Source organism: Neomonachus schauinslandi, chromosome 16 (genome assembly GCF_002201575.2).
Source record: "Neomonachus schauinslandi chromosome 16, ASM220157v2, whole genome shotgun sequence".
Lineage (NCBI taxonomy): Eukaryota > Metazoa > Chordata > Mammalia > Carnivora > Phocidae > Neomonachus > Neomonachus schauinslandi.
The window spans coordinates 57748677-57872189 of NC_058418.1; the positions used below are offsets into that span (position 1 = coordinate 57748677).

The 123513-nt window shown below is 51.4% G+C and overlaps 1 protein-coding gene across 8 annotated transcripts; it reads left to right on the forward strand.

The window, feature by feature from the left end:
• Positions 1 to 26545: 26545 nt before the first annotated feature.
• On the forward strand, positions 26546 to 110333 carry LOC123326875 (BTG3 associated nuclear protein). Of its 8 annotated transcripts, none has more exons than XM_044922029.1 (12): positions 26546 to 26633; positions 32672 to 32763; positions 33836 to 34035; positions 50976 to 51092; positions 52735 to 52910; positions 66151 to 66390; positions 74469 to 74636; positions 78991 to 79121; positions 80671 to 80733; positions 82347 to 82385; positions 106052 to 106195; positions 110130 to 110333. In XM_044922029.1, the coding sequence occupies exons 1-12, from the start codon at positions 26546 to 26548 to the stop codon at positions 110199 to 110201; spliced, it is 1530 nt and encodes a 509-aa protein (XP_044777964.1). In that variant the 3' UTR covers positions 110202 to 110333. The 8 variants fall into 8 exon arrangements, with proteins under 8 accessions (XP_044777964.1, XP_044777965.1, XP_044777966.1 ...); XM_044922030.1 differs by having other exon boundaries at positions 78991 to 79120; positions 80661 to 80733; positions 110130 to 110215; XM_044922031.1 differs by having other exon boundaries at positions 26546 to 26615; positions 110130 to 110215.
• Positions 110334 to 123513: the final 13180 nt, after the last annotated feature.

Below are 123513 nucleotides of genomic sequence, written 5' to 3' on the forward strand. Positions count from 1 at the left end.
CGCGGCTGCGCGCGGTGGCGGGCCGCCCCTGTCACTTGTCGGGAACACGGGGAGGCGACACTGCGAGCAAGGCCCGCGCCGGGGGTCGCTGTCAGGCAGACCTCCGCTCCGGCGTGTGCCCTGGGGCACCTGCAGGCAAGAGTGCACTCCCCGACTTGGCCGAGGGCTCGCGGAGGAAAGGAGGGGGTCGGTGCGGTCTTAGGGAGAGTCCCGGGCCGCGAGGGAGGAGTTCGCGGTCTTGTCCCCCACCTCTTTGGTTCAGGCCTTTTTAAGTGCGGCCTCAGGGTTTTGCTTTGAGCACCCCCTCGGCCCCCCCAGGTGGATGCCCATTTCACCTCCACCGTGTGAGCACCCTGGAGATTCTGCCTTAATGGAGGCGGAGTGTTCCCTGAAGACCTGAATGCTCCCTGAAAAGCTGCTCCCACGTGTGGGCTTCCAAGGATCGAGACTGCGCCTGGCCTGTCCGGGCATGGCCCAGCTTAGGGTCTGTTCAAGTGGAACAGCTAATTGCTCTCCCTTTGGACTTAGCTGTTCTGCCCCCGAGCGCACCCCAAGGCCTGGTGGCGTTGGTAAAACTAGCACCAAGGGAAGGCGTTGATGGGAGGAGCCTGTCCTTTCTAAGGGTACACTTGGAGCTGAAGTTGGGGAGACAGAAAAATAACTTGGGGGTGGTCGAGTGGTCCTCCGTAAGTGAGGGAAACAGGCAGTCAGGAAGTAGGTGGTCCGACCCTTCAACGTTAAGCTTTTAGGGCCACCCTGGCCACAAATATCTAGGGGTAGAAAAACACCAAAGTAGCCCACAAGATTAGTTTTCTATGTTCGGCTTCATTTTCCCTTTGTTTTGCAGTTAAAGAATATGTGCTTATGATGTTGGGTTCTGTCAACATCAGTTGGCTTTAATTTTTAAAAATGGCTGCCATTTATGGGTCATGTGCTGTGGCTGGGACTGCTAATCATTTCCAGTGTTTCTCATCACAGGGACCCAGTGAGGTGGAGACGGTCACATTTTATAGATGAGTTGACTGATACCCACAGAGGTTGAGAGGCTTGCCCAAGACACACTGAGCCAAGGGTTTGAACCCAATCTGTCTGAGGTCCGTGTTCTAAAAAAAAGCTCATATAGCTAATATTTTAATCAAAGTAATCTGCACCGTAAAGCATCCGTGAAAAACTTAGGTTGAGGAGCAGCACTCCCCTGTCTTACTCCTCAAAGACTTACATCTTTTTGTTGTTCGCTCAGGGAGGTCTCCATAGCCCTGAAGAGTAAGGTCATATTTTATTAGTTTTACACATTGTTGACTTTGTTATTATAGGATGATTTAATTCTTTGTATCATATCCCACTTTTTCTATCTCCTTATTTCATTATGTTCAGTTAATTCAAATTGTTTAAGACTGAGCAAGTATTGTTTGCTTCATGACTAATACTTTTTTTTCTCTTCTGCAGCTTTTTGTTTTTTTCTGTTGTTTGTATTGGCCTGTCTTTTTCTTTGCATTTTCTGTTCCCATTGACTCTTTACATTGTTTTAAATTCTCAAGGATAATGTCAGATCTCTCTAACTTCCCCTCTTCTCCCTAGTCCTCTTTTTTCTAATCTGGATTGATTACTCCTTAGGCCAGTACAAGTATTCTTATATTTTCCTTTTCTATACATCCAAGTTTGTTCAGGATTCCATATTTTAATCTTGGCTTTCTTCTTCATTTCAGTTTCATTTCTGCCAAGTAGTCTTACTCCTTTTGGGTAACTCTTTAGGATCCTCTTGGATGTTAAGACATTTTCATTTTCAAAGTGCCCTAGGATGTGGAGTCCCACTGCAGATGCTCTGTGCTTCTGGGGGCTTGCCCTGAAGCTCTGGGAAATTCTCTTGTATCAGTTGAGAATTTCTTCTGCATTTATTCTTTCTGTTATTTTGATGATGGACATCTTGGATTGACCCACTGAATCTCGTCTTTATCCTCTTCCTCTGTCACTTTATTCTCATTTTTGGGAGAGGGCTTCAATTTCTCTCCCAGTCTGGTTTTAAATTTTTTATTTCCACAATTGAAAATTATCAAGAGCTTATTCTGTTTTTGTTTTCCATGGTAGCTACTTGTATTATGAATGTATTAGTTTCTTGATTTTGAGGATACCAATAAGGATTTTTTCAATTCTTTTCTTCCTTGAATTCTTACTTCCTCTAGTGTCATTGTTGTCATCATCTTTTTAAAAATATTGGCGTCATACTTCATATGGTAAATACTCCTTAAATATTGGTAATTATTGTTTAAGGCAAGAGGAAATGGGCAGAGAGCGCTGAGTCTGTGGGGCTGGTTTTGAAAACGTGTGGGTCTCCCCTCAAGTGATTGGAAACTTGTTACTGTGTGAGACTTCGAGTGCCAGATTGCAGAGAATTTTCCTCTGGGTCTTAACAGCTTAAGAAAGACTCCTTTGATTTGGGGCTAGTCTACTTGGTCTAGGGAGGGTTCTTGTATAGCTTTTCTGTGCAGGGATCCAACTTCTGTGAGCAGGCACAGCCCATGCTCTGCTGAGTGTCCTGGCCTGCCACAGGCTTAGAGCCCTCCTTTGGCTGTACCCACTCCTGTGTGCTCCACGTTGTGGTTTCCTTTACCCTCATTAGATCCTTTGAGTCTCCCAGAAGTTTGCAAAGTATCTGGCCTGTGTCTTTCTTGTGGGTTTATTATATGCAATTAAAAATTATCTTAATGGGATGAACAGAGATCACCTTTGTGGCCAGTTACTCACTGTGAGCAGGAATTCCAGAGCCCTTTCTTGTCATTCTGGTTCTTGTCATTCTGCTCTCCTGCTGCCCTGTGGCCTTGGTAATGAATGGCTTCCGTTGGTGGAATGGGTGGCCTGATCATTGTCCCGTGGCCATCTCTGCGTTGCAGTGTGGGCGGATGTTATCTGTTCCTGCTGGAGGTTCTGGTTCCGCAGCCTTGGAGGAGTGCCAAGCTCAGCTGGAGAAGGCCAACCATAGACAAATGTAGCAAAGGTTGTGATTTCAGACTCTTAAGGTCGCCTTGTCAACACCAGCTTCTCACACCATGTCATTATACTAGGTAGCACTTCGTGTGCCAGATTTAAGGATTGCCTCTAGTTAAGCAGTGATAACTGTACTTAAAGTGTAGTCCTGATGCATTTGAAAGTTGTGCACAGTGAAATATGTCAGCTGCATCTGTCAGGGCCTAGCAGGGCCCACATGAAGCGGTTCATGGGCCAGTGACCTCACCATCACTTGGTGTTTGAGAGGAAGGCAAACTCTCAGCTCCCCACCAGACCTGTGGAAGCAGAATCTGCAGCTTTGTAAACTTTTCATTTTGAAGTAATTTTAGGTTTACAGAAAAATTGCAGAAATAGTTCAACTTCCCTGTTTCTGTCACCCACTTCCGGTAGTGCTGACTTCTTACATAACCAGATATCCTTATAAAAATCAGAAAATTAACATCGGCACAGTACTACTAACTAAACTACAGACCTAAGTGAATTTCATAAGTTTTCCATTAATACCCTTTTTCTGTTTCAGGATTTAATCCAGGATCTCACTCTGCATTTAGTTGTCATGTCTCCTGAAGTCTCCTCCAATCTGTGATATTTACATAGCCCCAAAGTATCTCTCCCAAGATATTTATAAAGTACAAAGGGAAAAAATGGTAACTTCACAGTGGAAAAACGTGACACATACCACCTTAACATTACCAGTAATAACACATATGATAATCACGTACCCCAGTGTGGTACACTGAGACAGAAATGCATACCCATGGTCCAGTCATGAGAAAACCCAAATTGAGGATCATTCGCCAAAATCTTAACTGGTGCTCCTCAAAAGTATCCAGGTCTTGAAAGAGAAAGACTCAGAATTTGCATTTAAAAACATTGCCAAGTTTGGTGTATGCACTTTGACGCTGAAGAAATACTTCCTGTGCTAGATGGTCGCCAAGGAAATACGATAAAGAACCACAGTCTTGTTTTGTGGATTGGCAAATGGGTACTTCAGGCACAGGTTCTGGGTGAGCTTGTGGTAATGGTGTAGCTTAATAGCCATCATCTCTCCTTAATGATCTTCGTCCACCCTGTATAAGTTCTGACAACTTTAGCTGTACAAGTAAATACATTACATGACCCACAAGATTAACTTGAAAATGTGCATGTAACTTTACCAGGTCAGCTATTTAAATCTGGGAAAAAGAAACGTTTTTCTCATTTTGAAGAAGCTCTTGGAGGAAAATACATGTTAAGGTTTTCAATGAGAATGTCTCAGATAAAAGCTTTAAAAAGTCCTCTGTATAACAGGTAAATAAATATCGTTATTGTGTTCTCTGACTTCATGGATATGATGGTCATAAAAACAAAATCACATAATGGACTGTTCATTGGAAGTACTCTGAACCATTCCGAAGTGTTCACTTTTCTGGGTTGTGAGGAGGAGTTTTAGGGAATTTGAGAGCAAGTATTGAGTGGGATCACATAATAGCAGTTTGCTTTTAAAAAGCTACACTTGTTTTCTTGTCGGGGCCCAGTACCTAGAGCTCATTTTGCTCATCACCGAGAATTAGAATCAGCAGTGACCCCTGCTTTCACTTTTGTCTTGTGTAGGCTGTGAAACCAGTTAAAAATTAGAGCTTTAGCTAATATCTCATGCTATCTTTGCCTTGCCTTTTGGCTCTGTTCATTATCCAGGACTGTCCCCCCCCCCCCCCCCCCCCCCCCCCCCCCCGGAAGTTCTTGACTCCTTACCCCCAGGGCAGCTGTGAGGTGTGGCATCCTCATAGTGCACCAAAGTACCTCTCTTTAAGAGGAAGCGGAGCTTGGGATCAGCCCCTGGAGCTTCCCGATGCTTGAAACATGTGGATGTTCTTGATTTAAAATGTTACGGGAACATTAACTTTTTAAGCCACAAACCGATAGTATGCCCCAAATATTGTGGTATCACATGAAATTGATTCCTATTTTGAATTAATTTTCTGCACCTTTTATTTCTACCCACGGTCAAGAACTGTCCGATTTGATTAAATGTTTTGAAGCATCTACCTCCCTGGTGGGATGGACAGTGAGATTCACTTTATGACTGTAAGGAGCATTACCGTTGGAGGGGGGAGAGGTGGTGGTGGTGAATAGTGAATACCCCGTGAGGTCAGATTGATTACGGTGTAGAAGAGATGGAAGAATAATATCCAACAGAAAGGGCCAGAGAAGGCAGAGATGAGAACATGTTTTAATTCAGTCGCTGACAAAGTAGGTAGGTGGAGTGGATGTACATGTGGAAATTGACTAGATGACTTTGTATTAGCATTTAAAAGAGTTGAGCACCCCTAGAGCCCTGAAAGTGAAGGTGGGTTGGACGGAAGGCCCCAGTAGGGATGGAGGCCTGGCCACGCGGGTGGGAATGCTGTCCAGGAAGCGGGACTGCGTTGAGCCAATCAGGCTGGGGCCTCAGCACCTGTGGGCAGAACCCTGTACTGACAAACTGTTTAGTAATAAAGATTTATATTCTGTGCTGCAAAAAATGCTGCTTGTGGTCTGTAGTGATTTTTCTTTTTTTCACAAGGTAGAAATCATGAAATAACTTGAATTAAAGCTGAACCTTTCTGAACTGGATCGGGGCTTGAATGAAACTAGCAGTGAAAACTTGGTATGTGTACTGCCGGCACTCCCTTGCTGAGGTCCGCTGTGTGTCCCTGGGTGTGGCCAGAGCCCCAGGCGTCTTAGCCTCACAGAGCAGGGACAGACAGACTCAGGCTGCGGTTCCTGCTGTCGCCGTGGTGCAGCCCTGTGATGCCGTCGGCAGGTAGATGGCTGGGATGCACCTGTCTGCCGCCACACCATCCTGTGAACTCGTCGGCAGGAGGTGGGGACTCGCCTCAGAAGCAATGTGCCGCATTAGGCTGCCTTGTATTCCAGAGGCTTCCCCGAAGACGCCATGCAATTCACTCCCCACATGTTTTTAGACTGAATTGGTCAAAGAAGGCTGTGTGTCCTGTTTACCAGCTAAAAGTTGCTGCAGCTGTTTGCAGGGGCTTGGCCTTCTGGTTTTATAATTAAACATGTTATGGATTTTTAAGATTGGTGACATTCAACTAATTCTCACATTTTTTGCAAAGTGAGGGTCTAATATGTTATTTTAGATTTGTGTAATTCAAACTGATGTGTAAAATGCAATCATGCTATGTTAGGGAGGAGAAAGGAAACGGAAGGGGCAACCCGTGTAAGATGATAGCAAGTACTACAGCTTGGGGTTCCCTTCAAGTACGGCTGCTAATAAAAAGTGCCCTTAGACTTGCTTCTTGAGTTCTCCTGGGGATCGTTCAAGAACTCCGTAAGCGTGCTTTTACCTCAGTGGGATTTCTGTGGATCCGCTGTAATACGAATCAGAAGTCCTCCATCCCGTTAATGAGAGGTGGGGCAAGAAGAGCCAGCGGAGACCCGGAGGCAGTTGAACCATCCCGTGACAGTGCAGGCACATCTTTCAGGACCTCCAGATGAGTCTTCCACAGTAACGGGTCTGAGTTTCTTGAACCCTCAGCCTCGAGGCAGTTTCAAGATCTAAAGATGCCACAAATGTCACTAAACACTTGGGAGCTCTAGGGCAGACGTCAATAAGCCTTATCTGTAAAGGGCCAGATAAGGGACTCTCTTTGGCTTTGGGGTCTCTTGTCTGCCCTTGGAGGGTGGAAGCCAGAATGGGTGTAGCTGTTTTCCAGGAAAATTTATCTACAAAAGTCAGCAGGATTTGGCCCCTCGGCTATCGTTTGTGAAGCCGCAAGCTCTAGACTATAAATACTAATGAAAGTTGGAGAAATGAAGCAGTGTTGTGGGTTCAGGAGCAGTGAGATGGTAGGAATAGTTGAGCTGGTGCCAAGGGCTGCTCAGAGTGCTGTCCTCACTTTACAGATGGTGCTGCCGTTCACGGGCACCATCACGCTCTTAACCGCACACTTGGGAGACTCTGGGACCATCCGGAAGAAGTCCACTGAGCCATCTCATTCATCTGCTGAAGGCACAGAGAGTGGGGGGCAGAAACTTTGAGTCCATTTTAGGGAAATCTCCTTGGAAAGGAAGGGTCAGTGGCAGCCTTTCAGAAATAGAACTAGTGATGACAAAGTCCCCTTCAAATGAGAATGCTTCCATCCATCCTCACCGCATTGCTGTGGAGAAAAAGCCTCAACATCTCTTCGTAGGAATTGGGTGTTTTCAGGCTTCGAATTTGCAGGAATGGTACAAAGAATTGTGACAGACTTCTAGATTCTCACATGTTCCTGTTTTATACTTGATTTATTTCCTCTCTTCTCTACAACTCTGTTTATGTGTGTGTGTGTGTGTGTGTGTGTGTGTGTGTTTTTCCTGAACAGTGTAAGATATGATGTTCCTTTACTTTTAAATCCGTAAGTGGCTGTTTCCTATAAACAGGGATATTCTTTTATATATTACAACATAATTACTAAATTAGAAACTTATCATTGATACAGCTCTATTATCTCGGCCACAGATCTAACTCGGATTTTACTGATTATCCCAATGATGTCCTTTATAGTAAAAGAAAAAGGCACTCTTACACACTTTGATGAATCTGTTTTTCCCCCAAAATATTTGCCCTGGCCCATATAATCAGAAGTTAGGGCCACACTCCTTACAAATTACACGTTTAGTAAAATCAAATGTGTGAATTTATTGTTGAGAAAAATCACTGAATAACCATTTCCTTCTGCCCTTCTGATTAGAGAGGAATGGGAAGACTGTCAGTAAAGAGGCCGAATGCTAGCTCTTTTAAAGTCTACTCCCATCATTAGTTGCAAGTGTGAATGCAGTGTGATTAGAACGTGCTAGAATTGTGGGTCAGAAATGAATATGACCTTACATAGTGTCATTGGCTAGATTTTTTTTTTAAAAAGGTTAAATTTACTAAGGTTGCCCTCAAGTATACATAATCCTGTTGGGCTAGGTAAGAGTTATTTTCCAAGGGTACCTAATCAGGTAGGTACTACAAGCTCATATGGTGCTGTTTTTTGTTTCTGTTTTTTGTTATGTTTGTTTTTTAATCAGAGTCTAAATATTTTGGGTTTCTGAATTGAAAATTGTTGCCCTTGAGTCAGGTTGTTATTGGGCTAAGGTGAAAACGTCTCTGAGAGGCAGATAAATTATGTCATGTGTGTTTTGTTTTGTTTTGTTTTTAGATTTTATTTATTTGAGGGAGAGCGAGAGAGTGAGAGCAAGAGCAGGGAAAGGGGCAGAGGGAGAGGGGGAGGGAGAAGCAGACTCCCCACTGAGCAGGGACCCTGACGTGGGGCTCCATCCCAGGACACCGAGATTATGACCTGAGCTGAAGGCAGACCCTTAACTGACTGAGCCACCCAGGTGTCCCTATGTCCTGTGTCTTTAATCAAAGTAAATTTTTTTGGTGTAGCAAATAGATTTTCTTAAAATTTAAGAGTAAGTTTCATTTGGAAATTATCTTAGCTCCTAGCCAACAGTTCCTGGCCCCTACTTTGCTGTCCCTGTCTGAATGTGGGCCTGGAGTTCTCTTGTACTTGGCCCACGTGTTTGTTTCCCCCACTTCAGTATGGGTTAGAGTTCTGTGTTCCAGGTAGCAGATCTTCAGACGTTTCTGTGTCCAGGTGGAGTTGTCTTCTCCGAAGAGGCATTTCAGCCCTGTCGCTAATAGGATTGTCTTACATTGTGTGGCCTGGTTTGGGGCGGGGTGGGGGGGGGGGGGGGGGTGTTGGGGTCTGAGACCCAGACCACCTTGTTCTGGCTGTTTGGCTCAGGGCAGACTCTTCAGTGTCTCCTCCAGGGGAAGGGCAGCCCCAGCCCCACATGCCCGGGTTGTGTGGGGGCAGATGGGAGCATTCGGGAAGCCTGCAGCTCAGCATTCACCAGGCTTCCGTCCTTCGTGCCCTTTGCAGCCTGGACTCCCAAGTCCCCATCCCGTTTCACACAGGCTTCCTGGTGTTCTTGAGCATAAGAGGAAGGCATACTAGTTTGATTAAGACGTTTGATGACTAATGTGGCTTTAAAAAAATTAAAATGTAGAGACATGCTTTACATGGACATTTTGATTGCATGGACTTTCTTTCAGTCTTAGACCCTTAATTTTGGGGTTCCACATGCAGTTTCTTCTTTGTATTGTTTTCCATGACTTAGTATTCACTACACATCAAGAACTATGACCTTGAGTAAGACAGTGCCAAGATGCTGTATCTGGTATCAAGACCATAAACTTAGATCCCCTGGCCCCCACGATGATAGGGGCATGGGGTGTGTCTGCCCACTACCGAGCCCGTGTGAGGGCTGTGCACAGTCAGCCAGTGTCCCTGACATCACCTTCGTAAGTCTTCTTAGACTTTGTTTTCTGTTCTAGATCGTATTAATTAGTGCTCTTTGGTTGTCAGCCCTGCCTCTGAGGGGTTGCACTTGCTTGACATATTGTGTGTATCAGCAACCTCTAGAATTGTCCCTGCATCTGCCACCTGTCATTGTTACTTATTTTAATGACTGCTCAAGTTGGGAGTTAATCTTCTTTTGTTTTTTTGTTGCCTGTTTAGGATCACAAATTCCCTTAACATTTTGGCACATGCTAGTTGTTTTGTTTGGCTTCTGTGAAATTGCGAGGTGGAAAAAGGAGATGAGGTCACTGTAGTGTCCTTATCCTTGGACTGATGACCACCCTCCTCAGGCTTTGCAGTACGTGGCATTAAGCAGGAGAAGCAGATTTCAGTTTCTGGAGGGAGGTAAAAAAGATCGAAGGATGCGCAGGCGCAGAAACCAGCGAGGAAGAGCGAGAACATGTAGGCTCAGTTAGCAGGACACAGAGGGGTTGCCGTGGAGCATGCTCTGCTTCCTGCCCATCCTACCCCCATGTCTTCAGGGCACTCTGGTCTCATTTCCCTTAGTTTCGAAACATTCACGATGCATGTTTCATAGAAGGGGAGTGTTTAGGGCCTGTCTGTAAAGTGGGGCACAGAGGATCCCAGTCCATGGCTGTGAAGGTTGAATGACGTAATGCCTGATACAGTGCTTAGGGGTCAACACATGGCAGCTCCTGTAATTACTGTTATCAGCATCACTTCCAGCTCCTGGATCTTCTTAGGCTTGGCAAGCTCATATGGTGCTGATTTAAGTGATAGAAATTTGTATGTAGCCAGAATTTTGTTTGTGGTAAACTTACATCCCAGAATCTTGGAATTTTAGAACTGGCCAGGAACTTAGAGATGTTTTAAATTCGTAAACTAATAAGAAAAAGCTTGGCCATACTTGTAAAGTACATATTTATTTTAAGTGCAAGACCCCATGATGACCTTTGTGTTTCCGCTATGAGGAGTTGGCCGGTATGCAGACCACTGCCCCAGCGGCCGTCGCTGATGGGCGTTAGGTTTCAGACACCCTCTGTTCTCTCCAGGGAAGTGACTTCCCTCACACGGTATATTGTAAATTGTGATAGATGCTGTTACTACACAGTGCTGTTACTTGTGTGGTATTTGTTATTCAACGATACTTCACTGAGAATTTTAAATTCTTTTAGATGGTTTTAAACAGTTTGCAGTAGTGAATATGAATTCTTATCATCTTAGGGCCAATATATCTTTTTTTCTTTCAGATTTTTTTACTTATTTGAGACAGTGAGAGAGCAAGAGAGAGAGAGAGAGCAGGGGCAGGGGGAGGGGCAGAGGGAGAAGCCAACCCCTTGCTGAGAAGGGAGCCCGATGCGGGGCTTGATCCCAGGACCCTGAGATCATGACCTGAGCTGAAGGCAGACGCTTAACCAACTAAGCCACCCAGGTGCCCCAGGGCCAATATTTCTTATATGAACATATGTCAGTGGGGAAAGTGTTTAATTTTGTCTCTAATTCAGTCTCGCAAAAGGAGCTATACCTGGGTTTAGGTATATGATCATCAAAATCAATAAAATGTCTCTTCAAAACATAGCTTTCTTCTCTAGAGGTGCAAAAATTGGCCCATGCCATCTCATGCATTTCCACACCTCTGAATGTTTTCCATCTTAACTGAAAAAACAGAGGTACAAGGACATCGAGGTGTAGGGGAGAGGATGACTTTCCACTACAGTCTCCAAGTATTGAATTTTTTTTTTTTTAATGAGATGATTAAAACCAAGATTTCTACTGTCCTGTAGCTGAAGGATTGAAAGAGCTGTCAGGCTGAAGACTTGAGGCCTGAGTTTCAGGATTATCTGTGTTTACAGGAATATTTGAACTACAGGGTCATTCCTTTACTCAACTAGTATTTGTGGATGGCTCCCATGTGCCCAGCGTGATACTTGGCTGCAGTGGTCACCCAAGGCATACCGCAGTGGTTTTTACATTAAAGGGACACCTTCACCTACTGGATGAGCACTTATAGCCCCAGAGCAGTCCTAGACAGCATGCAAACAGCTGGGCGTGGCCGCATTCCAATAAAACTTTATTCGTAGAACTCTGTTTCATACAGTTTCATGTCACAAAATAGTATTCTTTTGATTTGGTTCATGGGCTGTACAAAAGCAGGTGGAGGGCTGCATTTGGCTTAGAATGCATTTGTTGGGTGGATGAATAAAAGGGAGTCATACAGAGGCAGACAGGGCAGAGCCAGATTGGGGAAGGTTTGAAACCTGGATGGAGGAGTTTAGGCATGATACTGTCTGCAGAGCAGGGCCATGGAATTTGCTCAAGCTGGGCTCTGAGAGGGAGAGCCTTCTTTGGAAGAATGTTAACTCTGGAACTTATCTACAGGGTGGATGAGAGTGGATTGGCTTCCCACCTCAGCCGTGTGTGGCTTTGGGAGGGACCAAGGGGACCCTCATCCTGCCAGATCAGTGGACTCAAGTTCAGAGTGTGTCACGGAGAGATGGTGCTGCACATCAGAGGGGCTGGAGGTGGGGACTCAGTGAGAGACCAGTTCAGGGATGAGGAGGCACCCAGCAGACCAGGTGCAGTGGGAGAGAGGAGGAGGAGGAGGAAGGAAGTCAGGTCAGAATCAGCAAGCATGAAGAAGCCCTAGGGTCTGGTGATGGTTGGATACTTAAGGGTAACAGAGCAAGGGAGTTCAAAAAAGTCTGCAGGTTCTTTGTGGGAGAGGTTGGGAGATTGGTGGTATCTCCTTGAGCAGCTTTCTTGGGGGAAGGTTAGTGCCGTCGTGGGAAGAGTGGGAGTGGATTTTATTGTCAAAGGCCATGGCATGTTTGAAATACGGGCTGAGAGGGCAAGGTGGGAGATGGAGATTTGGGAGGGATGGGGATTACTCCCCATCATTGACTTGTGAGCCTGCTGGCCACCCTGGGAGCCCATGCCTTCCTTCCTTCCATCCAGCATCCCAGGTGCTGTTTCCTGGGAGCTGAGAAGGGGCCTCACTAGCGCCCTGCAGCGTGTGGGTCCCTTGGAACCAGATGGGTGAATGTGGTCTGCAGGGGAAGCCTGGGGGTGGGGGGAGCTTTCGCAGAAGGGCAGAGGTACTGGGGGAGGGAGGGAGACATGGAAGGGGTGGTGCCCCAAGGCAGTCAGTAATTGATACAGGGCTCTTGTCTGCTCCCTTGGAGAAAAGCTCCAGTCTGACAGTGAGTTTGGAAACCTTATTGTTTGTTTGGGGTTCAGAGGGAGAGGGAAGACAGGTTGTTTGTGGATGGGCTTGGGTGAGAGTTCCAGAACATGCTTTAGCAGTGTGGCACAGGAGGAATGTGATGGTAGCTGGGGGGCAGTGTAGTGGGTTGGAGGGTTTTATTATTTTTGTTTTTCTAAACATTTCCGTCGTTTAAGGCCTTTTATCAGATATGTTGCAGAGTAGATGCGTTGTTCTTGCGTACCTGCACGGTTTCCCCCACTGTCTGCAGCACACGCCAGCATGATGTGGGGCAGTGGCCGCCGACAGGGAGCGCTCCAGCCACCGCTTGGCCCCTCAGCACGAGCAGGTTCTATGGGGCCCGTGGTTCTGTGCCACCTACCCTACCTTTAATCTAGAGAAAAGTTGCTGGAAGAGAGCAGGGAGTTCACAGGTGTGTGTCCTCCATCTAGATTCACAAAGGGCTAGTATTTTGGGGTGTTGCTTCATCTGTGTGTACAGGCATACCTAGGAGACACTGTGGGTTTGGTTCCAGACCTCTGCAACAAAGTGAGTATTGCAAGAAAGCGAGGCATACGAGCCTTATGGTTTCCCAGTGCATATAAATGTTTATACTATATTGTAGTTGATTAAGTGTGCAATAGCATTATGTCTAAAAAACAATGCACATACCTTATTTAAAAAATATTTCATTGCTATAAAATGCTAATCATCATCTGTGCTTTTAGTGAATTATAATCACTGATCACAGATCAGCACAAGTAATAATGAAAAAGTTTGAAATATTGCGAGAATTACACATTTTGGTAAGTTTTGGTAACGTGTACTTTTTTTTTCCTGCTTTTGAAAGTTGCAGAGATCAATGTATTTCACCGCTAAATGCTTGAGTACTCATGTCCCCAGAGCAAGAACATTCTTTCACATAACCATACCTAAAAAAAGAATAATAATTCAGTGTCACTGAAGATACTCTCCATATTTAAATGTCCCCCGAAATTCGTTTATGGCTAATGATCCCACCTCCCCGCCCCCTCCGCCCGCCAAGACCTCACGGCATCGGGCAGGTCTCCTTAGGCTTGCTTCATTGGGAGCAGACCTCTGCTCGTTTTATGCTGTGGCTTTTCAAGCGTCCTGACCGGTAGACCTGCACCTCTGACACCCTTGTTCCTGCCCCTGTCCCCAGCCGACTCCCCCAGATCTCCATCCCGGCCGGGGTCGCTTCCTCAGTCAGTGTTCCCCTAGCTAGGCCTGTTCTGAGCTCTGGCTAAGCCGTAGATCCAGGTGGATCCCAGTCGTCACTTGTACTCACTGTGTAAGTGTCTTAAGGGCAGAAGGAAGGTAGTGTCTGTTGAGCAAAGTGCCCAGTGGTTATTTTTGAAGAATGTGTGAATGAATGTAAGAAGATCACTTAATATTGGGTGAAAGAGTTCACAGAGACTGATTACAATTGCTCCTGTAACTGAGAAAGAAGGCGGAGGTATTCCGGTCTGCGGTCAGGTGCGCATCATCGTACCCCGCATCTTTGGCTGAGGGAGTAGCACATGTTGTCAGAGTAAGTACTTAACAGTGTGAACAGTTTGTGGTTCACAAGAGAGAAGTAGAATATGGGTGCTGTAATAGTAAACAGGCTTCTGTAGTGTATTTACATTTATCTTTGGCAGTTGGTAAATCAAGTAAAAGTTTCTTGTAATTGCATTTATGGCTTGTATTTTATAGCAGAAGTTATCTGACATTCACTCTGCTCATACAGGGTTCTTAGGCTTTCTTTCTGGAGATGTAATACCTGAAAGCAGCAGTTGTCAGAGTGGGGTCAGAGGAACCCCATGGGTGCCCTTGAGAACTTGCCAGGGGGCCTGTGAGGGCAAGCAGTTTTCCTGATGATCTTAAGAGGTCACTTGCCTTTTTTGTGTGTTGGCACTTGCACTGATGGTGTGGGGTTGATGTGGAAAAGCTGCCGCTGCCCAGGTACAGCTGAGGCCAAGGCCCTAGGCTGCAGGTGGGTCCTTATATTCTTCACTGCTGTGCAATTAAAAAAAGGCTATTTTCACCTAAGAATGTCCCTGATGAAGCGGTGAAAATTAATTGCATTAAGTCTCAATCCCCAAGTACACCTCTCTTTAATACTCAGTGTGACAAACAGGATGTTTGTGGAAAGCACTCGTGCTGCATTTCAGAGTTGGGGAGTTGCCTCGAGGACAAGCCCTTCTGCACTTAAGTTGCTCCCTGAGCTAGCCATGTTTTTTTCAGGAACCAACACGAGAGAATAATCGACAAACGATGATATTTCTTACTAAATGAACAAAGTTAGCCTGTCACTTCAAGGAAAGCAACCAGCACTATTGGCGGTGATCAAATTTGGGCTTTCAAGTGAAATTGGAATTTCAGAAAGTGTGTCTCTGCCGTTGAGACCCTGACAGCTTCTCGATACTTAAAGATGTTTCTGATATCAGTGTTAATAGTAATGAATGTAGTGCTATTGATAATACATAATAAACTATGTTTGGAAAACCCGCATAACTCAGTGAACCAGTATTTTCCAAATGATCCATGCATGATGTTACAAAGTTGCACTTTGGGAGAAGATCCATTGAAAGTGCAAGACAGACCAATGGATTTTAAAGTAATAAAGTAAAAAGTTCACTGATAAGGTTTCAGATTCCACATTGCAACAAGACTCTAGGGAAAAATAAGACACCTATTGAGTTTTGGTATTGTATTAACAAAGAACACCCACAGTTATCTGAAAAGGCTGGTAAAGTATCTTCCCAGTCGCACTTCTGTGTGAGGTTGGGTTTTCTTCGTATGTGTCAACCAACAAGTTCCTAGTGCAAGACTGAAAGCTGACGCAGATCTGGAAGTCCAGCTATTTTCCATTAAGTCTGACATTAAAGAGATTTGTGAAAGTGCCGAACTGTGTCCCTCTTCTTGCTAAGATTTTGCTGCTGTTGTTGTTTTGGAAACTGAAGTTATTTTTCATAAAAAATGTTCTGTAATGTTGATTTTTATAATTTTGTTGATTTCTATAATTTTTAAATGAATAAAGAGCTATTCAAACATTTTCTGTTCTGGTTTCAAATCTGGTAACTACTGATAGATACGCCCGTACAAGCATGAGCTCTTTGGGGGCCTCGCTAACTTTAAGGTGGTAAAGGGGCTGCTGAGCCCGGTACGTGTGTGAACTAGGGCAGTGGGTGCTGTGGGACCAGCTTAAATCCAGACACTTCTCTTTCCTGCGTCGTGTTTGGTATTTGAGGAGGTGTGTAGTTTTTGGAAAAGATGAGTAAAAGTGGCAAATTTACATATTAACCATAATGGGAGGGACCTGCTCTCTGAAGCTCGTTGGGCCTTCTTTTTCTAATCTTAAATGTAAGCTCATTTAGGGGGGCTGTCTTAACCAAGGAACGGTGTGGCTGGGTTTTCCTAGGAAGAACTGGAAACCATGGGGAGAAGGATTTCCTGCTTCCCAATTTCCTGGCCCCTGACCAGACATTTATGGTCATATGTTCCCTTTTCTCCTCAGGTTGTCCTTTTTATAACCCCCCTCCCACCCTACACTGATTTTGGAGAAAAAAATAAGCAAGCTCAGTCTTTTTCACATACCTTCGTTTAATGAATATTGATTTCTTTGCTTACTGCATACTGGCTTTTAATTATGTCATTACTACACTTATATCCAAAAGAATTTGCCTAAATGGAATGATCTTTAGTTTCTTGGAGGTTTCCTGCACGTTCCAAGCATCGGTCCCGGGTAGTGGCACCCTGAGGCTCTCTTGGACTCGTGCAGGGGCGCTCCTGACCCTCAGGGCCGTACCTTCAGTTTGCGTCTTCGTCACGTGTAATGCGAAGTCAGACTAGTGCTAGACTTCAAGGCCCTTCCCAGGTAGGGGCATGCCTGGTTTGTCCCCGTGACAGTCTCTTTAGCTGGCTACTCTCTTGTCTATCTGATGGCTGGTAAATAACTGTAGTAGCGTGGAGTCAGGTCACCGTCCTAGGAGGTGATGCGGAAATAACCTCGTCCAAGTCAGATTCGACGTCAAGGCTTTGTTCAAGGGTTAATATAAGAAACGGGCTCTACCAAGAATTTCTGCCGTAAAAAAACTGATGGGAAAGAAAGTCCTGTACGTGTGACATCTCTAATGAGACAAACCATGTGATGTTGTTCTTGCAGCGACAGAAGATCCCAGTGTCAACACAGGGAGGCTTTGTTTGGTTATTTTTTCTTGCTGCCTTTTTCATCAGGAGAGCTGATAGTCCATAGCATTTCATTTTTTAGCCTTTACTGCTAAAGCAAAGTCACATGCTCAGTTACAGTAGCTTTTCTTTTATTCCTGTTTTAATGGCCGTGTGGTTTTATTTTATGGGTATCCAAAACATTTAAAAGTTAGCAAAATTAAAAATAAATTGGCAGTTGCGTATTTCAGCTGATGCCCAGCTGCTGACAGCTGATGAGCGGCTTGTTATATTTTCATCATTAACAACCGAATGTGTCATTCACGTGAAGTTCGCTGTCATAAACTAAACAGACTCGTGACTTATAGTCCAGTCCTTACTGAAATCAAAACATAGACGCAGTACTTTCAAGACTTTTCTGCATGGTTCTTAAGTAGGAATGTTGACCGTCCTAGATCTGCATTGGTGTGTAAGCCCACAGTGGGTTCTCCCACTAGACTTACCACGCATGTGCTCCTTGTGTCCCAGCGTGTGCCAGGCCCGGTGCTGGGCAGGGAGCAACGTGATGGAAATTCCTGCCCGAGTGGAGCTTGTCTTCCAGTAGGGGAGACAGGTGCTAAACGAAATGAGAAGTTAGGGTATGCAGTGAGGGAGGCTGTCAGTACTTTGTGATAAAGCAGGAGAGGGGAGCAGGGAGGCAGGTGGGTGCTGCTGGTGGGTTTTGAGTGGGTGTGATTCAGTGTCTCTGGGATGATGGTGGGTGCTGGAGTGCCAGGGCTCTGAGCTGAACATGTGCCTGCCGAGTGGGAGGCCACCTTGGACGGGTCCAGCAAGGAGCAGCGGGGAGAGCCTGAGGGGCACGGGAGGGTGCCGGCTGGTATGCAGCTGGCTTCCCAGTGCCAGGAAGCATATGAGTTAGCAAGAAGCCTTTGGTGGGCTCTGAACAGATGAGGGACACAGTCTGACGTGTGTTTTCACGTGATCCAAGTGGCTTTTTAACTAGGTATTGGGAATAATTACGGGGCAAAGACGGAGCAGGGAGACCATGTGGAGGCTAGCGCCCAAATCCAGATGTGAGAAGATGAGGCCAGAGTGTGGGAAGTGAGAGATTGGCCCACAGATTGGGTGTAAGAGGAACAAGAACCAGGGACTGAAGGTTTTGACATGGAAAGTCTGGGGGGAGCAGGGTGGTGGTGGGGTGGGTAGCGAGTGCGGTTTAGGCAGGATGAGATCGAGACTAGGCACTCAAGGAGAGTGTCCAGGAGGCTGTTTGCTGCATGGGTCTGGAGTTCACGTGAGAGGTCTGAGTTCAAGGGTGAGGCTGTGTCATCAGCACATAGATGGTATTGGCAGTTCGACTGAGAAGAGGTCCTGCACCGAGCCCGGGCATTCCGCCAAGTCAGGGAGATGATGAGGACTCCCATAGAGGGAAGGGAAGGCAAGAGAGGCAGGTGGAAGAGGTGGGAGTGAGTCTGTGCCGGTGAGCACGGGACCCCCCTGGGTGGTCTCATGGGTGGAAGAGCGTCTGATCGGGCTAGGTTCTAGAGGGAATGGAGGCAGCAAGTCTGGGCAGCTCAGTGGAGATGGAGGGCAGCTGGGAAATAGCGTGACTTCTGTTGGGAATGACCCAGGCCTGGTGTTGAGGGGATGGCATGCGTGTGGGTGGGAGTGAGCCCAGGGGCAGCGCCCGAAGCAGCCACAGGGGGAAGGTGAGTTCCTGGGAAGCACTGGTGGGGGGCCGGAGAGAGTGAGATGGCCAGCTGAGCCTAGAGGGGAGGGGCTGGGATGTGGACGGGGGAGGAGAAAGGGTGGGTCCAGGGGAATGGCGGAGCATCCAGGGGTACAGTGGGTCCAGGGGAATGGCGCTTCCCGAGCAGGGCAGTGTGGATTTGCGCACAGGCAGGCTGAGGCGGGTTGAAGGCAGGGCTAAGACGGTTGCCTGGTATTTGTCGGGATTTGATGTGGTTGGCCTTGCCTAGATACTTACTGGTTTTAGAGAAACAGTTTCACAGTGATGATAATATGTGCTTACAGAAAACTCAACACTCGGGAGGGATAAAGGATGAAAGTTGTCTGTGTTGTCTGTATTCTCCCTCCCTCCTGGGTACCAGGAAGTTCACCTGGATCACTCCAGACCCTCTTGTGTGTGTTTACACACGCACATGGACATGTGACTGCACATACGTGCCATTATTAGAAAACAGGATTGGGATCATACACATACTATTCTACAATTTTCCTTTTATGTTCCTTTCTGTTAGTATTCCAGAGATCTTTCCATCTTGGTTCACATCATTAAACCTGCCTCATTCACGTTAATGAGTGTAGCGTATCACAGTGTGGTGTGCCGTCATTTATCGACCATCCCCCTAAGATCAAGCACTTCGGTTGTTGATGTTGGTTGGTGGGTTTTGGTTTTCCTGTGCGCCGGGGAAGATGCTCTCTTCACAGGCGTGCTACGGTCCAACTAGTTGTTGCTGTCAGAGACATTATTGAACATTAATCCCAGCCCAGCTGCTTTATTATATTAAGACTGGATTATTGGGCGCCTGGGTGGCTCAGTTGGTTAGGCGACTGCCTTCGGCTCGGGTCATGATCCTGGAGTCCCGGGATCGAGTCCCGCATCGGGCTCCCTGCTCGGCGGGGAGTCTCCTTCTCCCTCTGACCCTCCTCCCTCTCATGCTGTCTCTTATCTCATTCTCTCTCTCAAATAAGCAAATAAATTTTTTAAAAATCTTAAAAAAAAAAGACTGGATTATTGCCAGGACTTCTGAGAAATGGTAAATTTAATTTGCCAAAATGGCAACCACATGTACCACTCTGCTCCAGTTTTCTTGGGCTTGTTGCCCTGGTTTTTTCTATTCAAACCTTCACTGTTAGCAGAATTTTAAATGACTCTATCCTGGCAACAGAACCATCTTGAGTAAACAACTTGGATAGCGTGTGGTGTCCTCATTTGGAAGAGCTCAGGATTGAGGATTTTATGGTGAGCTTGGAGTATTTTCTTAAGCCGCTCGCAGAACTTTGAGAGACCAGGAAAAAGCTTGAACTGGGCGTTTGAAAACTTTCCATTAGCCCTTGATGAGACACAGCTCTTTAGCCTGGAACTTGTGGACCTGGGGCCATCATGAATGGGCGTCAGGGCGCCACACTTGGGTTAAGCCTGGCAGCATGTGGCAGGTTCCAGAATATGCTGTTGTAGTGCAGGTGGTTTGCTATTTTCCCTTCTGGTAAGGGAAGTCTGAGGCTGGTAGTCCAGGGACATGTGGGAGCTTGTTCTCTGCTCTTCTGATTCTTTCTGTCCCATCCTCATCCCTGGAGTCCGGCAGCCGGAGGGCAAGTAGGAGGGCCGTGGCCACATGTCAGCTGCCATGCACCACGGCAGCACTTACACCCCATCGGCGAGAACTGGTCCCTTGGACAGCATGCTGCAGGAACGGCTGCGGGGGGCAGTCGGCCTGGGGGCTGTGTGTCCCTGTAAAGTGGGGCTCTTACACTAAGCGTCAGGAGAACAGCTACTGAGGTAGGCGGCCATTGTTGGTGTCTATGAGGCTCTGAAACTTGGTGGAATTTTGTCTCTCTGTGCTTTTTTCCTGGAAAAGGGTTCATAGGTTTTTTTTGTTTTTAGATTTTGAAAGCAGTCTGTGATCCGAAAACGTTTTAAATCCACCAATTCAAAGGTTGGTTGGGTGGTGGTACCTCCCTGAGGTCTACCACCTTCACTAAGCAGTTCACCGTATCCTTCAATAATCTTCGCTGGGGTTCTTAATTTGGGCAAAAGAAGACCGAGTTGATGGCATGAGTAGCTGATCTTCAGATAATCTGTGCTTAGAGGTCATCTTCAGAGGACACAGAGGTAGCACGACACGTTTCCTCAGACCTGACAGGCCCCCGTGCATCTGCCCGAGTCGCTCTGCCTGCTGGATCTCCGAGCAGCTACTGCGGTTGCCCCCCAGGGATGAGCACCAGCGTTTGGAGAACGCTACTCAGTGATTGAGGCTGGAATGGAGAAGTTCCCTGGCAGTTTATGCCTATATGTTTAGGTGACCAATTTTTTTTCTTCTTTTTTTTAAGTAGGCTTCATACCCAGCACGGAGCCCCATGCGGGACTTGAACTCACGACCCTGAGATCAAGACCTGAGCTGAAATCAAGAGTTGGACGCTTGGGGCGCCTGGGTGGCTCAGTTGGTTAAGCGACTGCCTTCGGCTCAGGTCATGATCCTGGAGTCCTGGGATCGAGTCCCGCATCGGGCTCCCTGCTCGGCGGGGAGTCTGCTTCTCCCGCTGACCCTCCCCCCTCTCATGCTCTCTATATCTCATTCTCTCTCAAATAAATGAATAAAATCTTTAAAAAAAAAAAAAAAAAGAGTTGGACGCTTAACTGACTGAGCCACCCTGGTGCCCCTAGTTGACCATTTTTTAAAAATGCTTTTTATTTCTGAAAAGGTGATAAAGGCACAGGATAAAAATGCAAATATTATAAAAGGGTAAACGGAAAAATAATTTCCTTTCCTTCTTATGTCCCAGGAATAATCTATGCATATTTAGCATATTCCTTAAAAACAAAAAAACATGCTATACATTTTCTGCCCCATTTATATTCATATAATTCTGCATCTTGGGAGCTGTTTCTTAGAGAGATCCGCCTCATTCTTTCACATGGCGGTTTGGTGTGTCCCATTTTGTGGCTGTGAGTGTCCGGTAGAAACTCCCTGTTGATGTACATGTCGGTCGCATCCGTTCTTTTGCTTCCAGAGCAACACCTTAGTAGTTTTGTTTTTTGGGGGCTTGTAGATCTTTGCACATCTATGTGAATCTGGGTGCCGGGCAGATTCCCAGAGGGTGTGCGCAGGGTCAGGGCTGTGGCCAGCAGCGTTCTGATCGCTCTCGCCTACTGCTCTCAAAGGAGTCATACTGGTCTCTGCTCCCACCAGACACCCCAGAGAGCCCGCTACAGACGCTTCCAGCACTCAGAGTGACTAATTGCTGCCAGTCTCATGGGTGCAAGATGGTGTCTCATTTTAAATTTCCAGTTTAAAAATTACACGAAGGGTTAAATTCTTCTCATGTTTAAAAGCCTTGTGACTTCTTTTTTCTGTGAATTCACCCTCATTTTGTATGCTCATTTTTTATCAGGTTTATTGATCTTACGTCTATCGCTGTGAAAGAAGGAAATTAGCTCTCTGGTGTATGTAGCAAATACTGTTTTCAAGTTTGAGTTTTGCCTTTAAAAATCCTTATTAAATATACTGCAAATTTACAAAATTGTAGTTCTGTCCACTTTGTTGTTCTCCCCTTTAATTTATAAGGACCCTCTTCGTCCTCCCCAGAGTTGCATCTGCATTCTGCTTTGCTGCGTGCGTTTCTGTGGCACTCTGCGGCGTGTTCCCTGACATCTCTGTGTCCTGGGCGTTGGTAGCAGTAGAATTCTAGAGATAGCTTTGTGTGTTTGGCACTGTTTGGTGGCAGCAAGCCTACCTCCTGGGTGGTGGTGTGATCCTCATTAAACAAGGGGAATCAAAGGGCGCCTGGGTGGCTCAGTCGTTGGGCGTCTGCCTTCGGCTCAGGTCATGATCCCAGGGTCCTGGGATCGAGTTCACATCAGGCTCCCTGCTTGGCGGGGAGCCCGCCTCTCCCTCTCCCGCTCCCCCTGCTTGTGTTCCCTCTCTCGCTGTGTCTCTCTCTGTCAAATAAATAAGTAAAATCTTAAAAACAAAAACAAGGAGAATCGTGTTTGGTTTCTTTGTGATGTTCGTAGCTCAAGCACTACATTCTTAATTCATCAGGATTGCAAAGTCATTCCTTCATTTCTTTGAGGTAGTACTTCAATCCAGAGATACTTCTTATCATGGGACTGTTTTTTCGGTGGTACATTTTATGTAGAAGGGCAGGATAAGTGTTCGAGTCTTTCTTTTTATTACCATTTTTTAAAAATTAAAGACTTAGTGCCTCCAAAGGTGACCTTTTTTGTTGTTGGTATCACGATGTCTTGAACTTAAAAATATTTTAAGTCCATTGACGTAGTTATCCTTGTTGATGGTCAGTTTTTTTCTGTCTTTGGCCAGGAGGAGCTTCTTCCTGTTGGCCGTGAGTCCATTAGATTCAACCCTGATGTCTGTCACAGTTTCCTTCCCTCTGGAATGGCAAGCTGCTCTCGGATCCTTCTGCATACTCCTTGTCTCAGTTCTGGAGGCGGCCGTGTCTCCGGGAAGCCCTGGTTTCTTTTGGTGGAAAGTGTTATTTCAGCATCACAGTGTGGGCTCTAGGGATGCACGTCGCTACTGGATTGACCACTGTTTCTTCGCCTTTCTGGTGGAGAGAAAGTGTGTATACAGACACACGGCACACTCGAGTTCACCCTTGCAACCCCATCCACAGCCCGGGTGTTTCTCTGACCTCGGGGTCCTCTTGTCCTGGTTTTCAAGGACACGAATGATAGAATGGGAATATCCTGGAAGTCCTCATCGACACACAGAACATTCTCAGAAAGGAATTCCAAGCTACCAGTCAACCTGATCACAGACGATTGTTGGCATTTGTTTTGTATACATTCTTCCAATTTTTCTCCCCATTTTAAGGTAAATTCTGTGTCTATCAAAGAACGTATAGCCACTGTGTGCGGTTCTTTTCCTTTATATTCTTCACTTAGTTCTGCTTGTAAATCTAGAATGCTCACCATTAGCCAGTTCTTACGTTGTCTCTTCAAGTGATTTTAGTTTTCTAAAGTTTGTTTTCTAGCAGTTTTTTCAGGAAGGGCTTATGGGAGTATTCTCCTGTGTACTAGATGTTGATAAATGTTGGCTGCCTTTACACTTGAAAGTCATTTTGTCTGGATATAAAATTCTTGGCTCACGTTTCTTTGAGTGTCTTAGATATGTTAATCTGTTTGTTTCTGTTGTAGTTTGATAATCTATTTCTTCCCCATTTTAAGTCACCTGGTCTTTTTGCCTGGATGTGTAAAGGAATTTCTCTTCTTTCTTTCAATAGTAATTTTATTAGAATGTGTCTTGGGATTAGGTGTCCGTTTTCCGCCCCCCTCTCTAGGTTTGTGGTGTGGTGTCTTTTTCGTAAGTAGTTTCAGACTTTCTCCCTTCCGGAGAGTTGTCTTGGCTCACACTTCTGGGCGCTCCATTTCCTCGGGCTTTGCCGTGGTTTTCCTCTTCGGAGCCTCCCTCTCCACGTCCGCGGGGCCGCCTCTGCCCATCTGTGCTCCTGTTTCTTGAACTCTTTTCCTTCATCTCTTTCTCATTCTTATAATTTTCCTCCTTTTCTCATTTCGTTTCTTAGGTGCAGTTTCCCGTGTTTCCTGCTTCTGGGCTCCTAATTTCGTTCATCTCTGATCTCTCCTGAGTTCCGTCACTGCACGCCTGCACTTCGTGATGCTGGCTTAGGGTTCCCCCTAAACTGCGTCCTTCGTGGACCTCAGGGTAGGGTTTTCATCTCCTTTAAGGGCATGTCTTCAAGCACACTGTCATGGTCTGTGGTGGCATTATTTTCCTCCTTATTCTCTTTTAAAATATATTATCTTTGCACAAGATTGGACTTCAGTATTTTCTCTTGTTCACTTTCATGTGGAATTAATTTTCCTGAATATTTAGAAGGGAGGCATGATTTAGAATAGTTTTTTCTAATTTCAGTATTCTAGGGCTCTATATTTTATTGATTTTAGAAAGTTTTAAAAGATGCAGCAGTTTATTTTCTGAGCTCTCCTGGCTCTGTTTTTCTCCCCCACTTTTTTTTTTTAAAGTACGCTGTGTGCCCCATGTGGGGCTTGAACTCACAACTCTGAGATCAAGAGTCTCATGTTCTGCCAACTGAGCCAGCCAGGCGCCCCTTTGTGTCCCACCTTTTAATCAGACTTTCATTTTCCTCTGTCTCTATCTTCCTGTCCTATAAATTGGGTATTGTATTCCCAGTCATTTCTTTTTAGTGTATTTGGCCTAGAAGGGAGCTTTGGATAGTTAGCTCTGAGAGTTCCTGGGGCCCGGACTGTTCTAGGTCTTCTGGACGCGCCTGCAAGCCCATCTCAGTTCTCTGCCATTGGACGGTGCTCGGTCCTGGTTGCAGCGCTGCTTCTCTCTGCTTCCTGCTTCGGACCTGCTTCCACCATGGTGACCTTGTCGCTGTCGGAGCTTTATCCCCACGTGCTGGTATTTTGGGGCTCATCAGGAACACCTCATCACTCAGTCTTGTTACAGACGTTGGCTTGGATGTTGGTCGTGCTATCCTAGCTGGTCACGTGTTTTTATGGGGAGATAGGCAGAGATCAAAAACCTTTGTCATCTCCATCTTTCCCCAGTGGGACTCCTGGTGGGTTCCGTCGTGGTGCCTGCGAGGCCTCCTCCCCGCCCACAGCGTGTCATCAGTCTCCCCTTTGTTAGGGACAGTTGTGCTTGGGCACCTCATTCGGTGTCGTGTCAGGTGTGTCAACGGGGAGTAAAAATGCCTTTGCGATCTTATATTTGATCATGCATTTGTGTAAAAATGTTACCCATACTCTCTGAAGGAAGATTTAAGACGGGAGCTTGGTTCCTCCTTTTACAAATTTGTCTCTAAGAAGTTCTGTAGAATTTAAATCTGGATGAAAGAGAAGAGGAACCACGTTATTTATAGGCTAGAAGGACATGTGTGCCATCTGCACATTTAACCTTATGCCTATTGGAACTTACTCATTAAAAGGAGATGTCATTAGACCCCTAGTTGAAACCAGTTGATCTGACAATTTTGATTGGACTCCTCCTGCCACACGGGAGCGGTGACTCGGGACTGTGAGACTTTCTGGTGACAGGAAGCGTACCAGAGACTTGAGGGCTTGCTTCCTGCCCTCAAAGAGCAGGTAGTCTAGTTGGGGGAAGAGCAAGAAATAATTTATTTTAAAAACATTTATTTGCAACTAACTACAACAGAAAAGTGTGATATGTTAAAACATGGTGGGTGGTGGCACTGATTCCAGAGTTCTCCAGGACATCCCATTTTTAAGTAGTATGGTTTGATCCGATGTTGCCGGACCGTACCTGGCATCACATAACCTCATTTTTGTTTTGGACGAGGAGGTCCTTCTTGGCCTAATCAAAGTGTTTTAGGAGCAAGAAGAAAGGAACTGACTGTTCCAGAGATGGTTGTTGGCTCAGGGATGACAACTCAAACCCCTGCCCCAGAGGGCACATGGGGGACAGGACAGCGCTCCTGGGGCCATGGTAGTGGGGTGGTGCTGTGGTTTGGATCTGCTCTGGAAGCCAGAGGACAGCAAAACAGAGGCGCTTAGCAGGCGGGCGGTTTGTGTGGCAGAAAGGGAATGTGGAAACAGGCTCAGGGCGGAAGGGCCCATTCAGGGAAAATCCAGGAGGTGGGGCAGAATTATCTCCAATAATTCTCCAGGGTGTGGTGCGTTTAGCAGGAGGGCAGCATAGTTCCGCGTGGGGTGTGGGGGGAGGGGAGGTAGGGGACCGCTGAGACTCCTGGTTTGGGGACGGCACGGGCAGGCCATCATAGGCCATCATGACTTTGGAGGTGGACCGAGGAAGCGGGAGGCTGTCAGGTAGGGGCTGGTCTGCTGGTTAAGGACGGAGGCCATGAGCGGTGTTTGTGAACTGCTTCTCACTTCTCAGAGAACACTACCATTCGGTGGTCTGAAGCGAGGAGAACCCTACGTTAAACATTGCACAGCTGCTGCCGTGCTCTGGGACACACGCGGTTAGTAGTGAGCCTCATGTCACAGGTCACGATTGTGATCTCCTTGTCCCTATCTGTCTCGGTTTTGTAGGTGGCAGAAACCCAGTCCTGCGTGAGTTTGGCTCCTGCCCACTCCCCGGCCACTCTCCTCTCCCTCTGGATGATGTCAGAACAGGACCTGGCGGATGTGGTGCAGATTGCCGTGGAAGACCTGAGTCCTGGTCACCCAGGTATGGCGCTGTGGGACAGTACGTGGATTCTTAGTCTCTCTTCTTCAGAAATCCTGAAGCACTTGCAGAAATTCTCTTTCCTTTAAAAAGTAAAGCGAGAGAAAAGGTGATGTGTGTGCTAATTGTGGAGAGTGGAAACCTTAGCCCTGCATCCGTCCATCCCAAGGGCAGCCACCCGGCACCCACAGCCTCTGCTCTCCCCTTTCTCCCCAACCCGCAGCGGTCCTGTGACACGTGGGGTTCCACCACTTTGCTCCCCACAACCTCCTCTTTTCAAAGTTCATTACTGCAGTTGCTTGCTTTGTTGGTGTGTACCAGTCTGCCTCGGGTACCCTGACTCAGTGGACCTCTTCCCTATAGATGGCATTTACTTTGTGTGGCTTTCCTTTTATGTACACCCTGCAGTAAAGAGCCTTGCTTGGATCTCTTGGCAAATATTTCTGTAGGGTAAGTTCCCAGAAGTAGAATTGCTGTGTACGTTCAAAATTTTGATAAGACACTGGCAGATTTCCCAGAAATGTTTATGAAGTTATTTTTTCATTGACCGCGAGAACTTTTTTTTCTGTACTCTTGTTAAGGTGGGTAATTTTTCTTAGTGATGCTAAAAGCACGTATCTACTCTGAAACTTTATTTGTTTTGAGACGATTCTTTATAAAAGTAACCCTAAGTTTTAGGAATTTCATTTATGAAAAAGCTTTGTTTACACATTTATTTTAGAAGATTTTTTCATAAATTTCTTTTCCTTTCTTTTTTTGTCTTTTGATTTCATAATTTATTTTAATAGTAAAATACCTAATATTAAACTGTCCGCAGTTTTCTAAAATCAAATATATATTTTTTTAATTTTATTATGTTATGTTAGTCACCATACAATACATCATTGGTTTTTGATGGTGGTGATCACGATCCATTGTTTTCATATAACACCCAGTGCTCCATGCAGTACGTGCCCTCCTTAATACCCCTCACCGGGCTAACCAATCCCCCTTCCCCCCTCCCCTCTAAAACCCTGTTTGTTTCTCAGGTCCATTGTCTCTCATGGTTCGTCTCTCCCTCCAATTTCCCCCTGCCCCTTCATTTTTCCCTTCCTTCTCCTAGTGTCCTCCATGCTATTCCTTATGTTCCACAAATAAGTGAAACCATATGATAATTGACTTTCTCTGCTTGGCTTATTTCACTTAGCATAATCTCCTCCAGTCCCATCCATGTTGATGTAAAAGTTGGGTATTCATCTTTTCTGATGGCTGAGTAATATTCCATTGTATATATGGACCACATCTTCTTTATCCATTCATCTGTTGAAGGGCATCTCGGCTCTTTCCACAGTTTGGCTATTGCAGACATTGCTGCTATGAACATTGGGGTGCATATGGCCCTTCTTTTTACTACATCCGTGTCTTTGGGGTAAATACCCAGGAGTGCAATTGCTGGGTCATAGGGTAGCTCTATTTTTAACTTTTTGAGGACCCTCCACACTGTTCTCCAAAGTGGCTGTACCAACTTGCATTCCCACCAACAGGTAAGAGGGTTCCCCTTTCTCCACAACCTCTCCAGCATTTGTTGTTTCTTTCCCTGTCCATTTTTGCCATTCTAGCTGGTGTAAGGTGGTATCTCAGTGTGGTTTTGATTTGGATTTCCCTGATGGCTAATGATGAGGAACATTTTTTCATGTGTCTGTTAGCCATTTGTATGTCTTCCTCAGAGAAGTGTCTTTTCATATCTTCTGCCCACTTTTTGATGTGATTATTTGTTTTTTGGGTGTTGAGTTTGAGAAGTTCTTTATAGATCTTGGATACCAGCCCTTTATCTGTAGTGTCATTTGCAAATATCTTCTCCCATTCTGTGGGTTGCCTCTTTGTTTTGTTGACTGTTTCCTTTGCTGTGCAGGAGCTTTTTATCTCGATGAAGTCCCAAAAGTTCATTTTTGCTTTTGTTTCACTAGCCTTTGGAGATGTATCTTGAAAGAAGTTGCTGTGGCCGATGTCAAAGAGGTTACTGCCTATGTTCTCCTCTAGGATTTTGATGGATTCCTGTCTCACATCGACAAGGTCTTTCATCCACTTTGAGTTTATCTTTGTGAATGGTGTTAGAGAATCATCGAGTTTCATTCTTCTGCATGTGGCTGTCCAATTTTCCCAGCACCGTTTATTGAAGAGACTGTCTTTTTTCCGTTGCATGTTTTTTCTTGCTTTGTCAAAGATTATTTGACCATAGAGTTGAGGGTCCATATCTGGGTTCTCTATTCTTTTTTAAAGTTTGAAGTGAGAACTGCACACGACAAAATCACTGAGTGTTTTAGTTGCCTGGTTATTATTTTTGGGATAGTAGAATTGAAATGCTGACTTTTTTTTTCCCCTACAGAAAAGAGAATTTTCAGAAATCTCATAAGAAGGTACAATGATGTCTATCTTTTATGATCTGATATGTTAATTGAAAAAACTTCATTTAGAACTTAGTTATGGTCTAGAAGGGAGAGCAGTGTAAATGATTTTAGAATTAAATGACCAGTCACAAAGAAATGGAGGCACTCTTTTCGGGATGCTGTGCTTTTTCTCTTATTTTGCCTCTAATTTGTTTATAAGAACCACCGTCACCTATTGGCTGGTGAGATCAAGAGCCTGTCAAGTCACTGAGCAAAGTTAGGACATGTGAATGCAGCTGTGTGACCACAGTCTTCTCTGTGAAAGCTGGCCAGTTTGTTTAGAGTGAGAACTTGCAGCCTTGGCCTCATCAGCACCACACCTTAGATGCCACTGAGCTAAAAAAAAAAAAAAAACAAAAACAGAAACACTATCACTGTCCATTAAATTTTTAAAAATAGCTTCATATTTTGGTAGGTGAGTGACCATTTAGAAAATACACTGCGATGTTATAAAAGAAAAATGTTCCAGTTACATAAATTTTAAACCTTTTTAGAACAATTAAAGTTCTGGATAGTTTACTTCCCAAATAAATTGTTTCTCTTTAGATTATAGTTCAAAGAAGGCTTAGAGAAGTCGTTTCTAACCTTGGTTTTGTCCAGTCTCCCTTCCTGAAATAACCGGGAACTATAGTTTGTGCAGCGCTCTCTGAGGCCTTCGTAGACAGCTTCTGATCTCTGGTCCAGAAGGACCCGCACACACCCAGCACATCCCATGGTGCACACACGTGTGTGTCTCCAGAGCGGGCCTGAGATTGAGATGATTTTTCCTTCATCTCTAGGATACGGACTTTGTAAAATTTAGAAGTAGTTAACCAAGTGGAAGAAATGAAAATGTCCCATGGTCCTAGCAGGAGAACTGCTTATTGGCGTGGGCATCCTTCTACTTTTTTCTGACGTTTAGGTCTCTCTGCATCTGCACATCCTCCCCATATGGCTGTACTCACTTAAGCCATCTGGCATGGACATAGAGGCAGCCTTCATCAGGCCTGGCCTTCCAGTTGATGGTCATGGCTTTAACATGAACATTGAGTTCTTTTATCTAATTCTAAGATTAACATGTGCAAAATTATACAAAGCAATGCAGGCAACTTGTGCAAATGTAGCAAAGGACAGCTGCCTGGCCCAGAGCCACTCGTTGCTGGAGCGCTGGTGGGTTCACCTCTGTCGTCGGCCGTGGGCGCACCTCCTTCTATGTGGCTGCTTTGCTGCCCTTTGCTTAAAGCCTGGAGGTAGTTCTCGCTGCCGCAGGGCGTCTTCTCCCAGTTACAGGAATGAGCTCTGTGGCCCTGGACAAGTCACTTAACCTCACTGGACTTGCTTCCTATGCAGCAAATGAAAAGGATTAGAGTAATGATTGCCAGGCTCTCTGTCTCGTGGTCCTGGTACAATTCACCAGTTTCTAGTAGGAGTAAATAGACTAAGGTTTTGAGAACCTGTGTTTTGCTAATCACAAACACTTTTAGGCACGGATTTTTCCTTTTTTTACTTAATTAAGTGAGAATTCATTCCCACACATTTCTGTGGAGGTGGTTGAGGCAATCCTGCTGCACAGGATCTACAGGGCACGATGCGAAGCCCTTTGGTAAGCAGGATGCTTCTTGTACTGTTGGCCCTTGGCTGGTTTCTGCAAGGTACAGCTTTGGGTAATTTACGTCTAGGAAATCAGTTTACAGCTCTTGCCTAGGACCCACGAAAGGTTTGTGTTTGAGCCATAGGACTATTTATCATTACATTTTGGTTTCTTGATGAATCATCTGGTATGTCCAGGCTTAAAGGCATTGACAACTTAAAAAATCGAGATGTGATTTGGAACCTCAGTCTATACTCCTTGTCGAAGTGGCTTGCTTTGCTGGAGGTGGGGGCAGGCACCTAGCTTCCCCCCAACCCTCCCTTAGCAGATGAGGAATCACAGGCCAGCAGGCTGTGCTTTGTCCACACGTGTGGACAGCTTTGTGTGGAAGGGGCAGGGGAGGTCTCTGCTCTGCATGGGCACTGTGCCCCAGCTGTCCTCCAGCCCCAAGCGTTCACACTTGGTATCACGTGTGAGCTGGTTTGAGTTCCAGCTCTGCGTGGGACTGCAGGGAAGGCGGCTCGGCTTCGCTGAGTGGAGGTGGTTGGGCGGTGGGCGGTTCTGGGAGGGTTGGGGAGAGGATCGGGGACGTGGTCAGACAACGCTGTCTGAACAAGGCAGACAAGGAGGCCTGTCACAGTGAGTCTGTCCTGCCTGACCGGAGAGTGGGGTGCACCTGAAAGGTGGACAGATGAAATAGATGATACAGATGCGCACTCACGTCTGTTCTCACCGGGGCTGTGGCAGGCGTGCTTCTGTGCGCACACACACCACTGTACGGTTTGTGTTCTATGTGTACACCCGTGTGTTCTCACATCCTAGCACTCCTTCTGTGGAACAGATTCCCAGACGGCTTCACATTAGAAAGTAAGGTGAAGCCACGGAGCAGGAGGGCATCTCTGTGTTACGCCCGCGTCCACATGTGGCCGTGCAGGAAGGAGGAGGAGAACTACACTGGGCAGGGAATGCTGGTGACTCCGGGCACGGAGAGGACGAGGGAACATCCTGCAGTGAAATGGAAGGGTCTTCATGGTATGACGTGAAGACAAATGCTGAATCTGAAACTCTGTACCGTTGCAAGTTTGTAGATGTTTTGAGGTTGACTAGGCCTGGGGCCAAGGCTCAGGGATGGAGAGAAGTGTGGCTCAGGATTGTGATTGTGGATGGTTCTGGTGTTTGTTTCTCTCTCTCTTTTTTTTTAAAAGATTTTATTTATTTATTTGAGAGAGCGAGAATGAGAGAGAGTACATGAGAGGGGGGAGGGTCAGAGGGAGAAGCAGACTCCCCGCCGAGCAGGGAGCCCGATGCGGGACTCGATCCCGGGACTCCAGGATCATGACCTGAGCCGAAGGCAGTCGCTTAACCGACTGAGCCACCCAGGCGCCCCTGAAAATGTTCTTTTTTTAAAAAAAAAAAAGATTTTATTTATTTATTTGAGAGAGAGAGAGAACGAGAGACAGAGAGCATGAGAGGGAGGAGGGTCAGAGGGAGAAGCAGACTCCCTGCCGAGCAGGGAGCCCGATGCGGGACTCGATCCCGGGACTCCAGGATCATGACCTGAGCCAAAGGCAGTCGCTCAACCAACTGAGCCATCCAGGCGCCCAGTGTTTGTTTCTCTTTAGTGCTGTGTTTGTAGTGCACTTGGGATGGAGGGAAGGGGGGGCGCTGCCTGTGGGGTGGAGCCGCTGGCCCCCTGCAGCGGTGCTGGGCGGCATGCACTGGGCAGCTGCTGTGTGCAGAAGCACTGTGGGCAGGGAGGCCCTCCATGTGCCCGTGTCCCGTCTGTGCGTAGGAAGGCGGCTTATGTACACAGGGCTTTGATTTCCAAATGAGGTAGCCAACCGACAGGCCTTTAACTTGCAGGGAAGTCCTTACTGGTCTTGGATTTTGTGAAGCTGGAAGTCAGGTGGGGGAGCTGCACCGAGCCCTCGGGGCGCGGCGTGTGGCTCCGGTGTGCGGGGTCTTGGGTTTGCGAGAGCTACGACAGACGGACGCTGTTCGTGCGGAGGCTGGGCGGCAGCGGCCACTGCGCTTACGCCCGCTGTGTCTGCGTCGGTTTGCAGTCGTGCTGGAGAACCATGTGGTGGCGGACGACGACGAGCCGGCCCTGAAGCGCCAGCGCCTGGAGATCAACTGCCAGGACCCCTCCATCAAGGTGAGCGCCTCCCTGCGCCTCCTGCCGTTCCTGCTGGGGCTGCCCACATCCCTGCACCGTCCCCGGGGCCCCACGGAGGGGATCCCCTGCCCGGGAGGGGCTCCCCACGCAGCCTTGCTCGCTGCTCCCTGCGGCTGGATCTCCGCGGTGACCCAGGGCGCATGGCCTCTGCGGGCCCGCTGCGTGTGCGTGGACCCGGGAGCCCAGAGCCGGTCCCTCGCGCGCTGCCTTCCAGTCCGGCCCTCGAGGAGGAGGTGGAGGCGGCCATCCCTGCGCCTGCAGCTGCGTGGTGAGGAGTCTTGTCGGGGCGGGGCGGCGGTGATCACCGTGTGGCTGCCCCACGCAGTGGGCCCGCCGTTAGACAAGCCCGTCAGTTCTTGAGAAGCTCAGTGGGCTACACGTGCACCGCGCAGCCGCGCTCCCTGTGCCCTGGTCCCTGCGCCCTGTGCCCGCTCTGCCCCACCCCCCAACTCGCGGGCGGGAGAGGAGAGGACAGGCAAATTCCCCATTGCTAAACATTGCCCGGGCTGCGGCCCGGCTGTGGGAACCAGTGCGGGTGCTCATGGGCGCAGGTGCGGGTGTGCTGCGGTGGCTCGGGCCCCAGGGGATGGTTGCGGGAAGCACGGGGCGCTCCTGGCCCAGGCTGGGCTCGTTGCAGGGGAGGGCGGCGGGTGCTGGAGACCGGAGCCCGCACTGTCGCAGCCGGAGGCGCCCTGCTGGCCACTGGGTGGCAGGCTTGCCGTGCACAAGCCCTTGGCTGTGCGTCCCCGGTGTGCCGCCTCCCCGGCTGGCTGGACTGGCCTGCTAGTGTGTGTGCCAGACCGGTGCCCAGAGCAGCACCCTGCACACTGCTGCAGTGTTTTCTGCTACGGACCGGGCTCACACGCGGGGACAGCGGGCTGCAGTCTGGTCTCCGCACGTGCTTCCAGCAGAAACAAAGGAGCCCAGGTGCAGGGACTGTTCTGTTGGGAGTAGACACAGTTGGAATTAGGGAATCCTGAGCAGGGTCCTTGCGGCTGTCCCCTGCAGTCACGGCAACCCTTCTGAGCTGTTTTCTTTTTTCCACTTGCAGTCATTCCTGTACTCCATTAACCAGACAATCTGCTTACGGTTGGATAGCATTGAAGCCAAGCTGCAGGCCCTGGAGGCTACTTGCAAATCGTTAGAAGAAAAACTGGACCTGGTCACCAACAAGCAGCACAGCCCCATCCAAGTCCCCATGGTGGCGGGCTCCCCTCTTGGCGCAACCCAGACGTGCAACAAAGTGCGATGGTAAGAACCCAGTGGAGGGTGGGCCGCCTGCGCCCCAGGCTCCTGGCCTGGCTGCTCGAGTCGCCTTGCACACAGCTCGGTGGCTCTGGTTTAGTTAGCCGCAGGCCTCACGCGTGACGACGCCCAGCCCAAGCGCCTGGAAGTCATCCCCACGGTTTCTGTCGGACAGAAGCCACACTGACACATCTTCTCTCTGGAACAGAGCCGTCAGGTCTTCGAAGATGTGCCTTTCTTTCCTTTTTCTCGGTTCTGTCTGGCCTGTGTGCACACATAGGTAGGGTTTCTCCATTTTACTTGAGTGTCCCAGATTTTCCCTTCATATCAGTAGTTTTTATTGTGTCTTTTTTTTTTTAATATTTAGAGTCTAATGTTAGTGATGTGTGTGGTAGTTCATGTACTGTTTGAGTTGAAACTTGATAAAGGATTTACTTAGATGGGACAGGTGTGTCACAGTGTTTGGCCTGTTCATGTGTGTTCGTCCTCGGTGCCCTGTGAGATGCTGGAGCTCCTGAGATGAGCTAAAGCTCAGGCTCGGGGCACCCGTGTCCATCAGTCTTGCCATCTTTATCTTTTCCCACAGCTGGCTCCAAAGACATCCAGTCTGTGGTGGTGGCGGGATTTGTCTTCGTAGTTGATGAGAGCATGGAGCATGTTTGCTGGGGGCCTTGCTGCCAGTGTCTGCTGGGCTCTGCCCTGTCCATGTGCCCGGAGACAGGAGCACGGGACGGCTTGGTGGACTTGCCAGGGAGTGTGGGATTGCAGAGGGGCTCCTGGTGTGCTTTGGGGGTGCTTCCCTTTGAAGATGGCCCCTGTCCTGGTTTGTGTGGGATGCTGTGGATGACCCCTGCTGTGTGGGTGCGATTAATAGAGCCCCCAGTGACTGAGTCCACAGTGTGCCCATGTGTTCGGCATGCTGTGTGGCCTCACACCTGACTTCTGTCCCTGAGTGGGGGGGGGGGGTAGTCCGTGGTGTTGCTCTGAGACAGGCCTCTGGCCCGTGTTTGTATGTGTCCTGATAGATCCAGCCTGTCTTTTCCCCAGCAGACCGTGGCTGAGCATGCGCCCTGCAGGCAGGGACACTCACCCCATCAGAACCAGCGCCTTTGGTTCAGAATCCTTTTTCTGTGATGCCTACTTACCCTATAATGTAACATTGAGAAAATACAGTTTATCTTGGAAAAATGAGTATAATGTTAGTTGTGATGTGAGGAGAAATAAAAGGGTAGAAGGTATAATAAATGACGTGTGGTTGGGCTTGTAAGTGGTTGGGTGAAATACACAAGGAGGCAATGAGCAGGCCAGATGCCCAAACCTCGTCCGTCGAGTCCTGGTGACCGGGAGCGCTGTGCGCTAGTCCATGCACACTGGGAACTCAGATGCCAGTCGTCATGGAATCTGACCAAGTGATGAGCAATTCTTGGTGTAGTTTCAAGCAAAAAGCAAAATGTAATTTTTTCTAGACTTGAACAGTAGTTGAATTCCTGGGAGATTTGTTAGAGTAAAACCACCCAAAAATATTTCGTGTATAAACGTAGAGCAGAGTAAGATTTTAGGCTCAGAAAGTTGTTAGAATCACGTTTTTCCTCATACGAGCGAGTGCCTGGGACATTTGAAGTTTGCGCAGCAAGACTTTTTGTTAGATGAGACCATCTCGGGAACTGAAGATGTCTTCGTCTTCTTGGCCCTACGCACTAAATCTCAGTGGTGTCTCGTGAGTATGATGACTCAGTGTACCCCACTGGATTTCAGAGCCCCCCCTGCCCACCGCCACCCCCCAGAGTCTCCACTGGGAACTGCTGCTCTGAGGAGTAAGAAGAGAAAGAAGGACATGCTGCTTCCAGCTCATAAGCCAGAAGCTGGCTTGTGCGGAGGATGGTCCTCATTTTGTCACTTTCTTACCTGTGTTTGGAAGAGCTGACCTTTGTGAGTCGGGGGAGTATCCATTCGGATCCTACCGTTGATTCGGATCCTACGGTCCCGGTGGGGTCAGCGATAAGTTGGAGGTCTGAAGAGTGCACCTTGTGAGCAGCTTGTTTTGGGATTCCTCCTGTGTCCAGAGCAGGGCGTATTCTTGGGAGCACGGGCCTCTGCATGGCACAGACTGCCATGGTCTGAAGCCGCGGGCTGACCTGGGCCAGGTCACATAGGTGTATTAACTGTCCTCATCTCGAAAACCAGGACAAGATGAAGGTGACCTAGGCCTGCCTTAGGGCTCCGTTGGCATCTCCCAAAGTTTTAACAATGGGGGGGGGGGGGGGGGGGGGGGTGGCTCTGCTTCTTCTGGACTTGTGCCCCCAGACCGGTGTGCCATGTTCCTCCGGGTTTTGGGTTGTCTGATGATGGAGGTGCTTCAGCATTTTTGGGGTTGCAGGCCTAGTGGGGAGACCCCATCAGCACTTCCCTGGGCAGAAATCCTACCATGCTCCCTGCTGCCAGCTATGATTTAGACCTGCTATGGTTTCCTCCATGTGTATTAACAAGTGGTAGAGTGAAAAGAAAGTTTTCTGATATTGACTCAGGTGTATAACCTAGTCCATCCAAATTGGCTAGGTTTTCTGGCTTTAAAGAATTGTACTGGTGATGTAAAAGGAAACCATTACAGAATGCATTTACTGCATCTCGGCACAAGGTTTGTTAATATTGTTAATAAAACCATTACGTACGGAAACCGACGAAAGGGTAATAAAAGGGACGGTCCTTTCTCTATTCTCTCCTAGGCATGGTTTTAAATAGTATGTATACAAATGATTTTTTCTTTTTAAAGATTTTATTTATTTATCAGAGACAGAGACAGAGCACAACAGGGGAAGAGGCAGAGGGAGAGGGAGAGGGAGAAGCAGGTTCCCTGCTGAGCGGGGAGCCTGACGTGGGACTCGATCCCAGGACCCTGGGAACATGACCTGAGCCGAAGACAGACGCTTAACCAACTGAGCCACCCAGGGGCTCCTATACAATGATTTTTAAAGAAATAAGACAACAGTTGAAAACCACTAACACGAAATTCTCAGGAGAAGTAAAAGATAGGAATTTAATCCCAGTATATCAGTGAAAAAAATGTATGGTTTAATTAGAAAGTTACTAATTTGTAAACACATAAGTAATTGAAAATTTTATGTATGTAGTGTGGGCAGTGAGTGGAACATAGAAAAGGGAAAGTCTCCAAAACAAATTAAAAATTGGTTCACATTCTGAGTAACAAAGTACTTTTACCAATTATTTATTTTGGGCCTCAGGTATTTAAGATAAAAGTTAGAAGTATATAAGTTCTGGATTATTTTACATGCAAACCATACGGTTTTGAGAAGAACTTAAGATTCCTTAGGCCCATTTGCATTTGTTGTGGATGATTTTGTGGGGAGGTCTGAGTGTAACTGGGCCAGACAGACGGAGGCACCGTAAAGGTCTTTTCGGTTAACGAGGATTCTGGGTGGTGAGTGAGAAACCATCCCCTCAAACCACTCGCCCTTGCATTTGGAGAGGCTGCCTGTGGCCCAGAGCCAGCCCTGAACCCGCAGAGCAGAGCTCAGTCCCTCTGTGCTCTGAGATTTCACTCACCTGTTGGTTATTTCTAATAACAGCTAGCCCAGATTAGCCCACGCTCTTAGCTCTGACAGTTCTTTACTCGTTCTCTGTACTCCCCGGAGTGTGGAAGGCAGCAGAAGGCTGCCAACCTCAGCTGGCATTTAGCACCCAGATTTTTCAGATTCTATACCTGAATGAGATTTTCTAAATAAATTCAAGAAAAAGCAGTGGAGAAAGAAAATCTTTACCTGTGATGCTAACGCCTAATCATTGTGATAAAAATGTTTGCGAGGGTCTTTGGAGGGGTTTCATACCATGATGGTGTTCTCCTTGGGGAAAAGGAAAACAGACTGGAATTGCTGCAGGTAGGTGATTCTCTTCCTTGAAAGTGCACTGTAAATTTGGATTTTGCTTAATTGTGATTCTGGGTGTAGCAACTTAGGCTTTACCTCTGAAGCTGCTTTCCCGCGGGTGGTGGAAGTGGCAGGTGGCTGGAGCCCCCCGTGATGAGCCGAGGCAGTCCCTGTACCGTAGGCTCGTCCTCCCAGGGGCCTCTGTTGGGTAACTCGGACGGGAGGGATCAGGTGTACGGACAGGGACACTTACATAGGTCAGCGTAGAAATTCCTCTTCGGCACTTCTTTGAAGCTAGACACAGAGCTCTTTGAAGAGGGCCCAGTGAGCAGGACACCGCTGAGCACGGCGCTGCCCTCATGGATGGCCGCTGGAAGGCTGGACTGCGCCCGAGCAGAGCAGTGCCCAGATCAGGGGACAGAGGACCTGCTTGTGCGGCGGGGTCTTTTATTTATTTATTTTTTAACATTTTATTTATTAGAGAGAGACAGAGAGAGAGAGAGAGAGAGAGATGGAGAGCACAGAGGGAGAAGCAGACTCCTCACCGAGCAAGGAGCCCAATTCAGGACTCGGTCCTAGGATCCCAAGATCATGACCTGAGCTGAAGGCAGACGCTTAAGCAACTGAGCCACCCAGGCGCCCTGTGCGGTGGGGTCTTATAGGGCCGGACTCCTAGGTGAGTCAGAGAGCAACTCAGACCCGGGTGTTCCGTGTTTGTTTTTATTAACAGGATGTACTAATTAAAAAAATGCTTGTGTTTCTTACTTTTAAAAGCAATATGTTTTTATTTTTTTATGCACAAATGGTTTATTTTTATTGAGGTATAATTGCCCTACAACAGATTTTTATTTTTTTATTATTTATTTATTTATTTATTTATTTATTAGAGAGTGAGCGAGAGAGAAACAGCATGAGAGAGGAGAGGGTCAGAGGGAGAAGCAGGCTCCCCGCTGAGCCGGGAGCCCGACATGGGACTCGATCCCAGGACCCTGGGATCATGACCTGATCTGAAGGCAGTCGCTTAACCAACTGAGCCACCCAGGTGCCCAACAGATTTTTATTTTTAAAAGCTTAAAAGTTTTTTTGGTTTTTTTTTAGAGTTTTAGTGTGTTTCTACGATTTTAAAACAATTGTGGTAAATCAGTGGCGTCTTTATAATACTCAGACATAAAAAAGTGATTTCTTTTCAAAATCATCTTTTCCTTCAGAGAGCTGTCATACAAGACATACAGAGGAGGAAAATTGTTTTAGTTTCCCGTAAGCTGATTATTTACCCGCAGAGAGCTGACATATTTGATCAACAAATTACTTAAATTCCCTCTACTACGGTTGCAGAGTCTTTGTTTTGTTTCCCACAGGGCCTTTTGTTTTAAAGCTTGATGGATATTTGTGGAAAGGCTGTTCTTTGAGCCCTGTGGCTTCTGGATAGAGAGAGGACCCCTTCTGAGCATCTCTCTTTGCAGCCTTGGAGCGCTCGCTAGTGTTGGTGGTGGACGCCGGTCAGTGTTCAGAGCCGCTCACTCGGGGCCACTGACCTTTTCAGTCAGGAGTGTAGCATTTTGGAGGCTTTGGAATGTGACAAACTCCAGAGAGGGCTGTTTGAATCATGAAGAAATGGTTTGGTCTCAGCCATGACAGACTCATGTACAGATTTTGAGTTTTTGATGTTTCCACTGACTTTTGTAGACGTAGGATTTCTCTTCGTGCCTGATCTACACTACCTTGCCCAGCTGCCCACTTTTAGTGACCTAATCATGATACCCTGTACATGGCTGAATACTAGCCAAGGAAAACCTGTAGCTTATGCACCTACGATTTGGGGAATCATGAACATAATCTGATGACTCAGATATAATCTGATAACCAAAGCAGATAATAAACGTGTAGCCAGATGTTTGCAAAGATCATGCCCATTCTTATAATCTGGAGTACTTCTCTAGCGTTGGAGTAACTCTGGTAACTCATTGGTTGGGATCTGTGGATCCATTTGGACAGAGTTACCATCTTAACACCATGGAGTCTTCTCCCTTACGCAGGTTTTTAATTTCTAGTTTTCAGTGTGTAGCTCTTTCTCCTATTTTGTTAAATTTTTCTCTAAGTATGCCGTATTTTTAGATGCTATTATTAATGGTATTGTGTTTTAAATTCTAATTTCCATTTGTTCACTGATAGTGTGTAGACATAGAGTAGGTTTTTGTTTACTGACCTTTATCCTGCATCATTTCTAAATTCACTTGTTTTAGTAGCTTTTGTGCAGAGTTTAAAAGAAAGTGAAGTGTATGTAGTCATATATATATATATATATTTTTTTTACATAAAGAGCGTTTTATTTCTCATCAAATTTCTCTGCCATTTCTTACTTTGCCTTGGTGGCTAGGCTCTCCCATTTTAGGGTGACTTTTTGTATTTTTACCTTATTTCTGATCTCTGAGTGAAAGCATCCAGTCTTTCACCATTAAGTGTGGTGTTAGCTCTAAATCTTTTGCTCTTTATTGGGTTGAAGAAATCCTATTCCTGATTTCATGGGATTTTTAAATTATGAGCGGGCATTGAATTTTTATGTGCTCTTTATGTATCTCCTATCATGTGGTTTTTCTTGATTGTGTTGTTACAGTGAGTTACGCTGCATTTCTTTCATAATAAGCCTAATGATCATAGTGTTACTACCCTTTTTACGTATTTTTGGATTGATTTGCTAATATGTGGTTAAGGGTTTTTGCATCTCTCTTCATAGGGGATGTTAGTTTGTTGTTTTCTTTCTTGAACTGTCTTCGTTGCCATCAGTGGTGGGAGGGGCAGAGGGAGAGGGAAAGAGAGAGAATCCCAAGCAGGCTCACGCCCAGTGAGGAGCCCGACAAGGGGCTCGATCTCATGACCCTGAGATCACGACTTGAGCCAAAACCAAGAGTCAGACGCTCAGCCGGCTGAACCACCTGGGCTGGGCGCTCCTGAAAATGTTTCTATAGGATTAGTTTCATTTTTTCCCCTAAATATTTGATCTGATTTGCCAGTGGATTATGAATTCAATTTCTTTAATAAACGTGGAACTTCTTGAGTCAGTGTTAATTTGTATTCTTGAGGGATTTTTTTTTTTTTCCTTCTAAATTCTGGAATTTACTAGTATGTTACTTTTCATAGTGTCCTCGTGTTGTCTGTAGGCCCACAGGACATTGAGTTGCTATGTCTCCTTGGGCTCCTCCTGTCTGTGACAGTCTCACAGACTTCCCTTGTTTTTATAACTTTTTGAGGAGTGCTGGTCAGGTATCCCTCACTTGAGATTCATCTGATGCTTTTCTTATGATTAGACTGGGATTGTGGGATTTCAAGAGGCAGACCGCAGAGGTGAAGTGCCACTTTCGTTCCATCTTATCCAGGGTACGTACCGTCGCCGGACTTCTCTCTGTTGGTGTTGCCTTGGGTCACCGGGCTGAGGTTAGATTGTCAGATTTCTCCACTGGCGAGTTCCACCCCCTGCCGCCTCCCATCCTGTGCTCTTGGGAAGGACCTCACTGAGCTCAGCCCCGACTCAAAGAGTGGGGAGTCATGCTCCACCTCCTGGATATATTGTTATTCTCCTGCACGGGAAACTTGTCTCTTCCCCCTTTATTGATTTAGTCAACCACTTATTTATATCAGTGTGGACTCGTGGATATTTATTTTGTACTTTGGGTTAGAATCCAATACCCCTTTATTTTGTTGCTCAGATGTTCCAGCTTTGGCCACTGGGAGTGCTCTCAGGTGGCTCCTTTGTCCTTAGATTCTCAGACACCCCCTCTCTGCAGGATGCCCCCTGCACCAGTGCTAGGGTCCGTCATTGCTCCTTTGTTGGAAGATGGCTGTAGAGACCAGGGTCTGGGTGTCGTGTGTCCCCGCTGTGGAGTCACCTGCAGCCCCGTGCTCCCCCGCGCAGTGACAGAGCACCTGCTCCACCCGGGGTCCCCATGTCGTTCAGTTTTTCCTTGGTGGTCATTTCTGTAGCTCCTTGTGAAGCAGCAGCAAGAATATGCATTCCCAGCTCATGCACTCTTCTGATTTAGGGGTTAGCGTGCATTCAGAGGGCTTTGTTCTCTTGGGGGGGGGGGTGCAGGGTTAGAACCCGACCCCTCCAGAGCCTGTCTGCTCCAGAATCTTCTCTCTTAAGCAGCTAGTGGTTGAAGCTTGTTGCATTAAATTATCCCCATTTCTCTGTGGCACTTGGTTATTTTGGGGGAGTTGGTTTTATACTGTGTTTTGCTCATCTCATTAGATATTGTAGATAATTTTCTTTTTTTGGAAATAAAATTTTAGTGCTAATTTATTCTTATCCCTGAGAGTGTTTTTTTGGATCCTGGTTTTTATGACTCTAGCCTATAGGGAATACAACTGAGCCCTGTAAAACAAAATTTCAGTGAGGGTTTCATTTGAATGCTTGGTGTATTTGTTGGGGGCATGAGCCGCTGCGATAAAGAATTCTCTGACCCTGTGGGTTGACATTCGCAGGCTGGTGCATTCTGTTTCTAAAAACATGGCCTCTCTCCTGTTTACATCCCAGCCTGAGCACTTGTCCAGGGCTCTGTTTGCTTCCAAGAGGACCTGGGATTGGAGCCTGGCTGCGTCGTGGCTCCCAGGGCACCCTGTGCGGAGAAGGCAGGGGTTCATGGTGGACACTAGCCCCCTCTGTCTTGGACTGGAGGACCTCGGGTTGTTTGGTTTTACTGTGTAACGAAGGGTTGTTCCCCTGCTACCAGCCCCCCCCGCCCCTTTGTGCTCTCACTGAAGTCTGAGATTGGTGAGCAGTGCGCTGCACTCGGTGTATTTCATGATGCCGCAGGTTCCTGTGTGCTCTTCAGGAGGACAGCCGTGAAAGCTGCTGGAGAATGGACGTGTTCAGGGAACGCATGTCTGTGGGGTTTCAGAAGCATCTGCAAATGTGTTTTCTTACAAGGAGAAAGTGGAATTATTTGAGATTTTTGCTAGCTCTCTTTCATTAATTGAGATTTTTTTCTTTAGAAAATTTGTATTATATCAGATTTACCCAATTGTACTTTATGAAGTTACTTTGAATTTGCAAAAGGATCAGCTGTCAGCAGAATAGGGTGCAGTGAGACTTCACTGTGGGTGGGACTGAGGCAGAAATGTTTCCAGATATTTTTCAAATGTTTTGGCAGGACTGCTCCTCCCCCAGCCACAAAACAGAGAGCTGGGCATCACTGTGTGAATAGAAGCCCTGCCTGGGCTGCCTGCCTCATGCAGGGAGGGACTGTAAATGAGCCAGTGTTGTGTGAAGTTGTGGGCTTGCTTCACCCTTGACGGCAAGGTCCCTGCCGTCAGGCTCGGCTTGGTACAGATGACAGACTGGGAACACTCTGGCAGGGCGGGGTGGGGGTGGGGTGGGCGTTTCTTCGATGCCCAGAGCAGGGCTCTCATCACTGAGCACTTAGGACTTCTTTGGGGAAGCAATGTTCAGACGAGTTTCCTTTGGTCTTTTTAAGTTACTTAAACTTGTCTTTGGAAGGTTCATTTCTCCTAGGATGGTCATGTTCTTAGCACCTGCCCACGTAAGGGGAGGTTTTAGCACAGACCATGGTTGTGGCCTTTCTTCTCTGTCTTGCAGTGGTTTGAGGACAGGTATCTGCATCACCCCAGCCATGGTTGTTGGTTCAGCGAACATCCATAGGCCTGTCACTGTTGATGATTAATGAGACTTGCTGGCAGTTGGCTTCTTATTTCCTGGGTGAACGTTAGTGTGGCGTGAATGCAGTTGGTGCTGGTGGATGTTCTCCTTGGTCCCTAGGATCTGGAAACAAGGAAGGACCACCCACGCTGCTCATATAAACCTGGCCTTCCGGGGGCGCCCCATTCTGCAAGGGAGCTTAAGAGGTGTTCTCCTGGGGTAACCCCAGTGCACTGAAATTCTTGGGGTGGGTTGGAGGTCCGCTCCCCACCCCACCATTTCTGTGGCAGATGGGCTAGCTGATGGCAGCGCGTCCCCTCTGAGCTCGCAATAGCTGCAAACCTGAATCAGCGTGCTGTTTCCGTTGGATGGAGCTGGGCTCCAAACATGAAACTCTCTTGCCATCCTTGTTGAGGGGGTTCTCTTTGTTAGGACACAGCCTGAGTTTTGTGTGTCTCCGTGTGCACGTGTCCATTCAGGATCCAGTTATATGCCCCTGAAATCTGTATGAGGCTTGAGCTAATTCAGAGTTAGAGTTTCTGTCAAGTTCTCTAAGCTGATGCAAATCTGACATCAAGCTCTTCTGGATAACTGTTGAAAACTCTGGGTCCAGCTGACTTGATGTAATTTTGTCTTCTCTTTGCCCGAGGTCTGCATGTGTTTCTCGCTGGGCTGTCTGCACGCCACATGCCGAGCTCCTCTCCGGTGTTGGCCTGCCTTTTTCCAGGCGCCCCTGCCCCTCCTCCTCCCGGTGTCCCCACCTGCATCCACCATGGTGTGGGTCCTCAAGCTCTCTGGCCCAAACCAGCTTCTCTGTTTTCCTTTTGTAATAAAAAGCGGAAAACACCAACTTGTGAAAAATAATTTAAATCCTACATTTTTCGAGAAGACTTTTTTTAGGTCTTGTATTTTTGTGGTTTGTTAATTTTTTTGCATAGATTTCGACAGAGCCCCTTGGCATACATTCAAATGATAGTCCTGTTTTATGTGACTGAGGAGCAAAGGGGACAGAAATGTAAATGTTTTAAATTCTGGTACAGGTAATTCTAACACGGTCACAAAGCAATTTCCTGAAACTGAAGAGACCTTGAAGGCCACTTTTTAAGTATGGCTTGGAAGATGTTTGCGTGATACCTCTGAAAGCTGAAAAGTGAAGATGTTTTGTTTTAAATCCATCAAAATAAAACAATTAAAACACCCAACACTGAACGGATAAGTGGTAGCCGTAATTGGCATTGGATCATTTCTGGTCTTGACTCACAAGAGGCTAAGAGCATGAAAGGCACTTGGTTTTGAATACGGGCTCTGTCACCCGTGAGTGGGGAGACCCAGGGCACGTTCTTACCCTTTCCAAGCACCAGTCTCCTCGGGACAAGGGGAATGAAGTAGTACATGAGGATTACTGTCCGTGAGGTCATGCATATAAGCACGTGGTGTTCTTTGATCCTCAACAGCCCTGTGAGGTTGAAAAGATTAATCATAGTAAGGCTTCTTGTTCACCGAGGGTCTAACATCAGCCACGCCTCGTGGCTTGTGCTGGGCTCCTCACCCCACAGAATTACAGGTCACCCTTAGTGGATGACAGCACCCTGGGCTGTCGTTTGGGTGTCATCTTGTTAGATTTGTGTTCTGGCTCTTGATTCTTGGTCTGTTTTCTTTGAGCGTGTGGACCAGCAGCTTGAGACCAAGGAATCTAGAGGCAAGAGCCAGAGGACTGACCTCAGTCATGAGGCTTATTGTTGAATTCATGCATGTGTTGGACACGCAGGCTTGTGTACTGGGCATTCACCTGGGTAGTAAATGCACAAAGAGATCCTGTGCAAGGGATTGCCATGTTAACAGGCTAAGCTGCAGTCAGTGAGCCATGGACTAGATGAGTGCTGTGGGGAGACAGCGAACGGGGCAGACCTGTGCCTCTCACACAGGGTTGAGTGTGTGTGTGATTTTGTTGTTGTTGTTGGAAAGCAGGGGCACCCGGCAGAATTCCTGGGAAAATGGTTAAAAAAAACAAAACCCTTGGGCTCTCTGGGGGTGGTCCTAGATTCCCCAGGGAATTCTGATGTTGAAAAAGTAGTGGGTTGTGAACTATTGCTTCGTTGGTTTTGGTTAGGATGTCATTGGAGGGCTCTGGGCTCCAGTCTCACTTGGCCCCTATGGCCTTGGGCAGGTGACTTTATCAGCCAGTCTCCATGGGGAAGGCACTGTGGTGCCCCCTCACGCTTCAAGGAGTGAGGGTGTCCTTCCACATGGGGCCCTGGGGGTGGTGCTGCCTACTGTGACTGCCCCTGGGGTAGTCGCCGGGGGCCTTGCACTCAGTCACTGTCCACAGGCGCGAGTGGCCCTTTTGCCCCCTGGTCACAGGTCACTGGGCCACTTCACAGGGTATCTTTTATTTCTGAATGATACCATTTTGAGGTAAGCGTATCCAACTTGGGTAATTAGCATAATCTTAGAATTGAAACAGGACAGTCTGTGAGCCCAGTTTTTCCCCTTTTCCTTAATTTTTTTTTTTTTTAAGATTTTATTTATTTAGGGGCACCTGGGTGGCTCAGTTGGTCAAAGTGTCTGCCTTTGGCTCGGGTCATGATCTCAGGGTCCTGGGATGGAGTCCTATGTTGGGCTCCCTGCTCAGCAGGAAGTTTGCTTCCCTCTCTCTCATCCCTGCTTGTGTGCTCTCTCACTATCTCTGTCTCTCTCTCAAACAAATAAAATCTTTTATTTATTTATTTTTTAAGATTTTATTTATTTATTTATTCATGAGAGAGAGAGAGAGAGAGGTAGAGGGAGAAGCAGGAGAAAAGACGTTTAGCCGACTGAGCCGCCCAGGCGCCCCAGTATTTTGGTTTTTATTTAATAGGAACTTAAAAAGCAAAGCGACAGACATAGAGGTAAGGGTACAGAAACTGATTTAAGGTTGCTAAAGAATTAATCGAGCACATAACTTTTAGAAAACAAAATGAGGGAGGGAGAGAGAAATTGATGAGTGGAACATAACAGAGAGCCTAGCAATAGGCCTGCTGAGCTTTGACAGGGGTGCAAAGACCAGTCAGAGGGGGAAGGACATCCTTTTAACACAGGGAGCCAGGGCACCGGGACATCTGCAGGCAGAATGAGAGGACGGAGCCTGGGGTCATGTCATCCCTGGAAGAGAAATTAATTTCCTGTGGAGGACAGATTTCAGTGTAAAGCCGTGAGACCTGCAGATGAAGCTGTAGGAGAAAATCTTTGAGACCTAAGGCCTGGCTCAGACCTCTTAGACTCGATACCGAAAGCAGCGCCTGTGAAAATAGTGATGAGTTGGACATGACGAAAATGATGAACTTAGGCTCCTCGAGAAACCCGTGGGGACGATGGAGGGACAGGCTGCAGGCGGGTGGGGAGGCTCGCACAGCGTACGCCCGACTGTGACGGAGAGTGCGCTCACCTGCAGAAAAGCAGCCCCGCTAGCAAGTGGGTAGGAAACACAAATAGAGATGTTGCCCAAGGGGAGATATGGATGGCGAATGAGCACAAGATCATTAGTCATCAGGGTAAGGCAAGTCCAGACCACGGCGAGGGCCACTCCACGTCGGTCAGAATGGCGACATAGAAACAGCACCACCACCGGGCGCTGGTGAGGATGTGGAGAAACTGCACCTCTCCTGTGCTGCTGGTGGGGATGGAGAATGGGGCAGCCGCTCTGGAAGAGTCTGGCAGGAGTGTGTAAGGCTACACATGGACGTACCATATGGCCCAGCAGTCCCGTTCTTGGGCATTTAGCCCAGAGAAATGAAAACATATGTTCACAAGCTCCACATGAATGTCCGTGGCAGCGTTGTTTGTAATTACCCACACCTGCGAGTCCCCCTGTGCCGTGGGAATGTCCTCAGCAGTGACCCAGAGGGGACTGACCTCGGGGATTCCGCCGAGCCCAGAAAGCCAGTCTCCAAGGTCATCACGTCTCTAACGTTGCCCAAGTGTAAGAACCATATTGGTGGAGAGCAGGTTAGCGGTTGCTGGGGGACAGGGATGAGCTGGGAGGGTGGCCATGTCTGAAGGGGCAGCACGAGGCTGCTCCTCAGCAGTGGTGGCGCGGGGACATGGGTTTGCGCATGGGGTTGATCCGCCCGGCCCCCCCCCCCGACCCCCCCGACAGCAGTGCATGCGGAGCCCGTGAAATCCGAGTAAGGACTGTCGTCTCATTCACGGAAGTGTTCCGCTTTCCATACTATACCGCAGGCTTTATAGGATGTCACCACCGGGGACATGGGACTGTGTATAGTACTTTTATTACTTCTGTAATTGTCTGAAAGCAGAACCAGTAGTGTGTGTGCGTGAGAGAGAACGAGGGGGGGAGGAGGCACGGCAGAGCGAGCGAGGGACAGTAGACCCTCTAAGGATTTGTACTGGAGCTGGCTCACACAGTTGTGGGGGCAGCCAAGCACATTGAAGTCTAGGGCAGGTCGGCAGGAGGAGGCGGAGATCAGGATCAGCTAGCAGGAGCCCCCTGGCATGTCCAAGACCAGGAAGAAAACCTCCACCCCTCACCTGATCAGGCCAGGCCCACCCAGGATAATCTCCCTTTTGGTTAACTTAAGGTCCGCCAGTTAGGACTTTTAATCACATCTGCAGAATCGCTTCATAGCACATGTAGATCAGTGTGATTGAATAACTGGAGAGTGTAATTCAGCCTAGGCAAGACACTTATATTATTGTGGCAATTTTCCCATATTAACCCTAGACCATTTCAATCTTATTAGTGTGATATAGATGTTCCTTACTTTTTGAAAAATGAAATAGTCTCTTATACAGTTTGAGGTTGATATAAATGCATTGCATTAGTCGAAAGGGTGTGGTTTCTGGCATATTAGAACGTTGATTCATCGCTTTCTCGGGTGTTTGCTTTATAATCTGAATACCATTGTCTGTACAAGCACCCACGAATGAGCTTTCCACGGTTGAATTTCATCTTATTCCTCTGCTTTTTGAAAGTTCCCTGAAGTTTGCCGTGTCCACCGGCTGTGACCTGCTTCTGTGTAACAGGAACAGAGAGAGAAACTGAAGCTGAAAAATGTATTTCCTGTAGCCATGAGGCCCCAAGCATTAAAAAGGGTGTTTTGGATTCAGTTCTCGTGACAGTTATTAGTACACAGTTGAACAAAACAGCATATGTGTGTTACTCCTGTAACTAATTCTTAATAATCCAGTCTTAAGAATGCATTCTTGAGATGGATGGGGCTTTAGTTTTGGTTAATTCTTGAATCCGCAGATGATTATGAATTAGCACTTAAAGTGAGACAAGGTTCAGCCTTGGTCCTACTTCCAGTGGTAGTTTTTAAAGTTGTAAGTGCTGAGAAACTGGGTTCACATAAATAACTACGTGGGAGGAGAGGTGCCTCTCAGCTCCTCAGGTTGTGTCTAAGGTCTTTGTAAGCTCTCGTCAATGATGGTTTTTGATGATCTCTGGGCTGAAAAGGTACCGAGTTGGTCTGTCAGTTTTGTTGGAAGCAGCACCAGTAAGCTGGTAGCGCCCTGGGGTGTTTCGGTGAGCAGCAGAGGCATGGGCTTTCTCGCATGCAGCCTGCTGTCTCCGAGGGGCCCCGTGCTCTCCTGGGGGGCTTCCGTCCCGGATGGACGGCGCCTGTCTCTGTAGTTGCAGGGACAGCTCGTTTTATTTTAAGGTGGGAAAAGGCTTTGTGAGAGGGAGTAAACACATTGACCAGGGTGCTCTCTCAAAGTGAAACCTTTTTAGGAAAGAGTACATTCTGCGAGGTGAGGATTTGGACATGGCGTTGCGGAGAGCTGTCCGCGTCCAGGGACCTCCTGGACGCCATGGGGGACCCCGAGGGCTACTCATTTACCTTGAAGCTGGTTGCTGCAGAACATTATTTCCTTGCCCTTAACAAGAACTGTTAGGGGGAAAAGGTCTATTTAGTCAAACAGCTTTGCCAGATGGTGCCTGAATAAATTTTAATCTGTTCCCTTCAGGACTTCTGAGAACCTTTCATATGCTGCCGCCCATGGTGGATTCCCACTCGGGAACTGTTGTTAGCCCCCGAGTCGTCCTAGTTAGTTGCTCATGGAAGGAGAGGGCTGGAGAGGCACGTGTGTGGGATCCTGCGGGAGAGCAGGGCTCCACGGAATATGCTTCAGGGAAAGAGCAAGTGCATAGGAACCATTAATCTCCTGTTCTGGATGCGAGAGAAGCTGAAATCTTGAAAGCCTGCGTGTGCCCATGGTCCCAAGTCGAGGGTCACGACCTGGGTTCCTATGACGCCTGCCCTAGGGGTAGGCTGTGAGGATTTGCCGGCTTACTTTAGGTGTCAACAAAGAACAAGTAGAATCACTGAAAAAAATAATGCTTTTGAATGAAATGCCGTTGATTATGCTTTTATTTTGGAAAAACGCCTCGTGGTCCTGTGAGTTCCTTGGGCACGTAACGGCGCTGTTTGTGCCCCTGATTTTGGGAGGGGGCCTTTTACAGTGGTGACACCGGGCTACATCTTCCTCCGTCTTTTGGTGACGTGAAGTCTTCTCACATGAAAGCACTGTCCCGCTCCTCCCTACCCGCCCCCCCGAGTTGTGAAACTCAAGAATGACCTCTTTGTGGGCAGTTCTACCGTGCATTTCCGGTGCTCCGCTGCCACCTCCTGCAAAGCGTGCACAGACTTGCCGGGACCACGGCACCAGCGGCCAGACGCTGAGTGACCGCGCAGTCTGGGAGCACGTGCCCTGACATAAGCTGTCGGCTGCTGCTTGTTGAAGCACACGGGCTGCCTCTCGGAGGGTCCCCTGTCGGAGGGTCCCCAGGCAGGGTGCCACCTGCCCAGGGCGGGTAGGGGCTCTGTCTGTTGTATGATCCTTTGCCTTCAAAGCGAAGAGCCGAGGCCCTTTCTTGTGGTTCCTGCACTCCCCTGGTAGAAGCCGCAGGTGGTACGCGTTGTGTGGTTTTGCCCCTTTCCTTCCAGAGCCAACCTTGTGGAATGCTGTTGACAAGTACGGTGCTTATGAAAGCCTCGATTTGCCATGTAGGAATTCTTTGGGATGGAATGAGTACAAATATGAAGCTGTGTTTCATGCAGACATAGGACTTCAGAAACCTTACTAACTGCGTAACACCCCATGACCTCTCGCTCCTTTCTGGGTAAAGGTGTAAACATTCCTACCTCAACTCAGCTGAGAATACCAGCAGTGAGGAAAGGTAAACTCTCTCCTAAAAAGAAAAAAAGAAAGAAACAAAAACACCTCCGGTTTATTCTTTGCCCAGTGTAAACTGTCAATTAACTTTACACGTGACTTCTGCTTGGGGCCACCTCCCCTTCCTTAGTGCGGGTCATGGGGAGCGGACTGTATTAAATTACTCTTATGTACTCTTAAAATGAATGTTGTTGTTTTAAGGTCTTCTTTTTCTTTGTGATTCTTTTGTTCCCTAGCGTCGTCCCCCAGACTACAGTAATACTCAACAATGATCGGCAGAACGCCATTGTAGCCAAGATGGACGACCCCTTGAGCAGCAGGGCACCGGATTCCCTGGAAAATATCATTAGCAAGTCAGTAGCCACAACACCAACCCCACCTTTCACTACCACTGCCACCGTGATGAGTCCCCTCGAGGACCAGTCAACGTTGCCCGCAGTTGTTTGTGGTAGGGGAGGGCCGAGCGGCGCTGCAGGCCCGCGTCCCGACGTGCTAACTGGAGAAGGTGACACGTCAAGGGGAGAGGCACTTGGAACTTCCGGTGCCCACGTGCTTTAGGGGGAGACAGCTGGAGCTTGTCACAGTAGCCACTGGGGCTCGTGTCCTCCTCCCTGACCACCCCATACTCACGTCTGTCTGTCTCTGTAGCAGCATGTCAAGTCAACAGACAGGCGTTTTTAACTTTGCTGAGTGATGAGGGCATTTCAAGGTGGTGGTGTTTTTCTCCCACCTTTTTCTTTGGAGACACGGTAAATGTAACCTTGGTCAGAAATAGGAGAGCATAAAGGCAGCGTGTGATGGTGAGGTCCGCTGCAGGCGGCCCTGCCCGGCGGTCTGGGCTCAGCTTTTCCTGGGAACGTGCGGGAGCGGGCTCTCTGGCCTCTTGTTTCCTTCAGTGTGTCCACAGAGTAGTTCTGTTTTGCCTTTTCTCTGAGTCCTTTCTGCAGAGCGTTCCTCCCCCAGCTGTGTCCTGTCTCCTTTATTGTCCTAGCCCGGTCTTGAGGGGGCCCGCTGTGCCTCGCGCACGGCCTGCTGCGTCAGGTGTGGGGGGAGAGGCTGTCTGAGGAGATCTGGCCCGTGGAGGCGAGGCAGGGCTCGGCTGGAGGTCAGTGTCAGACTCTGAGCATTCAGGAGCGAGGTCAGCTTGGGCAGGCTGCTGTGGAATCAAGTTCAGAAGGTGGAGCCCCCTCCCCGCGGCACGGCCGGGGTTGGAAGCGCGTTTTGTCTCTGTAAACAGGGAAAGTGCGTTTCTTCCCCTTTCCCCATGCCTACCAGGCCCTGTGAAGGGATGTTGAGAGGGCCGTGGAAGTCCCAGGTAGCATGTCTCCAGGTAATACACACAGATGTTTTGAGCCCTTTTTGGAGCTGGTGGCTTGTGTGTTGTTTCTCTGGCAGGGTCTTACTGCTCCACGTCAGGATCCCTTAGAGTGGTGAGAACATCCCCCAGGAAATTCTTGGCTGGCTTTTTAGACCCACTTCAGTGTTTTTTGTCGGCGGGAAGAGTTAGGAGTGATAACTGCCATTGACAAAGCTGACTCGCTTCCAGAAGGTCTAACAGTGTGGACTGGATGGGATCAGTGGGAGTCTCCAGGCTCGCTTCCCACTTCCTCTTAATCCGGTCTTTCCTGTGACATAGCCTCGGAAGTTACTCAAATGTCCACAAGTTTGCAGGATCACCTCTGTGATCAGAGAGCTGCGTTCTAGGCCTTGAGTCCCAGTGGGTTGTGATTTTACTTCTTTTGCGATATAAACATGTTTGTAAATTTCTCAATTTCATACGGTTTCTTTCAACCCCAGACTTTCGGGCTGTTCAGTTGCTGTCAATCTTAGTAGAGAGAGCTGTGTGGGCAGCCTTGTGAGCTGCCGCTCCGGGCACAGTTAGCTTCTCTGATAAATGAAGGAGAGAGAAGAACATGGCAGTGCCTCAGCGCTAGTCTCTGCGTGTCCGTCGTGGTGCTCTCACAACATTGGCTGGTGTTTTTGTCTCCCGCTCAGCGCGGTGCCCGGGCGACGGCAGAACACCATTGTGGTGAAGGTGCCGGGTCAAGAGGACAGCCACAACGAGGACGGGGAGAGCGGGTCCGAGGCCAGCGACTCCGTTTCCAACTGTGGACAGTCAGGAAGTCAGAACATTGGCAACAACGTCACCCTCATCACCCTCAACTCGGAAGGTGCGCCTGCAAAGCTTCTTTCCTTTGCCTGAATGGCAGTAGGTACCGTTTTGTGTTTTGTCTTGTTTTTCTACTTCTTAGGAAAGCGAGACGGTCCCCGCCTTCTGATGGTTCAACTTCATGGTTTGTCAACTTCCGCAGTGGTGCCTAAGTGATCCATGCTCGGTCGAAACGTGCTTCGAATTTTGAATTTGGATCTCGTCCCGGGGCTGGTGGTGTGCAGTCTGATCCTCACGATGGGGGGCAGGGCTCCCAGCAGCCGCCACCCCAACCACCTAGCTGCAGCCCCCGCACAGCCGTCCTGTTTGTCGCTTTCAGCGCAGGATTCAGTACGTTCCGTGAGCTGTCTCACACGGTGTTTCTTGTGTGAGGTGATTTTGCCCAACTGTAGGCTAACGTGGATGTTCTGAGCACGTCTAGGGTGGGCCGGGCTCATGTGAGATGCTTGGTAGGTTAGGGGTATTAAATGAATTTTTGACTGAACATTTTTCAAGCTATGATAGGTTTCTTGGGACATAACCCCATCCTAAGTTGAGGAAGATCTGCAGATGTTTACTGTTTTTATTTTTATTTTATTTTTTAAAGACTTTTTTTTTTCCCCAAGGTTTTATTTATTTATTTGACAGAGAGAGACGCAGCGAGAGAGGGAACACAAGCAGGGGGAGTGGGAGAGGGAGAAGCAGGCTTCCCGCAGAGCAGGGAGCCCGATGTCAGGGCTCGATCCCAGGACCCTGAGACCATGACCTGAGCCAAAGGCAGACGCTTAATGACTGAGCCACCCAGGCACCCCCATTTACTGTTTTTAAAAAGTGATAGAAGAAAGTGAGAACAACATGGCATTTCATGTCCAGAGATCTCTGTCAATCCTGCAGGCTTTTTCTGTGTGAACGTAGGCACTGTGTGATTTCCGGAGCTTTCCTCCCCTGCGGCACGGGGACCTTCCACGTCCATGCACGTCAGTCATATTCCGGAGGCCTTCTGACGACAGACTGTTGTGCTCTCATAGCCGGTAGCCGGTCACCGCCTTCGGCCAGGGGTGTCTCCACGTCTCTGCCAAGGGCCAGACGTAGGTGCTCAGGGGGGATTGTTTCGCCTCCCCCGAGAGGCAGAGGGAGCCGCTTGGCCGTGCTTGGACGTGAGGCTGTTTCACCCATACCTGGCTTCCCGTCCCCCTGCGTCTCCTGCCAGGGTCTGATGTCTGCTCTCAACTGGCCCTGCTCCACACAGCCGGCCTCACGTGCCTGGCACCTTTGTCCTGCCTTTACGGGCCAACTTAGGCTTCCCACGTGGCTTTCTACAGCGTCGGGAGGAGGGGGGACAGAGGTGTTCAGTGCTGTGGTACTGACTTCGAAAGCCTGGGTTTCGTTTTCTAGTAAACTTCTAAGGTTTTCTGGTTTTGGGTCTGAGTTGTTGATTTTTACTAAAAGAGCTGTTTAGATTCCTAAAGACAATGATGTAGATTTACTGAGCAAAGATTTTCCTGTTAGACCAGTTACCATATCTGAAACATGGAAAACAGTGTTTTTCTCAAAGTTTTGCTCACGTCTGACATAATTTGCTAGAATGGGGACAGCAGAGCAGGAGCGGGGAGAGAAACAGAGCTTAGGCACAGCCTTTCTTTAAAACTGAGATCTAATTTAAATACCCTAAGGTTGACCATTGTAAAGCATACCGTTCAGTGGTGTTCAGTATGTTCGCACAGTTGTGTAGACGTCATCTGGTCTGATTCTAGAACATTCTGTCACCCTGGAAAGAAGCCCCACCAGAGTCACTGCCCATTGTCCCTGGGAACCACTGATCCACTTTCCGTCTCTGGAATGACCTGTTGCAGGCACTTCCCGCATGGGGGGGCGTGGAGAGAGTGCCAGCCCTTCACCCCTTCCATCGCCGGGTCCTGCTCCATCGTGTGGATGGACCATGTTCCTCTGTTGGTGGACACTTGGGGTGCTTCCAGTTTCTCACTGTGATGATCGTGCCTGTCCAGGGGTTGGTGAGAACCTGTGTTTTCGTTCCTCTTGGTAGGCACCCGGGAGTGGAATCGCTTCATTTTTTTACACATTAAATTTGAGGACGAGAGGGATGCCCCAGTCCCAGCTATTGGGTATTTAACGTCCATGGTAGAGATGGTGCTTGCAGCGATTGCAGAGAACTGATTGCTCTGTCTGTCCCCGTGGATTCTGGGTCGATATCCAGCGGGTCTGGCCAGCCACTTAAGGCCTGATGTTTGTTTGGTTTAAACTGCACCCACTGAGGAGCTCAGTACTGGATGATTCTGGGAGTTTCTCGGGTTATCTTAAAAACAAAATGTTTCATCTTTTTAAGTGTCTTTGATGTGATTAATGTGAAAAATATTTCATTTGGGGAAACTGCAGAATGCTGCTAAATGAACACAGAAAAAGAGATCAAACTTCGAGCTTATAATATCTGGGAGAAAAAATACAGATTTTCTTTTTATCTGAGTTTGAGTTCTTGACGAGCCGACACACTTTGTGGGAAGCATTACTCTCTAGGGGATTGTGTCCGTTGGACATGACTGATGGACAGTACCTGTTGTTAGGATTGGGACAAATGTGCAGAACGTGGGTGGCTTAGGTCATGGTCCCGGGGTCCTGGGATTGAGCCCCACGTCGGGCTCCCTGCTCAGTGGGTAGCCTGCGTCTCCCTCTCCCTCTGCCCCTGCTCATGTGCTCTCTCTCTCTCTCTCTCTCAAATAAATAAATAAAACCTTAAAAAAAAGGATTGGGGCAAACTAGAGAAATTTTTCTGTTACTGAATTTTACTTTACTTTGAAGAAGAGATCATAATTGAGGACCATCCTGCTTGACCGTTGCATTAGGAGAAAGCATGCTGTGATGGATGTGTGCTTTCTGCTGACTCTGCCCCGGGAGGGGCTCCCCCAGCAGTCTGACTTCTGACCGTGGTTGGCGCCCGAGGGCACGGAGGCGGATGGGGTCCTCCTGAAGTGGCTGCCACGTATGGACGTGCTGGGGAGAAAGCTCACCATCAGTGTGTCTGTATCAGGTTTACCATCGACCTGTAGCGGCGTCTCGTGTTAAAACCTTCTCTGAGATGGGTGAGCACCTTCCCTGCCATGGCCTCCCCATGACGGGCTCAGCTGGAGAGACTGTCTGGTCAGCTAGTTCATATTAGAGAGGCTCTGTTAACATGCAGACCTCTACAGGGCTGTGGGCTCGGCGTTGCGTGGAGTTGCTGAGTTCCTGATAACGGCCCAGAGCTGTGAGGAGACAGATTGCTCTTAGAAAAGTATTTAAGTGTCTGCAGTTTTAAAAACCACAGGTTTCAAAGTGGTATTTCTTAAGAATTCCAAATGGTTTGCATGAATTGATGTGTTGGTGTATATCAGTTTGGAGTCCCATTATTTACTGCAAGGCACCATATCTTTATTTTTTAATTTTTTTCAAGAGAGAGCAAGTGGGCACGTGGTGGGGGGAGGGGAGGGGCAGAGGGAGAGAGAATCTCAAGCACACTCCCCGCTGAGCAGGGAGCCCGATGCAGGGCTCCATCCCAGGACCCTGGGATCACGACCTGAGCTGAAGGCAGACGCTTCACTGACTGGGCCACCCAGGCGTCCCTAACATAAATTCTTCATGTTGTCATATCATTAAAAAGCATTTTATTGGTGATCATAAATGGGCTCCTGAAAAGAGTGGGGTTACAGACAGGTTAGTGCCCAGTAAAAACCAAGTTGATGAAGACAGGCTGATGGAAGAACATGACAGGTCAGGGGAGACGGTCTGCGAGGCGATGCCGGGTATGGGGTTCTGGAAGGGGCAGCGTGTGACACGGATGACGGACACCCTGTCTGTGCCCCGTGCTTCCCAAGGAGGATGTCCTTGGCCTCTTGCTGTAGTCACGGTTGAGGTCGTGATGACTCGCGCTAAGGAGGGCGGCCCGGCCTGAGTCAGTGGCCTTGCCCCCGGTCGGTGGTGGGCTCACGTGGTTTCTGTGGGATGTGCTTAGAGTTGCGGGGAAAAGACTTGGCTCCAGTACCAGAGACCGTTTGTTTTTTCCCTTTTCCTTATGATCCTATATGTAACTCAACCCTCTTGAATTGCCCTTTTAAAAACCCCAAATTATCAATCTGTTCATAGCTTACAGGTGTCACCTCACTCCCAAATGAGCATGGTTGTTTGGGCTGCGGGTACACAGCTAACTGTGTCTAATCCCAGAAAGGTGGGCCATCTCGTTTTTTAAGTCGGGCTGGGGGTCGAGTGTTGTCCACACTCATTTCAGGCGACACGCGTGAGTAAGGGGCACAGTCAGAATGTACCAGGTTGTAAGAGTCCTGTGTGATCCGGGGCCGGGGGTGGCCAGCCTGGCAGGGCCTGTTTTGGAAAGTTGTGGTCAGCTCGTTCCAAGGGCTGCCCTCCGTGAGCACAGTCAGAGCCCCTCGTTCCCCTGGCCCATGGGCCCCCGTGTCCTTGCCGCCCCCTCTCCGCGGGCCATGGAGAAGAAGTTCACAACTTCTTCCTGGCCTTATCCTTTGACTCGAGAAGCTAATGATGTTTGCTCCCGGAATGGTCTGGTTTAGGAGGGGGACGCAGGGAGCTGGATGCCCCGCAGAGTGAGGGCCAGAGGAGAGGCATGAGCACTGGGCTCCTGGAGCCTCTGGAGGGGGTGGTTGGCACTCAGGTTATAAAAGTCTCTGGGTGATGTCGGAGCTGGGCAGCGCAGTGCAGCGATGGGCCCGGACACGGATCTAATGCCATTTTGGAAGAAACTCCATGTATTCCTGCTGATCACCCACATTTCCTAAGGTAACTTCTGTGACTGTGACCAGGCCCCAGAGCCTCTGAAAGCAAGAGTGGACAGCATGGTCCTGGAGCTTCAGAGCCCAGGGTGCACCAAATGCCCAGAGGCTTCCTGGCAGCTTTTTCTGCTTGGTCCTTTTTAAGGCTTCAGCTCGGGTGCCGTGCCGGGGTGTGTGTTGGGACACGTGGGGGCACGGCCCCGTCTGTGGCATCAGCCCTGAGGGCACAGGCTGCTGCCCAGGGTCTCACAGAGCCCACGTCAGGGCGTTGCCTGTGCTAGGCTTTCATCTGGAGGCTCTGGGGACGGGCCTGCTGCTGAGCTTGGATAGCAGAGAAACGTAGAAGCAGAAGAATGTGCACCCAAGTTAAACTGCAGCCCCCACCGCTGTCAGACGTGCAGAAGGGTAGGGGGTGACTGGGGCAGGATGGGATCGTGGGGTCCAGACACCGTGAGACTGTAGTGTCTGTCTCCCACCTCTCACGGGGAACTTGGGCTCATGGCCGACACACAGACTGCTTCAGGGATGCTCGAGTAGAATCTTTTTTTCACTTTAAGAAAGGTTTGAGTGTCTGGGGTAAAAATTTTTATAATAGAATTGTTGACTTCCCACTCAACAACAAAAAAACCCCCCAAAATCGTCCATTCCATAAAAGCATTTTGAAAGAAAATGGTAGAATGTACCATTTCTAAATTGAAATCTCTGTAATTTGTAGTTTGTGGAATGTCAATTTCACAGATTTGAAATTCTCCAATTCGGTTTCACATGATCATAGAACCCCTGGTTTTGCAGGAAGGATGACCTGTTGGGGCCGCCTGGCACCCACTGCCGTCCTCTGTGCGTGTGGCTGTTTGCACTGTTTGGGGCCTGCTGTGGCTATCCCTTCTCCTTAGATCTTTCGGGCCCCTCTTCTCACGCCAAGTGTTCATTAAATATCCACTGACTCGTGGTGGGGATGAAGATTCTTTTGAGACATCTGTATGTGCTGTTCATAGAAGTTTAGCAGATGGCCACAGCTGACAAGTTGTGACAAGTGTTGCTTTCTTTTTTTGTCAGAATAGGCTCCAGGATCCTGGAGTATCCTGGCACACGATTCTTTTACAGGACAGATAATTCTAGGTAGCACAACGATCAACTGTTCCATATATAGGGGCGCCTGGGGGGCTCTATCAGTGAAGCGTCTGCCTTCGGCTCAGGTCACGGTCCCAGGGTCCTGGGATCAAGCCCCGCGTCGGGCTCCCTGCTCAGCGGGGAGCCTGCTTCTCCCTCTGCCTCTGCTGCTCCGCCTGCTTGTGCGCGTGCACGCGCTCTCTCTCTCTCTCTCTCTAATAAATAAATAAAATCTTTAAAAAAAAACGGTTCCATGTGTTATACACAGAATTCTTTTTTTTTTTAAGATTTTATTTATTTAAGAGAGAGAGAGTGCACGCGTGTGTGGGCATACACAGACACATGCGGGGGGTGGGGGGCAGGGGAAGGGGCAGAGGCAGAGGGAGAAAGAAACTCAAGCAGATTCTTTGCTGAGCGTGGAGCCCGATGCGGGGCTCGATCTCACAACCCTGAGATCATGACCTGAGCCAAAACCGAGTTGGATGCTCGACCGACTGAGCCACCCAGGCACTCCTACACACAGAATTCCTATTCCTTGCTTCAGGTGGAAGAAATTCATTATCTGCGGGTGTAGTCAGTCCTTGTCCTGGGCCTAGAGACACTGAGTCACGATGCACATGTAAGGTAATGCGGCCTGAAGGCTGCTAGGGGCTGGCCCACGTTTGCCCGCTCTGTGAATTCTGTAGGGATTTACCCTGCAATACCATTCCTGTTGGGAGCCATTTCTTCCATTTTATGCAGTATATTGCTTTTGAAATTGATCAACAGTTTGGGCAGCTTTTACAGAAGCCAGATGAAAGTTAATTTTTGGTATAGTTGGAAAATACAGCCCGACACTGGTCATGCCCGTGAATCTGTTCTCTGAAGACTTGCCCGGAGATGGCGGAAGCCGCCCTCGAACGAGCTTGACTGTGAAGTTTGCTGTGTTGTGGACCTGGCACCGTGTTCCGAGTCTTTGAACCAGCCTAGAGCCCTAGTGGGTCAGAGAGTGTTGGCTTCTTTCGGTTTGTTCCCTGCCACCTCTCACGACTGTGGAGAGCTGAGTACGTGGAATGTCAGCACCAGCCAGCAGAGACACGCTGTGATGGGCGGCGCAGTGGCTGTGTGAGGCCCCTGGGAGCAGAGTGGGACCCACACGCCTGTCTGAGCAGCACGTTCCAGGGAGCCCTTCCCTCCCTCGGAGCTACGGACACGGGATGCCGTGGCTGAGACATTTCTGGTGGCTGGTGGGTAGGACCCCACGGGCAAAGCCTTGTCATCTTTGGAAAGAGGCGAGATGGTGAGTTAGGCTTGGTTGGAGCGACACGGCATCTGGAGTGGCTGCCAACCTGCTAGACTGTCCCCCTTGCCACTCCGAGGTCACGCACAGGTATGTGCGGCAGCGGCGAGAGTCGTGACGCCCCTGGACGGAGCGGCTGAGCAGGGAGCCCCCGAGCTGCAGTTCGGCCTGTGAAGTCGTGGCGCATGGTTGGTGCTGAGTCCGTGCTGTCTGGGAAGAGAGGTTTGCGCGAGCCTGGGCCCCGGGCCTGCCGCTGTCCGAGGGATTGCGCGTTGTGGTCTCGGGCACATTTGCCTCCGTGTGCGCCAGCGAGTGCTGAGGGGGCGTAGGACGCCGGTGACCCTTCTCTGTTTACCGTCGCCTGCCTGCCGCTGCCGTCTTGCTGCTCTCCCCTGCTCCTATCATCTTCCCGGCGCTGAAATAGACCCTCAGAACGGGTAGTTGTACGAAAGGGTTTCCAGGGTAAGAAAACTCAAGTTACTGCTGAAGGGCCTTTCTTAAGGTTTTCAGAAGTGCTAGTTAATTTCACTGAAGGTTTAAATAATTGGAATAGAAGGTAAGTTTATTTTTCTTACAATCTGGTAGTTTTTAAATAAGGCCAGTAGAGTCTTTCTGTTGTGTCAGATGCCCAAACTGACCAAGCTATTTTAGTAAAATAAATACATGCTTTCTGAATGGTCAAAAGGTGAATTTCTCAAATATTTATGTGAGAAGGTGTTTCAACTTGTTTCCCACTTAAAAGACATGATTCATTGTCGCTGGTGAGAAGCTGGAGGCCAGCCTGGGTTCTTGCTCCCAGGTTGGAAGTGAGTTAGGGCTGAGTCCGTCCAAGGGGAGCAGGCCTGAACCGGCAGGTCAGCCCCACGAGCCCGTGCGGGACGGGCGCCTGAGTGTCTCTGGCGGTCCTGTCCTCTTGCCTCGTGGAGCCACTGCCCATCCGTCTCCCGCCAGACCACAGATGGCGATGGCGGAAGCCCTGGTCCCCTCTCCCGCTGGGACGGGTCCCCCACTTCCACGGCAAGGATTTTTCATCTCTTTGTTGGTCACCGTTACTCAGGCTGTGGTTCTTGTCCTTGCTTGACTTCTTGCTCTGGAGATGGGCGCGCACCTGTCACTCACAGGGCATCTAGGGACGAATCAGTTGTAAACAGGTCAGAAAATGCCTTGTAAAATTTTGAAGTGCTTCATTGGAGTAAAATTTCTGGATAATTTCCCACATTACCAGAGAAATTTAAACCATTACTTTCAAGAGTGATAAGGAGATGGAGGCTAAGGAAAGTTAATTTTTAGACTAGTGTACTTTTTGGGGGGAGCAGCATCTCCTGAAATAATACTATAGGAGTTTGAACTGATGGGCGCCTGGGTGGCTCAGTTGGTTAAGCGACTGCCTTCGGCTCAGGTCATGATCCTGGAGTCCCGGGATCGAGTCCCGCATCGGGCTCCCTGCTTGGCGAGGAGCCTGCTTCTCCCTCTGACCCTCCTCCCTCTCATGTGCTCTCTCTCTCATTCTCTCTCTCTCAAATAAATAAATAAAATCTTTAAAAAGAAAAAAAAGAGGAGTTTGAACTGCCATCTTTCATCCTCCAGAAGATTCTGGTAACATTTCCAGAAGCCCGTGTGCTTGGCACGGGGGACAGGCTCTTTTTGTCTATAGGCCGGCGTCAGCACGGAGCAGGGCCCTAGTTGGACGTGGAAGCCAGCTTGCTTGGTTGGCGTGGTGAGGGGATGGCCCAGCAGCATCCACGGACGCTGTTTCCCGTTTCCCCTGCTCCTGTTGGGGCGTCGTCAGCGGAGGGAGGACACCGTCTTGGCTCACATAGTGCCTTCCGTGTTCTGCAGCACCTAGGCAGAGACCCGTCTTACTGATGATTATTTTTGACGTGAAGACAGTGAGGTTTAACGGTCACTTGTCAGTTTGTTCACTGACACTTTGCCTTCACATAGATGAAATCACTTTATCCTTCCTGGGGAATCAGGTTGCAAGCACTTGCATTTGCACATTTGGCTTCTGCGTCCACATGAATGGAATGTCTCAGTGTCCGTTTGCTGGAGTTTCCTTTGTTCCTGGAACTGTGAGGCTCTCCAGTGGGTGACGTTCGGGAGAATGGCCTTTTCCCTTGTGTGTCACTGTGTCAGCTCCAGGGGCAGAGTACGGGGTTTGACAAGGTGAGGTGCTCCTGGCAGAGGCATGTGGCTGTCAGAAGCCCCCATGCTGAAGGCTCTGGTTCGTGGGGCAGTGGAGCCGGCAGGAGACCTCGTGGCCTGGACAGCTGGGCTTTGGTGGAGGAAGACACTTCCCTGAGGCAGGGGGCCGGGGCAGCCTGGGTGGCAAGCTGGTTCTCAGGGCTAGGGGCCGTCATCCATCCTTGTCCTGTGCACTCCAGGTACACCGTCTCAGAATGGGTTTGACAAAATGTGGACTCACTGTTTGGAATTAAGTTTTAGACTAATGTACTTTTTGGGGGGAGCAGCATCTCCTGAAATAATACTGAGCCCCTGTCCAGTGTTTACACTGCTTTAAAAATACCGTGTAGGGGCGCCTGGGTGGCTCAGATGGTTAAGTGTCTGCCTTCGGCTCAGGTCATGAACCCAGGGTCTTGGGATCGAGTCCCGCATCAGGCTCCCTGCTAGGCGGGGAGCCTGCTTCTCCCTCTGCCTCTCTCTCTCTGTGACTCTCATGAATAAATAAATAAAACACTAAAAAAAAAAAAAAATACCGTGTAAACGGGGAGCTTGCTCAGCACAGTTACGTTACTTCTTATTCCCGAGAAAGGCCGCAGCGATCTTTGGCAATTAAGCCCTTGTGCTGGCCCACGTGCCATGTCCGTGGTGGTCGGGGAAGCAGGTGCTGCGCTGGCCCGAGCCCCTCCTGGCTCAGGTGCTGCCACCCTTCCCCGCGGGCTCACAGGGATCCTCCTGTTCAAATACTTAGGTCCGGAGATGCTGCTTGGTGTCAGTGACACCGCCTTCGGTCTGATTGTACATATTCACAGTGAAACCAGCAGCGAGTGGTAAGGGAATGGGGAAGGTTTCAGCGCCGTGAGTCCTGGTTCTTCTTGGACTGCTGAGTAGCCACATCAGTGGCCATGTGTGTCCTCTGTCACCCCCCAACACACATGTCCCCTACCCGTCAGTTCTCAGCACAGATGGGGTCACTCCTCTGTCCTTCCTTCCTCCTTCCCCTACTTGCTTTGTGGCTTGACTGCGGCAGGTGGAGGGAAGTTTTTCCACTCTGTGTGGTGTACTGAAGACTGGGTTCACTGAGGGTTCACATCCTGAGCATTAGACCCAGTACCTGGCATAGAATTGCCCAGTAAGTATTTGTAGATAAATCAGTAAATACCCTAGAGGTTGGAGCTGTTTTGACAGTCCAGATAGGACCTGGAGACAGCCCCCGCAGGTCCCCCACATCTGCATTTAGATCACTTGTCCGTTTCGTTTTTCTTTACGTAGGCTAAACGTAGTAGTAGCTGACGTTCAGAAACACGCGTCTACGGAGCCATGTGGTCATGGCACCATCTCTTCACTTGTAAAGGCCTGATATTTCTCAGAAATGGTAGTGCTTCCTCGTGGCTTATTCTCAGTCGCAAAAATCAGATTGGTGATTTGTTTTCTGTCCTTAGCTAAAGCTGGGAGCGTAGCCTCAAACCCCCTAAGCAGTACTCCCAACCACCAGTCGGCCCCTAATGGGCAACGTGGTCATCTTGACGGGGCTGCTGAGCCTCGCCTGATGTTCATGCAGATCTCATGATTCGGGAAGCTCAACCGGGAGAGGCTCCCTGTGAAGGGGGCAGGGTGTGTGAGTCACAGATGGGCTAGCTACTTGCTCTGCTCCAGGCCTTTGGCAAAGCAGGGCAGGGCTGGCCGCCCCTTTGTGGGGACCTCTTCCTGTGCACGGAGATCGGAATGTAAACATCTCGACATTTCAAAATAAAGCTCGTGCTCTCACGATCTTGAAGCTGGGGTGACCTGGCCATGGCGTGACCTAGCAGCGCACTTGAGAGAAAGCTGGTGTCTCTCTCACACCCCAGCCACGCAGGGGGAGGTCTCATCTCTCCGTGTTAGCACCCCTGCTCTCCCGCGGTGGCCTCTTCATGCTGCGGTGCTCTCACACCTTCCCTGGCTGCAGTGTCAGAAGAGATGGGTGGGGAAGCGGCCAAGTTTCCTAGCGGAACTGATGGTTCTCTTGGTTTGTGATCCTAAGTGGGGTTTCCTTCTGCCAGAGGTTGAGGCTCCTTTGAGTTGGTGTTTGTTTGTTTGACGACCACGGAGCCCTTTCACATGCAGACTGGGCCACTCCGACGGCTGGTGGCTGTTACACGGAGATGGAATCCGTGGTCCTCCGTGGTCAAGCAAAGCCAAGCCCCTCGCTCCGGGCCTTGCTTGGAAGCCAGGGGCTGGCTGTGAGCATGGTCTCCACCTCACGGTGTCCTCCCCGTCTCCCACGGGGAGCTGGCGAGGTGCCCGTGGATCTGCGGCCGGCACGCCCCGGGTAGAGAGGTTTCTTCCGCGCCACTGCCTGCCCCCTTCTCTCTGCACGTCAGCGTTGTGCCTGTCTCACGATCATCGCTGTGGCCCTGCCGAAGGCAGAGAGTGTGGGGATCCTTCCCCACCCGAACGCTGAGCTCTGGGTGTTTGCATTTGATGTCACCCTTGAGAAAGCCAAAGTTTGGGGCATGTTGTGATTTTCAGTTTGCAGAGGCAGAGCCTGGAGTTGCTTGCACAGGAGGCCCTCCTCCCAGAATGTTCTCCTTTGGGAAATGGCCAGAGATTAGACTAGGCAGCTAGACAAAGGAGACCTGGAAGACTGACTCTAAAAATGGCCGGTGTGTGTGGCACCCTGTGGACCAGCGCCTGTTTCCAGACAAGTTCAAGGATGAGGGGTCCATGCCCACAGAGCACGCAGCCCCTTGGCGTCCCTGCTGCTCCTGGGTACCCTGCTCCTGCAGTCAAGCAAGGCTGGGGGGTTTTCATTCTGTAAGTAGTACGTTCGAGATTTTAGAAGGACAGATGGTGCATTTCTCACGGTTAGGGAAGGCACGTGCACAGGGAGCGAAGGGTCACAAGACCAGCAAAGAGATGACAGTGCTCTGAGCCGGAAGTTAGAAGGTGCTTTCAACTGAGACTTCCCAGTGCCTCTGAGAGGTCAAAGGAGGGAGGGGAGCAGGGCGGGGAGGGGTCCACAGAGCAGGACAGGGGAGACTCCTGTCCTCAGGGAAGGACTTTGCAGCGAGAAGGACAGTATGGGCCCGTCAGCACACCCCTGGAGCCCTCTGTCCGTGCGGGGCCACGCCACCGAAATCCCCTGTCTCCCTCAGGACGTGCCTGGCTTCCAAGTGCTTTTCTCAGAGCGGTTCCGAGGGGAGGCTTGAGTGACAGAGTTGTGTGTGGGTTCTCGTGGTCCCAGAGGCAGATGCTGTCCGTGTGGCCGTCCTGCTGCTGAGGGCCTCCAGATTCAGGGTCAGGACCTAAAGGAGCCTCCCCAGTCCCTGACTCTAGTGTTCCGAGACCACCCTTGTTTGCTGCCTGTCCAGATGCCGGCAAACTGGAAACAAACCCAGTTTTCATAAGTTGTGAAGAGAATCTGTTGTTTGAGGCTAGCGCTCGTTTGGTGTTGCCTCCTTGGACACACAGGCCCGTGTGGGGGTTGTGGGCAGCATCCTCGGCTGGCCCTGCAGGGCCTTCTGTTACCAGACTTGTGAGGGCCGTGGACAGGCCTGTCTCCCTGGCCACAGACTGGCCAGCAGGGCAGGGCGCTCTGCCTTCCATTTACTTTTCGCCGAGTTAGCGAGGCAAGCCTCGCCCGTGGAAGCCAGTCTGGAAAGCAGAAGAGTGTTTCCAGGCTCCGTGCATCCCTCTGAGATGGGTCGGTGGAAGCCAAGGCGGCCCTTGTGGGAACGATGCGCTGGTTTCTGTTCATCACATGTCCTTTGTGACCCTGGGGGTCGCCCCCGAGCTCCCGGCCACGTTTTGGGAGTTGGGGGAGCAGTTCGCCGGCGGCCTCCGTGGAGCGTATTTGAGCTGCGCACCGGGCACTCGGGTTCGTGAGCTTAGCTGAGACCGCCTCTTCTCTCTCGCAGAGGACTACCCCAACGGCACGTGGCTGGGCGACGAGAACAACCCCGAGATGCGGGTGCGCTGTGCCATCATCCCGTCCGACATGCTGCACATTAGTACCAACTGCCGCACTGCCGAGAAAATGGCGTTGACGCTGCTGGACTACCTCTTCCATCGGGAGGTGCAGGCCGTGTCCAACCTCTCGGGCCAGGGCAAGCACGGCAAGAAGCAGCTCGACCCCCTCACCATCTACGGCATCCGGTGTAAGTGTGGCCTTCCTCTTTCCCGCCCCTCCCTTGGTGCCTGGTCATAGGTCGGGGTCCTACAAGGTGGCGATTTGGGGCTGAGTCCGGACCTGCGCTCGGGGCTGGAGCATCTCCCTTAGTAAGTGCCGCTCGTCCTGCTGTGGGAAAGACACGGGGGGCGCGGCCCTTTCAGACCCTGGCCTCACCGGTCCTCAGGCCGCTCTGGAGGCCGGGGAGGGGCAGAGCCAGAGCCGACCTCTGCCCTCCGCTGACCGCGGCCTTTCCTGGGCTTCCCTGTGGCACGAGCAGGGTGCCGCCCGCCTCCTCCCTTTCAGACAGGGCTGCCTGTTTGTGGGCCGACCTCCCCGACCGTGGCCAGCAGGTCTCATGGTCCTGGTCCTGATGTCTCCACAGCCTTTTGGCTTTCCTCCTCTTTGCAGAGTGCCCCACAGTCAAATCAGTCATCCCTGTATCCTGTTGGTGACATTTCAGGGGTGCAGGTGGCCCACGACCTTCGCAGTAGCACCCGCGTGCCTCTCACCCCTGGACTTGTCCACTCCACAGAGCCGGTCTGCCTCCGGGAGTGACACGAAGCAGACAGACTCTAACACGAGGGCCGGGTAGCACTGTGTGAGACCCAGGTTCAAGAGACCCACTGTGGTTGAATATCAGGTTTAAGTCTGATCTAGCAAAAGGGGGAAAGTGAGTCACCCCAAGGTCACCGTCTCAGAGCAGAGGAGGGCGCTGTCCCGTCGGAAAGAGCCCTGTTTGTCACAGGAAACTCTCTGACATTGGTCCGTGAGCCTTCTGTCAGGAACAGAGAGAGGCTGGCTTTTCCCGTAATTATTGTAAACTAGCAGGAATATTTTTTTATGTGGCCACTTACACTGAGTTTTGATTAAAACTGAGGGTTTCCTACTGACTGCAGAGATTTCTGGCAGTTGCTGAGGCACGAACCCAGCTCCCTGCTCACGCAAGAGTGGCTCGTCATCCTGGTGTCCCCATTTCGTGGCCCCGGGCGTTCTGCCGTGCCCATCTGATCTGCCGGGGGGGTCTATCCCAGATGCTGAGGTTCCTCTCGGGTCTCTTCTGAGGGACTGTTCATGTGAGCAGCTGACAGGAGCCCCTTGGGTGGGGACAGCGGTTCAGGGATGAACGTTTTTGCGGGGAGGCCACAGCAGTAGACATGTCTGACTCCGTGGGCCACCGCGTCTCTTGTGACCTCTCAGCTCTGGAAGCAGCCAGAGACAAGACAGACAGGCCTGGCTGTGTTCCAACAGAACGTGATTTTTAAACACAGGCGGTGGGCTGCCGCCATCTGCCAGCCCTGCTCTGGAGCGTGAGGCCGGCTGGGATGCGCCGCTCGGGCCTACGGAGGAGGCACATGCTATGCCTGCAGCCTGAGGGCACGCGGTTGTGTGTTGACAGGACGCCCCGTGCGGGAGGTGTGTGGAGATGAGCGAGAGTCTCCGCGTGCGGTCAGGTGTTTGTGAATGGCCACGGCCCTGACAGCGTGGGCACGATGGGCTCTGGGGGGCGGGCGGCTCTTCCCGTGGAGAGTTGGGGGCTCCTAGAACCGGAAGCTGGAGGGTGGTTGCCTCTCATTTGGAGACATAGCTCAGAGCATCAGTCCAAGGAGTAGGGGCTCCCTGCACATGGGCTGGGACACGGGGTCCTTAGGCAGCGGCTTGGAGAAGGTTCTGGAGAGGGGGTGGGGAAGCCAGGCAGGGTGATGCTCTGAGCAGAAGCACACGGTGATGGGGCCGACGTACTGGAGCCCAGGGAGTCCGTGTGGGGGAACATGCTGCATTGAGCAGACAGCCCAGTCCTGTTTCTGTGTGTGGACCGGTCGGCCCACCTGCGAGCCCTCCTCCATCGGGGAAGCGTGAGCTGAGCATCTCTCCTAGTGGCTCAGCAAGGGAGCATCGGTTTCCCCGGGCTCTGCGGGTTTCAGGGCGTGGCCCCCCGGCCCCGGAGCGGTTGGGCTTGCTGGTTGTGCTCACTAGCCATGGCACCCTGTGCACCGTGCCAACTGGGCCGAAGCCCCCGGCAGGTAACGCCCCGCAGGTGCTGCAGCCCCCCTAGGAGGCCTCTGGCCGTGCGCTCCTGGGGGATGGAAGAGCGCCGGTGTCTGCCCCCACGGTGACCGGTCCCCCCGAGATGCGTGCGTAGCGCCGGCTTTGAAACCAAGCTCTGGGGAGGGAAGGTCTTGGGTAGTCTTCAGGGAGACCGAAGGACGGGCGGTGTCTTAGCGGGGCTGTGTTGGGAGACTAAAGTGGGGGTACAGCCCAGGTCTGCACAGTGGAAGCAGCGGGGCGCAGGGATTCTGGACACAAGAGCAAGGCCTGGCTGAACAGAAACTCAGAAGGTCAGCATAATCACTGTGCGCTGTGGAAGACCGTCCACTTTCTGTGTAGCAGATGACTCATTTACTTGCATGCTCGGCGGAGCTACGAGCTGAACGGCTGTATTTGCATTGCAGCCAAGTGCCGGGGCCCTGTGAGTGTGTTGGCAGGAGACCGGGCTGCCCACGTATTCTCGTGGGGGCCCAGGGAGGGCACCAGGGTTCTGGGTGGCAGGCTGTCCGGGGGCTGGTGGGGAGCTGCTCTGGACAACTGCCTTGTGTGAGCAGCCAAACTTGGCCCTGTTTCTTTCCCACGCAGGGCAAGGCCTGTGGGTCCTTGAAGTGGCGGGGTTCCTGACCCAGAGTGCGCACATTTGCTCTCTCAGGCGCAGTTTGCAAAGAACGAAGACGTATCTTTTAGAAAGGAGATCACGGGGATCGAGAGGGACTGTCCACAGGGAGCGCTCCCCAGGAAGCGGGGCCTGCCCTCCCCAAGCTTCCATCCCTCCAGTCAGGCCGCGGTTGAGAGGGCAGGCGAGCAGTCACGGCAGCGGGTAGCAGCCGGTGCCCTGGCATGGGCTGTCTAACGGTGGCTCCGAGCTTGCGGCCTACCTGCCCCTTTGCCGTGTGCGCCCTGTGCCCGCAGTCTCCCGGCAAAAGGAGCAGAAGGGTGCTGGGTCGGGGCCCGCTGCACTGGTGAGAGTCGTGCCTGTGGTGGCGCTCGGCGGCTTTACCGTGGACAGGCTGCTGTGTCCTCGACAGCAGGGGCCGTCAGGACGTGACATTCACAGTAGGTGGCGTCCGGCGTCTCCGTCTGGAAGCAGGGAGCGGCTGTCGGGGGCCCGGGCAGGAGAGCGGAGCCCCCCGTCCAGTCGCACACACCCTTGCCTGCAGCTTCGCCGAAGCCCCGAGTAGCAGGGTCCTGGGGTGAGGAAGCACAGGCAGGAGCGGGTTTGAGTCACGACTTCGGAGTGCGAACCGTGGGACTCCGGGCCAGTGCCCTTGCCCCTCGCTCCTACGCGGAGAGTGGCCCCCCAGGGCTGCCGGGTAGCGCCTGTGGCCTGTGCTACCCACAGCCAGTGGCCCCCTGGTGATGTCGTCTCCCCCACCCCTGTCCCAACCTCACTGGGGAAAAAATTAGCATTTTGAAACGTACCGTAGGCTGGGTTTCTAAGAACTGCCTTTTTCATGAGGAAGGAGGGTCTTCTGAGAGGGAAAAATGGGGCGTAAGCTATTCCATGAGTAGCGCGTTTGCTTTTCCGGGTGTGCGCTTCTTTCCGGCTCCCGAGGAGTGACGGCTTCCCCCAGATTTGGGTAAGTTGACCATGTAGTTTGTGTGCTCGATGCGTAGGTAAGCATATCACCGTAACTTTACAAATTGGTAACATTTTCCTGAGGGATGTCACCCAAGAATGCAAGCACTTGATTTTCTCCCCTCGAGTTGAGAATATGGCCGTTGTTCTTGGGTTCACGGTCGCGGGTCCCAGCAGCCTGTGCTTAGAGCTGGGCAGGCTGTTAAGCCGTGGCAGCTGCCAGGAAGGGGCTGAAAGCACATTCGGTTGGACAGCCCCGGCCCTCGGAAGGCATCTGGGAAGCCTGCAGACGTGAAGGGGAGATCCCGTGAGGCCCCCGAGCCCTTGGCCCAGACTCGAGTCCTGCTCTCACAGAGGACTGCAGTCAGCCCGTTGTGTGCCATCAGCCGCCCCGAGAGAAGGCGCTGTTCTGTGAGGGCGCAGCGGTGGCACAGAGGCCGGTCGGCTCTTACCTGTGAGCGCAGGCCCGCGTCCTGGTGCTGCTGTGGGCTGCGGGCTTCAGGAACGTCCCGGGGCGGCTGCAACAAGCATGGCACCCTGGGGGGCTTACTGCAGCAGGAGCTGACCCTGTCAGCCCCGGAGGCTGGAAGTCTGCACCCACGGTGTGGGCAGGGCCACGCTCCCTCCGGAGGGCCGGGGTGACTCTCTGCCCCTCCCAGCTTCTGCTGGTGCCTGGGAGTCTGTGCCGGCGCCGCTCCCCTCGCTGCCTGTTGGCACTCGCCTGTCCCCTCCCTGGGGGATGTTTCTCCTCCGTCCTTATAAGGACACCAGTCATGTTGGACTGAGAGCCCACTGTGCTCCTCGTGTGACCTCATCTTAATCACATCTGCAGAGACCCTGTCTCCAGGGCAGGTCACGTTCTGAGGTCCTGGGAAGGACATGCATTTTGGGGGACAGTTCCCAGTGCCTAGGGCCGGGGTCCTTTGGGACTTGCTAATCAAATGTAGTGGTGCCTCACACAGCTTCTCTGGGGGTACCCGGCACGTGGGTTTGGGAACGCTGCGGGGCTGGGAGGCGGGCTGCTCGGCACAGCTGAGAGACGGGTGGTGCCCTTGCTCACGGGTCACCCGGACACAGGGCCGTGGGGAGGCCCTCAGGCTCTTCTCCCTTCGTGCTTCTCCGCTGTTGGGGAGCTTCTCCACTCTCGGGGAGCTTCTCCTGCTTGGGGGGTGGGGCTCCCCAGCTCTGAGGCCGGGACACCAGATACACACAGTGCATGGAGACACTCCGGCTGGTGCCCCTCACTCGGGGGCTGAAGCTTCTGCTGCTTTTCTGGGTCAGTCATTATCAAGACTTGGTTTAGGAAATAAATTTCTGGCACTCAGTTTTCTGCTTTTCTTTGTCCTTGAACTTGAGATTATGTTAACAGGGATAGTGTTTTTCATTCCTCTGTGTATGATAAGCCCCATGCCACCCACCAAGGACGTGAGATTACCAGCTTTGTTCCTTTTTCCCCCAGTGAGTCTCAGCCCCTCCGCGGGGCTCACTGTTGCAGAGCCGGGAGTCTGGTCTTAGGGTTCGAACCACTAGTGTCAGGATGGGCGTTCCGGGAAGTGGGAAGGCGGTGAACGGTGATGGAGCTTCGGATCTTTGGCGGGTGGCCAGACAGCTTGCTCGGGACGCAGTGGGAGCAGGCTCGGAGGGGCAGTCTTTTGGGGGGCGGCTGAGGGGCTTGCCTGCTGAACACTCTCCTCCAAGATGGTGAGGGGACAAGTGGCTCGCCTTGCAGATGACCCGAACCCCACGGCTGCCTGAGGACCCCGTGTGCTGGGGCAGCGCCCTGGGAGCGGCCTTCCGGTTGCTGTGTGTCCTTCCTGGGGCAGCCGCGGTGGCAGCTTCGTGGAGGGAGGCCAGGAGAGCAGAGGCGCCGGGTCTCCTGCGCGTGCCCGGGCCGGCGGGCGCCGTGCAGGGCAGAGCGGGGAGGGAGGTGCCCTGGGGTCTGTGTGGCCACTTCTACTCTGCTTGGTTGGGTGCTGGGAGGCCTGGATTTCAGGACCGTTTCTCGCTCCTAACTGATAATCGGACAGGAACTGAAGCTCGGGGATTGGCATTCCTACTTCATGAGGTTTTCTTGGAAGCATCAGCTAACGTAAGAGAGAAGTGAAAAAACAGTGTGAAAAAACAGTTAAATTCAAAGTAAGTTTTCTATCCTTCATTATTAAGGTTTCTCCTCCACCGCCCATTAAGCTGAGGTTGCTCGGTGCTGTCAGAAAAGACGAGTTTTGGGGAAAGTCAGAGGAAGCAGCAGTTTCACAGGCCTGTAGGACCTCAGGTCCCTAGGCCGCCTCCTTACAAGCTCAGGAGGGCAGAGCTGAGGCCTGGGCAGCCTTCCTCCCGTGCCCCCAAGCCCGCTGGGCTCCTTCCGCGTGGCGGGGGGGGGCATGGTGGCTGTGCCGCCAGGTGTCCTGGCGGCTGGCTGTTGGAAGGAGTATGTAACGTGAGGTTTTAGGAGGATTAGAAGTGGATAACGTGTAACTGTAGGAATGTGTTTTTTCTTCAAAGGCTGTAAGCCACATTTGAACTGGCAAATTGGTTTTTACGGAGTTGAATATAAATATTAACATTTTTGCTTATTTCTTAGATTTATACACCTGTGTGTGTTGTAGATACTCATTTCTGTTCCTAACAAGTTTCTAAAATTTCAGACCGTGTCATTAATCCCTGGGGGCCTTGGGAAGGTTTCTCCCTGAGTGTGACGGTGTGAGGACTGGGGGACGGGGGAGAATATTCCTCCTCGCTGAAGCGCGTCCCTGGAGGGCCTTCTGAGGCCTGTGGCTGCCGTTTTCCCTCGTCTTGGAGAGCACCACTGTGTGACTGCAGCCGGGTGCTGGGCTCCTGTCACCAGAGTTGGTAGCTAGCCCAGAACATTGTGAGTCGGCCCCGCACTCAAGGTCACACGGGGCACGTGGCAACTGCTCAGTAATTATTGATTACTGATCTGTGGTTACTTTAGAGAGGACCTGAAAATCAGAAAGCAAAGAATTGGCCACTTCATATGTGTATTTCCTTTTCTGCATGAGGATTACAAAGTGCTGCTGAAATGACCTTGGATTATTTTTCTTTCTGATTCTGTAAATCCTGCTCCCCAGCCCAATTCCTTTTGATCTGGGTTACAGAAATTTTGGTCGTTATATTTAGAGTCAGATTGGTCTTAACCACACGCAAAGCCAAGAAGTGTCTTTCCAAGAGAAAAGAAACTTGACACTTCTATACAATTTAGGAAAAGAAGCACTCCATCTGGTGATTATCTCTGCGTGGGGGTCTCGGTGGGAGGAGGTTTTAGGGATCAGGCGTCAATTAAACTCTCAGCGGACAGTGTAAACATGGCTCTTCTAGCAGTCAAAACAGGTTGTTGTTCACCTCCATTTCTTTATTATTAAAATTCTGAATTCCGTTCATTTTCCCTTTGATCAGTGAAGTTTCACGAGCCGGCTTGAGAAGAGGTCCCCACGTTGACGAGTGTTTCTTGCCAGTGCTCGTGGTCCTGACTTTCTGTTGACTTGGCCCAGAGAAGAGGTGAAGTGTCTAGTGAGGGTCTCTATCTGCCAGCCACTCTTCGGAGACCTCCCTGATCCCCGATTTCCTCGTTGATGGGGGGGGGGGTCTCTGGATGCCGAGCGGCATCTCCTGAGAGGGCTCTGTCGTGGCAGTGGTGAACACATGTGGGCGTCAGTAAGGTGCTCCGTGGCAAGGCTGTGTGCACCTCTGGCCAGCAGCGGAGCGGAGGAGATGCCCTCCCACGGGGTGTGCAGGGCTCTCGGGAATGAAGAATTACGTGCCTTTTGGGAGTTTTCCTCCAGACCGAGTCATAGAAGCCAGCCTCAGACTCGGGCGGTGATGGCGGAATATCATCACATGAATTGTGACCAGCATTTAGTCCGCTGGTGCTGGGGCATCTGCCGTGTGCCCGGGTGTGGGGGCTCTTGGCACACCAAACACAGTAAATATGTTGGTTCTCTGAGATGCTGGAGAGGTGGCTGGCAGTGCAGGTTGGGGGACTCGGGGTCCGACGGGCTGGTTAAGGGCAGGGTCGCTGAGGTCGTGTCTGAGCAAAGGCTTAGGAGAGTGGGGGACAGCTGCAGGCACGGAGGCCCAGGAGGAGGCAAGCTGGGGCTTGGAAACAGGGCTCCGACAGAGTCATGGGCCCCAGTTCTGTTCTCCGCATTCGGGACATAACGTGCCCCGTGTGCAGTGCGAGCAGACAGAGTTGAGTGTGGGCGTCCTGGAGGCTTGTGGGGGCCCAGCACCCAGCTCGTCTCCGTGTGGACCCGTCAGCAGCATAACAGTTAAACAAGTGGAAAGAGTTCAGAAGGTCGCAGGTGTGTCTGTAGGGGAGGCGCTCAGGCCCGTTCCGTTTCTGTGTTCACGCGGCTCCCAGACAGCCAGGATGCAAGGGGAGGCCTGCGGCTCACGGTCCTTTAATTCGGGTGTGCTTTCAGGTCACCTCTTCTACAAGTTTGGAATCACGGAATCTGACTGGTACCGAATCAAGCAGAGCATTGACTCCAAGTGTCGGACAGCCTGGCGACGGAAACAGCGAGGCCAGAGCCTGGCCGTCAAGAGCTTCTCGAGGAGAACACCATCATCATCTTCGTACAGCGCTTCAGGTATGCTTTGTCTAGTGGCCCAGAGTTCACACCGGGGGGCTCGGGGGGAGCCGTCCAGAGTGAGCCAGCCGGTGAGAGCGCCGTGACCAGGAGCCCCGTTCTGTGCGTCCCCTGCGGGGTGAGTTACCTCAGGACCGCCGCTGGGGGCCCTCCTCTGCCGCCCTGGGAGTGTTCTGGACGGAGGGCTTGGAGAGCAGGACCTCGGCGTTGTCCTGATGCTGCTTGCGTTTCAAAGCAGGAGGAGGAGCTCGGTCAGGACGGTGGTGGCTGCGGCTGTGAGCAGCTGTGTCGTGTCCTCGAGCCGAGCTCGTTGAGCCGAGTGCTGGGGTTTGTGTGGGGACGGCAGATGGACGGGGGGCCCGTGTGGACTCGCGGTGCTCGTTACTACTGTTGTGAGTGTAGCACGTTAGTTACACTTACCCGCAAGAGAATGGGGACCTTCTAGACTCGCCTTTGAGGCATTGTTGGAGGACTGGTTTTTCCCGAGGAAAATGTTCGCCAAGAATGACAGTGTGATTTTAGTATTGCTTTCCACCCAGTACATCTGAAAATATCTTAACAAAAACATTAAAAACAAAGTCTCCACAGCGGCGCCCTTGGTGACGGCTGCTAGAACCTGAGGCCCTGACTGCGGCTGGGGCCTAGGGTCTGGGTCCCAGGGCAGCTCGGTCAGGGCTGCCAGGAACACCTGTTCCGAAGCACAGTGGTGACCGGGTCGCTGGAAATCCTTGTAGGGTTTTGTCTTTGCGAGGCGACCTCAGGAAGCAGCTTTACTCCGGTCATTTTGGGAGTAACTTGCTAGTAGTTCCCGAAGATGTTAGGTGGCCACACACATTGTGCCCCAAAGCCATGCTTCTGTGAGCGGCTGCCCTGAAGAGTCTCCTAGTGAGGAATCTAGGCCTTTCTGTTAGGATGAACCGTTCTGTCTCGGGAACTTAGGGAGGTAGCCGCTGGGGGACACGCAGGAGTGGCCACTGCTTGAGGAAGTAGGCCTCTTTGGGTCCTGGGACGGCAGGCGTCGGCACCTGGGCTCATGGAGGTGGCTTCAGGCAGGACGGGCTTTATCATCCTCACCCTGGGGTCCAGGTGGCCGAGCACAGAGCTGGACCCACGGTTGGCCCTCCCTGCGTGTCCCGAATGCACGAGGAGGAATGGCAGAATGGGGCTTTCTCCGTGGACACAGCACGTGCCCGTCTCCGAAGCTGCTCACGAGGCCTCGTGGCCCTGGGGAATTGTGTTTAGTTCTGATTCAGATTTAGTACGTCCAGACCTGCAAGTCCGTGTTTCCAAGTAGCAAGTGATGCCCTCAAGCTGGACCACACTGGGCTGTGGGAGCGGTTGCGTCTGGTCGGTGGTTGGGTTGTGGGGCCGGCCAACCCTGACCCTGCTTCTCACTCCGATTGGAGACCTGGGTGGTCTTTACCACCCACTCAGGTTTGAGCTCTGTTGTGTGGTTGGTGAATTTATGTCATTTTATGCTTATTTATTAGGACTTGTTCGTTTTTCTTCCAGTTATTAGTGTTTCTTTCAACTGAATGACAGTAATTCCGTTTAACGAGAGTTGAGTTTCTTCAGTTGTTTCTTTGTTTACACATATGTCAGTATTTCTTCTAAGATGCTCTGGGTTTGAGTAACTCTCTGGTGCAGTTGTCCTCTTGGGGATGGTGAGTAGTCACCATGTGAGCGCCTGTTCAGTGCCCGTGTGTCCTGGGCAGGCTTGGCATGTGGGGACGTGAGCCCGGGGTCCCAGGACGTGCTGTTTGGAATAGACCATGTCCACTGACGCACAACAGGACACGGGGGCACATCTCGTGGGCCCGCCCGAGTCCCGGCTCCTTCCTCAGGAGCACGCCACACCTGTGCCCAGGTGGCAGGGCTGTCCCTGTCCCACAGAGCCTTGCCGCCTCCGCCGAGGTCTCTCTGCCCCGGTGTGTGTCTAGGGAGGCCCGAGACTGCGTTTCTGCGTTGCTGCACCCAGTCTCACCCCTGCTCCCCAGTCTCAACAAGGGCCGCTTCCTGCACAGTCCGCTCTCGGCCACAGGCCTCCTGCTGAGCGCTGGAATTGAATTTCTGAGACAAACACAAAACGTGTTTTTTTCTTTTATCAAACTTTTAAAAAAACTTTTAAAAAAATCATTTTTTTAATGATTTATTTACTTACTTGAGTATGAGAGCGGGGGTGAGGGGGAGAGAAGATGGAGAGAGAGAAACTTAAGCGGACTCCATGCTGAGTGCAGAGCCTGGTGAGCAGCTCGATCCCTTGACCCTGAGATTGGGACCCTGAGCTCACGACCTGAGCCAAAACTGAGAGTTGGACACTTAACTGACTGCGCCACCCAGGTGCCCCTAAAAAGTCCACGGCTTTGTACATTTCTGTTGCTGTCATTGTTTCTGATTTTATTGTGCTGCGTACTTGACTAAAATCGGATAAAGCAAAGGAGGTGGTTAGCTAGAGGGCTTCTGGTTTCTGTCCTTGCCCTGAACGCGTACTCCCAGTCTTCCAAGGCAAATCTGAGATGGTGAAAGAAATAATCCAGGACAATTCCTGGGTTCTCGGCTCAATTTGGAATGGGTAGTGATTCCAGCTGGGTCTGCCTTGTTTACTTTTGAATTAGCAGACAAAAAAAAGAACTTGCAAATACGTGCTATTAAGGAAATTCTGAGCCCAGGCTCCTCTGTTTAAAGGTGAATTAGTGCTGTCGCTGTGAGCAAAGACTGGATGTTCACAAAGTCGGTTTGTTAAAACATTGGTATTACACTCCCCTCTGGCCACAGCATGTGAACTTTTGCATGTGCTTGAGTGGAAGACGGCTGCATGTCCTACCGGTGATGCTGCACACGCCCCGCAGGCCTCATCAGTGAGCTGAGGGCCTCTCGCGGCTGTCTGCGCAGTGCCCAGTCATTTGGACTTCAGAGAACCAGCCCTCTGTGTGTGCAGCCACCCCTCCTCTGGATGCGGAGACGAGGGGGGCCCTCGGAGCGGCCTGCCTTTCTGATGCGCGCTCTGGCCGCGGGCGCTGCGGTCTGGAACCTTGGGCAGTCTCAGCACTGCCGGCTCCCGAGCGTCCTTGATCACAGACAAGGAACCAGCACGGTGTTCCGCACCGGACTTTGATGTCAGCACAGATTATGAGACATGGATTTAAACTGGTCTTCCCACTGAGTGACCGTAGGGAGCCACTGATTCATTGGTAGATTCAGTAATTTGAATCTCATACCCACATGTCCTGTCTTCTGCGGTTTCTTTAGAGCCTTGGGGACTGCCGTTCTTCCTGTATTTTTGAACCATTTGAGAATGGCAAGATCAGTTGATTTTTATTAGCACTAGAGCAGAAATATTGGGGAACCTATTTGATTATGTAATTCTTACTGACTAGCAGAGTGGACTTTAGATGTTTTGGTCGCATACTGTCTTTAAGAGGTTAGAAAATGTGTATTCTTCCATGCATATTTTTAAGTTGACATTTTAAAATGTTGACAGCTAAAATCTTTCATTATACTTTGAAATAGAAAAAGATGTAACTTCTGACATAATGCAGTAAGTTAACATTTTCACATACCATGTTACTTTTTCAAACCTATTCAGTGGAATGTATATGTCATGTCAATTTAATGCCCACCATTAAGCTGTTAAAAAATACACAAAGAGCTTTTGTTGGGTAAGCAGACATTTTACATCTTTCTTTCTTCTCCTTCCATCCACTTCTCACTGAATCTCATCCTACTGTGATGTGTGTTTACATTTTCTATCAGTCCACCGTAATTGCAGAAAATTGTACACACAAAATCAGAATGTTTTTCGGAGGCCTTAATGTTCTACGTGTTTAAGAAAATTCTATTAAGGTATCCTTAGAACTGAAATTAATATGCAACACGTCAACACAGTGTCTATTTTGAATTAAAGGAAGTAAAGTTTTATTGGAAATGCATCTTTAAAGAAGTGGATGGGGATTTTTTCCTCCCTAGTGAGTTTAATTATCCATGAACGAGTATTACTTACAGCTGGTGTAAAGCAGACTATTATCAGCTTTATTCCTGTTTTCATTTTTGCTGATAAATCCGGAGCCACTTCATTTAACAAATGGATGAGAATGCTCTGTATCTGAATAGTCAGTCCTTCAGGTCTTTCTGTCCACAGGTCCGAAATCTCCATTCCCTAGCACTTAGAACTAATGATGCGTACCGAACGCGTGGCTCCTCCGTCCGGACTTGTCGACTAGAGTCTAGGAAGGGGCGGTTTCCTTCCCTCTCTGTGGGGATGTGGGGCAGGGGAGGGAGGGAACCCAGAGGCGGGCACGCGGCTGGTCTGGTCTGCCTCTGGCTGGTTGCTAAGGCCTTCTGTGCTTCCCCGCAGAGACCGTGATGAGCACACCGCCCCCCACCAGTGAGATGCCACAGCCCCCACCACAGGCCCTGCACTACGCCCTGGCCAACGCCCAGCAGGTCCAGATCCACCAGATCGGAGAGGACGGACAGGTCCAAGTAGTATGTTCCCTTCTCGTTAGTCCGCCTCCATGAAGGCGGGGGCGGGGCGGGCTGGGGCAGGGGCACGGCCAGTGGGGGGGGGTCCCGCCCAGCATCACCTGCGTTTCTGGGGCCTGCCATGGTTGCTTGGGGTCGGCGTGCCCTTCTGAAGTGGAAGTAGTTGGGTGCCAGCTTGCATTTCCAAACGCGGGCAGCTCCCGCAGGGCTGTGCCTGTCAGTGACCCCTCGTGGCTCCCCTGTCCGTGCCGCCCTGGGGGCCGCTGTCTGCCCTGAGGGTCAGGCCGTTCCGCCGTCCCTGCTTCTGCCTGTCCTCCTTCCTCCCGGGAGGCATTGTAGGTGCCCCGAAGCATGGGCACCCTCCCACCGAGGGAAGAAAAAGGAGTTTCCTTCTGGGGTCAGCAGAGAGCGAGCGGCCTTGGATAGTGTGTGGCACCTCCTTTGGGTGATGCAGCGTGCACTAAGCGCGTTTAGGCTGTTAGCTCAGCAGTCCGCCTTGCATGGCCTGGCCCAGGTAGAAATGCCTCCAGACCAGACCCTTCCCGGGCCCTCCGGCCGAGGAGAGCGGGAGGGCAGGAGTGCCGCCAGGGAGCTGCACGTGTTCCGCACGCCCCTGGGCTCCTGTGGGCGTCCTCGTCCCGCCCAGCCGCAGTCTCCCGCCAGTCTCGGGGCCCCGGTCTGACGTCGCACTCGGGGTGCTGCCTGGGGAAGGCCCGGCTCCCAGAAAGTTGCTGAGGAGTGCTTTCTGAGGGCTTTTCTTACCTTCCAGAGGAGGGAAAGCTCTTACGAATGGTGAGTTCTCTGTGTAACTGACAGTCACAAAGGCAGTTACTCTTGTCTTAGTGGTAAGAAAGGCTTTGAAGGAATTCTGGGACAGGTCACTGTGACACGGTCTGCGCAGAGTAAAGCGAAAGCCGCAGCAAGTTTTGCCCGGTGTTGAGCCATGTTCACATTTACGGCACTGGTCTGCCTTCCCCCACAGCCCTACGTGCATTTAAGCGGGGTTCTTGACTGGTGTCGAGCCACCTATTTAAGCGTTTTGTGTTTCTTTGATTTAAAACACACTGCCTGACCCACGTTCAGTGTAGACACCCACGTGCAGCCCCTCCCACCGATCACGCACGCTGCGTGGCCTTCCAGCACTCCCAGACCTCGAGGAGAACGCCTGCCGCTTCCTGGAGGTTTCTGTCCCTCCAAGTCGATAGCATGGTGAAAAAAAGTGTTTCCAGTTTTCTGGGAAATTTCTGTTTCCCACATTATAAAATTTGCCTGTTTAGTAACATTTGAAGATTTAACAGATTTTTTCTAGGCCCCATTGTCTCTTTAGGAACTATTGCGAAGTGTTCTGTATGTTACAAACCAAGAGTTTGATTTCAAGAGGCTATTTAATAAGCTTACAACAGCCACATGTTCTCTTGTACTATTCAGGATTTAGTTGTCTGGAATTGTCAGCGGGTAATCAAGAACAGTTTCAGAAAGCGTTTCTTGTTTGCTGTGGCTTTGATTTTCTTCTGATGCTTCTTGGTGTCTTCTCTTGCTGCGGATCCCACAGGGCCACCTCCACATTGCCCAGGTGCCGCAGGGGGAGCAGGTGCAGATCACTCAGGACAGCGAGGTGAGTCCCTCCGTGGCCCTGGGCTCCCTGCTCTCTGCTCGCGGTCAGACGCCGTGGATGGCCGGGAGTCCCCTCGTGACCCGGGCGTCCGGCCGGGACCCCCTGACTCCTGTTTGCTCAGGGGGTCACTGTGTTGGGGGAAGGGACCGTGGGGAGAGGCCGCGGGACGTGCTGATAGGATGGAGATGCCTTCACCCGGCGGCCACAGGCTGCGCACGTCCAGCCCTCGTCAGCAGGCCGCGTCCAAAGGGAAGAGGCGCAGAGGTTCTGAGGGGCCGGTGAGGATAAGCTGCTGAATGAGCGCTGGCCAGTCACGTGAGGGGAGGGGCTCACGCGTGAGAACAGTCAGCTCGCGGGTGGGCGGGGGCGGAGGAAGCTCGCGGAGCGGCAGCAGCACTGGGTGGGGAAGGAGAGCCGAAGGTGGGGTTGGAGGAGGTCGTGGGCGCGGTGTTTCCTTGAGGGGTGGGGAGGCTCCCTTTAAGGGGCACAGAGAAGGGGCACCTGGGTGGCTCAGTCGGTTAAGCGACTGCCTTCGGCTCAGGTCATGATCCTGGAGTCCCGGGATCGAGTCCCGCATCGGGCTCCCTGCTCGGCAGGGAGTCTGCTTCTCCCTCTGACCCTCGTCCCTCTCATGCTCTCTGTCTCTCATTCTCTCTGTCTCAAATAAATAAATAAAATCTTAAAAAAAAAAAAAAAAAGGGGGCACAGAGAAGTGCGAGGCCCAGCCAGCGGTCCCCGACGTCCGTCAGGATCCTTCACTGCGCAGGGCGCATAATTTGCTGGTGACCTCCTGCAGGAAATTCAATATAGATTTGCTTTCACTAAAACATCACTTGAATATTTTCTGGATTTCATGAATTTGCCTCGTTTTTCAGATTTCATAAGCGCGTCCCTCTTGTCTGTGTAATCCAGCATATGTTTCCGTTAGGAATTGAATGCAATGAATTAGAAGAAATTGCTGATGCCATTAATGATTACTTTGCGATAAGTTACAATATGGGATTGGTCCTCTTAACACAGTAAAACTCTACCTTGTTCATTTAAAAATTAAATATTTTGTCAAAATGAAGGTATCTGCAAAGACAGTTTTAGCAGAGCCTGCTGGACCTCTAAAACAATCGTTTTTCCTAAACAAATGAAAATGCATTTCCAGCTGGCAAGACCCCGATGGGCCTGTGATCTGGTTGATTGTGTTGTGTCCTTTCTGCTTCATGGTTGGGACGCTGCGCGCTGAGCGTGTAAGGCGTCCCCGTCAGGGCGCGGGGGGATGAGTACACGGGACCTCTCCGGGTGACTTTTGGTTCTTCTCATCGGTCTAAAGTTGTCTCAAAATTAAAGTTGGGGGGAAAATGACATTTTCATTAGGGGTCAGGGTTGGGGGGTGGGTACAATGTTTTCTTCGGTTTGTTTTTATAAGAAAAAATACTATCTGTGAACTCAGTTTTCATTTTGTTTTGGGTGTTTTATTGCTTCAAGGGCTTGAGTTTTTGTAGAACTGATATGAATGGCTTTGCTGGCCATTCACAGATGGCATGGGCTGCTCCTGCCTCTGTGTCGTTGTGTCTGGAAGTTGTTCTGGTCCCTGATCTCTCCTTTTTTCACCCATTCTGCAGGGCAATCTGCAGATCCACCACGTGGGCCAGGACGGGCAGGTAAGTGCTCGCGTGCTCTCCCTTAATGCTTGCTTGCTGTGTGATCAGCAACCCTCGCACTGCCCCAGGGAGGAGCGGGGAGCAGGAGGGTGATGCGATGTCAGCCTTGGGGACATGCCAGCGTTGCCCCTGCTGGCCCCCGACGTCCTGAAGGATGTGGACACGTGCACGGTGGGGCTCTGGGCTACGTTCGTTTCTTTGTGGGGTGTTACATTGCCTTTTGCCTTGTAGATGAAACTCCACCATCTCTTTAGCATTGTTGTCTGTGAATTTACATGAGTGCTGTGGATGGTCATGTTTGTGCAGTAGCTACATATTAGGAGAAGGTGGGTTTTTTTTTGTGGAGGTTACTGCAAAATGCCAGTCACCGGCATTTTTAAAAACATCTGACAAAAAGCTTAGCTGAAACAGTCACTGAACACACTGGGTGTGAATTGTCTTTTCAAGGCCGGGTGCTCCAGCTGTGAGGGGTTCTAGGGAGGGGTCTGCTTCCTAAAAGCCAGTGAAATTGCTGGTGACTTTGAGGATTGACGTTTCCAGGCCCTTTCAAAGAGTTTCTGTCAAAGAGATGTTTATAATCTTTGAAAAATTATGAAAGAGTCTGGAGAGTCTTCCTTTCTTATACAACCTGACCTGTTGCCACAAACATAGAGCTCGTTTACTGTCAAGACAATAATACTTGTTATTCTGGAGCCCAGCCGTCTCCCCGCTTTGAAACGGCTGTGTGCGTCCCTGCGCCATCGGTGGGGGGCCTGGTGTCTGCCGTGTGTGGGGCATGGAGACTGTGTGTCCCTGGTCTCAGAAATGAGAGGACAGTGGCACCCCGTGGGTTTTATCTGGAACCCTCCAAACGCCTTGGGAGAAGTGCAGCAGACCTCAGATTTAAATCACTTGTTCAGATTGGAGTTTCCGTTTTCAGTTTCATCTTGAAACATACAAATGAGGTTTTATTTATTTATTTTTTTTTAATTTATTTTTTTAAGATTTTATTTATTTGCGAGAGAGAGAATGAGAGACAGAGCATGAGAGGGAGGAAGGTCAGAGGGAGAAGCAAACTCCCCGCTGAGCAGGGAGCCCGATGCGGGACTCAATCCTGGGACCCTGGGATCATGACCTGAGCCGAAGGCAGTTGCTTAACCAACTGAGCCACCCAGGCGCCCCACAAATGAGGTTTTAATCAGAGCCCTGAAGCACTGAAGAGCCAAAGCCATGCCGAGTTAACCAGCATTCCTCAGTCGTGTCCTCTGAGCCCTGTCTTGGAGAGAAGGTCGTGGGGCTGGACCCGTGGAGGTCAGTTCTCAGCAGGTCTTTGTTGCATGTTTCTCTTGGTCGGGCACAAGCTGTCCCGTCTAGGGTAGGAGAGGGTGGGTCATCGTCTGTAGTTGATCTCTGGTTTTGACCACTTAGTGGTTTGTGTTTATCCTCGTTCAAATGTCGCTGAACTTTCTAATTCATGAGAAAAGAAAGTATGTCACGTTGGATATTCTTGTCCTTTCTGTCTCTATTCCTGAGTGGAATTCCACTTGGGATTTTTGAAAGGTAAAACAACCAGGTGTTTATGTTTTGTTAGTGCTGTGTGTGACTGGAGACAGCGTGCCCCAAATCAGCCACGAAAGCAGGGAGCCCAGCTCTGTGGCGGAGGCGGCAGCGCGGCTTTCAACCCCGGAGGGGCTCCTGGAGTGTCGGTCAGAGAATGATGCGGACCGGAGCGCTCTGCGCACGCTTAGCTGGTGCTGCATCCTGCACATTAGCTGCAGGCTGGGGCCTCTGCTGCCTGAGCAGCCGTGCTTGGCCCGGTGCTCGGCTCTGCCCTCGGCCTCCGTCCCGACTGCCGTCTCTGTTGCAGTTTCTTCATCCTCCGCTTTCTTAGCCTGTAAGCTCGTGCTGCCTTCCTAGCTCTTCCCGATGCTCGCTGTCCGTCCTGTGTGGGGGATGGAGCTCGACAACAGGCGGGGCGACGCTGATGGCAGCTGGAGGCATTTCCGTATCTGCCACCTTTTGCTTTCCTGAAGGAGGCCCGGCTTTCTGACTTAAGTAAACCATACGTGTTTATGTAAAGCTGCCTTTTTCTGGTCAAACTGTTTAGCTAATCCTTTCTTGTTTTCCCTGTGTGGAAATTCCTTGTTGTTCTATCACTTGGCTGACTCTTTTTCCTATTAAGTTACTCTGCTTGTGACAGCTTCATTTTTTAAGTTAACCGAAAATTTGCAAAACAGAATGATGTTTCGCAAGATACAGAAGACACTGCTGAACGCGATGTCACCGATGGGCTGAGTGAGAAGCGCAGCTGTGCTGGAGGCAGGGGCGCCGTGGTTCCTTCCCCTGCCCTCACATGCCCCCGCCCCCGGCTCCCTCGGTTTGCCCCGGCCTCCCTCCCCTGGCCTCGCACACCCACAGGAGGACGGTGCCAGGCGCTGCGGCCTCGCTCACACGGGGCCCCACAGTCTTACAGCCGCTCCCCAGCTTCTGCGCGGTGGGGCCTGGGGTCACTATGGTGTTTGATTTCCTGAAGACGACCCCACGAGGCTTGTTCTGGTTTTAGGGAGCAAAGGTACTGAATGGGGAGGACGCTAGTCAGAAGCCTGTGAAGAAACTCATGTGCTGCTCTTCTTTTGGGGTTTACAGACCCACTGACTGATTAGCGTCCTCCTAAGTCCTTCCCTGACAGGCTTAACCGTCACTGAGAATGATGATGCAGCAGCGCTCCAGACCCATGCAGAACAGCTCAGTCACGCAGGGCCCCTGACCCTGGGACCCGCCGCGGCCCTTCCCGCTTCTCCTGGCTCTGGTCCCGTGTGTCGCGGGTTTTCTCATGTTCTGCTGTTCTCGCTCGTGGGCATGACTTTCTCCATCAGCGCCTGGTGTCTGTGAAAGCACTGCGTCTTCGTGGCAGGGCGGCAGAGGGGCAGGAACCGCGTGCTTGTTCACTGCTGCTGCAGACTTTGTTTTCGGGAGAGGGAGAGCCGCTGTCTTGACGTGCTGTTGAGTTCCGTCCCGCCATGGAAGCGCTTCTGCACTGCGGCTCCCCCACGTGCTTCCCCTCCCTGGGCCGTGGCCCCTGCCGGTGGCCAGTCTGTTGTGGGGGCGAGTGAGCGTGGGCCTGGTGTGGTAGACATGCAGCAGTGTCCATTGCTCCCCAGGTGTGGAAAGGAAGGATCAGGAGTGGGAGCCAATGCGCAGCCCGGCAGAGAGCCCGGGGTTTAGTTGGAAGCCTCCTTTCAAGGGATGGTCCTGGTGGCATATTCACACATTTCCTGTTCTCTTCCTTCTGTTTCTGGCCACATGCATCTTCTTGCAGTGACCCCCTTCCTCCTCCTTCCTGATCTGTTTTGGGGGGAAGCTAGATGGTCAGATTTGTTAGGGTTGAAGTTCAAATGCAGTCATTAATTGTGGTCCTGGGCTCTGGGCGAGGGCACCTCCTGGGAGTGAGATGCGTGGGCCGGCAGGTCTGCGGCCCTGTTCCCGATGGTTCAGAGGTACTTTACTAAGCCCGGTGATGCCGTGCTGATTTCTCTGTCCACAGTCTGAGCGCAGGTGCTAGGGACACAGGCGATTTCTTCTACTGCCTCGTGCCGCGTCTTCTTTCTTACGCAGTGAGTATTTCAGGATTGATTGTTTACTGCCGTGTGAATGCAGAGCCAACAAGCATGTAAAGAACATGGGAACTCGGAATGTGTAGCAGTGTTATCGTCTATGTGGTGACTTAAGGAATCTGGGCAGATGGGCTTTGTATAGTGAATGAGATCAGGAGCAGAGAAACCTGGAGTTCTCAGGAGAAGACTGAAGCTAATCCTGCGTGGTAGTGATGCACCGAGCACAGTGGATGCGTAGACACATTGTGTATTAAAGGTGCTAGGCCTGGGAAGTGATTGTTTAAGGGAGTTCAGCTTTCTGAGTTAGTGGTTGGTATAAGAGAATTTTCTTTCTTTTTTTTTTTTTAGAGCGAGAGCGCGGGGGCAGGGGTGAGAGGAGAGAAAGAATCTCAAGCAGGCTCCACACCCAGCACAGAGCCTGACATGGGGCTCGATCTCAGGACTCTGAGATCATGACCTAAGCCGAAATCAGGAGTCAGACGCTTCACTCACGGAGCCCGCCACGTGCCCCAGTATAATAGAATTTTTAATTCAGTATGGATTTCAGAAGATTCTGAAAAATGAAAACAAAAAGGTCTCAAATGTTAAGAGCCATGGGGATTGCAAGTTGCAGTGAGGTGGGTTAAATGGTTTTGAGTTGGATTTTAAATGAGAAATGTTGAGGTCATGGGAACTTTTACGTGCAGTAATATGGCACTTATGCAGGCCAGGGGGCTACCTTGGGGAGGGTGGGTGGACTGGGGAGCCGCCGCGGGGAGCCCCCTAGCTGCAGTCGCTCTGCTTACCAGCTGGGCTTCTGCTCCAAGTCATGCTTCTTCTCAGGTTGTCCTCGCTCACTGCGGCCGGTGGACGGTGGGCCACCCTGGCCCCTGGACGGGCCCCCACTAAAGGTCTGGTTACGCTGCCTGGCAGATGCCAGGCTGCCCTTCAGATGACGGGTTTGTGCTGTGTGGCTGGACTGCATCAGGGTCCAGTGTGTGAAAGTAGGTGGGCGTTAGGACTCTCGCACCTTCTCGCGCAGGTGCACACACACACACGGTCGGAGCAGGTTCACAGAAGGATAGTTAACCTCACTGCTGGCTAGTTCTCTAATACTTTTTGCTCTGTTCTGTTTTTCTTCTTCTTTTTTAGTCTCTTTTGGGTACTAGTTGTGACACATTAAATCGATTTCATGGCCCACAGTTTGAAAAGTACTAAAATAGGTGACCAGTGGTGTCTCTTTATTTTCTTAGGATCCTGTAGCTCTAAGATGTTGTAATTAGGTAGTTTTAAAGCATTTACAACTATGTGGAGTTTACACTGTGAACATTAATACATATTTCCTTTCATATTTTGGTAAATCAAAAGATAATCAGATAAATCAGGAGCATAGAATGCTTCTTTTAGAAAAAGTCACAGTCAAGCTTAAGAAAATGATTATGAACACCTTAATTCAAAACTCTTTTTCAGCGTACTTCTGAAGGCATTTAATCTAGATCGGGGAAGTCGGGTTACTTGTGTTACTTGAGTATCAGAATCAATCTTCCCTGAGAACTCTGGAGTCAGGCTCTGCGTTAATAACCTTGTCGTCCCTGTTCCTGGTATTTCTCGTCGTCTTGTTGCTCATGTGGCAGGTGCTGTGGCCTAAAGGTCACTTGGTGCTCCTAGGGAGGGGCGGAACTTGGTGTTGTCTACCAAGTTTCTGGACCACTGAGTTCCTGCGCGCCTGTATGTCCTGCCATGGGGCGTGCAGTTGGCAGCGAGGTGAATGAGACGCTGCTGCAGGGGAAGCAGGGGAGGGCCCGGGAGAGGAGCAGCCTGTCCTGGAGGGCCAGTTGCAGCCGGTCTTTGCTGTAAGGCTCTGCTGGGAGCAGCTGTGGGGTCAGGCCAGCCTCTGCCAGCCACGGCGGGCCTTTCTCGCTGGGCTCCCGCAGCTCCTTTTGGATGTAATGTGCCTGAATCTCCCACGAGCTCTCTGTCAGAGAAAACTAGTGGTTGTAGGGCACCCCTTCCCCCCAAGTCAGCCATGTGCCGCTAGGCACCCCAGCTCAGGATGGGCAGGGGAGAGCAGAGGGGAGGCTGAGCTGGAGGTGCAGCACCCCATGGGCTCACCCCACGGGTCTCCCTGGTGTGCCGCTGTGTGCTGCCTCCCAAGAGACTGATTTTGGCATGGCGGGGCGGGCCTGGCTTTGGAGGGGAGCACTGCTGGGTGGGGGCCGGGGGCGCCGGGAGAGTTGCAGCCCAGGCCCAAGCCTCGGGCTGCCGCTCCGTCAGTGGGTTGCGTTGGGGAAGTGACTGCACTTCTTTGGCCTCATTGCCAAGCAGGAGCACCTGCTTCGGGAGAGCCGTGTCCTCACCAGGAGCAGTCGGCCCAGTGCTCAGCGCCGGTGTCTGCGCGGCCTGTGACGGTGCTTGTCCCCGCTGCTGGGAGAGTGGGCGCGTTTGCCAAACCCGACCCTGACCCCACAGGCATGGTGTCGGAGTGCTGGGTCGGGGCTGGGCAAGGAAGCGTGGACCCTCCGTACCTAGGACACAGTGCGTCTTCTGTGTCCCATGCTCCCTGCCTGCAGGCCCGGGAAGATCTTCCTGTGGGGTCTGGCAGAGGACGGCCTTCAGTTTTACTGTGTGTGCCTGTGTGTGCGCGAGACTCACAGGCATCACTGGGAAAGCTTTTACTTAAAGCATTAATTAATTAGGATAGATGCCATTTCTCGTTAAAATTAACACCACGAATGAACCTTTTAAAGAAGGGAGGTCATCTGAGCCTAATCAATGTAGAGGAACCTAGCTTAGAAATTCAGCTTTTAAAAATGACTTAGTGTTTTGTTAGAGAAGTGCTGGACACACACACGTTTCAGTCATCTCAGGGAGCTGTTAACACAGCGGGGGCTGGAAGGCCCGAGGCGTCATGTGCATGTTCCTGGGCACCCCAGCTCGGGCACAGACGCCAGTCACCGAGGCCGCGGCGTGAAGTCTGGCTGGGGCTGAACTCCGCGCTTGCTCAGCCTTGCCCCTTCATACACGGGAGGGGCTCATAAAGTTGTGTAGACGTTTTAACCTTGACCAGACATTTTCAAAAAAACGTGTTTGATGAATAATACAGGATTAGAGTTTGGCCCAGTTGTGTGCATTAACTAGGAATGATGCAGTTGAAAGCACTTTGGGAGTAACTCTTAAATCCCGGTAGACTGCGCCTTGTGTTTCTCTAACGCAATATCTGTTCTTTCACTGAAACTTCTCCTGGTACAGGCCCTACGTTCTGGCCTCTGCCGTCCCAGAGCTGCTTGTGTTTCACCGTCCAGCAGCCTCTTTGCCTTCAGGGCTGTGTCAGCCTGACGGTTCTGCGGCCCATGAGCCCCGTGAGGCTGGCTGTTCCGTGGGGCAGAGGGACGATGTGCGGGCTCTGGATTCGGGAGAGAAGATGCTGTTCTGACGTTGGCTTTCGACAGCAGCGCCCTTCCCGTGAGCAGGTGTGCGGGCGGCAGAGGGGCCCAGGTTTCCTGACTTGGAGGTGGGCGTCCCGAGGTGCTTTGTGGATGTGGACTTCACACTCTTCTTTGGGAAGACACGATCATTGGAACAAGAGGTCCTACTTTTAAGATTTGAATGTGAGCCTTGGGGCAGGCACCTGGGTGGCTCAGATGGTTAAGCGTCTGCCTTCGGCTCAGGTCATGATCCTGGGGTCCTGGGATCGAGTCCCGCATTGGGCTCCCTGCTCGGCGGGGAGCCCGCTTCTCCCTCTGCCTCTCTCTCTCTCTCTGTCTCTCATGAATAAATAAATAAAATCTTTAAAAAAAAAAAAAAGATTTGAATGTGAGCCTCAAAACGGGGGCCTGCCACACACAGTCCCCACAAAGTACACTAGGTCAGGACTCAGCCTTGGACTCCAGGGACCCTAGCCTCCTTGGGGGAACTCACCTGCAGTTTGCCCGAAGTGCTTTCTCAGGTAGGAAGGGCAGGAATAGGCTGCATTCCTCTCAGAGGAGGGGTGGGGCTGCTCTGTCCTATGCGGCCCTCCTGCCACTCACCTGTGGGCCAGGTAGACCTGGCGCTGTGCATCGTGGAGTCTGGTAAAGGGAAGCCCGGGGCACTCCTGTGCTCTCTGAACCCTTGTTAGAGCCCAGAGATAAGCACCCTGTGGTGTGAGTCAGAGTCCGGCCCTCGTGAGACGCCCGAGCACGTGCGTGTGGCGCTCTGGGCCGATACCCCAAGTGGGGACAGTGATGGTGCATTCCAGCCCCTCCCAGGCTCCCAGCTTCCCGGAGACGCGCCCTCAGGTCAGTGTTATGTCCCCAGAGGACTTCTGCTTCGGTCAGAGCCGTCAGGCCCCGGTGCCCGGATGCTGGTGCGCTTCTTGGACGGACTGCCGCTGTGTGGTGCCTTCATGGTCATCCGCTCACGTGTCGGGCTGAGCCATGCCTGCTCTGTATGCGGCTACGACTCTGTACGGTAGTGACATGATTTTAAGGCTACTGTCTAGATTTGACCCCAGTCCCGCAGTGTCCCCAGGTGCTGGCAGAAGCAAACACTGGACTCAAGGGGGTGACCCTTAGGACGGCGGGGAGAGCTGTGGGCGAGCTCAGTAATCATGGCCCCAGCCTCTCAGAAATCCCATGCAACACCAGTTTACCGAATTTGTTTACAATTTGAATGGTGAATTTTGAATAAAAACCTTGCCAAGTCTTTGTAGGGACTATGTGGACGCTCAGGGTTTAGATAGCAAGGGGCATGGTATGGTACGTGCTTTGGTTCTGATTAATTTTATGTGATTGAAGGCTTGCCAACTCACAATAAATTTTCACATTTATCTAATCAGTTGGAAGAACAACTACATAATTAGCCTCAGTTTAAGAGATGGTGATGCAGTCGTAGAATTAAACGTGAAGGTACAGACTTTATGCAGAGAGGTTCAGTGTGAGTAGTGGGGGAAAGAAGTGGCCAGAGAGGAAGGATGTTTATTCTGAACATATTCTGTCAAATTGGCTTCCACAAAACCAGGTGTGATGTGCAAGTGTAAGGTATTAGATTTGCATCCTTGTGACATGCGGGGCCGACGGTGGTGTGACGCCCACGGCGGGCCCTGCTCGGTAGCAGGGGCTGCTGGGGTCCGCAGGGAGACGGGCCCGGTTTGGCACCACCGTGGAAGCAAGGGGGCTCTGAGGTCACGCGCTCGAGACATGGAGCTCCCAGTCATGAGACTTCACATCAAGACCAGACGTCTCCTGTAACTCATTACGTGGCTAAAACGAAAATGCTTTATTTGTTTCCTCTTCCTTCTCTAAAGATAGTTGTTTTCTGGGGGGTTTAGATTGCATAAGGCCTAGGAAGTGTGTTGTTTTAATTAGAGCATTCTGTAATGCTGCTCAGCCCAAGAACGCTGTGTAGGAGAGAATGGGGTCTTTGCAGCAACACGGTTCAGTCCCGTTAACAAGAATGCAAATCTTGTCTCGTCGGTTTGTGCAGATATTTAAGGCATGAGCAACAGGGATAAAGGCAGTTAAAGGCATTTAGTGTACCTACTGCTCTTGAGACATCCACTCCTTGAGGGTCGCTTGAGCATTTGAGTGACCAGGGGAACTGGTCGTGTAAGTGCGAGTGATGGTTGGGCAGGAAGGGACTGGATCCCTAAAAATTGCAGACATTAATTGGTGTTGGCAGTCCAGGAGAGTCTAGTTCTCATTCTGCCTGAATTAGAACCAGTCACTAGCGAGGTGTGGTTCAGCTGTATGGAAGTACAAATAAGCAGAAATCAACAAGTTTGGGTAAGAGCGTGTGTGTGTCTGTTGTGTTTTGAACTATTGGACGCTAAGTTGCAGGCGCCGAAAACCTTACGGTAGAGCTGTAGGTGGGGGGGCCGGGGACGCTGGTAGAGGTAGGCAGGGGGACACTTCTTTGTGCGAGGAGTTGAAGCGTCACTCTTGCTTTGCCACACGCCACCCCAAAACTTAGGGCTGATGACCACCACTGGTCATTATCTCTCATGACTCTGGTTTTATTGGGTGCAGCGGGTGGGGGTTCAGCACTAAGTGGCTTCACTGGGGTCCTCTGGAGTCCGAGCAGGCTGCCCTGTTGGGGCGCTGCTCCCGGGCTGGGGCTGGGCTGGCCCGTGGCCGGGGGCTCGGTGAGGCTGTCCACCAGGCCCCTTGGTCCTCCTCTGTGCAGGGTCCCCTGTGGCCCCGGGCCTCACAGCACGGTGGCAGGGCTCCAAGAGGGGATGTAAGCAGCGTTTGAGAACCGAGGCTGTAGGCCTGCCAACTCCTGTGGTGACCCTGCTTTCTCTGATGGCTGGTGTGGAATGTCTGTGCCGCAGTCCGGAGCTGGCAAGGAGGAGGTAGAGGTTGTCTGCACGGAGGGTCACAGCATCCCGTGGCATCCACTCTACGCCCGGTGTGGCTTGACTGTGAGCTCCTTCCAGGCAGGGTCCGCGCTGTGTACACGGAGGGGCTCTGCCCACGCGCACCGCGGGCCTTCAGGGAGCGTGGGTTGCAGGGACCTTGGTCGCTCTAAGGCGGGGGCAGCACTGCGTGGAGAGCGCCTGAGTGTTTTTATGGAGACGCTGGCTGACTGCGTGACTCACACAACACGCTGCAAGCCCCAGCAGTGACCCTCCCTGTTGGGCCAGGTGGGCTGGGGGTGGGTCTGTCAACACCAGGGTCGTGACCTCAGGCAGACAGCAGCCCACCCATGTGGCACAAATCCACGTTGAGAGACTCCAAGCGATTTGTGAACGGTGTGCTTTGTTGGGGCGGCTTGGCTGATGATGAAAGTCGGATGCATTTTTGTAGTTAAACGTCGTGAAATAATTATTGAACTGCTGAAAGACCTAAATATTTCTTTTCTGCATTTAGAAAGTCTAGATTTTTAAAATTTACATTTATACAATTTCTGAGATATCTTTTCATTCCATTCATGTCAATTCTTTGGGAGTTTAAGAAAACAAAGCAAAGACCTAAACGTGTATTCATGGGACTAGAAATAATGCTCCAAAAGCAGTCTGTTTTTGGATAGTTGGCCGCCGCCGCTGGCTGACCGCCAGTCGCCCTTGGAGCACGATGGCCACGGCTCCCCTCTGCTCACGGGGCTCTTCAGCACCCAAGGACGGGCACCTAGTTTCTTACAGTTAATACCATGTTGTTGTTCAAGATCAAGACACAACCAAGAACAAGAAGTTAGGGGTCGCTTTAACCTTGAACATCATGTAGCAGGGTTCCCATCATGCAGAGATTACCTAATTTTTGAGAGCCGACTGTGCCTTGCCCTGCAAAGCACCATGAGGAGCCAGCCTTCTGCCTGCAGGGCTCAGGCCCGCCCACCTGGAGCTGGACCCGTGCTTCCTCCTAGATCGTAACCTCTCCTGTGGCATTCCTGGGGAGGAGATGAGAGAAGTTCAGGAACGAGGGGAGTTTTGGTATCTGTACATGTGGGGATAGGAGCCAGTAGCTTTTCCTGGATTGTGCTGGGAGGTAAAGCCCGGGATGGATCCCGTGACTCCGGGAGCCACACACGGACTCCGGCTCTCTAGATCACCCTCTCCACTACTGCTGTACTACCCCGGGATCGAGAGGGGTTTGACTGTCTTGAGCTGTGTTCTCATCTGTCCCCTCGGCTCAGCGGCTCCTTTCTGGTGCCCCTGAAACGGCAGCCACAAGGCTCCCCTGGTTTCTGTCGGGGGCAGGGGGACTTATGGAAGCTCTGAGGGAAGGAAGGGGCGATCGTGGGAGCCGTTTCCAGTTACGGTGTGCATTCGGTGGGCGCAGGTGCACTGGGCTGCTTCCTGACCCCGGCTGTGTGCGCAGCATAGGACTTGGATCCAGCGGATTCAGATTTAGGAAGATAAAACACTGACTTTGTACCAAACTCTGTTGCTAGGCAATCTCCTATCTACTGAAACATTCAAATCTGAGTCCATTATTTCTCTCTGTGTGGGAGACTTTTGGCCACGTGGGAAATCTTTAAAGACTTGGGCTTTAGTTATGATGCTTAGAGCATGAATCACAGGATGGTTTAGTGCTGTTTCAACGAGATGTGTGTTGTGATACTCTTGTTTTTAGTAGCCGTAGCTGATGTTCTGAGATGTGCGTGAGAAGAGTTTACGTGGGTCTGTCAGCTAAACATCATCCGTTCGCATGAGCGCCTGGAGAATTGTGTGTGTTCTGGTAAGCCCGCCTCTGTCATGACGGACGCACCGTGCACACAGTTCATTTGTGTTAAACAAAGTTGGCGACACAGCAGGAAATCCAGGCTGCTCTCATTGTGTGTTTGTGAGGTGACTTTACCGAGATCCAGCTAACAAGAGCCTGGCGTTCTCTAAGCTCTTAAACCTCTCCTGACTTCTTTGGCATTTGTCTTTCTCCTTATACTGGAAAATAAATTTCAGTAGCTTTCAGAATTTTTTCTGTGAAGTGGGGCCTTCTAAACCCAGCTGGGGAAGAGATTAGAAGAGAGAAGTATCCGACATTTTATGTGCACAACTTTTTTTGGAGTGGGTGAGAAGGAAGAGGGTGTACTACGTGTAGAGAGTGTGGTGTGTGTGCATCGGGGGCCTTTATCTGTGGCGGTAAAAGGGGGTTGTGTTCCTGGGCAGCCGCAGTCCAGTGTGGATGGTTTGCCTTAGAACAGCAGATAGAACAGTCTCCGCCTCACAAACAGCGCACTGTGTCGCTTCACTTCTAATAAAAACGTTCCGTTCAGGAAAATACGGTTCTGTGTTGCGTGCCAAACACAAACAGAAATCTTGGAGGACCTACGTAGTTCAGGGAATTAATCCCTTATGGAAAAGCCTTCCCTAACTAGAGACGATGGAAAATAGAATTTCAGCCATAAAGGCCAGAGCAGAATGGGCTTGGTGTTCCAAAAACATCCTAGAAAAGTCACAAAAACCAGTGTGCATCTCCTGTCGCCGGACTGAGTTAGCCTGGCCGCCTCGTCAGCCCCAACCTAGCACCGTGCTGCGGGTCCGTGAGCCTGTGTGGGGTGGCTGGCCTGGACGGGACCGAGGGGGCCGCTGTGCTCCCTGCCGCTGGCCCCGGTTCTTCTGGAATCGCTTTGGTCCCCAGCAGAAGCTTGTTATATGAAGCCACACGGGCTGGTGCTGGTGGGCACGGAACGCCCAGGGACGTGTTCTGGAGCGTCTGCGTCTCTGAGCTTGCCGACAGCAAGTTGGTGCTGCGGGCGTTACGGTAGGCCTGTCGTGTTTCCCTGTGGTGGCCACGGACCGGGCTGTTCCATGCCGGGCACTGGTTTGGGCCGGGGGCCGGGATGTTACGACTTGTTCTCGAGAGAAGTGGCATGAACTGGTGACTCACACGTATGTTTCCAGAATTTTGCGGAGCTGAAATGGTGTCGTCTTTGACAGGGCTCCCGGGTAGTCGAGGCTGAAGGAGCTTTGTGGTACCCCAAAGGTGCTCCCCGCTGTCTGGACACACCGTGTGCCGGTCGTGAGCCCCTTTGGGTGGATCTCATGTCCGAGTCTCCTGACTGCAGACAGTCAAGGGGAGGGGTCTTCAAATCTAGGGCAAGCCTTGAAATCATTTTCAAGTATGTTGTAAAAGGTTGAATCGTTTCTAATACCATTAGGTCCACAAATTTTATTCATTTCTGTTCCTTACAGAAGCCAGTGTAGGATCACATTATGATGATGATGAATGAATACAGTAATAATTATTCCAAATTAGCTCCTAGTTGTAACAGACACAAATGCAAGCCATTTTGAAAACATTCTTCCGTTTTTAAGGCATTTAGAAATGGAGCCATATATTCGCTGATAACTTTAATCATGAGTAACTGCCTGGAAATATTCTGAAAACTTACAGCTCAGTAAGCTGAAAAGTTGTGACTTCTGAGTAATTCCAAAATTCCTTTTTGGTGGGATCCAAGTTGAAATTTGTCTGTGTCAGGGAGGTGTGGTGATTTCCTTGGGCTGCTCTGTCGCAATCTTTTTTTTTTTTTTTTAAAGATTTTATTTATTTATTTGACAGAGAGAGGCACAGCGAGAGAGGGAACACAAGCAGGGGGAGTGGGAGAGGGAGAAGCAGGCTTCCCGCGGAGCAGGGAGCCCGATGCGGGGCTCGATCCCAGGACCCTGGGACCGTGACCTAAGCCGAAGGCAGACGCTTAACGACTGAGCCACCCAGGCGCCCCTATGTTTAATTTTTTGAGGATCTCTAAAAGAGTTTTCCACAGCAATGGCACCATTTTATATTTCCACCAACCCAGACCTGGTTTTATTCTATTGTATTCTTTCTTCTTTATTTTTTTGTAAAGATTTTTTTATTTATTTGACAGAGAGAGACAGCGAGAGAGGGAACACAAGCAGGGGGAGTGGGGGAGGGAGAAGCAGTCTTCCTGCTGAGCAGGGACCCCGATGTGGGGCTCGATCCCAGGACCCTGGGACCATGACCTGAGCTGAAGGCAGACGCTCAACGACTGAGCCACCCAGGCGCCCCATGTCGTGATCTTTTAACTGTGTCTGCGTCTCTGGCAAGCAGGCCTGCGGCGTCGTGGGCGCAGACGTCCCCGTGACCGGGTGGGCAGCCAGAGCCCATGGCCCATATGCCAATGTGTCGGGCGGTTGGGCTGAGGAGGCAGAACGGCTAAGGAGCGTGTAAAGGGTTCTTGACACCCGAGAATTCTCTTCCAGGAGCCATCCCAGTAGGTGGTGTCTGCTGCCCCAGGAGCGGGATTTCGGAATTTCTAGCTTGTGGAGAATTTCTAGCTTGTCATCGCACAGAGGTTTCACTACTTCCTCGTCAAAGGGGTGGGGGGTTATGAAAGAGGGACACCTGTTAGGACATTTCATCCCTATTCTGATCACACCCAGCACTTCTCTGTGCAGACTCAGGCACTCTGACGGGCCCCCTTTGCCTAAAACCCCAGTCTGTTCCCCTGCCCTCCCTGTGGACTCTGGGCTTACCCTGCGAAGGGGACAGTAGCCAGGGGCTCGGGGCTGAGAGGGCTGCCGTCGGGCTGTGTGGGTCTTCAGGGCCTGGAGGCCTTGGAAACACATGGTCGTGCCTCGGGACGCAGAGCAGGGAGGAAGCAGGGCCACTAGGACCCACCCGCTGGCCAGTGAGGTGGTGAGAGGCGCGCCGTGTGCCGAGTCCTGATGGATAAGATGCAGGAGCCCAAGTGAAGTACGTGGAGCCCTTGAGCCATCACAGGACAGAATTACCGCAGAAGAACAAGTTCTCAAGCACAGTGCGACTTCCACTTTTTTTACCTGCTTTAGGGGTGTACCACCGAGTATTCAGTTCATTTGTGATCTCATGAGGAATCTTTAGAAATCCTAGGTCCATTCTGACCGGGAAGCCTGGTTAACAAAGTAAGCTGCTGTTTAATGGTGTGGTGAGTGACTTAGAGCATCCTGCGTGGTTTAACTCACCTGCTGATCTTGGGAACCTGAAGGACAGTGGGAATGAAGGTCCCTCTCCCACGTCGGGAGCCTGTGATGGTACGGTTTTCCCACCGACAGAGGGCACGGCAGACGGGACCCCACAGTGCTGTGTCTGCGTGCACACCTCCGGGAATGAAGCTCCGTTCTGGACCCTGTAAGGGTTGAAGTCTAAAAATTTGCGACAGTCCGTAGCAGAACCGTGTGAATGCCAACATGAAGACAATGCAAGAGCAGAGATCAGTCTCTGACCCAGTAACAGATCGCAGAATCTGGATGGTTTCCACCCTGTTCTGAGCAGCCAGAAAGGTTCCTTGTTGCCTCTCACACAGCTGATAAGGGAAACACTTGGAAATACTGGGTGAAATACCCTGCCTTCTTTATCTTGCCTCGAAGGCTTTGTGGTCCACAGACGAAGACGTGGGAATGCCACGGGGTTTGGGCTGGAAAGAGCGTAGAGTATCTGAGACCGTCCGGTGTGCGTGCGCATGCAGGAGGGCGGCCGAGGGGGGATGAGCACACTGGACTGATCTCTGCTTTGTGCACAACACACGTGACAGGTAGAAAAATAATCTAGAGATTATCTCCACATGTGAACAAATACAGTCACTTATTTTTAAAAATTCGGGCCATTGTTTCATGTTGACTCCCAAAGTAAAACAAACAAAAAGCTTATAAAGTGGCCCAGACTGATTTTTAATGTTCTGCTGCTTCATCTCCTCTGAGCTAGTGCGTTTGCCTTCCGCAGCGCTTCTCTCTTGAGGTTTGTGTCATCAGATGTCCGCAAAGCACTCGATGCTGTGCGCTTGGAATTAGGGACAGTCCTGTGTCCGGCGGTGCCGGTTGGCCCGAGCTCCGAGTTTGCATTGTAGTTGGAGCGTGGTGAGGGTGCCCGCACATGCGTGATTTTACGACGGGAGCCTTTAGGAGAGTGACGATGTGGCCAGCAGTCCAGCGATAGGCGCCCCGCCCGTCGGCGCCTGTGTGCCCTCCCAGGAGTGGCGCCAGCAGAGGGACACCTCCTAGGCCGCACGCCCAGACGCAGGCGGCCAGCAGCTGGCCACTGGTGGGCCTGTCGCCTGCAGGTGTCTCGATGAGGTTCTGCGAGGGGCCCGGGGAGCGGGAGGTTTGCGGAAGGAGGACAGGGAGCCTTGCCTCCTTAGAACTAGGCCTTCGTGGTGTCATCAGCGGGCGAGTCTTTTTGAGAGGATTCTTTTCTGTCTGGGATGGTGCTTCGTTGGCACCCGAGGGGGAAGCCGTCGGTGATCAGCGGGAGTTCTGCCAGGAGACGATCGGCCCAAGAGACACCAGAGGCCTGAGGCTGTCTCCTCACTGTGAAGGCCCAGGTGGCAAGGGCATCGCCTGCACAGACTCCCTCGCTGTTGGGAGCCCGGTGGCCAGTGTGTGGTCATCCTCCTCGCTGTCCCCGACCCCTCACCCGCCCGTGATCGGCTCCGGCCCATGCTGGGAGGTAGCCGGGCCGGAGTTGGCACAGCCGTGCTCAGTGCTCGCTTCGGCAGCACATATACTAAAATTGGCACAGCCGTGCTCAGAGCTGCTTCTGCCGCTTGTATTTTTACTGGCCTGTGGTCCCCGCTCAGAAGTTAGCCTCTGAAGCTCCCTTCCCTCCCTGGCAGCGTGGAACTAATGATAACGAGATGACGTCTCTGCCGAGTGCCCGGCGCTGCAGCCTTGGGCTGAGGCCCCAGGACCCCGGCCGGTCCTGCTGCTCCCTGCAGGCTCCCTGCTCTGACGGTCCTGCTCCCATGTCGGCAGAACGATGACCGCGGGGCTCCTGGGGTGACCGAAACACCACATGTGATCCTGATCCTTGTGGCCGCCAACAGCACTCTGGAGAGGACGTGCCGTGGCTGAGCGCGACGAAGACGTGCCTGTCCGTGGGCTGCTTTCTCCGGCTCCCTGTGGGTTTGGCCAGGGCAGGGGTGCAGGGGGAGGGAGCCTGAGCTCCACGTCTTCCTGCTGCGGATCTGCCCCCGCGCCCTGGCCCAGCTCAGCTGCGTGGACTCGCCTTCAGGAGGAAGTTTGCCCTCCCGCCACCTGGTCATTTGTGCGGGTGGCTTCCCGTTGTTGGGGCCCGGTGGTAGCACGACCAGGCCGTGTGCGGTATTGGGGCAGCGTCCGGTCACCAGTGGACTCTTCTCCAGCGGCCCTCAGCTGCTGCCCAGAGGCAGCCCACCCCTGGCCGGGGAGGTGTCGCTCTGCGAGTGGTGTTTGACTTGGAGAAAGTTGGCAGACGTTCTCTACACCCAAGCGACACGTTTGCCCCGTGTCTGATGCCCGAGTCCATCAGTCTCACCTTGGGTGCCCCGTGCCGTCGAGACCAGCAGTGTCCCCCTCGGCCAGGCGGGTCTGTGTCCCTGTGACTGTGCCTTCACCGCGCACGGGACGGCTGCTCCTGTGGGAGGGAGGGCGCGGAAAGGGATGTTGGTCCGCTGTGCACCTCTGTGTGCGCGGGCGGCCTAAACTCCCTGGTTTCTCGCAGTCCTGGAGGCTGTCGGCCTGATGTCGCAAGCCGGCATGCCGGGTTCTCGTGAGGACCCCCTTGCTGGGGATGTGCTCCCACGGCCTTCCCTGGTGCACACGGGCGGAGGCCCCATGGACACCCTGCCCCGACCTTACCTCCAAACACTTACCCTGGAAGTTAGGGCTTCAACACAGGGATTTGGGGGGACACAGACAGTCCTCCCCTAGCACCCAGTCTGTCCCTGGAAAGGATTTGGGTGTTGTGACTGATCTCTGCTATGGGTGCTGAAGGGGGTTCGGGCCTGAAAGTGTTTGTGGCCACTTGCGCCCCACTCCTTTGGAGCAGACGGTAACCCTACTGTTTCTTAGCCCTCAGCGTGGGATTTTCAGAGATGCTAGCTCAGATGGGCAGGCTCCCGGGAGGGCTCAGCCCCCTGGGGAGTTGGGTCCAGTCAGCGTTTACCCCTGCTGACTCAGGGGAGGATGCGCCCCTTCCTCTGCACATGAACTGGAAGTTGGTCCAGAAGACGCCGGTTCTTCACAGAAAATTGGAATTTGGGTTTTGAGGGGACCGTCACTGTTTTGTCTCCATTTTGGCAGCTTTCTCAGGATGGTCTTTAAGCAGCGGGAGCAGCTCCTGCCAGGGTCCCGCTGCTCTCGGCAGCCTGGGCCTGCCGTGTTCTTCCCTGTGTGCCTCACCGGCAGCCTCTCCTTTGTGCGGGCTGTGTTCGGGGCCTGCCTGGACCCGACGGGACCCAGCCCCACACCTGTCAGGGCATCCGGGGGCACACACACGGCCCTGTGGTGGAGGAACGGGCAGGGGAGAAGGCCGCCCTCAGAGCACGCCTGGAGGACCTGCCTGTGAGCAGCCGACAGGGGTGACGGAGAAGGGAGGATCCGGCAGGATGTTCTCTGGGAGCCAAAGGCCTGAGCTCTGTCAACGAGAGAGTTGACCAGGTGGCCTGGGTGTGGGGTTACGGCAGACCACCCAAAATCGGTGACCCCCACTGCATGGCTTCAACAGAAATGTGCTCACAGTCGGGAGGCCAGAAGTCCCAAATCCGGGTTCTCGGGGCTGCGTTCCTTCTGGAGGCTCTGGGGGGCATCTGCCTGGCTCCTGGCGAGCTCCAGGCATCCCTGGGCTGTGGGGGCATCCCTCCACCCTCTCCTCTGTGGTCACGTGTCACCCTCCCCTTCCCATGTCTTATCCAAATGTCTGTCTTCTTATTTTAGGAAGACTGTTGCCATTGGATTAGGGCCCATCCTACTCCTGTGTGACCTCTGCGTAACTTAATCTCATCCTCCCAGATCTTAGTTCCACATTTATAGGTACTGGAGGTTAGGATGTGGACATTTGGGGGGACACAGTTGGGCGCATAGCTCCGTACGACAGAGCAAGCTGCTGTGAGGTGACCTGTGGGGCCTCGGGCAGACGCCTGCGCCCACCCCCCATCGCGGCATCGCTCTGCCCCGTGAGCTCACCGCTGTCCTTTGTGCGGGACATGAAGGGCCACATGGGGAGGGCCTCCTGATGCCTGCAGTCGAGTGTGCTCTGAGCCTGGGCCGTGGGGATGGAGTCGCGTCTGGCATGATGTCTGGAGATGGAAGACCGTCCTGGCCAAGAGGGGGGACGCTGTCACTCACGAGGCCTCCTCCAGCGTGTGGTTCATCTTGCTCAGCAGAAAACTCCATTTCTGAACCTTTCTTCTCAGAGTAGAAGAAAAACGCTGTGCTGATCGAGGCCACGGCCTCCCGTGTGCAGAACGTGCAGACGCCGTTGGCTAGCAGCTCACCGCGAATATCTGGCCGCGTGAACAGCGGGCCCGTGCGTGTTTACAACCTGAGGAACCGTCCGCGTTTACGTGCGGACTCAGGTGTTGCCCTTGGGTGCGCCCGGCGGCCGCTCTCCCGGCCTTTCCCCCGAGGCCTGAGGGCTGCTTATCGTTTCTTACCAGGTGCGGGGCCGCCCGTAGGGGAGAGCGTGAAGCTCGCACCCTCTCGGTGCAGCGTCCGGCTTCCCCCCGGGTGGGAGCCCGTGGGAGCCGATGCTTGGAGCTCCGTAAAACATAGGCCCTTACGAATGCTTCTTGCTGAAGTGACCTCGAGGAAGAGGGCCTCGCCCCTTTCAGAAGTCCTTTCTTTCACCCACACAGGGCAAACACCACGGGAAGTTTTCTCGTTCTGTGCAGGGAGCTTTCTAAGTTAAAGCAGCGACCAGAGCTGTGGGAGCACGGTCACAGGACAGGGAGCCGAAGTGTGCAGGTTGGCAGGCTGGGTGCCCCTGGGCCACCCCTCCCTGCCCCAAGTGGGTGTGACCCACTCATGTGTAATCAATACAGACCTTTCATTTTTCTCCTGTTCTGTCTCACCCGCTCCCCGCCCACCCCATGCGCCGCTTCTAGAAGCCAGAGGCCTGGAACCCGTGGCAAAAACTGGAGGTCTCCGGATTTGACTTTGGCTGATTTATTAATCCCGCCCCAGTCTACTGGAAGGTTTTAAAACACATGGTTAAGATTTGTACCCAGGAATGCTGCCTTATCTGGAGTGATGGGGGATGAATACCAAGTATCTCCAGACTTCCGTTCCTGCTTTATTGTACTTTTTAGGTTTTGTGTGTGAGGTTTGTGCTCGATGCTGGAACGAGCTCCAGAGCAGACAGCAGAAACCACTTTTATTGCCGCTCGCCACATAGCATCTTGACAGGAGCAGGGTCTGGACGGCGGCTCGATGGGCATTTTCCCTGCGGGTCTGAGGAACGGCCCCAGAGGAGTGGCGTCTGTGTCTACCCGTGATTTCTTTTTGTGCTCATTTCTGACCGTGTACTCCGGCGATTTGGTTTATGAAAGCACTCAAAATGGAAACTAGGAAACACATGAGTGTTGCTGTCAGAGGGTTGAGAGGCTTCAGAATGATAATTTGTGTTTGGCACTTGCTGTGAAAATGTAGGAGGAAGATTTGGGGCTGGTAGGCCTCCTGGCCAGGGGTGATTTGGGGCGTCCCTGGGATGGGCTTCCCTCTCTCAAGTCCTCATTTTTCTGTCATGAAGAAGCTCCTCCTTGAATTCACATCTAGATTTGAGAAGATTGACCTCATTGAGTGCCTTTCCTTAACAAGCTGGATGCACAGGGAGTCGGACGACACAAACAAGCGAGTGACCTTCCAGAGGTCGTGGTCTTGTCTCTCTTCCTGGCCACACAGGATCTTAAAATTAGGGGAGGGTTTGGGTTGGCTGTTTTGTTTTCATCTGCGCAGATTCTTGGTTGGATTCAGAGTTTTGTATCTAAACCTTAACTGAAAAGTCCTTGGACTTCTTGCATTTATTTTAGGTTTTGCACCAGTTTTGCATTATTTCAGTTGGGTATTAAATAGTTTCAAAATTGGCAGTATATCGAGGAAAACCAGATGTGTGCACTCAAGAAAACAGTGCTTTTAGATCCAGGTTGCCCTCAGTAGGCTGCTTCAAATGCACACCCTCCACCCTTTTCCCTCGTCTGACAGTCATTGCAGGGAAGCCCTGTGAGTGAAGGTGGGAACGCCACAGACGCCTCTCGTGTGGCCTCTGGGTCTGGGCGGTGGGGAGGGGGCGCACGCCCCGGTCGACCGCAGGCTGGTGGCTTCGGGAGGTGATGCTGCTGGCTGATGGCCTGGGAGCCCGCTTCCTGCTTAGGAATCTAACATTCTAAAAAATCTAACATTCCTGTTAGATTTTTCTATATTCCAGAGCCTGTTGGGAAGAGGCTGCACATGTCAAGTGAGTGGGAGGGAGCTGGAAGCTCATCATCGAGACTTCCTGCTGGTTCTAGAGCAGGGGAGAGGATGTGCTGGCCTCTCGTCCTCCCAACAGAGCAAGGATGGATCGTGCTCTTTCTGTGGGTTCTTCTGGGGTGCCACACTGATCCATGTGACAGTGGCTTGTGACCTCATTTTTGCTGCTCTGTATTTCAGATTTGACGTAAATAGATTCTATTCTTCACCAGTTTAAAATTAAGTCCAAATCTACACATTGTGTCTCAGCCTCCTGTATATTTCAAGAGGCTGCTTAGAGCTTTGGGGAGCTTTCAAACCCGTCTTACCTTCCAGAACTCCTCCTCCATTGGTCATCCCGTCCGCGGGGTGAGCACGGACTCCGCTGTGTGGGTCCAGCACAGAGACAGCTGGGCCACGCGACCCAGGGTCCGCCTCAGCCGGGTGGTTGATGTTGTTCTGTGGATCCAGGTGAGAGACAGCATCCCCACCCGCGTCCCCTCCCTCGTGAAGAAACTCCCCATCGGCAGAGCGGTCTGTTTGATCTCTTCTTTGATTCTTCCCATCGAGAAGCTCGTCTCCCTGGGGGACTCTCGCTCTCCCCACCTGAAGAACGGCGCCCCCGTCCAGTCACGCTCCCAGCTCCTCGCGTGGAGGCCCCCGGGGGAGGGTTTTCTCTGCAGGGTCTGGGGTGTGAAGAAGGGCGAGGGCGCTGAGGGGCTGGAAGGCCTCTCCCGCCAGCCCCGCGCGCACGTTGACTTTTTGACTTGTTCCCGAATCAGTTGCCAAAAGCAAACGAGTGTGGACACGTTGAGGAAGTGTGGTATTTGGGTTGAAATCTCAGGTGAAAACATTTTCCCGTTTTTATTTGCGTTTGCCAGCCAGGCTGGTGAAGCGCCTGCCCTCGTCATAACACAGCACGTTCAGATTCTGAGCTTTCTGACGTTCTCGTTGGTAAGATGGAAGCAGCTGTGCAGGCCGTGTGCGGAGTCAGCGTACAGTGGTGCTGACAGGAAGCAGCTTACCCCCAGGAAACCGTAACATGCCCCGTTTCTCGGGCGGTCGTGGCGCACCGCCAAAACCAGAGGAAGGCAGAGGCTTCTCAGAAAACAGGTCCGCGATGGCGTGGCTTTCATTAAGGATAGTCGATGATTTGACCTTACATCAGCGCATTAAGGGATCTTGTACGGCGTGCCGTGGTGACAGAACCGTGACCACTTACCTAACGTTTTTGCTCCCGTGTTTCCAAACACTGCACGGTTTTTACATTTGAGCCAGGATCGAGCAAAAGCGTGCTCAGTGAGGGCGTCCGTTCCAGCCTCTCCTTCCCTTCACCCACTGAAAGGCAAACTCATGTGCCGTTTTGAGCACCCCTTCCCTTCCCGTCTTTCCCCATCCGGATCTTTCCTCGCTGTCGTGGGGCTGAGTTGCTGCCGTGAGCAGGCTCTCCCCCGCACCGCAAACCTGCGCCCAGTGGGAGCGCCCCGCACTTGATCCCACCAGGTAGAGGAGAGGCTCCGCCCCTGGGGGAGTGGGGCCAGCCCCTGCCCGAGGCTGCCGTCCTGCGGCCGCACTGGGTCTTACCGTATGGCCGGGAGAGGTCTCGTGCAGAGGAGGTCCGGGGAGTAATACAGGAGACTTGGGTTTTCGCCAGTTTTTCCAAACCTCTCTTGGGAGCGAGCACTGGTACAAATGGCTGATGATGGACAAGGAGCTGCTGTTGTCGGGTCAGCCCTTGGGGAGCAAGAAGCCGGCTCCTTGGAAGGAGGCAGCTGAGGGAAGGCCCTCGTGCTGCATGCGTGCCTGCGGCTGCAGTGCCGGGTGGCCACGTCCTCATGCGCTCACGGTCTGGAGGTCCATGTCCAGCGTCGTCACCGGGCCGCTCCTCCCGGAGGCTCCAGGGGAGGGTCGTCTCCCGGCTGCCCCAGCCTCCAGACCTGCCCCATCCTTGGCTTTGCTTCGTAACTGCGTTTGTCCGCTATCAGAGGGCTCCGTCTCCCTGGCTCTTGAGCACTCGGGGGGCTGCCCGGAAGAGCCGGCGAAGGTGTCTGGCACGTGGGTTGGGGATGTGATGCCATCTCCTGTTCCCTCCGGGCTGCCCTCCCACGAACCTCAAACTGCAGAGATTTCCAGGAGGTCTTCGGTGCTTTGGTCTCTCTGTCCCACCTCCCACTGTCTCCTTGCCATCCTTCTCAGACACCCCTCACTGCGCCCCTGAGCTTTACTCTTTGAAAACTGGAGCTGGCTGGTCTTTTTCTTACATGGCTTAAAAACCCATCGTTCTGTCCCGTGCGTGGCAGTTTGAGGGAGGTCACTTGGGGATGCAGCAGAACAGCTCGGTCATGCTGTACACATTCGCACGGTGGACCCCACGGTGTGGAGGCTGGGCCTCGGCCGCCTCCCTGGGTTCGTGCGGCCGCAGTCGAATAGCACTTACCCTGGCCCCGTGCTGACCGTGGTCTGCTTTGTCTCTGCAGGTGCTGCAGGGCGCCCAGCTGATAGCCGTGGCCTCTTCCGATCCCACTGCTGGGGGCGTGGACGGCTCGCCTCTCCAGGGCAGCGACATCCAGGTCCAGTACGTCCAGCTGGCTCCGGTGACTGACCACACCACTGCGGCTCAGGTGGGTGCCCCCTTCTGGAAGTGGACACCCCGTCTGTGGACAGGTCCTGGGGCTTCTGTAGGTGTGAACGCAGCTGGGGTGATTCTGCTCCTGCTGTTCTCCCACGAGGGGGGTAGACTGTCATTGAAGGGCACATGATGCGGACGGAGGCCCTGATTTTTGTGATGCCTGACGACGTGAAGCTGGGAGTTAGGTCCCGGCAGATGCCAGTTTTAAGCAATCCTTGAGATATACTGTGTCTTGTCGTCTCTATAAATTCAGAGGCAATATTAATTGTGTCTGCCTATGCCACACAGCCAGCTCCTGCGGGCTGCAGAACGAGAGGGTCCCCGTTTACCTGAGACCTCACTGCCCCTCTGAGAGCGACAGGGCCCAGCCCGGGGTTCAGCACGCCTGCACACCACGTAGCCCCAGCGCTCGGCCTTGACCCTGTTCCCAGGGGCAGGTTGTGGTTCTCAGCTCTGTGGTGGAGATGCAGGATCGCCCTGGGCCGCTGTGGGGCTTCCCTGGGTCGTGAGGGCCCCGTCTGGCCTGGTTTGCAGCCTCCTGCGTGGCAGCCCGGGGGCCTTGCCGGGGACGGCTCGTGCGTAGGGCCCAGTGTTCCCTCTGCTGAGTGTGTGCTTCCTCAGGGGGCAGTCTGGTGGCTGAGCCCCGGCTGCCCCCACCCCTGCTGCCCTTGTCATCTGGCTTTGCTGGACTGAGGGTCTTGTCCCCGCTGCCCATCCTCCATGCCTTCCCAGGAGTGGGGAAGTGCTCCTGGCATGTCAGATGAGGGGCCTGCTGCTTCGGGTATCTGACGTTTGTGGAGCTGCCCCTCGGCGAGTGCACTTGGCCAAGCATGGCCTCCCCTCAGGGTCCCCCGGGCCCCCCAGCTAGTGCGAAGGGCCAGCCGGCCGCCCCGGTTTAGGGGACAGCGTGCGTTCGGTGTAGTCGGCTGATCGGAGAACAGCGGGGCCTGTTTTTCTGGCAGTAACATAGGACGGGTCCTGAGAGCGTGGGGGTCCATCCCTGGAGAGAAGCACACACTGTGGGTGGCAGGAGCGGCAGGTGCACCCTCTCCCTGTGTCCTCGAAGCTTGTGGGTGGTGCTTGGAGTCGCTGGCCTTCGTGCTGAGACTGGGCTGAGACCGGGCTGACGCAGGGGCTCTCGGCTGCTCCGACCACGGCTAGTCGGCTCCTGCCTGCGTCCTCGCACGCTCTGGGTCCCCCTGGGCCCACCCCTCTCCCCTCTGCATCCGGTACCGAGGAGCCACGTGCATCTCCACACCACCGGCTTCTGATGCGCAGCGCCGACGCCCCAGACCCCCACACTCCCCTCTGTCCCTGCTCAGGACCGTGCTGGGTTTTGTGTGTGCTCCTAGCCACAGGGGGAAAGGGCATTCTCCTTTGCTTGCTCGTGAGCTGGCTGCTGAGGACGGGAGCTCGGTGTAGCCAGAGAGGGTGCCCCAGGGGACTGTGACCAGGTGGCCAGCTGGCTGAGCTCGGCGGACCTGTGAGGACTTAAATTCTTAATCTCCTAATTCATAGCGAGGCCCCTTGAGCGAGCGTGCTTCCTGGAGAAGGCGCCGCCTCTCTGTCCCCCTCAGACTCCTCCGGCCCCTCGCACGTGAGTGGCCACGGCAGCCTGGGCCCTTGTGGGTCCACGTCCTGTGTGGCTTTTGTGAGGTAGTGACCACAGAGGCCCACTCCACCCTGGAGATGAACCAAGAAGGGTTGAGTGTGACCAGGAGCCAATGGTGTTGTGGGGACGAGGTGGACTTCTCTCTGGTTTGAGCAGGAGCCTGTCCTGGAAGTCAGGGCCCCTGCAGGCCCCCCTCTAACCATGCTGGGTCGCTTGTGTCTGATGCCCTGCATGGTCCTAGGTGGGGTCATTGCACTCAGGCAGTTTTCTTCCCTGCTGCCCAGCAGGCGTGGAAGGGTCCCACGGTGTGTGCTTCAGACCTGGGCTGCTGTGTGGCAGGCCGTCTTCCTGGACCATGAGTTCGTGGTCATTCTACAGATTGCAGAATTGAGGAAGGCCATGTCCGTTTAGCTGTTGGTCTCCTTGGCTTCCTGTCTGCATTCTTTGTCTCAATTCCTGCCTGGCAAGTTCTTGGGACCCACTTAATGAGTATGTGTAGGAACAGGCCAGAGAATGAGATGTGCGCCCGTGGGGGTGTTTCCCTGTAGGAGACCTCGCTTGGCCTGGACTCAGCAGGTGATACAGTATCAGGGCGGCCCCGGACGTGGCCCGCCGTGTGTGGCCCCCCATGCATGGCCCTGGGGCCCGCTCCCCTGTCTCATCCTCAGGGGCTCGCTCTCCCGTGGCCCCGCCGGTGCCTCCTGTAGCCGGGGCCGTGTCTGCAGAAGGAAGGGGTTCCTGACTGTTTACGAGCAGGAAGGCCGTCTGCTCTTGTGGAGCTCTTGCTGGATTTACTTTGAGTCTGCTGGTCAGAACAGGGTCAGGTACGTAAACTCCTTCTTGGAGAAGACCGCGCTTGGCCGACAAGAATGTCCTAGGAGCCCCTGTGGGGTTGGAGGAGGAGTCTGGCTTCTCTTGGGCGGGACACCAGGGAGCTGGCCCCGTGTGATGGGCACTGCCCGGTGACCACCTGCACAGGCCCATGCCGGAGTTGGCTGCCCAGGGCTGCCGGCCGTCTTCAGTTCCCTCAAACGTCTAGAACTTTCTGAGTTGTGTGGTTGGAGCCCTTTCTCTACATTTCCTGCCTGAGACACGGGTCTGGCTGCTGCGTTCTGAGGACGAAGGGGAGGGGAGGGGAGGGGCGTCCTTATCAGGGTGTGAGTCTCCCCGAGGCCCCCATGTAGGCGCCCCCCTCGTCTGTGTTCCATTTTCTGTGTGCCTGAGTCCGAAGCTGCCTTTCCAGGTGATCAAGGGGAGGCACTCTGCATCCCAGAGGGTCCTCTCTGCCCAGCCTGTGACCGCTCCCCCCACTCCCTCTGCCTGCAGCCGCAGCGTGCCTGAATCCGCTTCCCCGTGCCCGGAAGTGTGTGGAGAGCCTCCTGTGTGTGTGTCCCGGGTTCATCCTCCCTCCTGACTCCTGCCTGGGCCGCCGTCCAGGGCTCTGCAGGCGCTGTGGGTGATGCCCGTGCTGAGCCCGTAACCCGCAGGGCCCTCCCTTCTCTCAGGAAGCCCTCCGTGCGGTGTCCTGTGCTGCCTGAATTCCAGAAGCACGGCCACAAACCACAGTAGAAGCCGCAGCACCAGCCGCACACCTCGGGGCTCCTGCCTGCCATGTCCCTGGCTCTCTGCCTCTTCAGCCTCCACGTGCTCATGCCTGGCCTCTCCGGCCACGTCTCCAGGGCGGCCGGACGCCCGCCTCTGAGGGTCTCATCTTTGTGACATTGCCTTGGGCTGACAGCTGGGGGAGCCTAGGGAAAAACACCTGTTTATCTCTACTCTGGTCGTTCAGGGGGATGGTTGGTGGCTTATTCTAAATTGTATTTTCTTCTTCATCTTCAACCTGTAAATGTACCTTTAAAGTCCTTTTAATGTCTGTAGTTCATTGATTAGAACTTCTTTCGTTAAGGAGAAAAAGGTTACTGCCCCTCAAATGGTGTTTTGGGGGGACAGTGGAGCAGTTTTTATAAGAAGGCAAAGTGGTGACTGAACTTCTGGGTGCATAGGATGGTTTAACCCCTCGGAAGGCATTCCCTAGTGAGGAGCAGGGGTGGGACTGGGAACAGGCTTCGGCAAGCCCCAGAGCATGTGCGGGAGGGTCGGTGGGTGGCGTGGCCAAACAGAAGGTTCTAAAAAGACGGACCATGGCCCCGGGGAGAGTCCTCTTCCAAAGCAGGGGTGAACCTCGGCCCCTTCCAGCTCTGCTGTGTATGTTTCTTTCAGCCACAAAAGCCATTGGTGTTTAATGACCTGCCAGTGGCCTGGACTTGCGTGGTGGGTACTTTTATAGAAAGCCCTCCTCTCTCCCCTCTTGCAGACGGCTGAGACCCTGCAGCCCACCCTGCAGCCTGAAATGCAGCTCGAGCATGGAGCCATCCAGATCCAGTAGGCGGGACGGGCCACCCACCCACGACAGGACCTAAGACGGAGCCGTGGCCGTGCTCAGCGCCGGCTCCAGCCAACCGCCCCGTTCTACGCACGCCCTGGCCCCACGGCTTTGCACGGAGGTGACTGCACGTGTTCCGTTCAAGTGCATCTGAAAGCCTCCCCCGCGGGGGGAGTGTCCCGCTCAACAGAGGGGTGCCAGTAACAGCCACCACCCCTCCAGAAGACCCTTCCTTTTGAGTCCCACTGTCGGCGTCCAGAGAAAGAGTGGGGAAGCACAGTGTGGATTGCATTAAGTACGTGCGGAAAATCAAGAACTACAATATTTTTCTCTGTTCAAACAGCTTTTTTTAATTTGCTATGGTGTTTATAACAAAAAAGAAAATTGAAAAAAAAAAAAGTGGAGTAGCAGAAGCCTTTTGCTGTGTGCTCTGTTCCGTGTAATGAAAATAGGTATTTGCAAAAGACAACTAACGATTTTGATGGAAATATTGCTTACCTACTTTTCTAAGGGGAAATGCTCACAACACTGTTAATTATGCATTTCTAATGAAATAAAATGTATTTATGACCACAGCAGCCTCGTGTCATTTCCCTGAAGAGATGGTTTGCCCCGAGGCCGGCCTCCTTCCTGGTGGCTGCTTGGGCCTCACCCCGTGGGCCCTTTCAGCCATGTTGACGGGAGTTGTGGGGTGTTTTCCAAAGGAAGGCTGTGGCTGTTTCTCCCGGTTCCATGGACTAGGCCGTGGGAACGGCTCCCTGGGTCACCGAGCGCTGTACCACGGCGTGCCCTCAGACGTGGGCACCCCTTGAGATAGCGTGAGCCTGGCTCGGTGTTGCAGGAGCTCCCGCAGGCAGACCCTGAATGACATGGGCCTCTCCCAGGGCCACAGTCACAGCTTGGGGGTCCCCGGGGGAAGTCACATCCATAGACGTACGCCGCATCCTGTAAAATTTTGAAAAGAAAGGTAGTTCCACACCAGCGTCCCGGATGTGGTTTGCATGACGAGCGCCCAGCAGTGTCTGGTGTCCCTGTCCGCTCTGTTTTGGCCATTACGTTGGTGGGGTCTGGGGGATTCCCGCCACAAAATTGCATTCACTGACTTAGACTGTGAGCTCAGTGCTTTTCCTGGAAAGGATTCGAAGTTGCTATCGCAAACAGTCGCAGCTCTCCCGTGCCACGCCGTTGGGGGTCGCCAGGCTGGGTGGTTTACACCGGGGCACGCTGACGGGGGACGGCGGGCTGGGGGAGCAGCTCCTGAGAGTGGGATGGCACCTCTGCGTCCCATGCCTCCATCTATCCTCCGTGGGTAGGGGCTGTTCTCCCGTAGATGGAAATGGCTGGAATCCCAGAAGGAGAGAAGAGAAGAAAGATCACGTTTAAGGGATTCCAGAAACAGATCTCAAGTAGAAAGAAAAAAAATCACGCCTGAACCCCCACATCGTATTGAAGGCAAGGCTAATTCTGAAAGCAGCCAGAGAGAAAAGACAGCCCCTGCGCAGGGGAGGGACCGCGGCAGAAGCACAGCCGAATGCTCTGCAGCCTCAGAAGTCAGAAGCACAGGCTTGTGCCAACAAGGCCCCGAGAGAAGGACGTTTTCAGCTCCTGCTTGAATGCTCAGGAAAGCTGAAGGTCGTTCGGGAACACTTGGGACAGTTACCATCGAACCCAGCGTTTCTACTCCTGCGTGTAAGGTACACACCCACGGACGTTGAAAGCACATGCCCACGCACAAACTTGTACACAAGTGGGCATCGTGGCATTATTCGTATTAGCCCGGAAGTGGAAACAACCAAGTGTCTGTCCGAAGATGAATGGGTAAACCAAATGTGATCTTCCCGTCCATACGTGGAATATTATTTGGCCGTAAAAAGGAGTGAAGCTCCAATACAGGCTGCCGCACCAATGGACCTCACAAGCCTCACGCGGAGTGAGAGAGGCTGTGTACTCTACAGTCCTGTTGCCGGGAAATGCTCGGAACAGGCCAGTCCGCAGAGGCAGCGAGCAGAAGCAGATCGGGGGCGCAGGGGTGAGGCAAGGAGAAGTGGGGAGTGACTGCTCACAGGGCAGGGTTTCCCGTGAGGTGGCCAGCATTAAATGATGGAATTTTGGCCCAACCAAAATTTTCGAATTTTGGAATAAAATGATGACGTTGGTCCAGCTCTGTAAATACACTAAAAGTCGTTGAAATAAACACTTCTTAAAAGGGTGACTTTTTTGGCATAAGAATCCTATCTCAAGGTTATTAAAAATAAAGGATGACACTTCAAAAACATTTCATAGACAAAATGAGAGTGTCACCTGCAGATGATCCCTCCTGTAAAGGAAATTGCAAGGAATTGTCTTCAAGAGCAGGAGTGTGGGTCCAGGAGGAGGTTTTAAAGGAAGAAGGATGGGTGAAACAAAGAGAACAAATGGGTATGTCTAAGGGCTGTGTCTAAAACTGTCTCACGTTGAAATTTTCAAATACAATAAGAGATTGGAAAAAATTACTTTGTCAGTTGGGATCGGCAGGAAGGAGCTAAATTGTTTTAAAGCCCCTTTTTATTGCCCTGGAGAAAAGGGATCAAGATACTGTACAATATCAAGACATCACGTTTAATATCCTTGACAAGCGTTTAAGAAATGCAGTACGTAGAAATCATTAAGGTGGCGGATATGTGAACGACGTGATAAGGAGCTGGGCCTAACCGACATGCGGAAAGCCCCGTCCAGCAGCCGCAGAGCGTGCAGTCTTCCCATGGGCTCTTTGGAACGTTATGAAAGTTGGCCTTGTGCCAGATCATAAAGATGGTCTCCCACAGACATCAAAGGACTGAGACCCTGCAGACCGCGCTCTTCGACCAAGTGGGATTAAGTTAAAAATTAATGAAAAAAAAAAAGAGTATATTTGCAAATGTTTGCAGATTAACGGACTTTTAAAATAACCCATGGGCCAAATAAAATATCAAAATGGAAAGGTATCTTTAATTACCAATTAAATATGATGGATCAACATATCAAAACTTGCAGAATACGTCGAAAGTTGTGCTTAGAAAAAATTTGTTTCCTTCGGATATATTCCCAGAAGTGGGACTGGTGGGTCATTTGATAGTTTTGTTTTTCATTTTTTGAGCATCCTCCGTATTGTTTTCCTTGGTGGCCGCACCAGTTTACGATCCCACCAGCAGGGCACAGGGGTTCCCTTTTCTCCACATCTTCGAACCAAGAGTCGGACGCTTAACTGACTGAGTCACCCAGATGCCCCTCATCATGGTTTTGATTTGATTTCTCTAATGATTAGTGATGTCAAGCACCTTTCCTTGTCCCTGTTGGCCTTTTATAGAACTTCTTTGGAGATACGTTTAATCAGGTCCTTTGCCCATTTTTTAATTGGATTTTTTTGCTATTGAGTTGTAGGAGTTCTTTCTGTATTTTGGATATTAATCTTGCATCAGATAGATGGTTTGCAAATATTTTTTTCCCATTGCGTAGGTTGTCTTTTCCCTTTGTTGATGATTTCTTCAGCTGTGCAGAAGCTTTTTAGTTGGAATGGGGTCCCATTGTTTATTTTTGATCTTCTTGCCTGTGCTGCAGGTGTCCTGTCCAGACAGCCATTATGCGTGTCAAGGAGTTTTGTTCCTATGTTTTCTTCTAGGAGTTTCATGGTTTCAGGTCTTACGTTTAAGTCTTTAATCAGTTTCAAGTTAATTTTTGTGAGTGGTTTAAGATGTGGATCCATTTTCGTTCTTTTGCGTGTGAATACCCAATTATCCCAGTACTATTTATTGAAGAGGTGGTCTTTTCTCCGTTGAGTATCCTTGAAGGGTACCCATTCTTGCCACCTCTATTCAACACATTACTGTGAGTCCTAGCCAGAGCAATTAGAAAAATAGAACTAACATATGACTCAGCAATTCCATTTATGGGAATATATCCAAAGGAAACAAAAACACTAACTCAAAAAGATAACTGCATCCCCATGTTAATAGCAGCATTATTTACAATGGTCAAGACATGGAGACTACTTAAGTGTCCATGGTTGGATGGATGGGTAGAGAAGATGTGGTGTATATATATATACACAGTGGAAATTACTTACTCTGCCATAGAATAAAGGGACTCCTACCATTTGCAACAACATGGGTGGACCTTGAAGGCATTAGGCTAAGTAAAATAAGTCAGAGAAAGACAAATATTGTATGGTATCACTTGTGTGTGGAATCTAAAACAAAAGACCAAACTCCCAGAAAAAGAGATCAGACTTGTGGTTAGCAGATGTGGAGGTTAGGAGGAGGGGAAACTGGAGGAAGGCTGTCAAAAGGTACAGACTTCCAGGTATAAGGCAAATAAGTACTAGGGATGTGATGTACGACACAATGACCTTAGTGAACGCTGCCACATGATACACAGGATAGGTACAGAGAGTAAATCCTAAGAGTTCTCACCACAAGGAGAAATTTTCTCTTTTTTCTTCTTTCTTTTCTTTCTTTCTTTTTTTTGTATTTATATGAGAAGGTGGATGCTAGCTGAACCTACCGTGGTAATTCTTTCACAATATGTGTAAATCGAGCCATCATTGCTGTATGCCTTATACAGTGATGTATATCGGTTATTTTTCAGTAAAACTGTAAAAAAGAAGAGTGGGCATCTTTGTCTTGTTCCTGATCTTTGAGGATAAGCTTTTTCACCATTGAGGTGATATTAGCTATGGGCTTGTCACATGAAGCCTTTATTAAGTTGAAGTATGTCCTTTCTATAACCTATTTGTTGAGACTTTTTTTATCATGAAAGGACGTTGTATTTTCCCAAATGCTTTTTTGGCATCTATTGAGGTGATCATATGATTTTTATTCTACATTTTATTAACATGGTATATCGTGCTTATTGATTTGAATCATCCTCGTGTCCTCACACTTGGTCATGGTGTATGGTTTGCTGGTATTTTGTCAAGAATTTTCACATCTACAGTTATCTGGGATATCAGCTTGCAGTTTCCCTTTCCTGTGGTGTCTTCATCTGGCCTTGATATCAGGGTAATACTGGCCTTGTAAAATGAGTTTGGGAGTTTTCTCAAGTTTTTTGGAAGAGCTTGAGAAGGATTGGCACTAATTCTTCTTCAAACGTTTGGAAGAATTCATCAGTGAAGCCATCTGGCTTGGGCTTCTCTGCGTTGGAAGTTCTGATGACTGTTTAATGTCCTTGTTAGTGGTTGTTCACATTTTATTTCTTCATGATTTAGTGTGGGAGGTTGTATTTTCTAGGAACTTGTCCCTTACTTTGAGGTTGTCTAGTTGATTGGCACATAAATGCTCCTAGTAATCTCGTAGGATCCTTTGCATTTCTGTGGTGTCAGTAGTCAGTCTCCTCTTTCATTTCCGATTATATTTGAATCTCTCCTTTCTTCTCAGTCTGGCTAAAGTTTTGTCAATTTTGTTTATCTTTTCAAAAAAACAGCACCACCCACTGTATACACATTTATAGTTGCTATGTCCCTTCAGTGTATTGAATTAACCCCTTTATCGTTATATGGTGACCTTCTTTGTCTCATTACGGTTTTTGACTTAAAGTCTATTTTTTAAAATACAAGCGTAGCTGCCCCTGCTGTGTTTTGTTTTCCATTGGTTTGGAATATCTTTTCTGTCCGTTCACTTCGAGCCTCTGTGTGTCCTTAAAGCAAAATGGGTCGGGCGCCTGGGTGGCTCAGTGGGTTAAGCGACTGCCTTCGGCTCGGGTCGTGATCCTGGAGTCCCTGGATCGAGTCCCACATCAGGCTCCCTGCTCGGCAGGGAGTCTGCTTCTCCCTCTGGCCCTCCCCCCTCTCATGTGCTCTCTCTCATTCTCTCTCTCAAATAAATAAATAAAATCTTAAAAAAAAAAAAAAAAGCAAAATGGGTCTCTTTTTAGCATGGTAGTTGAGTCTTCCATTCAGCTACTCTGTGCCTTTTGATTGGATAATTTAACCCATTTATATTTAAAGTAAGAGAATTACTGATGCTTTTATTAATTGTTTCCTTACTATTCTGTAGTTCCCTTGTTTCTGGTTCCTCTATGGAGTGATGGTTCTCTGCGGTGGTGCGCTTTGATGCCGTTTCCTTTCTAGGGTTTTGTTTGCCTTTACTGTGAAGCTAACTTAACATCTTTTTCAAGTTGATAACAACTTTAATCACATGGAAAACTGCTCTTTACCCTTACCCCATTTTATGCTTTTGATGTCACGATTTATACCTTCTTATATTGTGTATTTATTGGCAAATTTTTGTAGCTAGTTTTTTTTTTTTTTTAATTTTTATCTTAAGTAGGCTTCACACCCAGCGTGGGGCTTAAAGTCATGACCCTGAGATCAAGAGTCACATGCTCTTCTGCCTGAGCCAGCCAGGCGCCCCCAGATGGTTATTTTTAATACTTCCGTCCTTTAATGTTTGTGCAAGAGTACGTGATGAGCACGTCAGCACACGTGTTAGAGTGTTGGGAATTTGAGTGTGTCCTCACCTGCATCAGTGTGTCCTGTATTTTCGTCTGTCTTGTGTTACTAATTAGTGTCCACCTACAGAACTCCCTTCAGCACCTCTCAGAAGGCAGGCTCATGCTAACAACCTCCCTCCGCTTGTGTTTGTCCCGGGATGGCTTTCTGTCCTTCGTTGCCGGAGGACACCTCTGCTGGCTGTTCTGGTTGGCAGCCTTTTTCTTTCAGCGCTCTGCATGCGTCACCTCGCTGGCCTCTGGCCTCCATTGCTTCTGTGGAGAACTCTGCTGGGAGCCTGTGGGTTCCCTGGTGGTTCCCAGTTATTCTGTGGCCGCTTTCAAACCTTTTTTTCCCTGCGATTTTGGAGAGTTTCATTATAAGTGTCCCAGAGGAGATAGTTTGGGGTTGGAATTTGGGGGGTGTTGGAGCTTTGTGAACTTGTATTTCTTGAACTCAGCTCTCAGCACCCCTCTGCCTCTCTCCTCCTGGGACTCCAGTCACATGCACATGGCTTCTCTGGAAGTTCTCCCGGAGCTCCTGTTGGGTTCTCCTCCCCTTTGCAGTTTGCTCCCCTTGCTGGGTGAGTCCAGGGGCAGGTCTCCTGGCCTGCCGCTGCCTCTCCTGCTGGACCCGTCTTCACTGAAGCTCTCCATTCATGTCATTGTTTTCTTCAAGGTCAGGGTTTCTGGTTTTAGAAAAATACTTTCTATTTCTTTGCTGAACTTCTTTCTTCTGTCCATGCATTGTTTCCCTGATTTTGTTTAATTGTGTGTGTTTTCTTGTTTACTGAATTTCTTTGGAAAGGTTATTCTGCATTCTCTCCAGACACTTCATGACCCTCCCTTTCTTAAGGGTCATTGTCGTTCTCTTGGTTTCCTTTTGAGGTGTCATGTTTCCGTGATTTTCTTTGGTCCTTGTGGTCTTGTGTTGGCGTCTGGACATTTGAAGAAGTAGGCACCCATTCTGGTCTGCACGGATGGGCTCTGGCAGGGAAGCCTTTCACAGCCTGTCTGGGAACCTGGGTGAGCTGGCTGGCCGTGTTCCAGTGGGCTTGCTGCTAGAGTCCTCGGGCAGGCGGCCTGGTGCCCGGGTCTGCAGGGTCAGGTCTGGACTCCGGGTTCACTGCGGGCCAGTGCCGGAGTCTCTGGGGCATTCAGGCGCGTACCTGGCCCCCCACCCCCGCCCCTGGGGAGCGTGTCTATCTCAGTGCAAAACTGTCTTTTCTTAGCTGTGCACCACTGGGGTGCGGTAATCCCCACCCTCACTCTGGAGCTCTTGCAAAGGCATTCTCCTGCGGGGAGAGTTGTTCAAACTGATTTTTCCAGGAGGGGACGAGCACCAGAAAGCCCTGTGCCCCCATCTTGCTGATGCGACTCTTAGTAGCTCCCATCTTTATGAAGTCTCACCTGTAACCTAAACGGTTGTCACAAGGAAAACTCCAGGCACAGATGACTTCACTGTTAAGCGTTTAGATATGTTTCAGAAAGAACACAGTCTGTTAGAAACTCTTCCACAGAAGAACAACAACGAAAAAGGCTCATGTTCCGTCCTGTTTTATGAGGCAGCATAACCTTGACGCCCGAACCTGACAAGGACGTTGCAAAGAAAAAGCAAGGAAAGGAAGGAGAGAGGGAGAGAAAGAAGGATGGTTACAGGGCGGTGTTTCTCTTGAAAATCCCAAAGAGTCCTAAACAAAGGATGAACAGGCTGGATTTCATAATATTGAGTCCCATTAGATTATGAGAAAATTGGGTTAGGTTCAGGAATGCAGGTTTGTATATTTAAAAAATCAATCAGTATAATTCACCACATTAATGAAGAGACAAACCATATGATCTTGATAAACAGAAAAATCATTTGTACAGTTCAACACCCATTCATGATTAAGAGAGCTTTTAGCAAAATAGGGGTAGAAAGGAACCTCCTTCATTTAATCAACTGAGAACTCTATGGCAAATATCCTGCTTCATTGGGAGGTATCGGCCGCTCTGTCCCCGAGGTGAGGTTGAAACAAGACTGGCTGCTCACCACGTCAGTTGTCCCTGCACCACAGAGCCTGGCCAGAAAAGGAGATTTAAAGATGTAAGTCTTGAAAATCCAGAAATAAAACTGTCATCATTTGCAGAGATACGGTTATATATGAAGAAAATCCAGAGAAATCCATAAGCAAGCTATCAAAAGTAGTGAGTAAAGTTAGCAAGGTTGCTGGCCGCACACTCAACGTACAAGACTTGATTCTATTTCTAATTACCAGGAAAAGTCAATCATGATCCCTTACCTTATATATTATAGCCTTTCAGACACTGAAATTATGTAGAAATTGACAAAAGATACCTGAGACAGACAGCTGTAAAGTACTGTTGAAGAAAACCTGGAGGGCGCCTGGGTGGCTCAGTTGGTTAGGCGACTGCCTTCGGCTCAGGTCATGATCCCGGAGTCCTGGGATCGAGTCCCGCATCGGGCTCCCTGCTCGGTGAGGAGCCTGCTTCTCCCTCTGACCCTCCCCCCTCTCATGTACTCTCTCTCTCTCTCATTCTCGCTCTCTCAAAAATAAATAAATCTTAAAAAAAAAAAAAAAGAAAGAAAACCTGGAGGTGTCTGGCACGTTTGTGGATTGGAAGCTTCAAGGTATCCGTTCTTACCTAAATGGTGGATTTGGTGCAATTCCAGCTGAAATCCAAGCAGGGAGTTTTTGTGGAAGTTGACAAGCTTGGTCTGCAATGTATTTGAAAGTGCAAAGGGCCAAGAATAGCAGAGACCGTCTTGAAGACTTTGAACAGCTTTGGAGGACGGTGTGGACGCAGGGCATCGGGGCGGGATGAGGCGCCTACAGGCAGACCCGCTCGTGCAGGGTTTCTCGTCGAGCGATGAACTACGTGGTACAGCACAAGGAGGAAGGGCGCTGTGGTCCCTGGTGGTTCTGGGTCAGCTAGATACGCACAGGGGAGCAATCGTGAACCCTCATCCACAGTGTGTCCTGAAATCTGAGACAGCACACATAGGAAACCCCACGAAACTACTAGGAGGTAATGAAGGAGGACAGCCACCAGTGTTAGAAGCCCCCCGGGGGGGAAAGACCGTAGTGACCTGGGGAGCCTGGCATCACGGGCACATCGCTGCGTGCTTTTCTCTGTCACTCTTCAATTTAAAAGGTTGTTTTTTTTTTTTTTAAGATTTTATTCATTTATTAGAGAGAGCATGAGTAGGGAGTAGGGGCAGAGAAAGAGGGAGAAGCAGCCTCCCCGCTAAGCGGGGAGCCCGATGCGGGACTCGATCCCAGGACCCTGGGATCATGAGCTGAGCTGAAGGCAGGCGTTTAACGACTGAGCCACCCAGGCGCCCCTAAAAGGTTGCTTTTTAAATAAAACAAAAGACAAAAGTCTGCCACCAGCAGACCCACACTGAAAGGAGTTTTAAAGACTGCCCTTTTGGCAAAGGGAGAGTGATCCTAGACAGGAGATCCTGAGGTGCAGGGAAAGTGCAAATACAGTAGTAGTCTGAGAAACTGACTGTATTGATGAAAATAACGTCTGTAGGGCTTAAAAAGAAACAGAATTAGCGTATCACGGAGGAGGATTCAGAAGGAACGCAGGAGACTGCTACGTTTGGATTTGGGTCTAGCGAGCTGCAGTTCCTTATCCAGGCCTGTGTGTAGCATCCAATAAATGGCGGGGCGCGGGGCTGGAGGGGGGAGTTAGGATTCAGAAGAGCCCCCGGTCAGTGCCGAAGAAGGCAAGGAAGTAGGGGGACGGCGGGGGGCTCTGCGTGGCGGGCAGACAGTGGGGAAGCGGGCTGAAATGAGCGCACACAGGCAGTGTTCAGGGCGCTCACGGGAGGGCAGGCCTCCCCGCCGGCAGTCTGGCCGAGGCAGGACAGCGGTTGGGGCCCCGTCGCTCCTGGGGCGGCTGTGATCCAGCTCGGGCGACCGAGCGGCTATGCCGTGTTTTTGCTGCCTTGCAGCGCACGGGAGGAGGGCCCCGCGGACCCCTCGCTGGGGTGGGGACCCTGAGGGGTGTTGAGCTCACGAGCGCAGCCGGGTTTAACCTTAGAATATCGCCCAGTGTAACTCAGCGCTTAAGAGAAAATAGGAGCGTCTCAGCAGAAGCAGCTCTTGATAAACATCACCGATTCAGAATGTTAAAAAAGGAGACGACAAGGACGGTTAGCATTCTAGAAACACAAGGGAACCTCCGCAACTTGGTCAGGGGCTTCCACAAACACTGGTCTGCTGATGGCGTGCTGCACACGTCACTGGACTCAGGAGCACCTAGTGATGGGTAGTGGGGGGGAGAGACCCATCACAATGACGTGACTGTGTTCTAGAACATTCCAAATAATTTCCAAAGATGAATTATCGGAACTGTTAAGAGAGCTCAGCATGTTTGGGGGATCAAAGTCGACACACAAAATACTGCATCTCTACAGACCAGCAGCAAGCTCTGAAAAATGAAATGTTAACTAGCCGTCATCAGCGTAGGCTTACAGTATGTGAAATACCAACTTCTAAATCCACTTCCGGATGCACTGTTTTGGGGGGAGGCCTGTCCCGCGTCGGTGGGGTGGAGCGCCGTTTGCCCTGGGCCTGGCCTGTCTCCTGTACCACTGGCCACTCCCTCAAATCCCGGCGCGGGGGGGGGGACCCATGCCCCCACGTCAGGACCACCTGCCCAGCCTGGACTCCAGGCCCAGCCCTGCCTGTGTGCCCTCCTGCCTGCAGCCACTTGGTCTGTCACTCACCTTGGCCAAACCCCAAGCTTGGAAAACCTGACCTTTCGCTGGCCTGCACCTGCAGCTGCGCCTGGTGGGCTGGGGAGAAGCCACTGGCTGGCTGGTTGCACGTCAGCTGGGAGGCCCCGCACTCCCCGGCGGACACTTAATTCTGCCTGGTGGTTTCACCCTTCCTTGCGCTTGCGCTCAGCCAGCCTGCTGCATCTCCCCGTCTTCACTCCCCTGGGGATGCTCCCTGACGTCACCCACTGAAGCAGAAGAGAGGTTCTGCCTTGCTGCCCATCGACTGTCTCCCGCCGTTCCCTTGAAAGAGCCACCGTGCACCCCTGTAAGGCTGGCCCACCTGCCCCCCCTGCCCCCCGCCGCCCTGGGCCCCGTGCACAGACAGGCCCTGGGGAGATGGATGGGGGTGAGCTCTGGGTGCTTAGTGGCTGCGGGCAGTGGAAACAGGAATGAATGGAAGCCATGGGTCCGGTGTGGGCAGGGGCGGGCGGCAGCCGGCAGCGGGGTGAGGGCAGCAGGGCCTGGGGCTGTGACAGCCTTCCCGCTCTGGCCCCTGGGATCGAGCCAGGCCTTCCCTGAATCTGGCACACACATCGTCAGACAGATGATGGGTTTTATCTGAGGCCATCAGAGTCCAACAGCCATGCCACTGTGGGTGCTCACGACTTGGCCACCAGTGCCAGCTGAGGGCAGTGTTCCCCGATGAGGAAAATGACACATCTATCGAAGGCCAAGCTTGCCTCCATGATGGCAAGAGCCCTGTCCCGGTCTCATGCCTCAGCCCAGCAGGAAGACGGAGGGCGACAAGCCCTGTGTAAGGAGCAGCCTCTTCCTTACAGGCGGCCCTGGAGAATGGGGGTCTGAGGTCAAAGGGGCGTTCATGGTGCACTTGCCCTTCGGACAGAGTGGGCGGTGCTCACTATCGGCTCCCGGGTGGTCTCCCCCGGGGCACGGCTTCCTGCTTGACTTGGCACGAGAGGCTGGAGAAGGCAGAGGCCAGGGTGCATCTTTCCTGTTTCCCACACCCCATCCCAACAGCGGTCCCGTTGGAGGCCCTGGGTTCTGCTCCTACCCTCTGCCCTCGCTGGCACTGGTCTTGGGGACTATCCACACCTCCTGATTTAAGAGATGTGCATTTGACCTTGAATTCAAGTCCAACCCCAAGCTGCTGGAGACGCTCCATTGTGCCCCTCCCCCGTGACCCCCTTGTGGACCTCCGGTGACCCCAGTCTGCCTCTTCTACCCAGAGGTAAATGGGCTTCTCCTGAGCTCCAGACCCAGCAGTTGAAGCATGGGGTGCAGGTCACAGTCAGGCACAGATCAGAGCAAAGCCAGAAACCCACGCTTGCTCGGTGACGGCGTGGGGCGTGGGCCTTTGCCCTGAAGTTGTCATCTGCTACTGTTTTTCAAGCCTCAGAGCCGTGAGTGGTGCAGGGTGCTCGCCCTGCGTAGTCTCCCCGAATCCCGGCTGTGACCTGTGAGCCAGGTTTGCATTCACATCGGCTCCGTGTGCCCAGAGAGGTGAGGCAGCTCCGGCAGCATCTCAGCATCTCGGCCTCCTGCCCGCTCCGCGCCTTCCCAGCGTGATCCCGCCGGTGGGTCTCTGTGCCCCCAGCGGCGGTGGAGTGGTTTGTGCGCGCTCTGGGCTCAGCGTATCCGGTGGGCATGTGGCTCGGCGGGAGCACTGTTGGCATGGTCTCCCTGAGAGCGGTTTCCCTCTCCCACTCTCCCCCACATGGATGATGCTGGGAACTTCTAAGGCTGCTGCTCACCCCGGGCGGGGTGGGCTCAGAGCTCGGCCCCCCCCCCGGCCCCCCACATTCTCACTTTCAGAAGGGCTTGTCCCCACGTCCCCGAGGCACAGTTGTTTGAAGTCACTGGTCTGGATTCCGTTTTCCAGACTGTGCCAGGCAGAGGGTAGAAAGGCCCCAGCACAAGACAGGAGCTGGAGGGAACTTTCTTCCTCTGTGTCCTTGGTGGCTACCCCATGACTATGCTCCCTGGTTGTGCTCCCACCATGACCGTGCTCCCATGGCCGTGCTCCTGCCATGACCGTGCTCCTCCCATGACCGTGTTCCCATAGCCGTGCTCCCGCCATGACCGTGCTCCCACCATGACCGTGCTCCCATGGCCGTGCTC

Bases quoted from the DNA above. Each gene is read 5' to 3' on its own strand.
- LOC123326875 (XM_044922030.1), top strand. From the start codon at position 26,546: ATGATGTCAGAACAGGACCTGGCGGATGTGGTGCAGATTGCCGTGGAA. The intron at 34,036-50,975 runs GTAAGAACCCAG...TTTGTTCCCTAG, and splicing joins ACGTGCAACAAAGTGCGATG to CGTCGTCCCCCAGACTACAG. The intron at 66,391-74,468 runs GTAAGTGTGGCC...GTGTGCTTTCAG, and splicing joins CACCATCTACGGCATCCGGT to GTCACCTCTTCTACAAGTTT.